The 121,630-nt window shown below is 34.5% G+C and overlaps 8 protein-coding genes across 10 annotated transcripts; 3 read left to right on the plus strand and 5 right to left on the minus strand.

Annotated features, from left to right (window-relative positions):
* Positions 1 to 811: 811 nt before the first annotated feature.
* LOC100248292 (pleiotropic drug resistance protein 2) lies at positions 812 to 8,454 on the minus strand. Its single transcript, XM_002267155.5, has 20 exons — positions 7,917 to 8,454; positions 7,620 to 7,740; positions 7,288 to 7,376; positions 7,110 to 7,194; positions 6,608 to 6,898; positions 6,428 to 6,518; positions 5,425 to 6,325; positions 5,153 to 5,313; positions 4,942 to 5,045; positions 4,608 to 4,764; positions 4,441 to 4,521; positions 4,118 to 4,266; positions 3,526 to 3,855; positions 3,144 to 3,434; positions 2,947 to 3,030; positions 2,391 to 2,524; positions 2,027 to 2,254; positions 1,751 to 1,922; positions 1,411 to 1,665; positions 812 to 1,298 (listed from the first exon to the last, which is right to left on the minus strand). Exons 1-20 carry the CDS (start codon positions 8,282 to 8,284, stop codon positions 1,029 to 1,031), a joined length of 4,362 nt encoding a protein of 1,453 aa, XP_002267191.2. The 5' UTR covers positions 8,285 to 8,454; the 3' UTR covers positions 812 to 1,028.
* A 5,672-nt stretch (positions 8,455 to 14,126) lies between these two features.
* Positions 14,127 to 21,787, minus strand: LOC100253418 (pleiotropic drug resistance protein 2). The gene is made up of 20 exons (XM_010653419.3): positions 21,273 to 21,787; positions 20,975 to 21,095; positions 20,607 to 20,695; positions 20,429 to 20,513; positions 19,925 to 20,215; positions 19,745 to 19,835; positions 18,740 to 19,640; positions 18,469 to 18,629; positions 18,258 to 18,361; positions 17,956 to 18,112; positions 17,788 to 17,868; positions 17,466 to 17,614; positions 16,876 to 17,208; positions 16,470 to 16,760; positions 16,274 to 16,357; positions 15,720 to 15,853; positions 15,366 to 15,593; positions 15,090 to 15,261; positions 14,749 to 15,003; positions 14,127 to 14,637 (listed from the first exon to the last, which is right to left on the minus strand). The coding sequence occupies exons 1-20, from the start codon at positions 21,638 to 21,640 to the stop codon at positions 14,368 to 14,370; spliced, it is 4,365 nt and encodes a 1,454-aa protein (XP_010651721.1). The 5' UTR covers positions 21,641 to 21,787; the 3' UTR covers positions 14,127 to 14,367.
* A 19,720-nt stretch (positions 21,788 to 41,507) lies between these two features.
* LOC100853182 (uncharacterized) lies at positions 41,508 to 47,881 on the minus strand. The gene is made up of 3 exons (XM_019220328.2): positions 47,616 to 47,881; positions 41,836 to 41,997; positions 41,508 to 41,732 (listed from the first exon to the last, which is right to left on the minus strand). Exons 1-3 carry the CDS (start codon positions 47,727 to 47,729, stop codon positions 41,685 to 41,687), a joined length of 324 nt encoding a protein of 107 aa, XP_019075873.1. The 5' UTR covers positions 47,730 to 47,881; the 3' UTR covers positions 41,508 to 41,684.
* A 6,011-nt stretch (positions 47,882 to 53,892) lies between these two features.
* Positions 53,893 to 68,578, plus strand: LOC100248276 (histone deacetylase 9). The gene is made up of 14 exons (XM_010653414.3): positions 53,893 to 54,065; positions 54,314 to 54,426; positions 54,519 to 54,636; positions 55,925 to 55,999; positions 56,065 to 56,284; positions 56,863 to 56,926; positions 59,721 to 59,813; positions 59,925 to 60,033; positions 60,241 to 60,290; positions 60,393 to 60,483; positions 64,166 to 64,236; positions 64,508 to 64,606; positions 68,211 to 68,277; positions 68,369 to 68,578. The coding sequence occupies exons 1-14, from the start codon at positions 54,029 to 54,031 to the stop codon at positions 68,452 to 68,454; spliced, it is 1,293 nt and encodes a 430-aa protein (XP_010651716.1). The 5' UTR covers positions 53,893 to 54,028; the 3' UTR covers positions 68,455 to 68,578.
* A 5,027-nt stretch (positions 68,579 to 73,605) lies between these two features.
* LOC100854602 (neutral/alkaline invertase 3, chloroplastic) lies at positions 73,606 to 84,091 on the plus strand. Of its 2 annotated transcripts, XM_010653412.3 has the most exons (8): positions 73,640 to 73,815; positions 74,579 to 74,629; positions 74,800 to 75,514; positions 79,152 to 79,317; positions 79,696 to 79,907; positions 81,536 to 82,029; positions 82,128 to 82,176; positions 83,521 to 84,091. In XM_010653412.3, the coding sequence occupies exons 3-8, from the start codon at positions 74,843 to 74,845 to the stop codon at positions 83,845 to 83,847; spliced, it is 1,920 nt and encodes a 639-aa protein (XP_010651714.1). In that variant the 5' UTR covers positions 73,640 to 73,815; positions 74,579 to 74,629; positions 74,800 to 74,842; the 3' UTR covers positions 83,848 to 84,091. The 2 variants fall into 2 exon arrangements, with proteins under 2 accessions (XP_003632264.1, XP_010651714.1); XM_003632216.4 differs by lacking the exon at positions 74,579 to 74,629 and having other exon boundaries at positions 73,606 to 73,815.
* Positions 84,092 to 84,665: 574 nt separating this feature from the next.
* LOC100253402 (uncharacterized) lies at positions 84,666 to 89,616 on the minus strand. The gene is made up of 5 exons (XM_002266432.5): positions 89,186 to 89,616; positions 88,778 to 88,913; positions 88,570 to 88,637; positions 88,406 to 88,492; positions 84,666 to 85,002 (listed from the first exon to the last, which is right to left on the minus strand). Exons 1-5 carry the CDS (start codon positions 89,552 to 89,554, stop codon positions 84,922 to 84,924), a joined length of 741 nt encoding a protein of 246 aa, XP_002266468.1. The 5' UTR covers positions 89,555 to 89,616; the 3' UTR covers positions 84,666 to 84,921.
* A 1,001-nt stretch (positions 89,617 to 90,617) lies between these two features.
* On the minus strand, positions 90,618 to 98,009 carry LOC100258540 (serine/threonine-protein kinase D6PKL1). 2 transcript variants are annotated; one of them, XM_002269958.4, is made up of 3 exons: positions 97,581 to 98,009; positions 92,868 to 94,863; positions 90,618 to 91,719 (listed from the first exon to the last, which is right to left on the minus strand). In XM_002269958.4, exons 2-3 carry the CDS (start codon positions 94,637 to 94,639, stop codon positions 90,849 to 90,851), a joined length of 2,643 nt encoding a protein of 880 aa, XP_002269994.2. In that variant the 5' UTR covers positions 94,640 to 94,863; positions 97,581 to 98,009; the 3' UTR covers positions 90,618 to 90,848. The 2 variants fall into 2 exon arrangements, with proteins under 2 accessions (XP_002269994.2, XP_019076108.1); XM_019220563.2 differs by lacking the exon at positions 97,581 to 98,009 and adding an exon at positions 97,355 to 97,548.
* Positions 98,010 to 107,314: 9,305 nt separating this feature from the next.
* LOC100263703 (serine/threonine-protein kinase D6PKL2) lies at positions 107,315 to 110,982 on the plus strand. Its single transcript, XM_002266244.5, has 2 exons — positions 107,315 to 107,963; positions 109,401 to 110,982. Exons 1-2 carry the CDS (start codon positions 107,407 to 107,409, stop codon positions 110,194 to 110,196), a joined length of 1,353 nt encoding a protein of 450 aa, XP_002266280.3. The 5' UTR covers positions 107,315 to 107,406; the 3' UTR covers positions 110,197 to 110,982.
* Positions 110,983 to 121,630: the final 10,648 nt, after the last annotated feature.

A 121,630-nucleotide genomic window follows, 5' to 3' on the forward strand; every position in this document is an offset into this window, starting at 1 on the left:
GCATTTTACCTAATTATTAAATTAAATACATGAGTAAGATAAAAAAAGTACTATAAAAAATGATAAAATAACGGAAAATAAAATAAAGAAAAAAAATGATAGATAAAATATAAATAATAAATAATTAAAAAAAAAAGTCATGCAACCATACAAAACAAGTCATGGAAGACATGCCTAAAGATGACCTAAACGGGTCACGTAAAACTAAACGGGCTTAAGTGTTCGTAAGTGGGCCTAGATGTGTCTAAGTGGGCCTAGGTGGGCATGGTGTGCCTAAGATGAGTCAAGGTGTTCCTAAATGGGCCTAGACGAACATAAGTGCCTAATATGGGGTCAAGGAGTTCCTAAATTAGCTATTATGAAAAGAAAGAAGGAAAATCATAAATCTAACTCGAGTTGTCAAGGGATACAATGGGGACTAGATAAATCTCTTAATCAAAGTCTCTAATAGTGACTAAAAGAATTAAACCACATGAGTAGCGATGAGTCATTAGGAACTACAATGGAATATTGAAAAAACACTTAATATGGCACAAGATAAGGACAAGAATATACCTTACTTCTTATGTGCTCGAAAGATAAAATTGAGGGTCTACAGGCAGTATAAGAGAAATAAATCATTATTGGATCAAGACCCTGTCCTATATAGAATTGACATAGTCCCATCACAAAAAGGGATCCGGGCATGAAAAAGAAATTAAACATAGGCAATATGGCTGAGAAAATTATAAATTAAGTAATCGGAAAACCTCTTCAGATGTCCTTCCATTACTTTTTTGAAGCAAGGAGGTTCTCGGCAAGAAACAGTGTCTTAATAAAACATTCTTTTGTAATTGATCATACAAAAGTACAAACAGAAGCATTTATGGTAAATCGACAAGCAAGAATAATTACATATTGATAACCAAAGTCAAGCAAACTTATTACAAAGAAAAATGACGGGGAAAAGAAGAGGAAACACTTTTATGTTCTCTCTATTAGCTATAATATTCTACACTCTGTGTCCTAACCAAAGGGTTGAAGTTTCTCTATCTCCTCTGGAAGTTAAGGAACTTGATGCCATAGGCAAACACGAAGAAGAAGAGGAAGACCCAACCCACATGAGCAAAGACTACAGGTACAAGGAAGTCGTGATCAAAACCCAAATTTTCCTTGATGAATTCATTCACTGGCATTGGACTGCTTCCAGTTATTTCAAGATCAGTTGTAATGTCACCCACTTGAGATGCAAAAATGCCGTAGATTGTCCAAGCAACTGGGGAAGCCCAGTAGTACCATCTCCACCATATTGGGATTAGCTGCAAACATGAAATGCTTTCAAGGTTAAAGATACATTTATGGTGACTAAAATAGCCCCTACTAACTATAACTACATCATCATTAATGTCATGAGTTAGAGAGGACACATACCGGCCTGGGGATGAGGAAACCAGAGAACAAGTTCCAGAAATTAAAGAAGAAGGAACTAACAATAGCAGCAATTTGATGGCCGGGAGTGAGAGCAACAACCATCATCCCGTACAGTGAGAAGTAGGTAAAGCACATGAAAATGAAGTAGTAGAAATAGAAGAACTTGTCCACTTTCCATTGGAACCCAATCATGGAGTAAAGAAGAAGAACATAAACCAAGGTTTGAATTGCAACATAAATTGTCTCTATGGCCACCTGCACAAGAAAGGATGCATATAAATCATGGATGCAGAGACCTTCATACATAAATATACTGCAACTGAACTATTTTGTCTCCCACCTGAGCAAATGCATAAGGCAACTCTGAGTACATTCCTGCTGCTCTTTCACGGTAGAATACTGTCCTCTCAACTGCCACAACAGGTTGCACTGCAGTAGCATTTGAAGCTCCGAGGAAAAGAATAGCAGCATAGGTAGCTCCCAGTAGATTGATCAGTTCTTGTTGTTTGTGTCTGTTGAGGAAATAGTTCGTAAACTTCATTAACCACATCCAAGGAAGTAAATTAGTAGAAAGCAAAAAGGAATGTAGTTCAAAATTAATTAATTCTAGGCTTACATCTGATCTCCTTTGCTCCAGAAGATGACACCGAATAAAACACCAATGACAATCGTCATGAAGAAGCGGATAGCATTATACTCAGAGTTCCTCCAGTAAGAGTAGCGCTGCTTCCAGAAACAAGCCTTGCATTGAGTTACAAAGGATTGGGAGTATTGTGTGGGGAAGTAAAGATCTTTTGACCCTGGTGCTGGAGTGCTTAGTTCATTAATAAGATCCTGATTTCTCCTGAAAAAGATGAAAAAGGAAAATTGACGGAACAATCAGTATAGAGACATCCACATGCTCACACACAAAGGGGGGTGGAAGAGAGATTGATAGCCAAAAATAAGGACGGAAGGTCTCAATTTTGTTTATTACTGACCGATAAAGAGCAGAGTTGGCAAAAACTTCTGCAAAATCAATGTCAAGTTGGGCCTCAACTGCCGAAGTGCTGACCTCTAGCATCCAGGTAGCTGGATTGTAACCCTCTTTGATCTTGGTAACCCCTGGAACAGACTGCAAAAGGTTTCAGGAATTAGTTTAAGTTAGATACCTGATATTTAGACTCTACAGATCATGTTCTTCGCTTTGAAAATTTTCGTAACTTAGGCAAAATACTTGCTGGTTTATATGTTTTCAATCAAAGCCAAAATTTCAGGATTTTTTGTAGTGAAAATAGAAGAGAATAGATGTTAGAACAGATAAGAAACTTCATGCAAACTATCAAAAAATTTCAGTTGTATGGAAATTAACCATCAGAAACTTAGACACAGAAAGAGTGCTCTTCTTCTATTCCATTATTTTTTTTTCCCATTTTCTGAAGCGAGAACCATTTGGGACTAGAAAATTGGATTTACCTACGTCAGAATTTAGAAATGAGGCATGGTTGTAGCGGGATTGGGTTGGAATAAACCACATAAAGAAAAAGGGAAACGAACCTCAAAATATTCAACAAGCATGTGAGACTGGCGACCAAGAGGTCCGGCGTAAATCACTTGTCCTCCTCTCTTCATCAACAGAAGCTGTGAAAATAAAAAATGATATGATGGTGCAATACAGGATATGGAACAATCATGATTATAGGAAGAAATGCAGCAAGGTTATAAGAAGAAACCACTATAAAATTGAAACATACCTCATCAAATGCTTCAAAAATATCAATGCTCGGTTGGTGAATTGTACATACAACAGTTCGCCCGGTATCCACTGTATTCCTTACAGTACGCATCACGATTGCAGCAGCTCTAGCATCAAGGCCTGATGTGGGCTCATCCATAAATATGATGGAGGGATTAGCAACCAACTCTACAGCTATGGTGAGCCTCTTCCTCTGTTCTGTTGAAAGACCATCTACTCCCGGAAGTCCAACTAGAGCATGCCTCAATGGATGGAGCTCGACCAAATCCATAACTTCTTCAACAAACATCTACAAGAAGAAAGAAAATCATGTTCACTACACTGCCCATCAGCAAAATCTTTAAAACATATGGTGTAATTCCAGTGAATAAGTAGCATACCTTTCGTGTTGAATCCTTTACATCCGAAGCAAGACGGAGCCAGGCAGAGTACAAGAGAGATTCATAAACTGTCACATATGGCGAGTGGATGTCATTCTGTTCACAGTAACCACTGACCCGAGCAAATGTGGCTTGGTTCTTTGGGTAACCAGAAATGCTTATGCTTCCTTCAATGTACCCACCAGTCTTCCTTCCGGCTAACACGTCCATCAAAGTGGTCTTCCCAGCACCACTCACACCAACTAGTGCTGTTAGAATCCCAGGCCTGAAAGCTCCACTAACATCACGTAGCAGTTGCAGCCTGTCCTCTTCACCTTGGCTCTTCATTTCCTGATAAGGAACCGAAATTCGTCAATAGAAGTTATCGTATAACATCAGATATCTACATTGATTTCATAAAACTTTAAAAGCATCTGTAGCAAGCTCTCAAAACTGAAACATATGGCTTAATTATTCAACCAAAATAACAACAGCATACAAGTTTAATTAGCATTTCATCTCTTGTTCTTCAAACTTTCCCATAAAATAAAGAAGAGATGAGATGTTGTCACATCGGTATTTTAGATATAAAGTGATGGAAAACACAACTTACAGCAGGCATATCCACATAGTAATTCACATGGTTGAATGCAAGCGGAAGGGGCTGGAAGGGCAGAACCATTCCTTTTCTAGATTCATTGTTTGCGGCACCAATAGCTGAGCTGGAACCCGCTTGAGCATTTCTCACAGACATATCAATACCTGTAATTGGGGATGCAACATTAGACGAGCAATATTGGTCTTAAAAGATGATGTTTATTTGATTACTTTTAAGTCAAATGTGCACTTTGGCAAATGTATCATACAGAGTGAAGCAAGAAAATAGGGAAAGCTACCAAGTTGAGGTCTACAAGGGACAGGAGTAGGACAACCAACCTTCATTATTGGATGTCAATTGCCTCCTACCGTTGTCATCAGAGTTGTCCTCCAGAAGTAGAGATTTAGTATCACCAGGAGCTGGAATTGAATTTGGGAAAAGAATCAACACATGAATCTCAATCCCATAAAATAAACCAATTAATAAATGAAAGGTATTGACTTACAATTGAAAAACGATAGCGCTGCAATGAAAAGAACGTTGAAAAGGAGAGAAAATGCGAAAAGCACTCCAACACAAATCCAATACCAATGTTCCTCTGAAAATAGGCCTTTTTCCTTGAGAAGTGTTACTCCAACTGAATCAGTGGAATTGGTGACAGGCTGTGCAAAAGAAATATGAAGGTATTGTTAAGCTTATATGATGGCTCTGGCTATGAAATTAACAGACCAATGTAGTTATATATGTAGGATGTTCATGGCAGAAAACCCACAAAAGAAATGGTCAAAATTCACTGCAGTTCATGAGTAGATTTCCTTTCTACAGATGGGAGTACTTACATTGTTCCATCTCTCATCAAGAAATTCATTGATGGCAATTGCATTTTGTCCATACATCATGGGTGAAGCATAGTAGCCCCATATCATCCATGGCTCAATATCAACTGCAAACCGAGAAGAAAATGGTTATATTTAAGTACAAGATAACTATATGCAGTGTCTTAGTTGAACAATAAGAAGTTTAACAATAAAAAGCAAATGAATTTCTCACCTCTGGCCACCACATAACCTCCAAGCACAAAAACAATGAGCAAGGTAAAGCTACCAAGTGTGTTTGCAGCAACTGGTGTCCTTCCAACGGCTGCGATGAAACGGAAGAGAGAGAGAGCCATTTGATGAACACCAAAGAAAGCTAAGAACTGTTTGAAGAACCTAAAAATGTTGGAGATATGTCAATAAGTGAAACTCCCACTTGTGAGACTATGAGATTCCAATGAGCATTAAACCAACATACTGAAAAACAAGTAACAAGTTCACACTTACCTACTGGCAGCAGGAGCAAATCCAATGGTGTAATATGTAAGACCAATCCAAACCCCAGATTCTATAAGGGAGACAGGAATTCGCAGGACCCAAATTGGCATGGCAAAAGCCCATGCAGGGTAGAACAAGAAATCCCTCTGTTTAAAGAACACAGGAAGCCTGAATACTGTCATTGCAAGCTCTTGCACCCCATTAAACATCACATTAATGAGACTGAAAAACAGTGCTCCCCAAAATTTTGTTGCATCTTCTAATTGACCATATTTCATTTCTGTTCTCAAGAACACAGTCATGGCTATTGTTCCCATGATTAATAACTGGGTAGCCTTGAATATGTATACAAAAGAACTCCGCTTCATCAGCAGCCATTCCCTTGAAAAGCATGCTCTGAAGAGTTCCCAGTTGGATATACCATACTTTTCCTTCACCAGAGCCGCAGGATGGGCTTTAGATTTGTCATAAGGAACCCTAATATCTTCCGAAATCCGTTGGCCAACATGGAAAGAGTTGAAGCTACGTGCAAACTCAGGTACTGAGATATGCCTGTAAGGTTGGTTCTTTCTAAACCAGTATTGTTCTTGATCCTTCTTGGAAGTTACTTCTTGCAGAAAGTCCGCAACCCCTTTCCTTTCTGGGCATCTAAATCCCATATGCTCAAAGAATTCAAGAACATTCTCACGTGGGCCTTGGTATACAATCTTACCTTCTGAAAGAAGAATAATGTCATCAAAAAGATCATATGTTTCAGGTGGAGGTTGCAAGAGAGAGATGACCATGGTTATGTCCATAATATGGACCATCTGCTTCATGAATTTGACAATCTGAAAGGTTGTGGAACTGTCCAGCCCTGTTGATATTTCGTCCATGAAAAATGTTTTTGCTGGTCCAACTAACATTTCACCTGCATTTGATATAATTCATTCCAGTTTGAAAATTGGAGTGGTTATCAGAATCGAGTATTAAACATTCCTCCACAAAAATTCTCTAACATAACCATACATACCAGTAGTAACACGCTTCTTTTGTCCACCAGAAATGCCCCTTCTCATCTCATCTCCCACCATAATATCAGCACAAATCTCCAGCCCAAGTATCTGGTGGACAATCAGAAGATGCTCGACTTGTCAGGCGGCTTGTTAAATGAGTGAATAAAGATGCAAGCTCAAAATAGAGGGTAACAAACCTTGAGAACATAATCTGTGATCAAACTGGTTTCTTGGCCAGCCATGGCTGTGGCCTTCATGAATGCATCAATCTCAGGATCTGGTTTTATAGCTGCTTCTTTCTCCCGTCTTGACAACTCCACTAGCATTTCATACCTGGTTCCAACTCCCAAGCAACGTCCTGAGAAATTCAATGTCTCGCGGACTGTCATCTCCCCATAGTGAAGATCATGCTGGCTTATATAAGCACATGTTCTCTGAGGGACAAATTCGCTGAATTCATGACCACAGTAGGTGATTTTCCCAGTCATCTGTCCATAAAATAATTATTAGTATGCAGAAATGAAAGCCATAATCCATTTGATTCTTCACTTGGCCTACCTCAAGTGAGTTTCTCATTTTCCAAAGACCAAAATGATTCAAGTTTTATTTCATTTTTCCCCCATTTCGTCAGCAACCGCACACAGGGTGAGGTGACATATCAAACACAAAAAGAATTAAGGGGAGAGAGAATGGACAAACCCTTAAATCATCATCTGGTTCCCCTGAAAGTGCTTTTAGAAAAGTTGTTTTTCCAGAGGCAGGAGGCCCAAGAAGCAGAGTCATCCTGAAGAACAACAAATCAATAGATGAATCACATGAAGTAAGTTCGGAGACAAAAATTGAACACCAGACTAGTATTTCTGAAACATGAACTCACCTTGATGGCCGTATAATTCCACTTACCTCTTGGAGTATCTTGACAACCCTTTTTTTCGATGGAGAAAGTCCAATCATTCCCATTACTCCCTATTCTCAATGATTTGAAGGAGAAAATAATTTTCAGATATTACTTTGACATAGGAAAAAAAAAAAGCAGTGGTAAGAAAATATTTCTCCTAATATCATGAAATTAGGGATGACAAGCACTAATTTCCACTGCTTTTACTCGTGTGAAAAGAAAATTAATACCTTATTTTCTACTAGGAAGAAAATCTCAACTCTAATCAACAGGAAAGGAAAACAAATGAAGAAACAAAAGAAAGAAAATACCTCAACGGCATTCAAAGTGGAATTGAGCAGAGTTGGAAGAGCTCTAGTCCCAACATATCCATCTCCTTCAATTGACAAATTCTGGAATCTCACTTCTATCTTAGGAATCTCAATCCCTACCCTGTTTCCATAAAATTCAGCAGTCAACGAAGCCTCCAAACGCTCAAATAAATCATTAAACAAACTTTTTGGAAAACAAAATGTTTGTCATTGGATTGAAAGCTTTTTCCTCCGTGTTTTTCCTCAATAGCCAAAGAAGCATTCGAAAACGGAGAAAAGAAGAAAGAAGAAGCAGACCTATCGATTCTGTCCCTGAGACTCGTGAGAAACCTCTCGTTATCATCCTCAACAACTTTCAAGATACTCTCCATCAACTGCCTCTTATCTTGGGCTCCAAGATGACTAACATCAACTTCATTCTGAACAATTCTTCCATCGCTCATCACCTGCTTCAGCATCCCCTTCCTCATCCTATCGTAGGTCGGTAACCTCTCGATGGCGGCCCATTTGAGCTCCTCCTCGTCGTCTGCCACCTGCCGACTGCTCCTCTGAAACACATCCGGCGCATTCCACACCTCCCTTATACTCGCTGACCGCCAGCTCCGGCTACTGCTAGCGCTGCTCCCCGACCGCGACAGGTCGTCCCCGGCCAGTGCTGCCGCCATTGCTTGTAACCGTCAGTGAAAAACTCTGCTTTTGGGTCGAGAAGTGGAGTGAAGGAATAGAACTAGAATTTACAGGTGTAGATTCAAAACGCAGCGTTTCGCTCTGAAAACCAGCGCGGAGATGAAGCTGAAGTAGCTTTCAGTAGTGAAGACTTTACACAGAGAGAGATATCATACATGAAGGTGACGAGCATGCGTCGTTTGTGTACTTTTCTCCATGGACGTCGATAAGTCAACTGTATCGCATTCTAGATGGGGTAAACGTGGGGTCTGTTTGGGGGAGTTGGATACCGACGGATGCGGGAATCAATGGTTAATCTTGTGTTCATATTGCTGACCGGTTCGACCGTGTGAAACACCACACATTTTTCCCTTTGCTTAGTCGTTATTAATAGATGGGATGAAGAAATGGGAGGGTGAGTTGATTGGTCCTTAAAACAACATCTAACGTATTTTTGGACATATTTAGGAGTCAATATTTTCAAAATAATAAAAATAATAATAATAAAACACATTATTAAATATTATTTATAAATGTTTTCCAAAAATTTTAAAACCAATATTAGAAAGTCAGTTAGACTTGGAAGCTTCTAAAGTCAATTTGGTTGAACCGAACAACTTTCAAAACCTATAGCTTAAGATCTTATAATATGAGAAGCTAAAACACAAAAGGATCATTCAAAATTTAATTGATTCGTCAAATATCTATGTCCACATCGTCATATAAATATTTGTAATTTAATGAAATAAAATTGAAATATTTAAAAAAAAAAAAAAACTTTCATAGACTAAATAGGTATTTGGTAAACCAATTTAATAACTTAATAACTTAATTTAAGTCATTAAGTATGTTTAGTAAAATGATTTAATGGTATGATTTAAAGTCACAAATAATTTTAAGTAACAGTAAAAACAATTAACTTATTCTTAAGTTTACATATTTATTTTACATTTTTTCCTTCGTTATCTCCAGAATCTCTTTTATTACTCCACAATACCCACTCTTACTTAAACTCTTTTACCCTAATTATAATTTATAAGGATAAATATATTAATTTGATAATTTAGAATTAGTTTTAAGTTAATTTTATTAAATAACCTTAATACTTAAAGTAATAATTAAATAATAAGTTTTAAATCAACAACTTAAAGTCAACTTAAATTAAATAATAAATTTTATCAAATATCTCCTAAGTTACCTTTTGCACCAATAGTTTTTAAAAATATTATATGAATTTTCCATTTAAAAAAATGAAAATATTTTAATAATTCAAGAAGATCCATAAATAAATGGTTTAATATATTAAGAAAAGTAGTAGACGTGAATTCACATTAATGTTCATAATTTAGGGAATAGTATTCAAATATAACTGATTTTATCAATAAAAAAGTATTGAAATATGAAATTGGTAGAGAAGAAGAATTTCATTGCCGACAATCAAGCTTAATAATTCAAAGTTTGAAAATAAGGTTTTTTCTTTTTTTATAATTATGGTCATATCATTGACACATGACCAAGACCCAACTCTTCCAAGTTTTAAGAGTTAAAAATAGTATTTTTATTCTCTACACAATAAAAATTCTACGGTGTCACTGAAGGTATCATGCCTCCGTGCAATTTCAGCCATTGGATGAGAGATTTTTTAATTTGAGTCGTCCAAATGGTAAGTGGTAAAATAAATAAATAAATAAATAATAACCTTATGAATTTCATGCATTGGAAATACAGGGTTCCAATTTATAATATTGAAATATCTCATTTCAAAGTATTGCTTAAATAATTAAATTAAGAACTCATACAATATCCAAATTCTTATAAAAATCAATCAATTGACCTTAATAATATCCTAAGTTGGAGCTATAGGTAAATTATAATATTGAATTAATTAATAATATTGCCTAATTAAATAAATAAAGAAGTCATAGTATATCCAAATTCATATATAAATCAATCAATTTATTAAATTTCCTATTTACAACTATGCCTAAGTAATCCAATATAAATATGAAACTATATGCAAATTTGCATTAAATAATAAATCTACCATTTCCCAAAATTCCAATTAAAAATATAGGAAAATTGAAATTATTTTAAATTTCCCATTTACAACCTATGCCTAAGTATTCCAATTTAAATCTAATACTATATGGGAAATTGTATAAAATAATCAATCTACCATTGCCCATCATTCCAATTGAAATTTTGAGAAAAATAAAATTATTTAAAATTTCCTATTTACAACCTATGCCTAAGTATTCCAATTTAAATGTAAATCTATGTGTAAATTCATATAAAAAAATTTCAATTCACCATTTCCAATAATTGCAATTATAAGTATGGGGACATTTAAATAAATTAAATTTGCCCATTTAACACATATTTTATTAATTATTTATTATAATTTGAAACTATATGCATTTCAATTAAAACAAACATTGCAATTAAATGATTAAGATCCATGGTTGATCGATTTGGGGCACCCACGTAAAACCCTCAACCCTTCTCTCTTCCCTTCCCTTCAACATCCCGACACCCCATTCCTAGAATGAAAACCCTATAGCCGAAACCCCAATCCATGACACCCAAAAGAGCTTCGACAACAACAACAACCAACATCGACAAAGGGAAGAGGTCGATTGTGAAGGAAAATGTTGAGGCCCATAAAAAGGCCACCTTTGATAAAGATATGTTCACAACCTTAGAGTTGGCACAAAGATGTAATTTTTATTTCACTAATAGAACAGTGATCCCAAGTAAGAACATTAATTTTGCAAAGCTAGGTTATTTATGATTTGATAGCCTTTTTTTGAGAATGGGATGGCTACCTATTGTGTCCATGAAAGAGCTTGTTTATCCTAGGGTTATCAAATGCTTCTACTACAATATGACTCTCGAAGATGAAGGACCCATTACCATAAACGTTAATGGTGTAGAAATAAAGTTTGATGTGGTTGAACTTTATAAGATTTTAGACATTTCGAACGAAGGATTGTGTTTATATAAATCAAATAAGTGGCCAAAAGTTGATGGTTTCAAACCTGTAGAAGTTGTATAGAGGTTGTATGGCTATGAGAAGGTTGGTAAACCAACATCTCATTCCTTAATTGTGTTGAGTTGGGTCCTACAACACATGATTTAATAGTTGTCATTAATGTTATGTGATGTATGTTGTAATTGATAATGATTAAATATTGCTTATAAATTCAATTTATAAGTATAAAAGTAAGATGGACAAAAGACCCATGTGTTATTGTAGGTATGGACGTATAGGCCTTTTCATATCAAAAACACAAAAGAACAATAGTTTTTTGTTTTATCGTGTCCATTTATCATATAAATATATTTAACTAACTCATGAAAATAAATTGATATTAATGAAATACACATAGTACATTTCATTCTTTGTAACAATTTTTTTATTTTAGTAACATCTGCATTGCTTTATATAAGTTGACGAGTATGATCCACAAAAACCTCAACAACTAGTTACCAACTTACTGACGCCTAATACCTATAATAAATCTTCAAAGTCGTCTTCTTCTTATTGGTTGTAGCATCATTATTTGTTCTTTATTATTTACTATCTCTCTTCTTCCTATTTTAATTATTGCTAAGTAAACGTATATATTATCTTTAAAATTATTATCTATAAACTCTGAAACTTTAATATATTATATTAAAATATAATGTTAGCGTCATAATACTCATAGTATTTATTTGTATTAATATTGATTATGTTAGTATACATGTAATATTTAGATGATGATCATGATTATTATGATTATTATTATTATTATTATTATTATTAAAATATAATGTTAGTGCCATAATACTTATAGTATTTATTTGTATTAATATTGATTGTGTTAGTATACATGATGTAATATTTAGATGATGATGATTATTATTATTATTATTATTATCATCATCATCAGCATCATCATTATCATCATCAGCATCATCATTATAATTATTAGTCAACTTTAGCCCAACATTTTCAAAACCAACTGATTGCTTTAAAAACCCAAAAATTTCAAAACTTTTTGTATAGCTACTTCGTATTCATTTAAATATTTAAGATATGTTAGGTTTTTTATATCATTTGTTAAATCTTTATTATTATTATTATGATTATTATTATCTTTATTATTATTATTATTATTACCCCACCCTATAACCTAACAAAGCTACCACCTCTCAAGTAAATCAACTCCTCATAGGCAAAAAAAAAAAAAAAAAAAAAAAAAAATCTCATCTACAAACAAGAGGTGAAACACCTCTACTCCTCGTCACCCCTCCCTTGCACCTTAAAACATGAATTAGGACCATCTTCCTCTATTCTTTTTTAAATACAACCGAGTGTATCCATTGCTACTACAAAATAAGTTAAGAGGCAAAGGACCCTCTTGCTAAAGCCCTTGCAGTTCTAAAAGAAGTTTGTGGGAGTACTATTCACTAGCACCAAGAACCTAACTATAGGGATGCACCATTTAGTCTACTCAACCCACTTCTAAACAAAGCCAATTTTTTCAAAATTATTTTAATTTTGAAAGGAAAGGTGCCTCCAAACTCCTTGGGACCTCTCTATATATCTAATGGCTTAGGTGTTTCATTGATGGTAAGTCTCCACTCCCTCATAGGAACTAAATTTATAGAAAAGAAAAAGTACGAGGAATTGTTAGGGTTACAAATATAAGAATGGGTGTCTTGGGTATAAGAATGGGTTTCTTCAACTTTCTCAAGATTTTTCATAAGTGCACCGTAGTTTTAAAAAATAATTCGTAAACTATGTTAAGGGAAATAATGTTTCCAAATTTACCATAGTTTTTCCCAACTAGGAAAGAGACTTTAGATTTGAAGCAAAAAATCATTTCTTAAAGAAATAATTTCTTTTAAAAAAAAAATTATAGGTAAAAATTATCTCTAGAAAATACATTTTTTTAAAATTCTTTTAAAAAAAATTATAGGCTAAAATCATCTCTCAAAGAGATGATTCTTTAAAAGGGGAAAAAAAATCTATGGGGGAGAAATCATTTCTTGAGAGACAATTTCAAAACATTAATTTTAAAGAAAACAAAATGTTTTCATGTTTTCTTAATAATATTTTAAGAGATGTTTTCTTATATTTTAATAATATACATATATATATATATATTGTAAAATTAATTGATTTTATGTTTATTATTATTGATATATTATTTATAATTATAATATTTATAAAAGTATAAATTATGTTTACATTAAAAAAAATATTTTGGTCTTTATCTTGAATTTTATCTTTCAATTAATTTAATTAATTATTATAAAAAACATATATTAATTTAATTTTATACTCTTTTTTCTTTCTACTATAAATAATAAATATTTTAGTATTTAAATTTTATTTCTTATTGTTTTTTCTTTCACTTCCACATTACTTCTTAATATTGCTTTCACTAACAATTATTTTCAATCAATTTAAAATATTGAGAATAAATAAAATTTTGTTTGAAAAATCAAACAATTATTATATATATTATAAATAAAAAATAATATAAAACTAAATTAGTTTTTATTTATAATTATAATTAGGCCTTTCATGCTACAAAACCCAAAATCCCTACCAACATGTGAGTCTATGCTGAACTATCCTTCTCAGCGTCAGCTAGATTTCAAACAGAATTAGAAGTGGCTTAGTGGATCTTGCCCTTGGACGTGAGGTGACTGATGAGGAGAACAAACCCTTATTGGATCAAGACCCGGTCCTGTACAGAATTGATATTAATCCCCTCGCAGATAGGGATCCAGGCATGAAAAAGAAATTAAGCATAGGCAATATGGCTGAGAAGATTATAAACTAAGTAATCGGAAAACCTCTTCAGATGTCCTTCCATTACTTTTTTGCAGCAAGGAGGCTCTCGGCCACAAACAGAAGCATTTATGGTAAATCGACAGGAAAGAATAATTACATACTGAAAACTAAAGTCAAGCAAACTTATTACAAAGAAAAATGAAGGGGAAAAGAAGAGGAAACACTTTTATGTTCTCTCTATTAACTATAATATTCTACACCCTATGTCCTAACCAAAGGGTTGAAGTTTCTCTATCTCCTCTGGAAGTTAAGGAACTTGATGCCATAGGCAAACACGAAGAAGAAGAGGAAGACCCAACCCACATGAGCAAAGACTACAGGTACAAGGAAGTCATGATCAAAACCCAAATTTTCCTTGATGAATTCATTCACTGGCATTGGACTGCTTCCAGTTATTTCAAGATCAGTTGTAATGTCACCCACTTGAGATGCAAAAATGCCGTAGATTGTCCAAGCAACTGGGGAACCCCAGTAGTACCACCTCCACCATATTGGGATTAGCTGCAAACATGAAATGCTTTCAGTGTTAAGATACATTTATGGTGACTAAAATAGCCCCTACTAACTATAACTACATCACCATTAATGCCATGAGTTAGAGAGGACACATACCGGCCTGGGGATGAGGAAACCAGAGAACAAGTTCCAGAAACTAAGGAAGAAGGAACTAACAATAGCAGCAATTTGATGGCCGGGAGTGAGAGCAACAACCATCATCCCGTACATTGAGAAGTAGGTAAAGCACATGAATATGAAGTAGTAGAAATAGAAGAACTTGTCCACTTTCCAGTGGAACCCAATCATGGAGTAAAGAAGAAGAGCATAAACCAAGGTTTGAATCGCAACATAAATTGTCTCTATGGCCACCTGCAGAAGGAAAGATGCATATAAATCATAGATGCAGAAGACTTTCATACTTAAATATACTGCAACTGAACTATTTTGTCCCATACCTGAGCAAATGCATAAGGCAACTCCGAGTACATTCCTGCTGCTCTTTCACGGTAGAATACTGTCCTCTCAACTGCCACAACAGATTGCACTGAAGTAGCATTGGTAGCTCCGAGGAAAAGAACAGCAGCATAGGTAGCACCCAGTAGATTGATCAAGTCTTGTTGTTTGTGTCTGTCGAGAAAATAGTTTGTAAACTTCATTAACCATATCCAAGGAAGTAAATTAGTAGAAAGCAAAACGGAATGTAGTTCAAAATTAATTAATTCTAGGCTTACATCTGATCTCCTTTGCTCCAGAAGATGACACCGAATAAAACACCAATGACAATTGTCATGAAGAAGCGGATAGCATTATACTCAGAGTTCCTCCAGTAAGAGTAGTGCTGCTTCCAGAAACAAGCCTTGCATTGGGTTATAAAGGATTGGGAGTATTGGGTGGGGAAGTAAAGATCTTTTGACCCTGGTTCTGGAGTGCTTAGTTCTTTAATAAGATTCTGATTTCTCCTGAAAAAGATGAAAAAGGAAAATTGATGGAACAATCAGTATATAAACATTCCACAAAGGGAGGTGAAAGAGGGTGGTAGCCAAAAAAAGGGAGGAAGAAAGGTCTCAATTTTGTCTATCACTGACCGATAAAGATCAGAGCTGGCATAAACTTCGGCGAAATCAATGTCAAGTTGAGCCTCAACTGCCGAACTGCTGATCTCAAGCATCCAGGTAGCTGGATTGTAACCCTCTTTGATCTTGGTAACCCCTGGAACAGACTGCAAGAGGTTTCAGGAATTAGTTTAAGTTGGATACCTGATATCTGGACTCTACAGATCAAGTTCTTGGTTTTGAAAACCTTCAGTACTTAGGCAAAATATTTGCTAGTCTATATGTTTTCAATCAAAGCCAAAATTTCAGGATTTTTTATAGTGAAAGTAGAGGAGAATAGATGTTAGAATAGATAAGAAACTTCTTGCAAACTACCAAAAAACTTCAGTTGTTTGGAAATGAACCATCAGAAACTTAGAAACAGAAAGAGTGCACTTTTTCTATTCCTCTTTTTTTTTTTTTTTCCCATTTCTGAAGTGAGAACCATTTGGGACTAGAAAATTGGATTTACCTACATCAGAATTTAGAAAGGAGGCGTGGTTTTAGCAGGCTTGGAATCAATCACATAAAGAAAAAGGGAAACGAACCTCAAAATATTCAACAAGCTTGTGAGAGTGTCGACCTAGAGGTCCGGCGTAAATGACTTGCCCTCCTCTCTTCATCAACAGCAGCTGTGAAAATAAAAAATGATATGAAGTTGAAATACAGGACATGGACCAATCATGATTACGGGCAGAAATGCAGCAAGCTACAAGAAGGTACAACTATAAAATTGAAACATACCTCATCAAATGCTTCAAAAATATCAATGCTCGGTTGGTGAATTGTACATACAACAGTTCGCCCGGTATCCACTGTATTCCTTACAGTACGCATCACAATTGCAGCAGCTCTAGCATCAAGGCCTGAAGTGGGCTCATCCATAAATACGATGGAGGGATTAGCAACCAACTCTACAGCTATGGTGAGCCTCTTCCTCTGTTCGGTTGAAAGACCACCCACACCCGGAAGTCCAACTAGAGCATGTCTCAATGGATTCAGCTCAACCAAATCCATAACTTCTTCAACAAACATCTACAAAGAAGAAAGAAAATCACGTTAACTACATTGCCCATCGGCTACAATTTATTGTAACCAATCATAATCTTTAAAACATAATGGCAGTGATTCCAATGAATAAGCTACATACCTTTCGTGTTGAATCCTTTACATCTGAAGCAAGACGGAGCCAGGCAGAGTACAAGAGAGATTCATAAACCGTCACATATGGTGAGTGGATGTCGTTCTGTTCACAGTAACCGCTGACCCGAGCAAATGTGGCTTGGTTCTTTGGGTAACCAGAAATGCTTATGCTTCCTTCAATGTACCCACCAGTCTTCCTTCCTGCTAACACGTCCATCAAAGTGGTCTTTCCAGCACCACTCACACCAACTAGTGCAGTCAGAATACCAGGCCTGAAAGCACCACTAACATCACGCAGCAGTTGCAGACGGTCCTCTTCAACCCCTTCACTCTTCATTTCCTGATAAGGAACCAAGATTCATCAATAGAAGTTGTAGTACAACATCAGATATCTACATTGATTTCAGAAAACTTTAAAAGTATCTGTAGCAAGCTCTCAAAACTGAAACATATGGCTTAAGTATTCAACCAAAACAACAGCACAAGAGTTTAGTTGGCATTTCATCACTTGTTCTTCAAATTTTACTTAAACAAAGCAGAGATAGATATTGTCACATGGATACAGTAGATATATAAGCGCTGAGAAACATGACTTACAGCAGGCATATCCACATAGTAATTCACATGGCTGAATGCAAGCGAAAGGGGCTGGAAGGGTAGAACCATTCCTTTTCTAGATCCATTGTCTGCAGCACTAATAGCTGCGCTGGAATCCCCTTGAGCATTTCTCACAGCCATATCAATGCCTGTAATTGGTGATGCAACATTAGATGAGCAATATTGGTCTTAAAGGCGATGCTTATTTGATTACTTTTAAGCCAAATGTCTACTTTGGGATATGTAACATACAGAGTTGAGAAAGAAAAGAGGGAAAGCGACCAAATTGAGACCTAAAAGAGGCAGGAGTAGGATTACCAACCTTCATTATTGGATGTCAATCGCCTCCTACTATTGTCATCAGGGTTGTCCTCCAGTAGTAGAGATTTAGTGTCCCCAGGAGCTGGAATTGAATTTGGGGAAAGAACCAACACATGAATCTCATTCCCGTAACATAAAACCAATTAATGAATGAGAAATATTGACTTACGATTGAAGAACGTTAGCGCTGCAATGAAAAGTACATTGAAAAGGAGAGAAAATGCGAAAAGCGCTCCAACACAAATCCAATACCAATGTTCATCAGAAAATAGGCCTCTTTCCTTAAGAAGTGTTACTCCAACTGAATCAGTGGAATTGGGGACAGGCTGTGCAAATGAAACATTAAGGTATTATTAAGCTTATATGATGGCTCTGGCTATGAAATTATCGGACCAATGTAGCCAAGAAAGAAATGGTTAAATTCACTGCAGTTCATAAGTAGATATCTTTTCTACAGAATAGAGTACTTACATTGTTCCATCTCTCATCAAGAAATTCATTGATGGCAATTGCATTTTGTCCATACATCATAGGTGAAGCATAGTAGCCCCATATCATCCATGGCTCAATATCAACTGCAAACCGAGAGGGAAATGGTTATATTTAAGTACAAGATAACTATATGCAGTGTCTTAGTTGAACAATAAGAAGTTTAACAATAAAAAGCAAATGAATTTCTCACCTCTGGCCACCACATAACCTCCAAGCACAAAAACAATGAGCAAGGTAAAGGTACCAAGTGTGTTTGCAACAACTGGTGTCCTTCCAGCAGCTGCGATGAAACGGAAGAGAGAGAGAGCCATTTGATGAACACCAAAGAAAGCTAAGAACTGTTTGAAGAACCTGAAAATGTGGGAGATATGTCAATAAATGAAACTCCCTCTTGTGAGACAATGAGATCTAAAGAGCATTAAACCAACAAACTGAAAAACAAGTAAAAAGTCTGCACTTACCTACTGGCAGCAGGAGCAAATCCAATGGTGTAATATGTAAGAACAATCCAAATCCCAGATTCCATCAGGGAGACAGGAATTCGGAGGACCCAAATTGGCAGGGCAAAAGCCCATGCAGGGAAAAACAAGAAATCCCGCTGTTTAAAGAACACAGGAAGCCTGAAAACTGTCATTGCAAGCTCTGCCATCCCATTAAACATTACATTAACGAGACTGAAAAACAGTGCTCCCCAAAATTTTGGTGCATCTCCTAACTGACCAGATTTCATTTCTGTTCTCAAGAAGACAGTCATGGCTATTGTTCCCATGATTAATAACTGGCTAGTCTTGAATATGTATACAAAAGAATTCCGCTTCATCAGCAGCCATTCCCTTGAAAAGCATGCTCTGAAGAGTTCCCGGTTGGAGATACCATACTTTTCCTTCACCAGAGCAGCTGGATGAGCTCTAGATTTGTCATAAGGAACACTAAGATCTTCTGAGATCTGCTGGCCAATGTGGAAAGAGTTGAAGCTCCGTGCAAACTCAGGTACTGAGATATACCTGTAAGGTTGGTTCTTCCTAAACCAGTATTGCTCTTGGTCCTTCTTGGAAGTTACTTCTTGCAGAAAGTCCGCAACCCCTTTCCTTTCTGGACATCTAAAGCCCATATGCTCAAAGAATTCAAGAACATTCTCACGCGGACCTTGGTATACAATCTTGCCCTCTGAAAGAAGAATAATGTCATCAAAAAGATCATATGTTTCAGGTGCAGGTTGCAAGAGAGAGATGACCATGGTTATATCCATAATATGGACCATCTGCTTCATGAACTTGACAATCTGAAAGGTTGTGGAACTGTCCAACCCTGTTGATATTTCATCCATGAAAAATGCTTTTGCTGGTCCAACTAACATTTCACCTGCATTCAATATAATTCATTCCAGTTAGAAATTTAGAAAGTGATTATCAGAATTGAGTATCAAACATTCCTTCACAAAAATTCTCTAACATAACTATACATACCAGTAGTAACACGCTTCTTTTGTCCACCAGAAATGCCCCTTCTCATCTCATCTCCAACCATAATATCAGCACAAATATCCAGCCCAAGTATCTGATGGAAAATCAGTAGATGATCGGCTTGTCAGGCTGCTTGGTAAATGAGTGAATAAAGATTCAATTTCAGAATAGAGTGCAACAAACCTTGAGAACATAATCTGTGATCAAACTGGTTTCTTGGCCAGCCATGGCTGTGGCCTTCATGAATGCATCAATCTCAGGATCTGGTTTTATACCTGCTTCTTTCTCCCGTCTTGACAACTCCACTAGCATTTCATACCTGGTTCCAACTCCCAAGCAACGTCCTGAGAAATCCAATGTCTCACGGACTGTCATCTCCCCATAGTGAAGATCATGCTGGCTGATATAAGCGCATGTTCTCTGGGGAACGAATTCAGAGAATTCATGACCACAGTAGGTGATTTTTCCCGTTATCTGTTCATAAAATAATTATTACTATGCGGAAAAGAAAGTCATAATCCATTTGATTATGTACTTAGGCCTAGGTCAAGTGAGTTTTTCATTTTCAAAAGAACAAAATGATTCAAGTTTTATTTCATTTTTCCTCCTCCATTTTGTCAGCAACCGCACACAAGGTGAGCTGAGATATCAAACTCAAAGAATTAAGGGGAGAGAGAATGGACAAACCCTTAGATTATCATCTGGTTCCCCTGAAAGTGCTTTTAGAAAAGTTGTTTTTCCGGAGGCAGGAGGCCCAAGAAGCAGAGTCATCCTGAAGAGCAATAAATCAATAGATGAATCACATGAAGTAAGTTCGAAGACAAAAATTGAACACCATACTAGTATTCCTGAAACATGAACTCACCTTGATGGCCTTATAATTCCGCTCACGTCTTGGAGTATCTTGACAACCCTTTTTTTGGATGGAGAAAGACCAATCATTCCCATTACACCCTATTCACATTAATTTCAAGGAAAAAATAATTCTCAGATATTACTGCTAGAAAGCTAGGAAAATGGAGAAAGGAAGAAAACATTGACATAGGAGAAAGAAAAAGCAGGGGAAAGAAAATATTTCTCCTAATATCATGAAATTAGGGATCACAAACACCAATTTCCACTGCTTTTACTCATTTGAAAAGAAAATTATACCTTTTTCTCTACTCGGAAGAAAATCTCAACTCTAATTAACAGGAAAGGAAAGCAAATGAAGAAACAAAAGAAAGAAGATACCTCAACGGCATTCAAAGTGGAATTGAGCAGAGTTGGAAGAGCTCTAGTCCCAACATATCCATCTCCTTCAATTGAAAAATTCTGGAATCTCACTTCTATCTTAGGAATCTCAATCCCTACCCTGTATCCATAAAATTCAACAATTAAACAAAGCCTCCAAACACTCAAATAAATCATTGAACAAACTTTTTGGAAAACAAAATGTTTTTCATTGGATTGAAAATTTTTTCCTCCGTGTTTTTCCTCAATAGCCAAAGAAGCATTCGAAAGCGGAGAAAAGGAGAAAGAAGAAGCAGACCTATCGGTTCTGTCCCTGAGCCTCGTGAGAAACCTCTCGTTATCATCCTCAACAACTTTCAAGATACTCTCCATCAACTGCCTCTTATCTTGGGCTCCAAGATGACTAACATCAACTTCATTTTGAACAATTCTTCCATTGCTCAACACCTGCTTCAGCATCCCCTTCCTCATCCGATCGTAGGTCGGTAACCTCTCAATCGCGGCCCATTTCAGTTCCTCCTCGTCGTCGGCCTCCTGCCGACCGCTCCTCTGAAACACATCCGGCGCATTCCACACCTCCCGTATACTCGCCGACCTCCAGCTCCTGCGACTGCTCGCCATGCTCGCCGACCGCGCCAGGTCGTCCCCGGCCAGTGCTGACGCCATTGCTTGTAAATGTCAGTCAAAACAGTGCGTTTTGGTCGAGAAGTGGAGTGAAGGAATAAACGTGATTTTACAGGTGTAGATTCAAAACCAACGTTTCTCTCTGAAAACGAGAGCGGAGGTGAAGCTGAAGGAGCTTTCAGTAGTGTTGACTTTATAGGGAGAGAGTCAGCGATCATACATGAAGGTGCCGAGCATGCGTCTTGTGTGTGCTCTTTCTCGCTCTACTTTCTCTCTCTAAAAATGGGTCAAATTTGGCGCCACGCGCGTTGAAAAGTCAACAAATGATTCGCTGTGTCGCATTCTGGACGTGTAAACATGGGGATTTTGTTTTGGAGCGTTGGATGAGGACGGATGCCGGAATCAACGGTTAATTTTGGGTGTATATTGCTGACCTGTTAAAGAAGCTTCCATTAAGCGATACTTTAAAAAATTCCGGGTTTAAAGCGCGTGTAATCTGTTTGCTTAATTGTTAATTTGTCATTAATAAATGTGATGAAGAATTGGGCGCGTAGGTTCACGTGGGCCCACATGATCTGTAATCCTTAAGGCTATGTTTGGTTCCCGGAAAATACTAAGGAAAGAAAAAAAATGCAAAGGAAAATGATTTTTTCATGTTTGGTTGTCTTATGAAAAATATAAAAGAAAATCAAATATGATTAAAACTAATTAAAAATTTATGTATTTTAAAATTATTTAATCTTTATATTAATGAGTTAAAATAAATAAAATGAGTTTGAAGTAAAAAATAAAAATAACTTATCAACTTTTAATCCATTTTTTATTTTTCTTCACTTTTTCTTTCCTTCTATTTTTCCTTTGTATTTTCTTTCCCTCGCATTTTCTCTCAAATTTTCCGGAAACCAAACATAGCCTAAGAAAATATTTAATTTTTAAATATCATAATAATGAAACAATGAAATAATCAACCAATATGTACATAAATAATGAAACGTTAACGGGCATACATAAGCTAATAATACGTTATCGAATAAACATTTAGTTGATTCATAGACCAAAGTGATCCCCTTTCTTCTTAATTCGATGTACGGATTTTATATGTAATTATTTTTACATGTCATATAAAAAAAATCCATGTATTAATGTAAAATTATAGTTATCCGCAATTTTCAAATTAGGGTTGTTGGAGAGGTTTAAAAAATTTATCTTGTATTTGATGCAATAACCTAGATTAATAAGTATGTAATAAAAGATGAAAATAAATAAATAAATAAAATGATTGAGCACAAACTTATTCTCTCCCTTTAAGACTCAATTTGGCATTTTTGTTTTTATTTTCTTTGCTCTTACTTTGTATGGTGGGAAATAGGGGTGATATTGGAGCAGGTTTATTCGGGAACATTCCATGTAGTCAATCATTAATAGAATGAGTTTGAGATAAAGATAAATAGATTAAGGGTTTGTTTAAATTTTTAAAAAAATAAAAATAAATTCGTACGGCTAATAAGATATAGAGATGGGTTTTTCAAACACTCATTTCTCCTTACCTCTAATAGGACGAGATTGTGAAAATGACAAATGTGTTTAGGATAGGTTTGAAATTTTATTTTTATTTTTTAAAAAAAAACTTAATTTAGGATCAAGGTAGATTAGGTATTATCTTACCCCACCTTGTCCCTATTGTATTTACATATATAAAATGTTTTTTAATTTAATTCCTTTTTCATATCTTTTTAAACACATCAAATTAGAAAACTATTCCTCAATTAAAATAAATTATAAATTTTTATAATTTTGATATAATTTAAATTTTTAAAAAATAAATAAATATCATCGAGACATACCAAATATAAGAAATTTTCATACTCACCCTATCTTGTTTGTTTTATTTTATTATATTTTTTAGAAACATGAATATGTTTAAACAATTATGACGAGTAGGAGATTGAATAGAGTTATCTTTAATCCATCTAACTATCATCCCAATTTATATATTTTCTCATATCATCTCATTTTGTTTTATTTATGCACATAATTAAATAAAAAATTGTTTTAAATTATTTATTTATTTATTTATTTTTCTTTATTAACACACGTAAAATAAAAGAAATAATTCTCATAAAAATAAATTATAAATTTTATCACATCGAAATGGGCTCCATCGTGAGCTTGTCTCGTTGCGAGTAACAAATTAGTGTTATACTCTCAACGGCTTCCGAGTCTTCAACATGGTTTTTCCGAGGATTCGCACATTCGTACATCGGTTGTTGTTCACGCTCCATAACACGCGTGATTTGGCATGAATAGGAAAGAAGGGAGGGGCCCCCCAGCCCCCCCACATCCACATCAACTTCTAGAAGAGCAATAAAGTAGCGAGGATTTCCACCCTCCCACGCCAAACATTCTATCATTTACTTTGACTAAAGCCAAATAAATATTGAATATGAAGGGCGGGCCCATCCCATGAGCTTCTCTCAGTCCCTCTCACCCAACAGAATGTCAAAGTTGAAATTTTGCCCTATGGGTATTGTATTAGCCTTTTTAATCCCCATGTGGGGCCACCCCCTCCATTATTATTTCATTTCTCTCAATAAAAAATATATATATTTTTTAACAGCTACTTTTCCCATATTATTTTTTTTGCTTATTTGATTAATTAACACGTGTTTAATTTAGTGTCTATTTCACGATGTTTTTACTTAAGTTATATAGGTTTTCGGAAAATACTAAAAAAAGGAAAAAAATATTAAAAAATAATATATTTTCTCACATTTAAATTTAATATAAAAAATAAGAAAGAAAATTAAATATAATTAAAATTATATAAAAAGCTATACATTTTTAAATTAATTAATCTTTACGTAGAAAAACAAATAAAAAAAAAAGTAAATGGAGTTTGAAGTAATATATAAAATCAAATATGATTTATTAATTTTAAATCTATTTTTTATTTTTCTTTACTTTTAATGAAATATTTTTAATAAAAATATTTTTTAAAAGTATTTTTACCGACAATGTTTGCTATATAAATATTTTTAGAAGAATAATCTATTAAATATTTTTCCAAAAACACAATAAGTGATTTTTCAAATTTTTTAAAATATTTTCTTTAAAAAAAATTTTAGGTTAAAAATAATTTTAAAAACCATACAAAATGAATTTTTAATATACACTTTTATACAATTTTGATTTTTTTCTTTTTAAAATTAGAAATTTCTATATAAAAATAAAACATCCTATATGAAAGCATAAATTTATCTTGTATCTTTAAAAATTACTATAAAAAAATTTAAAATTTGAGGTATTAAAATTTTTTGAGTACCTCAATATCTTAATCAATTTCTAAAATTACTATTTTTTAAATGTATGTCTATAAAAACTCTTACATCTTATATAAAAGTTACTATTATTTTTTTATTTTAAAAATAAAAACAGAAAGGGTATCCAAATAAATATTTTGGTTTTACAAACTTATTTTAGCTTCTTTTTTTTAATAAATTACTTGATAAATAATACTGTAGACCCCCCATACGGTGAGGGCTTTTGGTTTTTTTGTTTTTTTTTGTTTTTTTTATTTTATTCTTCTGACCACCCCGGAAATTAAGCTGCATGGGGCGGCCAGATGTGATGGGTGGCAGGAGGCAAGCGGTGGCTTGGAGAGGAAGCTAGAGAGAAAAAAAAAAAAAAAAAGAGAAAAGGTAGAGATATCTGCAGAGAGGAGGGGAGGCTTGTCTTCAGGCAGGGGACGAGAGCAGAAGGAGAGGAGATTTGGCGAGAGGGAGAAAAAACCAGACAGAAGAAGCTTCCGCGGGCGCGCGCATGGTGGCTCGTCGCCTAGGTACGCACCTACTTTCACTCTGGTAATTGTCCAAGCATATTTTGATTCTCACGTGTGCATGATTTATTCTGGGTACTCATTGATCTACTCGTCCACTGCCATGATTGCTTCATTTTATTAGTAGAGACCCGTTTTTAGGGACTTAGAAGGGTGTTATGGTTTTTACCGTACCTTCCTGATAAGTAACCTGGCCCCCGAACCCGATCCGGTTTTTTACAGACCGCCTTTTCCAAAACAAGGAGTCACACTTAGGGTTTTTCTTTCTTATTTTGTTTACCCTTTAAAAATAAAACAAAAATAAGTGGCGACTCCAAGTCAATTTTTCTTAATCAATAAAGATCAATTTTTCAAATTAAAATCGAGCTCGCCATCGAGTGGGAAACGCATGAGCCGAAATGTGGGGTCCACAAAATGGCGACTCCGCTGGGGAATTTTTTTAGAGGGTCAAGCTTGAACTTAGAGTGAAGCAAACGTGGCTTTTGATTGGACGATCAGTGGATGCTCATCTCTTCATTGTACATTGAGGATTTCTTGATGCATGTTTAGATGTCGTATTCATTTGAGATTTTGACATGCTGGATTATTGATGATTGATCTTATTGCATTGCTTAGCGTATTGATTCTGATTTTGGCATGATTGTTCTGATCACTTCACATGCATACACTCACCATTGTATATCATTCAGCTTGACATGTTGATTATCTGACTTGTATACTATCTTGATCGTCTTTTGAGCATGATGTTCATATCGCTATTCATCCTGATAGTTGTAGCTTTTTGTGTGGACATGAGTGGTATATCCTGTACTCTGCTTGACTGTATGATGCATGACTGCCCTCTCTCTGCATGATTGCATGTCGTTTGTCTATGTGGGTCTCACTTCTATCCCCCTACCTCCAACTCTCTTGGTATCGGTCATTCCTTTCATCTCGGTTCTCACTATTGCAAGTGTGAGACCTTCTGTGTGCTTGCTCTTTGACCGAGCCAGAGATTAGGAGTAGGGTCTAGCAACGGGCTATATCGATGTATGGGAGCATTCTGGAAAGTGGCACACTGATGTCGGGAGGAGTCCGATCATTGAAGACCTGTATAGCCCGGAGCTAGGTTTCATGGATATTTGTGTGGCCAGTGTGTTTCCTTTCCCGTTTTAGCTTCCTAGGATTTTCGGATGCACTCACACCATTCATTGTGCACTCTAGTCGACCATTGAGCGTTGAGAGTTTGAGAGGTTTTTCCATGGGAAACCCCCTGGGATGCGAGGTAGTGCATGTGTGGAGGTGATGACCACCTTGCATGGAAGCGCCCCGTCTCTTCGGAGACGTGCAGAGGGTTGCGTACCGTCGGAGGGTACGATCGCTTCTGCTAGGGATCTTTAAAGTCCACCCATATCCATTTAGAACCACCTTCACCTCGTAGGTTGAGCCGTAGATTCTTCGATTAGGGCTCCCTCCCTACACGTGGGTGCATCTGAGGGCTTTCAGAGCCTCTGTGGTTACACTTCGGATTTGGCATTCCCTCTTTTTAGTCTCCAGTTGAGAGTGCTTGGAGATCGGTACGAGTTTGAGTACGGTTGGATCACCTTTAGTCTTGTCGCCTTAGTTTGTGTTTTTCACTTGATGAGTTTAGCATGTTTTCTCTCTAGGGTTTTCATTCTCATTTCTTGGCTCGACACACCCCTTCACTTTGTTGTCACTTACTCGATACTTTGGGACACGTTCATGATCACCTTTTTACACTGCCCACCTATCACGGGCTCAGTACCTCATTCTTTGTTTGATCCTTGGTTCGATTTTCAACTTGATGCTCATATTTTCATTACTAGAAAGGTGAAAGACACATTTTCATATTCACACATTTCTCGGGAGATTCGCCTTGATCACCTTATCATTTTCTTCCCTTATGGAGCTCGAGTTGAAGGTTGAATCAAGGATATTTTGTTATAGATTGAGTATCGATCTCGTGATAGTGTTGTCCTTCACACCCCACTTATTTTCTTCACATCTCGATCATTTTCTGGATCATCGATAGAAATTTTTTAGTCATATTTGTAGTTATCTCACACTAGAGACTCATGTGACTTTAGGGATTCTATCGTCTATCCAAATTTTGATTGTCACCATATGATTATGTATCACACCTTGTTGTGTATTGGGTTGTATTGTATCATGCATTGGTCATTGTTCGTTGCATCCCGTGTCGTTGTATGAGTCGTGTTTGAGTTGTTTTGCTTGGGTTCTTTTGTAGGGGTTTATTTGTAGTCTCGGTCTTGGTTCAGTGCCCTGGGTTGAGTGGGAGGTTGATTCGTATTGCTGAGTCGCTATAGACGGACTCATAGTCAGTTTTGATTGGTTAGCTTATTGCTTCTGTGGTTTCGATTCTGGAGGCATTGACCAGTTTGAGTTAGAGGATGGATACTCAGCAGAGTAGGTATGTAGCGCTCGAGGACATGCCATCTGATATAGTGACACCACCTGCTCTACCTGTTCAGATGTCGGCTACACAGACGTTGCCTACTGTTTCACATGATCATGCTGTTGTCATTCCACCCATGGTCACACCAGTTACCATTATCGAGGATCCCCGTTCCCGTATGGACAGACTCGAGCAGAGGATTAGACAGATGAGAGATCCTGATGAGATGATTTCATGGGATGACCCTGACGATGTGCCAGTGGCCACTTTGCCAGCCGGTTTCAGGATGCCTAATATAGAGAGATATACGGGAGTTGGATGTCCTCGTATTCATCTCAGACTTTATAGCACAGTTATGAGAGCTCTTGGTCTAGATGAGGCACAGTTGCTCACTTTGTTCCCATTGTCATTGAGTGGCATGACGCAGAGATGGTACGCTTCATTAGAGACATCTCGTCGGAGAACTTGGGAGGGCTTAGCACAGGAGTTTCTGAGACAGTATTCCTTCAGTGGTGATACGAGCGCTACACGTAGAGAGCTTGAGTTGTTTAGACAGGGGTCAGATGAGCCTGTTTCTTCGTTTATCTCCCGCTGGAGGGAGAAGGCTGCGGAGATGATTGAGCGACCTACCGAGGGAGATCAGATGAGCATGTTTTTGAGGAGTTTGCACCCTAGGTTTGCTCGGCATCTGACAGGAGTCCCATTCCAGGATTTCAGATCTTTGGTTCAGGCTTTGTCCGAGGTAGACGACGGCATATCTAGAGGTTTATGGTCAGATATTATTCCTTCCCTAGATACTGAGGGGAAGGGGGTTAGTGGATCATCTGAGAGCTATGGAGACGTATGTTCTGCGGATTTTCATCATCGACGACCTGATTATCATCCCTATGCGAGGTCATTGCAGATACCCAGGAGTGATTTCTCACCCTTACCGCATCGTCATCCTCATTCAGCTCAGCAGTATCCTTCTGTGCATCCTCATACTGTCACGGTGCGACCTTCATTTCATTTTCGGCGTCCACAGACTAGTATCCCACGGCATGAGCAGTCTCGTCCCCATCGGCGACGTCAGAGGACTTATTCTGATTTGGAGATGCCTCTGGATAGAGCTTTTGAGCGACTCAGAGCTACTGGTTTTTTAGTACCGTTGGCCCCTAGGCCACCCCCGAGTACCTTACCTCCGCGTTTTCGTGCTCATGAGTTCTGCGCATATCACCAGATGGCAGGCCACCGTACTGATTATTGTGCTTCTCTACGTCATACCATACAGGATCTTATTGATAGTGGTGCAGTTAGCCTTCCCATATCGACCACAGACACTGATCTTGGTCCAGATATGACTGTTGATTCCTTTCCGGTTTATTCCACGCATGCGGTTCCTCCTCCTTCGGGCTTATACCATCACGTTGTGGACACCCAGGGCACTGATATTCACAGGACACTTTGATACCTTGTTGGTGTATTTTGGGACTACCTTGTTAGTTTGTTGTTTGAGTTTTTGTTCTCTTTTGCTTTGTATTTGGGTCTTGTTTTATAGTTAGCGATTCGTGTTCGTACCTTGTGTTTCGAGAGCAGTCCTTATTGTCTTATTTTCCGCATGATGTACTCTCATTTCACTTAGTGATATTGTTGTTTTCTTGGGTATGTGTTTCTGTCTCCCTTTTATTATTATCATTGTTTCGTATCATGCATTTTATGTGTTGTTATCTTGCGTAGCATCGTGTGTTGGTTTGTTTTGTCTCTTGCGTGTGTTTGTTTTAGAGTCTTGGACAGTTTTAGTATTATGACTGGTCCCCGGGCAGAGATTGATGGCATGATGGTTATGATATTTTCAGAGTACATTGAGATTAGACTTCTTCAATTGAGGTTCACCATGTCGGACGAGATCGCACCCATTACTCTTACTACTCTTTACGAGATGATGGTGGATTTGACACGGAGGGTTGAGAGGATTGAGCTCATTTTGTCAGGGCATCCATCGTCATCGAGAGGAGCTCCAGGAGTAGCGATGCCTTCATTGCCACACTTGACTTCATCGACACCTGCTACTTTGGGTGCCTCACATCCACGGTCTCGCCCACATTCAGTGTTCCAGCAGCATTCCTCATCCATTTCACTGGCTACGCCGACACGACCTCCGCCCCAGTTTCGGGGCCCTCCGGTCGTTACAGTTCCTCAGGATCGATTTCCCCCTCATCGACGATGTCGGAGACACTTTTCAGATTTGAGCGCACCCCTGAGCGGGGTTTTTGAGACGTTGCAGGCCATGGGATTTTTGGCTCCTCTGGCTCCTAGGGCGCTTCCAGATCCTGTGCCTCCACAGTTTCGACTTGATTTATATTGTGCGTACCACCAGTCAGTAGGACATCACACTGATCGTTGCACTGCTCTACGACATGCCATACAGGACATTGTTGATTCTGGGACGTTTGGGCATCCTCAGTCTGATATGTCTCTTATTTCTACCCCAGCTCAGGCCATGCATGCAGACGCCCCTTCACCAGCAGTCCCTGATCTTATTGATTTGGGCGATTGACTCATGATTGGCTTACCTTGGTGTGGTGGCACTCAGATTTTGTTCATTCTGTGGCCAGAGACGTGATGACAGGACCAGTCACTGTTTTTGTTTTTGTTTGTTTAGTCTTGTTTTGCTTTTGACTTTTAGAGACTATAACTCGATTCTTGAGTATTGTCTTTGTTGTCCTTCTTTTACATGATGTACTCATCGGATTATCCCAGTGTATGCATTTTCCTTTATGGACATGTGTTTGTGTTTTGTGATATGATGTGCTGTACTTCTGGCTTGAGGCATTTCTTCACTTGCACATTGTGATCTTGGGGTTTTACCTATCATAGGGGATATTGAGCCTGTTAGCCTAGGATCAGAGATTTGACCTAGGGAGTTTGAGACTGTGACACATCTTCTTATGATCAGAGCCGTACCTTGCTCACTTCCCACACCTAGCTTTGTTTTGACCTACATCCATCCATTATGAGCTTTGTACAGCATCACCCTTGAGACCATTATATGACCTTTCCATCCTCGGTTTTTTTTTCTAGCCTTTCACATCCCCTATCTGATTCGACCAGGTAGAGTGTGAGGAGTTTGAGCCCAAGGTTGATCTCACATGGCGATGGTTGACTTATGATCTTTAGGTGGCTTACGATGTGAGGATTGGTCGATTGCTTGATGAGACTGTCACTTATTTTTTCGTGAGTATAGGGATTGATATTGTATGATGAGAGTTGGCTTGTGATGGGCAGTATTGCTTGATGAGATCACCGTTTACTTCGCCTGATGAGTACGATTGATACATGATCCTAGAGGGAAGTTCAGACCCAACTGGAGCGGACCTTATTTCATCAGGGAGTTGACCCCAGAGGGCGCTGCATGGTTGATGGATTTAGATGGAAACCGATTCTCAGAGCCAACCAATGTGGATCAGCTAAAGAGGTACTATGTTTGAGACCATGGTCGCAGGATGGGTGGCCGTCATTTCGGTTAGCCATTACCTTGTTATTCCTTTATGATACATAGTCCGTTGCTAGCCCATTGAGCCTCGCATGCGCATTATAGCATTTCTTTCTTATTGCCTTGCTCACATTTTCACACCGGGATAGGGGCCCTTTAATGTATGCATGCATTGTTTGGTAGTTTCATGAGCTTTGGACCTAGGGGCATGTTTTTCTCATTATCTTTTCCTATCACTACACCTCTGCATTTTCATCTCATCTTATTGGTTATGCTATTCATCTCTTCTTCCTTATCCTATCTACTATTTGTTTGTCTCATATTCTCTCCACCCTGAGTGGTGAGCCTCCTCAGTTCATCACATGGAGGATAGTCACATCATTTCCACCATCTATCTCACGGACATTGGTTTAGAGATCCTTAGTTTGAGAAGGTCATCTCGTTAGAGAGAGTTTTGGGTTGCCTTAGCACTTGGGTCGGTGTCCATCCGTTATCGACATCGCCTTTGGGGTTCATTTGTTCATGTTCAGGGTATGTGTATTTGTATATATGTAAAAAAAAAAAAAAAAAAAAAAAAAAAAAAAAAAAAAAAATCATCATTATTATTATTATTAGCACATGTGTGTATGTGCATAGTGTTCTTGGTCATTGAGTATGTATATTGATGTCTGGGATCATTTTTATCGAGTATGTTCGTTATTGGGAGTTCGTATGTGAGCTCTCTAGGATCCCATGTTATTTGTATTGCTTCGTCATATCTATTTGTGAGAGAGATGAGTGACCTTCTCCTAAGGACTCCGAGTCATTGTCCTTTCCATCATTACGTTCATTAGTGATGTGACTTCGCTTCATGTTTGATCTAGGTCGATCACCACTTTTCTTCACGTATTCATTGTTTCGCCATCATTTTTATCGTTGCTTGTGATTCATCTCATTCCTTTCACGTCTTATTCTCTCCTCACAGCGACCCATCTCAGGTTTGATGCTCATTTCTCATCATCATTACACATATCACTATCAGTTCATCCTGTTTCATTTGTCTCCTTATCGATATCATATTCACGTTAGGCATCCTCAGGTCCATGGTTCATGAGGTTCGCTATACATGTTGCATTTCATATATGAGGGCACGAGTTTTGATCATTGGGTATTTGAGCCTAGTTTTCTTTCGTTTCTATCACCCTATAACCTTGGCCTACGTTACGTCCTGTGTCTTAAGACCACCCTGAGGCCATGGGATCAGATGTCGTCTTCAGCAGCCTCTACTTGGGCAGGTGATTGAGATCTGGTTGATATTTAGATATCGTCATGCTTCTTCTTCTGGGAGTCGCCTCTTTGATGAGTAGGTCTGATTCAGTTGTGTTCGAATTACTAGGATCGTGAGTTTGACGATGATTGATTCGGTGTCACCTGGTTTTTGACCTATCGTACCTCAGGTGCCACACTGGAGCATACCCCATTTCATTTGGAGGTTTATGGGTCTTCACAGATTGGCACGTTCATTATCACTTATTGGATGCTTACTGAGACGTGGACGTGATCGTTACCTTACGGAGCCCCCGAGATCCATCCAGATAGTTCCGCACTTCTCGACGCTTGGATATCATCATGCCTCTCCATCTGGGAGGACATCTTGGATATATGTGCACGATTCAATTATGGATTTGGATGACCAGTGTTACATGTGCAACGATAGATGATTTCATAACGTTTGTTCTTCGGACCTGTCGCGCATTTGATGTCATACTGGGGCATATTTCCTTTTCGGTTGAGATTTACGGATCTTCATGGAGTTGCACGCTCATCCCCACTTATGAGATACACATTGACACGATGTTTCCTCCGTGGAGCCTCTCGGGAGTTACCCAGTTAGGCCTGCACCTCGCGACGCTTCGATGTCATCATGCTTTCCTTCCGAGAGACGCCCCGTTGATCTAGGGGTCTGGTTCAGTTGTACACGTGGATGACTTGGATCGCGCATTCGATGACGGGTGATCTGGGCTCATCTGGTTCTTTTGACTCATCATGCATTGTGTTTGATAGCTCTTATGTGAGCGACACTTGGGATTGATTCGAGAGCGTTTTGATTGTGATGGACCAGGAGTTATGGTATGACCCTACACTGGGGCATAACCATCTCAGAGAGTTCTTTTCTATTGGATGACCATTATGTTGAGGCATACTCTTCTCAGTTGATGATGGATTTTTGAGTCATGTCCATTCCTCGGGGGGTATCAGATGTCCTTTTTCATTTCACATCGGAGTACGGGATATGATTGGTTGATATCTTTGATGTGATCACGAGAGCATAGCCTTCTCATCATTGTTGACATTTTTTTGAGATGATTGGATCAGGACACGGGCACTGATGAGTGCATGCAGTAGAGTTTAGTCATTTCAGGGTTTGCCCTATACTGGGGCATACCCCTTTCATTGGCGGTTGATCTTAGAGATACCAGTTCACATTGGGACGTGCTTTTTCTTTAGAGGAGGTCAGATACTCTCTTCACATTACCATGATGGCTTTGAGGAGCAGAGGTTCACTTTGATCAGATGATGTATGATTGGTTGTACTCCTCTCATTGATGTTTGATTTGGAGATGCTTACACTGGGGCATACCTACCTTGCTGATTTTGACATTGATATTCCACCTCCTGTTTATGATTGCTGCTTTCGATGGATCATGGAGTCATTGACACCTCGGGCTCAGTCTCCTCAGCATACCTAGTTTGATTTGGATATTCACTTTCCTTTGTTACACACCTATACATTCTACATTGGACACCATTATACCCGCACCCATCTTATCAGAGCCTTACATCTTTTGAGCCCACATATTTCATCGTCTTACATGACCTTACCCCATTCTCTTGATCAGAGGAAGATATGGGCTAGTCTTGAGCTTTCTGGTTGAGTTTTCACATGCCTTTGGACATTAGGTTCAACATCTTCCATGATGGTAGGACCTATTAGATTGTTGATGCACTTGTGATGATGTACTCATATTGATAGTTGACATGTCGTGTTTTGATTTGCTTACATTTCAGACCTAGAGTTTTGGTCAGCGTTTGTGTGATCCATTATTTTAGTTTTGCTTTGTCAGCATAGTTTCAGTGATGTTTGGACTTGTTTTAGCGTTTGTTCATTGAGGCTATGTATATCTTTTGCATTGCATCATCATTGAGCATATCCCAGAGTGTCTTGTATGGTGAGATTCCGTGTCTTATGTTAGTTACTATACTACACTGGGACATACCCCCATCCTTGAGTTCATCGGATATTTTGCAGATTCGCTCACTACTCGATCTACTTCTTGATCTTTATGGGTCGTCACACTGGGGCATACCCCCATCCTTGAGTTTATCAGATCTTTGGCGTACTTTCCCACTGCTTGATCTATTTCTTGATCTTTGCGAGTCGCCATACTGGGGCATACCCCCTTTAGCGTTTTTCTACTGGGGCATACCCCCTCTCTTTGGGTTTGCCATGTCTCGTGCTGATTTCATGATTGTCAGATGCATTTGTCGATCTTTGCGAGTTATCACCTAGGGCATCCCCTTACCATCAGTTTGTTTAGGGCATCCCCCTATTGTCATCTTATTTAGGGCATCCCCCTTCTTTCAGATTTTCACCATCATAGATTTTATCTATGAGCGTCTATTTCAGTTATCACCACCATGGATTTTCATCCTTGGGCTTTCAGTTATATCACCACCATGGATTTTCGTCCTTGGGCTTTCAGTTATCACCACCATGGATTTTCATCCTTGGGCTTTCAGTTATCACCACCATAGATTTTCATCTATGGGCTTTCAGTTATCACCACCATGGATTTTCATCCTGGGACGTTTGAGATTTTCACCACCATAGATCAGACATCTATGGGCATTTCAGATTCACCATCATGGATTTTCATCCATGAGCCTTTGTTTCAGATTTTCACCACCATAGATTTTCATCTATGGGCATTTCAGATTCACCATCATGGATTTTCATCCATGAGCCTTTGTTTCAGTTATCACCACCATGGATTTTCATCCTTGGGCTTTTTAGATTATATCACCACCATGGATTTTCATCCTTGGGCATTTCGAGATTATCACCACCATAGATTTTTATCTGTGGGCATTTCAGATTTCACCACCATAGATCAGACATCTATGGGCATTTCAGATTCACCATCATGGATTTTCATCCATGAGCCTTCGTTTCAGTTATTATCACCACCGTAGGTCTTCACCTATGGGCCTTCTAGTTTAGTGTTTAGGGTTAGTTTTTTTGGTTTGGCTTGCAGAGCTTTATTTTCTTATTTTCTAGTTTAGTGTTTAGGGTTAGTTTTTTTGGTTTGGCTTGCAGAGCTTTATTTTCTTATTTTCTAATTTAGTGTTTAGAGTTAGTTTTTTTTTTTGTTTGGCTTGTAGAGCTTTATTTTCTTATTTTCTAGTTTAGCGTTTAGAGTCAGTCTTGTCATGCAGAGTCACAGCTCCTAGCGTTCATATTCTCTGGCATTGCATGTCTCACCTTCATGGATTTGCACTTATTCTCACTCTTCTCACCTCGTTACCCTGTGCTTATCGCCTATTCATCTTGTAGTCCACATAGGGCAGTCTCTTTTAGAAGCGTTCTTGTTTTGTACTCCAGGTTGATTCGACCGTTACTCACCTTTGGCATCGATTTTCGGGTCACTTTTGGAGACGTCTTAGAGGGAGCTTGGATCCTTAGTGTGACTTCAGAGGCATTTTGACGCATCCTTCTCTTTTAGGATTAGAGCCTTTGTTTTCGTTTGTTAGCTTGAGTGAGTTTGCGTTTCACTAGTGTCCCTATGGGGGTCTCCTTGGTTCTTCGGTAGAGTTCACTTCATTCCACTCACTATTCACACTTACCTTTCACTTCAGTGTTCATATTCTTTACACTCGTGAACTCTACTGAAGAGGGGCATATTTGTAGACCCCCCATACGGTGAGGGCTTTTGGTTTTTTTGTTTTTTTTTGTTTTTTTTATTTTATTCTTCTGACCACCCCGGAAATTAAGCTGCATGGGGCGGCCAGATGTGATGGGTGGCAGGAGGCAAGCGGTGGCTTGGAGAGGAAGCTAGAGAGAAAAAAAAAAAAAAAAAGAGAAAAGGTAGAGATATCTGCAGAGAGGAGGGGAGGCTTGTCTTCAGGCAGGGGACGAGAGCAGAAGGAGAGGAGATTTGGCGAGAGGGAGAAAAAACCAGACAGAAGAAGCTTCCGCGGGCGCGCGCATGGTGGCTCGTCGCCTAGGTACGCACCTACTTTCACTCTGGTAATTGTCCAAGCATATTTTGATTCTCACGTGTGCATGATTTATTCTGGGTACTCATTGATCTACTCGTCCACTGCCATGATTGCTTCATTTTATTAGTAGAGACCCGTTTTTAGGGACTTAGAAGGGTGCTATGGTTTTTACCGTACCTTCCTGATAAGTAACCTGGCCCCCGAACCCGATCCGGTTTTTCACAGACCGCCTTTTCCAAAACAAGGAGTCACACTTAGGGTTTTTCTTTCTTATTTTGTTTACCCTTTAAAAATAAAACAAAAATAAGTGGCGACTCCAAGTCAATTTTTCTTAATCAATAAAGATCAATTTTTCAAATTAAAATCGAGCTCGCCATCGAGTGGGAAACGCATGAGCCGAAATGTGGGGTCCACAAATACATTTTCAATGTAATTTATATAAAGTTTTGAATGGAGTAAATTGGGAAAGTCGTGTTAGAAGGAGTCATAACATGCTATAAAAAATTGAATTTGTGCCCATATTAAATAGGTGGTGATAACACAAATTCAACATCCTTGTCACCCTTATCCTTTTAAGTATGGAGGAGTTGATGCTCCTCTCATTGCAATGTAGCATTCAATAATGCTTGGAAAACAATGTTGTTGGACAAGTCTAAGTGACTGATTCTTGAACTTCCTTTTTCCCTTGCTCTTCTAGTATTATTGGCTTGGTAGCACTATTTATATATATATATATATATATATATATATATATATATATATATATATATATATATATATATATATATATTGCACTTTTAGGTTACAAATTTGGAGTATATAATCAAGTTGATTGAAATTTAATTAGAAAATTGATGAAAAACTTGAATATTGAGTTTAGGTTTTTTTGGATTCGAAGAGAAAAACATCATTGCTCGATTTGTAAGTATGGACTCTAATACCATGAAAATTTTGATAATTCGATAATATAAACTTTTGATTTTATCATTTTTTTCAGAATTTTACGTAAAGAATATACATGAATTATTTAATTAAAAAATTAATGTATGATGAATTATACAAGGATCAAAGAGAAAGACCTTGTTTGTCGACTTTCAAGTATGGACTTTGATGTTATAAAAACTTTGATAGTTTAATAACAAAAACTTTAAGTTTTATTATAACTTTAATTAAAAATCTAAATGAGCGACTAAATCATTTATTAGATCTAATTCATGATTTTGGGTATCTTCATAGCTAAGGATTTATTTACCTTCATAGTATATGAGATGTGATATAGGAGTGTCAATTTACCCTCTCTTGCTTCCTCAAATAATTCAATTTTTTGAGCAAAAAATTCTTCCACTTCAACTCCTCTTTTTCAAAAGTAGATAGTTTTGTATGAAGGTGGGCATGTCAAAGTCATTGGCCATGCTAAAGTCTTCCCAATGTATATGATGACCAAACTCTAAAGTCTTTTGTTATGATAGTCAAAGTTCGTAAATTTGAGCATAACTTACAAATAAAAAAACTATTTGTATATAAAAGATGACCAAACCATTGCACTGAAAACACATATGATTGGCTCGAAACTATAATTACCAAGTGATTGATTATGTGAATAATTAAGAAATTAATGTTGTAATCAGAATCGATCCGAATGATCATACTAAGTTTAGTTTTGGTAAAATCAAAGGTTTTATTATATTTTCATGGATTGATACATATATTTTTTGTTTACATTCATACATTTTTATAACATTAATTAAACTCATCTTCCAAAAGTTATCACAAGAGATAAGATACAAAGAATCTAAATTTAGTTCATTGATAGAAAAAAAAATCATAAAACACTATATTCAAACCGCTTAATCATTTTCTCTATTTAATATTTGTTTTTCGTTAATATTGTTCATTGTCCATCACTAAGTACCGTGTAAAAGTGAAAAAGTGAGAGTAGGTGAGCAAAATTCACATCTTTAAAACCATTATTTCCATATCTTTTCTTATCGCAATTTAAGTTTCAATTCTCTTTCTTGGAATTAAACATCATGAAATTTCTCGTAATTAGTCTATAGATATAGAAGTTTTAGGGCATTAAAAAATTGGCAAAGACAAGAAACAATGAAGTTGAAGTAATTTAGAAGAGGCTTACCTCAAGTTAAAACTAGCTTTCTTGGGTTATTTAATCATACTTAATGCAAGGAGCATAAGAAAATGCCACCGAAAGGAACCATTCTTCAGGAGATGCTGTCACTCCAAATTAAACTAATACACATCATTAATTAAACATTGACCGCATTAAACGATGAAAATATCACTTGGGATTTGGGTGGGTCCTTTCCTCATCTAGAAGGCCCCTTTTTCCACTCCCCAAAGTTTGGGCAAGACATTATATTTTCCTTTGTCAACAAAAAATTTCAGGGACCATCCCTTGTAGATGGTGAACACAACAATGCATCATGGCCCAAAGCCTAAAATCATTCCCTTAAGTCATGGAAAAATGATTCCTGGCTTTGTGATTCAAAATTTACTATTGTTTTTCATTGAAAAGCATAGTGTATGGTTAACCATTGTGATGTTACTTCTAGAAATATGATTGGTTTCCAAGAAAATGGGAAGGGGGTGACCCAACAACTCCAGGCAAAATGATTTTCCCTGCTCTGAGGGTGCCCTTTTATTCAGTGAACGACATACCCTCCTGAGGCTCAAGGCTTTCATACCATGCAGAAAAGGCCAGTGTGCTCCACCAGAAAGAAATGGTCATAAGTCAATCTGATTGACTGTCACCAGGGTGCCCTTTTCTTTTCCCTTATTTGAAGGAGGCTACGCCGGTCAATCAAGTGCTAAGCCATGTCAATAATCCAACGCAACAAAATGCTTTTGTTTATATAGAGAGATGCTTTTATGAGAGAGAGAGAGAGAGAGAGAGAGAGAGAGAGAGAGAGGGATTAAGATATGTGAAGCTGTCTGGATATGGCTCATCATGGGCCAAAGGGACACAAAAAAAGTCAAAACAATTATTCTCTCCCCAAATCCCAAAATTCAAAACCTCAATCAAAGACAGCTTTTTCTTTACAAATAGTTGATGCTTTCCCATAAGAGAAATTTGTTTTTAAAATTTGGTTGGAAAATCCAAAAATAATTGAAAACAATTCTTAGAACCATCTTTAAAAACTAATTTAAAAAAAAATCAAAAATTAAAAAAAAAATAGTAAACTTTATGTAAAACATAATAACTTTTATAAAGTTACATACAAAAGACCATGATTTTAAACTTTGTTTAAAAAATTGAAATATCAAAAGGTTTTTACTGCCTCAAAATTTATATTTTTTTGAAAGTAATTTTCAAAGATATACAATAAATCTACACTTCTTATATAAGATACCTTAAAATAAAAAATAAGACAGACCGCAACTTAGGTAAGTTGGTCTAAACTAACCCAAATCCAACTCGAATTTAGAAACAATTAACTTGAATTCAACCCAATCTAAAATCTAACTTGAGGTACTTAACCCAAACCAACGTAACCTTATTTTTCTAAATTTGAATTGAATTTAGGTTATTCAAATTAGACTTGAGCCGATTGGGTTAGATTTGACTTATTTGAGTTAGACTCAAGTTGATCATTTTTAAAATAAATAAATAATATATTTATATGAAAATGTAAATAGTAAATATGACAAAATTTTAAGATAGTAACACAAGAATAAACATAAATTTATATTTAAAATATATATATAATATAACATAATTTGATACTTTTATCTTATAAATAGAAAAAAAATTATTATATATCATAATATACATTATAAATATTATTAAAACATTAAATTGGGATCACATTAGGCTTAAATTGTCCGAACTTTAACCTAATCCCAACCCAAATTAAACTTAATTGAGAAAACCTAACCCAAGTCTAGCCTTAGTATTAACAATGATTAAGTTAACTCGTTCAAGTTGCACTCCTAACTAAAAGTGTATTCAATTGAAAACTATTCCTACACTTTCACCTTCTTTATTTATTTAAGAAATACGAGAAAAAAAATATATTTTAATATTTTCCCTACTCTTTTCCTTAATAAATATATACATATATTTTACTTCATAACAATAGTATAACAATAAAGATTGAAAAATGTATATCAAACAAACGCTCACTCAAGGGGGTTTTTTAATTTAATAGAAAAAAAAATATTCACATGACTCCAGTGTTTGACAATAGAATGCAAAACGCAGTCGAAAAATGCTTGACCATCTAGATGATTATATCCTTGGAAATTTTAGAGAATGGGTTGTTCCACTGCCTCCACTCTGAAATTGAATTAAACATGCAAAGTCTTTTTCATCTAAGTACAGAGAGACAATGAGAATGTGAAAACCTCATTTGTTTAAAAAAGAATATAAGCTCACAAATTTCAAACCACTATTTGTCTCATTGCATTCTTGTCAGCAACCAAACAGAAAGAAGCAGCTTGCATGCCTGGGACCATCAAGTGGCAGAGCCACTCTTTGTCATTTGGATGAGTGGAGCTGACTGCAGGCTGTAGCTATCAAAAGTGCCTAATTTAATAATATGATAATATCCACTTGTCAAATGGGGGTTTATATTTATCCTAAGTAAATTTACTCCAACCAAGCCTATGATCTTTTCTTGCTTTGGCACTGTTTACTTGGGAGGACTCGTAAACCAACAATAATATATTGAAGCAAAGCCATCTATAAACATCACTGCCTGGACCATCAGCCCAGCTGAAGCACACTTGATGCTTCGGGCTAACTCACTACAGGCACAAGCCCTGCATGAGCTTCAGCTCACCTATAAAGGTCCTTTATTTTTCTTATTTTTCTCTTGACCTCTCGGTATGATGATGGCAGGAGGACTAAAACAAGTAGCTGAAATGCAGGATTCAATGGCTCTCAATATAAAAACTAGACAAACAAACAGTCAACAAGAAAGTTTCATCTTTCCATTGGTGATCCCAGATTGCAAACTAAGCATTTATTAGAGGTAGAAAACAATATGCTTCAACAAACAACTCTAGTCAAATTCCAACAGCATGCAATTTTTTGAAATTTTAGCTGCCAATCATATAGGCCATTATCTAACAGATTTTTGCCTCTTCATTCTTTCTTTCCAATCCCATGAGACATATTATAGATCCCTTGTGCCTGGACAAAATGCATGACAACCAAATCACAATAAGGCACAGGAACTCGATCTGATTTGTTATCAAGATTTGATGAAAAGTCTTCAAAGTCAAAAGAGACTTACAATAAGAGCAATGGAAGTAGCTGCCAGAGCAGCAGGAATGGCAACTGAGGTAATCTTGTCCATTGGTCCTTTCAGGTATGTGTGCTTATGGATGCTCTGGAAAAATCGTTGCTTCTCAAAAAGCCTCTCTCTTGGAACAAAAGGCGGCTCTGTCATCCTGCACTATGAGTTGAAACCTAAATAAATGTCATCTAATATAAGCAACTTGCTGGATCTAAATATATGACTCTTAACTCTCACTCACATAGTGTTTCATCATATTCCTTTTTTTTTACTCTTTCTTGGGATTGAAATTCTGCCATGTTTCTTATTGACTCTTCTTTTCATATGAACTTTTTTAGAACACCACACACTCACTCAAAACAACCAACACCCACCATCTGCCCCACAACAGTCCCACCTCACAAAACACCCACATGCAAGCTAAAAAAAGGGCTCAGGGTAAAGGGAGAAAGGATTCAATCACCTCCCATTAGCATACTTCCTATCACTCTCCCTGTCCCAAAAAAAACAGAAAGCATTGTCCATCTCCACACATTATAGAATGATAAACTTCTCTTGAATGCAAAAGTCATTTTGCTTCTAATAAATGCAATGCACAACATCATTATAGCACCAAATGCATAAACAAACCCATGAATTCACTGAGTTTCTACACTTAGACAATGCGGGCTTTATTAAAATATGGCACTGTCCTCAAAGTGCAAAATGAACAAACTAATTGCTTGAAGTATTCGATTAAGACTTTGCTTCAAAATGCAGCCTGCCTATAACATGATGAGAAATGTTCCAACCCAAATTAATAGCTCAAAACAGACTGTCCCAGAATGACATTGTCAAGTGACTTAAGAGTTCATTTTGGAGCGATTTTAGGAGGGTTAGAATTGCTTTCTAATGTTTGAAAGCATTTTCTCTACAAAAACTAGGCGTTGGTAAAGTTTTAAAAATGTGGAGAAGCACTTTCAGTGATTATTGAACTGGCACTTGGTGGGTGCTTTGCACAAAAATAACATTTTGTTATGTGACATATCATAAAGAAACATTATCAAAAGTACTTTTTTAGTTTATATCCAAACATCAACTAGTTCTATAAAATCATTTGTGACAGGAGTGCTATTGGCAAAAAGCATTGTAGGCTAAAACATTTTTTCATAATCACTCTCAAACGAGCCCTTAGTTTCTGAAGTACATATAAAAGGAAAACAAAAGGCAGAAACAATTCCATTCTCTCTACGACATCAACTGAATCTGTCCTTTTTCAAGTGTTAATGTTTTCATTTAATATCCTTAATTTTTCTAGCCTAATAATGGAAATGCCAAGGGCCTCACCAATCAAATGAGCCTGAGGCTCAATAAATGACAGCAAAAGAATCTCCCCCCACAATGAGATTAGAAATTCCCAAGAAAAGTCATTGTTTAACAACTCTGATGATCCAATTGAACCTTATCAAATGGTAGGGAAAAAAAATGGGATGGAAATTTCTTATTTGGTTAGCTATGAAAAATAAAAAGGAAATAAGAATATAATGAAAATTATTAGATACTTATACATCTTGAAATTCTTCATTCTTTATATAATAAAGGATAAAATTAAAAGCATGGGAGAAAATTTTATTAAGCTTAAACATATTTTCTATTTTCCTTCACTCGTTCTCTCCATACCTCCATTTTTTATTTTTTTTGTTTGATAACCGAGGAACCTTCCATGGCCAAGCCCTTAGGACTCTCCATGGGGACCCAAACCTCAGGGTGTTAACCACCCTGCAACAACCAACACCAGGTAAATTTAGGGTATCATCAGTGGCAGGATTCAAACCCAGGACTATGTGCCACTTACTAGGACCACACTTCCCAGTGTTCTCTCCATACCTCCTTATTTTCTTTTCACTTCTATAGCAAGTCCAAATCCAAAAGCTTTGGACACACTTGAACAAGGATCCCTATGGTTCCTCCTAGCTCGTCAAATGCCCTATTGACCAAGGAAAACAACATCTCAAATCCCACAACCCAAAAAATGAGTGGAAAAATAAATAAGCTCCATAACTTGATGGAATGCTAAAACTCCTTAATGCCAAAACTCACTAGAAGTGGAAAATGAACTCTAGAAACTTCTCCAAGAGCTTAGCACTGTCCACTAGGAAAAGGAGCCAAAAGCCCTCAGGTGTATACAGAGACTGAATAACTTGTTAGATAGGGTTATAAGTCAAATATTTATATATGGTATAATAGGGTAACATTTACTAGAATAACTCTAAGGTATACCACAAAATTTTTCAGAAAATAGTTTCTTGTGTCACATGTAGACAAAAAAATTCATGTTCAAAACAAAAGCAAGACACATATATGCATGTCTAGACCAGCTTAGTCCCAAATAGTCATATCACATGTGGGCAAACAAAAAATTGTCCAGTGATCCTCTTCATAATCAGATAAAATCATAAATAAATAAACAAACAAATAAATAAATAATGCCACCTCTACAACATATGTCTGTCAAAATATGCAATGGAACATGCTGAAGGGAAGCAATTAATGACATTTTATTGTAATCTAAGCATATTCCATGCTCCTTACAAATCATGCTAGACTGGAAGGAAATGGCAAGCTATACAAATGTACATTCTGACTTTTTTTGTATGTTTTTTCTTTCATTAAGCCTATTCCAATGGAAACTCCTAGTCAACCTTATCATGTTTGCTCATTGTGAGGATCCAATTAACCATTTCATGACAATAGCACTTGATGGGGGAAAGCCTTTTAAAGTTTATTCAAGGAAGAAAGTGAAGACCTATGTAAACTTTAAGTAAGATTAATATTAATTAGGATTGAATTGTATTGGTATTTGTTGGAGTCTAATTAGGATTAGCTAGTTGAGTTATAATATAATTAGAATTTGAGTCATGATAGGTTATTAGAGTCCTAGTAGACCTTGGATTTCTTAGAGAAGCCTATAAATAGGCTAATCAATGTAAATCAAAGGAATGAATTTGATGAATAATATTATACTTTCTTTCATTGCAAGGTTGCAACCCTCAATGGTGAGACTCCATTGATTTTCTTCTAGGTGAGACTCTAAGGTTTTCCATCTTTTCCTCATTGTTTCTTCTTTCTCTCTATTTCTTATCTTATAATTTTCTCTACCATAAAAATTATTCCTTATTCCTCTCCTTACACCCTAAAAATAAAACCCTAGCCCACCTACCCTTGAGTGTAGACAACCATCCTAGGGTTGTCCTACATCAGCACTTTAAACACATCATTTGTTGTTAAATAATATTAATCCAATACATCATGATCACTTTATTTTGAGTACCATGTTTCCTAATGATGGTCAATTCTCATTCACATACATCAAACATATACCCCCCCCCCCCCCCCCCCCCCTGTTCATACATATCAGTTCTATAAAGAAAGCCATCCATTCCCTTAGTGCCATTGGGAAAATAGACCATTTAGGTGTCATTGGAGTACTTTTTCATTTTAAAAATAAATGACATGAATGGAAAACTGTTTTTTCCATACTTTCTTATATTCAAAAAATATTATTTTCAAATTTTGAAATTAAAAATTGAAATTATAACAACCAAATATGTATAAAAAAATTCAAAAATTAAAATTGAAGTGCATCCAAACGACATCTTAGAAACTACCATGAATTTTAAATAGCTTGGTAATAGAATATCTGAATCAAAAGGCTTAGCAACAATGAAATTGAAAACATAACCTAATAAGCTTTGTTTTAAGCAAATAAGATATTACAAAATGAGTGCCAAAAAGCAGGTGCAAACCACGCACAAAAGCATTCAACCAAGGGTAAATAAAATTCATTACTTTCTTCACTCAATCACTTCTTAAACAAAAATGTCATATTTTCAAGACTTGTATAGCCCTGAACCATATCACAATGAATGAATTGTACATATTTTTTTGGTAGGACAAAAAAATAATATGTACAATTCATTCATTGTGCAAAGCAATATGAATGAATTATACATACATAAGTACTCACACAGACATGGCATGTATAACTGTGCGTGCGACATGTTTTTGATTGCATAAAAGAAGGTCTTACAAGAAGGTGAGCTGGATGCAGATTTCCACTGCATATTGCTTTGCACATACCCAAATTATGACAATCACTTTGTTTATATTGTGTCATACTCCCTTTCAAATATGTAAACATGATACTCTTGATGCAATTACAATGAAGTATCCCTGAGAGTTAACCAAAAGCACAAGGCATGCTCGTTAAGTTACATTTATCCGAAAGGATTGCCTGATTGGTAATTTAAATTAAGGTAACTAATTGCTAAATCCTAACCCAGGCAATAAAACAAGCTTAGTGAATCATAACCAATCCCAAGTCCCTCTAGCATTAATGGTTAAATGGGTAATTTTTCAGCAAATCCTTATGGGAAAATATCACCTCCTAACTCAAGAAATATTTTAAAGGGGGTGGACATGATACTCTAGTGCTTTAGAGGACATGGAAGCCAATGCCCATTTCAAGATATTGCTTCAAAATACCATCAAAACATTTGGCAGAAAAGGTAGCCAACTCATCAATTCAGTTTCACATTCTCAGACAGCCAATACATTGAATGAAGTTTTATATGATACTCTAGTGCTTTAGAAAAAATTATCTGAGTTCAAGATGATTTGATTCTTTCTGTTGCAAAGGGGTCAACAAATAGAGTTTATAAAATACCTATTGATGCTTTGTGAACTCTCCAGAGAAAGATTTTGTTATAGCAACATTGTTCCTAAGAACGGACATTAGACATTTCAATGTGATCATTAATTGTTTCAAATCTTCAACCTATAAGAGGCCAATCTAAATCGATCTTCTCATTCCAAATTGTGTAGATAGCAACCAAGTTTGGGAACCAGGCAGATCTTTGTAAAATCAAAGTACATCCTTAGGAACTGAAGCAGGTCCAAGAAAGTGACAAGACAAATCCTCATCCTGTCCATATAGCAGATTGGAAATTATAACGGGTTTCACTACTCAGATGGCTGGTGAAAAATAACTAACTTTTGTGTCACAATGCAAGATTCATTGTGGAACTGCGGCAACTGCCTCAAGCTAATCTCACAGCCAGTCAATAAAAAGTTTGTTAATTCATCTTAAACTCGAAACCAAGTGGCCTTTAGAGATGTAAATTAGCTGGTCTCAGAGTAATCAATCCCAAAAACAAACATTCCTAGTGACATTAAGCAGCTTGGCAGGCATCTCCAAAAAATGCAAGAAAAACAAGGAAAATACTAATATAGCTTACAGTTATTTTTTTTAAATTAAAAAAAGAAAAAAGAAAAAATCAGTTTGCAAATACTTTATGGTCATTTTCCTTGTAATTAGTTTGTAGTCTTTTTCCTTTCATGGTCTCCTTTCTGACATCTAAAAAAGTGTCAAGCTTCATTTGGATATGGTGAAATGTGCTTCAAAAGAGAAATGGTGAAATTTACTTCAAAACTAAATTCCTTTCTCATCAACATTACCTTTCCCTTTTCCTTTTTTCCTTTCCCTTTCCCTTCTTCTTTTTAGTTAAAATGGACCCATATCATCACCTTTTATTTTCCAAAATCCTCATACCTAAATCCAATCTCAACCTAATCAAACAAAATTCATGCAAATCAATCCATGAATCCAAGGCCAGTTTGGCTAAGAATAACTCATACTTTCCAGTTCATAGTTATTATAATTAACATGCCCCACCAACACCAAAAGAACATACAAACATATCATTAAAGAAAATGCTCGTGCATGAATTGACCCAAACCTCTACCGAGGCAACCCGCAAAGAGTGCGGCTGTAGATTCAGATCCTCAGCCAAACTTGTGAAACGTTCAGTAATATTTGCATAAAACCAACCATCAATAACAAGGAAAACCATTTACAGATCAGAAATGCCCTACCAAATCAATAAAAAATAACAACATAATCAATATTGACAGAAACAGATTATTCAGATCAAAGACACATCATACGAATAAAAAAAAATAATGAGAAGAAATAACCAACGCTAGATCTTTTATAAAAAAATATAAAATAAAATGCGAAGGAAGAGATGAAACTCTAATGTTGAATCAGGGAAATGTAGATGATGAAGAAAAAAAAAACTACATGAAATTGGAAGGTTAAGACCTGAGAAAATCTGAAGCTGCGTAGGTTAAGCAGAAAAATGGGAGAGACACTGAGCGGACACAAGATTTCGGCTATTTAATAACGCTTTTTTTTTTTTTTATCTAAATTTGATATTAGTTATTTATTAAGAATTACCAAAAATAATAATTTATGAAAAAAAAAAAAAAAAGCAACGCTTTTAAAGAAATTTATTAAATTATAATAAAAATAATATTATAAAAGTATAGATCTTGTATGACTACAAATATCAAATGATAATGAGACATAAATTATTTAAAAAATGAATTTGCCCATTATTGTGGCAAAAAATCCTATCACAAAGAAATGGTATATATAGACATTTTACATGCAAAGAAAATTGTAGACATCAAAAGTTTAGTTGTTTAAATTATCATTAAATTGATTATTAAAATTATAAGTTTATTAAAATTTGGACTTGATAAGTGATGGGTCATACATATATAGTGGGCATGTGTCATGTATTCAAAAGGTGACACATGGTGAAATTTAAAAGTATATAAAATTAAGTCTTGCAAATAAAATCAAATCCTCCATTCGAAGTAAAAAAGAAATAAAAATAAAAATAATAAAAGAAATCTTCAAGTTAAACAAGAATTAAAAATAAAGATTCTCTTATTAATAAATTTTCTTGATAAATGAAACAAAATACTAAAAATCAATGAATGAAAATTTTTTAATTAAGCAATCAAATATTGAGGATTTCAAATTCAATTTTGTTATTTTATCTATAAATAATTGTACATCCTGTAATAAAATGATCAACAAAACAACTTAACCCAAGAAAATAGATTTTGTGAAATCTCTCTATAACTCCAAAAAATGACAGATGCACTATACATATATTCTTTGTCATGCAACAAGTCATTCGGGTGTACACACAAATTTTATGAAAGTCCTGCAATGTAAGTAGAACAATAGGAAAAATATGTGAAACAAAATATTTTATTAAATTGATAAATTGTGGAGTGCAATATCTGTGGCAATATTATTTTGCAAAATAATATGTCCCTCTAATTATTTCATCTTGATTACAATTTGAATAACAATGATGCAAATATTTTTTTTGATTTTAGAAATCAATCAAAGGCCATAAATGGCTTATTCCCGAATGAACTTTTTACAAGATGAAGATCGTGTGTAGTACTTCTATCGTTTCTTTTCTTAGACTTACAGAGATATTTTGTAAAGGTTTTTTTTTCCTTCTTTGTGAATTTTTTTCCCATATAAAGCAGTTTTGCTAGTATGAAGTCTCTTCATTGAATGAAATCACCCATATTTATAGGTAAAATTAGGAAAAATTAAAATTTGAAATTCCTCATGATTTAATTACTTGATTTTAGCAACTTGTCTTCTTCATTAAGGAAATTTATGAATAATTTATTTACTTATTTATATTCTCTTTTGATTTGTTTCCTTTATAAATTTGTCAATACAATTTTTTATTTTATTTTAATTCTCTTTTAACAACAATTGAGAGATATTTTATTTGGAAGTCTAAATTTTGTAACTTTCCAAAATTAGCCATGCGTCACATTTTTAACATATGTCATGTATCAAATATGTATAAGACCTATCACTTGTCAATCCCGAATTTTGTGGAATTGAGGAGCCACATTTTTCTTTGAAGACCAATTTAGTGATAATTTATTTTATTAAAAAAGTTAATATCTACAAATGCCTCCACTCCAAGACCTATAACATACATACCCTACAATGTATGCGGGGTGGGTCTTGAAGTTACCCTTTGTTCTTTTTTGATTTTTTTTTTTCAAAGACATATTTTAATAAAAAGTTTCCTATTTCAAAAATATCTCTTTCCCACCAAATGAAGATCTTGTATTAACAAAAAAAGTTTCTAATTTGAACATCCACTTTTCCTTTTTCATAGACATCTTTTCTGATTTATACTCCCTATATATATAAAGAGGACAATAATTTTAAAAATCCAACTTAAACTCTCTCAGAGAAGTCTTTCATCCTTGTAGCATGGCGATGATAAGGCATGCATGGAGTAGCGCTAGTGGAGCCTCACCATGACAAGTGGTTGGCACATAATAGGGACGACTCTCCATGAGGATGATGACATGGACAACTCCTTAACATATATAATCAATTAGCCTAATCCAGAAATACCATTCACTTATCCATGTACAACCTTATGTAATTACCAAAACGCTCTTGTGCACAAAAGTGAATTAAAAACTCATCCAACTTTCATAAGTCGTGCCAACAAGGAATATGAGCTTAAAGTGAGGACCACTAAGACTCATAGGAGTATTGACTTCCTTATAATCAAATTTTGAAATTGACTCAACATTCTACTATAGAGATTCAACTGCACTCCAATACCTTATGTATATTACAACGAGACACTAAGTGCTTAGGTTCGTGATCTACTATCCACTGCATGCAAACTCCCCATGAACTGGTGTTCGTAATCTAACAAGGTAGTGTTATTACCTATCAAAATTGTCTCTCAAATCATTGAGTTACAGATCTCATTTATTATGTGATCAAATAACATACTCTAACTCTAAGGAGCATATGTCAAATTCCACTAAATGAATTACTGTGGCCACAGATTTCATAATTACATGTCCTTTGGATAACCCAAAGGGACACACTATTTCAATCCCATGAGATATCATGATGCCTTTATTGAGAGTACCCATTGCTACTAGCCTTCATCAATAGTGACCCAATCCATAGGGATATATGACCACTTTAAGGTCTCACCCATAGGTCAAAACCTTATGTTGATTTTGGTACAAGTTTAATATCCTCTCAAGGTTGAGAGTCTATGTAATATAGTAGCTTGGTGAATCATGACAATTGATAGCCTTGTGTCATGATTCACCGTAAGTCTTGTCTAAATTACATCATATATACTAGTACACTCACCATGGGGAACTCATCCTGATGGCCAAGACAAGTCGTCTCTCCAATTAAGAGATGGTGTACTACAGTCTCTACTAGATTACCAAAATCCATGAACCAACTGTGGACAACTTATCTACTTCTAAGGAACCTATAACTTGCATCTTCTATGCAACTCCTAATGCACCCAAGTCATGTACAATGTAAGAGACATGAGTCAAATGCTCAAATCAATGTCAATACACTAAAGGGATAACATGAGATAGTTAAAGTCTAACTTTGTTATATCATATCTTACTTCTAGGGGCTTAATCCCAACAAACTTCCACTAACCCCAAAAGAAAATTGGGCACTACAAAAAGATTATGCTCCACAGTCATATCTCCTCCCTATACTATCTCATAATAAGGTAACACTTGTTCTTAATGTGTTTCCTCTTCTAGTAGTACTTCAGTTTTTTAGATTATTCCACCATCCCACTGTTATCTCATAATAGGATCTTAGATAATATAGCCAAGGGAACTATCCATAAGCCAAAAGGCTGCCTTTGTTGTTATGGGAAAAACAAAAAACCACTTAGAGTGTACACATACCCAAAGGTAGACCTGCAAGTCCTCATCAGACTGAAATCCAATTTCCTAGTACAAAAGGAGTACCAACTCATTGTAAAGACTCACAAACATATAATCCCTCGTTCTCCAAAGATACTAGAATATATGTTTAACATTTGCCTAAAGCTCTAATTAGAAAATAGAATAATATCAACTCATTATTCCTATAATAAAACAAATATTTGGTTTAGCACATAACATCGCATACTTAAGGCTATCCATTTCAGAGGCATTGGATACCATCTTAATATGATCTATCTCCTTAGATGTCCAAGGACATTGTTCTTAAGAAAGACATATCCAAATCCAAAGAGTAAGAAACCTTTCTTGAATTTTTGCATCATGTGCTTAACCAAATGCTCATCTATGTAAGTGACATGACACAATTTTTCTATTCTTACATGCCTACAAGACCTTAACCCCAACAATATATTACGTCTTCCTCTAGATTTTCATATAGAACTGAGTAGACTATCATATCTTGACTAATGACAATATCCATACTTCAGATCCAACGAGTATATTATCATCTACCTACAAGATCTTAGAGCATCACCATGCTTCCTTGTGCCTTTTTGTACACACAAGGCCATTTGCTATGAAAATGTTTGGTTGTTGTATCTTACAAATGTGACACATTGCAATAGATAAGAGTAATCTGATGGATTTGAGTGAGCACAAATGTGACACATTCCATAGTTGAAACAAAGTTTCAAACTATAACATTTAGCTACAATCTTAGCCACATAGAACTCAAGTTTTCCATCTACTCCTGTGTTCCTCTTGTAGACCAACTTACACCTATGAGTTTTATTCCTTTAGGTACTCCTACAAGAACCCAAACTATGTTAGAATACAAAGATTCTAACTACCTTTTCATAACTCCTTACCTTAAGTGAGCACAAACATTACTTACCGCTTCATCATAAGTTGTGGGATATGAACCTTCCTACTATTATGAGACACTAATGTATTAGAAATCATAGGAATAGTATTTCTTGATTCCTCTAGATCCATAGCATCCTATGCAATGTGAAACTATCTTCTAATATATCCTCCAATTTGTATCACTCTTTGTCTTATTCCTTATCATATAGTCTTCACCAAAAATCTAATATTTGTATCAACAAATATCTTATGATGATCATAACTATAAAGGTAATAACTCAAAAATCCTCTTAAATATCCTATAAATTGATATACCTCTTAAGAAAAAGAGGTATTACACAGTTTATAAGACATATCCCCAAAAGAATCCAGGAAAAAAATGATCAACCTATCCACAATCTCACTATGTCTAACAAAGTTTGATATCTTCTTTCTACCTTTCCATTTTGTAATGGAGACCTTGGTGCACATAACTAGGAAATAATCTCATACTTCAATGGAGACTAAGGGTCTCCAACGGGCGGGCCGGGCCGGGCCGTAAATAGGAGGCCCGCGGCCCGGGCTCAAATGCTAGGCCCACGGCCCGGCCTATGAGCCCGCGGGCTAGCGGGCTGGCGGGCTAGGGGGCGGGCTGGGCGGGCCGGGCCGGGCCGCGGGCTTTTTTAAATAAGCCAAAATGACTTTTAAATAAAGGAAGGAAGAGGGGGGGATTCGAACCCCTCCCCTCAAGCTTAAATTTCAAGGCTCTAACCAACTGAGCTACATTTCTTTTGTGCTTATTAAATGAATTAGTTATATATATATAAAAATATAGTATATTATTTTTTAAAAAAAAATTAAAGGCGGGCCTACGGGCCGGGCCTAAATTTAGGCCCGCGGCCCGGCCCGCCCATAAACGGGCTTGGGCCGGGCCGGGCCTAAAGCGGGCCGCGGGCTTTTTGGAGACCCCTAATGGAGACCCTTGAATTTTTTCTAATAGATCTTTCATGTAAGTCCAATGTTTAATATGTGATTGAATTTATTTTGGATTATTAGAAATGGCAAAAATTCTCATAAGGCTAATCTAAACCATATAATTCAATTATGATGACAAAAAAAATATATAATGATTGATTTAATTGAATTAATTAGATACAAAGATAAAAATTATTAATTTAAGATATTTCAATATATTTTAAGTATTAAAAATATTAGAATCACTTTTAAACATAATCTTAATAACTAAAATTAAATCATTAAATTATATTAAGTTATTAAGTTGATTTATCAAATATTTTGACTACTTTTTATTTACAAAAAAATATTGAAAGGAGATAACTCCCTAGGCATATTTGACTTAATTTAGAAAATTATTATATTTTTCCCTGAACAAGAAAAATTATTTTTTTTCATTATTTTTTTTGTAGCCATTTTCCTCAAAACACTTTCAAAAATAATTTTTGTGCATTTAATGTTATATTTATAATATTTTAAAATATGTTGCTAGGGAATATTCCTCATTTCAGTTGAGAATGGCATAGGCGTAATTACATTAAAATGAGGGGCACACAGAGCTATTCCTGATATTCATCTTCCTTTCTACTAGGGAGGAAGCAGAGATGGTCAAAGCTCAGTGACCATACATCTTCTTCCTCCACCGTTCGTCGCTAAAATGCGCTCTAAGGACAGGATCTCCTACTTCTACGACGGTCCTATTCGATTTCTTTCTTTCTGTTACGAATAGTTCAAATTCGCTACTTCCCCTCTGTTTGGTTCCCCAGAGACCGGACGAAGACAAAAAAAAAAGAAAAAAAAAAGTTTTAAGTCAATTCGTTATTCAGGATTAGTTTTTTGAACGAAGAAGATTCAAGATTTCAAAATTTTGAACTCTTTTTTGGAAATGAAACAGAGCTTCTGGAATATTTCAGGGTTTAAGAGTTTTAATTGGGTGTTGCAGGTGATGTGGGAAGTGTGTACTTTGGGCCCAACCATCCAATGAAGCCGCATCGGCTTTGTATGACTCACCATCTCGTACTCTCTTACGAACTTCACAAGAAGATGGAAATCTATGTTGGTTATTGCAAATTGGATTTTTCCCTGATTTGTTTGTACATTGAATGGTCTATTTTATTTTTTGATTATTTTTGTTGCGGAAAATGCAGAGGCCTCACAAGGCGTATCCAGTTGAGCTTGCCCAGTTTCATTCTGCAGACTATGTGGAGTTTCTGCATCGGATAACCCCTGACACACAACATTTATTCTTGAATGAATTAGCAAAATGTATGACTTGTTATATTCAGTGAATCTGTGTCCTTTCTTATGCATTTGGTGTTCTTGTTGGTATGAAAGGTGAAAATATTTCTACGCATACATTGCCTTTCTTAACATATCTTAAGAGACCGTTTGGGGAGTGATTAAAAAAAGTGTTTTTGTAGTGTTTTGTGTAATGCATTATATAACAAACAAGTGATTTTTGGAAGAATAATCTATCATGATTGTTTAGCAAATGATTCTCCATATTTTAAAAGTGAATTTAAAAAAATTATAAAACACCTAGAGTGCGTTTGGCAGTTGTTCTAGGAAGTGTTTATAGCTTTTCTAACACTTGAAAATTTTTATCTTTAAGTGTTAAAAAGATTAGAAATATTTCGTTGAATCACTACCAAACCCACTCTTAATTTTTGTAAGAAAATGCTTCCAAGCATAAAGAAACATTTTTAGCCCCTTTCAACAACACTTCAAGTCTAGGAATCACTTCAAGTGATTCTCCACATTTTAAAAGTGATTTTCAAAATTTTATTGAATACCCAATTTTTGTAAGAATGCGCTTCCAAGCATAAGGAAGTGTTTTTAACCACTTTCAAAATCACTCCCAAATGGGCTCTTTATTATTTTGTCTTGAGTTTAAATTTTTTAAGAAAGATTTACAGGATGCTAGGTTTTAGTTGTTCATCTTATTAGAGTTTGAGTTTTAATAGCGAGCTCTTTTGAAATGTGTTGTTTGCGGTTTCTGCCATGACTTTGTACTGAATTGTTTATAGTTTCTGATCATGGCCTTAAATGTGTCAACTATTGTGTGAATTTTAGAATGAACTAAATTTAGTATGTTACAACCATGCAATTTTCCAGAAAGATTGATAGGATTTTGGCATTTGTTTGCAACTAGAAAGGAAGTTCTATAGTTTGTGTTGTTAGGGACTTGGGATTACCTTGTACTTGGGATCACCCGGTCTTGTGATTTTACACAAGTCTATGTGTGCAGTAAAATTGAGGATAATCAGTTGCTGGGCAGGTTGTTAAAATTGAGCAAGTATGTTAGATGCTTGAAGTCTATATAGTGTTTCAACCATGCAATTTTCATCCATGTTTCTACTTTGAGTTTCTCTACGTTAATTCTCACTATCACCTTCTCTCTATTGTCAAGTGATAGATTTTGATTTCAATTTTAGTTTCTCATGTGCATGGAAACCCTTTAGTCTAACTATGAAATTAATCAAATCCCATAGACTTCTAATTAACTTTTTTAGATTTATTAGTGTCAAGTTTCATTTTTCCTTTCTTTCCCCAGATAATCTTGGAGAAGATTGCCCTGTCTTCGAAAATTTATTTGAGTTTTGTCAAATTTATGCTGGTGGAACAATAGGTAAGTTCCCTTATTATTGCCATTATGCATGTTTTGTCATCTTAACTGTCGTGGTTTGCAAGCAGATGCTGCACGCAGATTAAACAATCAGCTTTGTGACATTGCTATAAATTGGGCTGGTGGATTGCACCATGCAAAGAAGTGTGAGGCATCTGGATTTTGTTACATCAACGACTTGGTTTTGGGGATTTTGGAGCTTCTAAAACATCATGCACGTGTCCTTTATATTGATATAGATGTGCATCATGGTGATGGTGTAGAAGAAGCCTTTTATTTCACAGACAGGTGGTGAAACCTTCCTATTTTGTTTTTAATTCTGACCATGAAAGGATGGTAAAGCCATTGAAGACATTAAATTTAATTTATAAGTTCAATATTAACATTATGTTGCTCACTGCTACATTTATCAAATGTTCAGGTTGCTTTAAAATTATAGATGCAACTACGGGTGGTTAGTTTTTAAAATGTGTTGATATAATCATATAAACATCTGTTAAGTTCATTGCATATGTTGGACAGTCAATCTTTGTGACTATTGCATCTATGTTTCAGAACACAGAATGAACTTGTGAAACAGAGAATGTGCTGTATCCATGTATGAAAAGTTTCTTGTTCATCAGACATTGTTATTTTACATGTAAAACCACTATTTGCTCTTGTTGTATTCTTATCATTTTCTGGTTGTGTGTGATCCATAGTGAAATAATGGTTCCATATTGCTAACTATGTCTGACATCAAGTATTAGGGACTAGTACTTTCTCTATGAAATTGACCCACTGAAAAAGATGCATGCAGAGTTAGATTTATAGAGATTACATATTTTTTGCAACTCATTTTAAATTGGTCTATTTCAACACAACAGGGTGATGACTGTTAGTTTTCACAAGTACGGGGATATGTTCTTTCCTGGAACAGGTGATGTTAAGGTATTTCTCTAACACGTTGCTGTTTATTTTTAGTTTTTCCATCAGTAACTTTACATGGGTTAATTTCTGCAAGGGTTCATCTCATATACCCAATCAATTAGTTTTGAGCAGCCTTTATCTTAGCCTCAGTTGTTTGCTCCTGTTCAACTTATAATCCTTTGTTCTTTTTGGGGAGCATATGTTCTGTAAACTATAAGTAATTTTGATTTTTCAATCTTATCAGTTATGAGCTCAAAGATCAGTACATTGTACCCTATCTTGATGTTTACTATCCCATTTATTGGTTATTTCAAAGTTGGGAATCTATGCTGTCTTGAATCCAATCCTTCTCCTTATATGTCTTGGTTTAAAAACTTTCAGCAGTAATTAGTGGTAACTTAACAACAAAATAAAGTTTTATAAAGTGTAAAATTTGTATGGAAGGATGGAATTTATGCCAGTATGTAACTAATAGAGATTTAACTTTTGAAACTTGTATCATTTTTTCAAATTAAAAAACTTATGTTGTTCTTCTGACAGCTCTAAACAAGAAGAACAAGGCAATGAAACTGAGAAAGCTGTTACTTTTCTGGAAACCATTTGTGTTTTCTCATGACTACCTGAGTACTCATTAGAGCTTTTACTCTTAAAACTTAAGGCAGAGCTGGGATTGACATGAGGGGATAGGGATGACTATGTTCCTGGGAGTGAACTCCAGGCAAATATGAAGTCTTGGACATCCGTTGCATAATCTGTGTCAAGGCTTGCAAGCTCAAATGTGACCTTGACCAACCAATCTGAATCTAGTTGAAGCCTTGCCAAGTGACTGGCAGAGATTTGGGCTTCAATGTATCCAGCACCGAATAGTCAATTCATGAAAAACCTTTATCCAGCTTTTAATTAGTTTAGCATATGTGTATGCTTTTTTTGAATCAGCAACAAACTATTCATTGATATGAATTTTACGTGCAAGGATGAGAAATCCCTCCAAAAATACAATGGATGATTAAAAAAAGAGGAAATACCTAACAAGAGCAACAATATCGCTATAACAATCAAGGAGGAAACAAGAACATGTACAAAATGTAACATGTTTAATTAGTTTACCATATTTCGAAGAGAAAACAAAGAGAAAGCATCTTCTTATATGCAATGCAACTCTCCTTTTCTTGCGGCTTTGGGGTAATCATATGAGAGATAAGGCATTATGTGTGTGTGCACAAACAGGTAAATTTGGAGAAAATCCCATTGTAAATTCTTATTTTTCTTAAATATTCTGTAACTATAGAAAGTTATAAAAAGTAAATGCATAATATAAAAAAAAGAAATATTATGAAGAAATCTATTTTACAAGTTATCCATATGTTGACCATTTATATTTTATTAGGAAAACTGATCTTCTTAAACTTTGAAATTCCTACTGGCAAGTTTTGGAAATATTATTAAAGATAAATACATCAAGTGGTGAGTTTTGACAAACTTCTACACTGTCATGCTGAAACTACCTGTAGCCTTTGTTGTCTTTTGAGAACAGGCTTTAACTTTTGGTTTACAAAGCATTTCAATGAGTACAACTGAGGAAGAAAACTATGGATACAAACAAGGAAGAATCACTAGATATAAGCACAAAAATATCAATGGCAAAGCCATGTATCTTGGAGGGTTATGAGATGCTGCTTGACCTGAGAAAGCTTTGATGGTGCCTACTGTATATTTTTTTCTTCTGGATTGTAGCCAAACAAACAATCTAATGAATATTGAAATGAAAACCTTGTTGTTTATTGGGAACTTGATTACCTGAAATATTCTTCACTCAACTTCTTCCTTGTGAAAATTTAAAACAAGTTACTCATGCTGAAAGCTCCTTAGAATTATGTACGTCAATGTGGTTTGCTCTCTTTCAATAGGAACTAAAACCACTGCAATGCATTTATGCAAGGAGGCATATATCTTATCATCCTTCCACTGTTTTTCATATTAAGTTTGCAAACTGACTGATGTAAGGGAACATGAGTTAATCTTAAAATGCTTGCATAACTTTTCCCCAATTCATGTTTGCAATATTGTTATGATTATTTTTTTTTTGCCTACAAAAACCTCACCGATTTGCCTAATCAACTTGTGCATGTCCACCTGGTTCAGTTTGCTACAAAGTATATTGTTTCTCGTCACTTTTCTCTGAGAGCCTTAAATCTATTGAATCAATACTAGGATGTGTTTAATGTAAAAACCTGTCATTTAAACCATCTTTGTGACACTAATTAAATTTTCATCGTATTAATTTTTTGATCCTCGTCTTTTCCATTGCAATTCCTGCTAAGCTAATATAAAGCATCAATTTTCTTGCACTTTTAGATTAGAAATATTATAGAGTTGGAAACTTATTGGAGCTCTTTTCCTTTAACCAAATACGTATTCAAAATGCTTTGTCTATTATTTTTCACAGATGTTGAATTTCTAGGATCTTGAGGGCATGAAAATAATTGCTGTATGAAAAAAATTACCCTTTTTTGGCCTTGTAATCCAGCTATATTGGTGTGCTTCCCTAATTCACATTGCATGGTTGGAAGTTCAAGTAACATAGTATGTTGGGCAGGCAGTGGGGTATTGGTTTAGGTGTGGGGTTTGGTCTGGTCCGGACTGGTTTCATTTGGTTTCGTTTTAAGGGGTAGTGTTTTATATATGTGTTTGTTCTGTGCTCTTAATGTGCATCAATTTTTTTATTCTTGTGTTTGGAAATCTACTTATAATTAGTTCCAAGTCTTGTTCCAATCCTAACTTGGAGGGATATTTGTCGATATGATATATTTTGAAGGAAATAGGAGAAAGAGAGGGAAAATTTTATGCCATAAATGTCCCACTCAAGGATGGAATAGATGACACTAGCTTTACTCGACTGTTCAAAACAGTAAGTTGTGGTAACCAACCTAAGTTCATGATTGATGTGATTTATTTATTTATTTTTATGATTAAATTGTGTCGAGTCTAAATTTTTTGCTTGCAAATATCCATTGTGTAGATTATTGCCAAGGTTGTTGAAATATATCAGCCAGGTGTGATAGTTCTTCAATGTGGGGCAGATTCTCTTGCTGGGGACCGCTTGGGTTGTTTCAACCTCTCCATTGATGGTGCAAATCTCCTTGTAATTGAAAATTTTTCCTTTTTTGTCTGTGGCTACAATTGGAATGCTCTTTATGTTTTCTTAAAACATTTTCAAATATACACCATTCTATTTCTCATTCCTTTGTTGGACATATCCAATTGGGTTGAGTTAGTAATGATTGGCCTTTGATTATAATGTTTGCTTGCTGGCGCCATTGCAATGCTTCTTACAGGGCATGCTGAATGTGTCAGAATTGTGAAGAAATTCAATTTGCCCTTACTGGTACACTTGTAATTTAAACTAATTTTACATTGTTATTCATTATCTTCATACAATGGGTATGATAAAGCTTTTTTCCCCATTTCCCACCTTTTTTTACTGCAGGTTACTGGAGGTGGGGGATATACAAAAGAGAATGTTGCTCGATGTTGGACTGTTGAAACAGGGGTGCTTTTAGATACTGAACTTCCCAATGGTATGTAAAGATGAATTTGTTTCCTTCTATTGCCTGCTAGTTTTATATAATACACAGGTTAATGTGAATGATTCTTCTGAAACTTTGTGCAATAGTTAGTGCTATGATAACAAAGTTACAAGGTTTAAAGTATCGGCCAAGTCCGGTACAACTTGGCTAAGTCATATACACTTCAGTAAGGTCCCGACAAGTCTGATACCTGATACATGTTTTTGCACTAACTTGGTGGAAAATTGGTAAAACCTGTTTAACTTGGTCGGGTTCTTGAGAAGCCTAGGTTGTAAAGTCTAGTTCACCAAAACTACTTCAAGTTAACTCAGATCCATGGCTTCAAACCCCTGAAACAATATAAGCTTCTTTGTTGTTATTGGATTGAACGACGGTGAGTGGTAGCATTAGGATTGGCTAGGCATCACCGTAAAAGATTGTAATGTTGACCCTCTTCTTCAATCTTCCTTGCTTACTTGCCAATTGCATCGGTGCCTTGGTTAAACGGCAATGTCTTTCTTTGTTGACAATCTATGACAAGTCCAATCATGTGGGTGGGTGGTTGGGACGATGGGTGATGTGGTGCTGCAACAATCCCTCTACATATGCTCTGTTTTTTGTTCAGAATTTAGGAATTAGGAATGTTGATGGATTTAGGAAATTTTAATATATTCCTTCTATGAAATTAAGTAAATGGTTTATGAAATTAAGTAAAACTTTAAATGATGATGTATTCCTAATATTTTTTATAGTGGTATTCCTAATATATGGTAATTTATCCATAAAATTAATTGTATAGGATATTCATAAGAAATTGAAAACATAACAAATTGATGTAATTGTTACAAGTATTAAGTATGGATATATAATAATTTTAAAATAGACATGGATTTAATCACCAATAATAAATTAATAAATTTAATTATATAAATATAACAAAATAAATATATTATTTAATACCATAATACTTAATTATAGTATTTTAAAATATTTTCAGTATATTTGTATATATAGTTAAATATTTAATAGTTATTAGTTATTTAATGGTTTAAAATTATATACTAATGTAACTATAAATATTAAATGAAAGAAGATTATTTGATTAATTCTTGAGTTTATCTAATTGTGTTTATGTTTTTTTTTTGTGCAATTGTAATAAATTTGAAATACTTTTTAGTTTTTAATTAGTATATTTTGTGTATCAGCTGATACTGATATGAGATGTCGAAACGAATGTGTCTCAGGATTTCCCAAATCAGTGAACAATACTGTGATTTTGAACCATGATAATTTAGGCTTTCTAAACCAAGGATTAAAGTATAGGTGATTATATTGTTTTCCTTTTAGGATGCAGATAGGGATATGTCATAATTGGTGAAGAATATTTTTTTTTTCCAATGTTATTTTCATTGTTTTTAAAAGTTTCAGTTCTGAATAAATTCAAAGTTGGTGTTGATAGCTTCTTAGAATGAAGATTTAAGCACCTCCCAATCTCACTCTCTAGCTCCCTCCCTCTTCTCTATTGGGTGAAATTCACAGGCTTCCTAGTTTTAAGAAAAGCATGGTTTTTAAAATCGGGCCGAATCGGCCGGTCCTATTGGTCCAACCGTTGACTGGTGGCCTTTTTGGTCTGGTCCTCTCTTTTGAGCCAGACATCCATTGAACTGTTTGCGAACCGCCTGAGCCAACTATTGAACCAGAAAACCAGATGAATCAGGCGGTTCTCTATCCAAAGCCCACCCCCTTTGCTACCTTATTTTTGCGAAAAGGTGGCCCAAAGTGAAAGCCCAATATCACGGCCCACCAACCCAAAGTGTAGGCCCAACCTCACAACCCACTAGCCAATTGTCAACTTGTTGTTGAATGAGGCTTTTAAAGCCCTTTTTATCTCCCTCCATTTTTGATGTGGGACAATTGAATGAATATTTTAAAGAAAAATTACATTCATAACTACATGAGGAGAGCTTGAACCCCAAACCCCAGGTTAAAGCAAAGCTGGTGGCACCACTCTACTATGCCCCCTTTGCTATTAACATTGATAAAAAAAAAACAAATAAATTGCATATGTTATTTCAAAAAAATAATATAAATAATATATATATATATATATAAATTTTCTTCCATTTTCAATATATTTTTATATTTAAATATTATACATGGTTTATTTAAAAAAATTTAAAATATTAATACATTTATATAAAAGACGAAAAAATAAATATCATTGATTTTAAATTTTTTAAAATTATTTTAAATTTTAATAAAATATAAATTATATATTTATAATCTCACCGATTTGACCGTGGTTCAACCATCGGTCCAACCCCGTTAAACTGTGAACCAGTAACTTTTCCAGTTCAATGAGTGGTCCGGTTTTTAAAACATTGAAGAAAAGTAAAAGAACATGTGGATCAATTTGGCCAGCTTGGAGATGTGTGTTCCTTTTTTCTTTCTGAATCTCACTGGCTTCTGCTTGATTTTCTTACCTTACCCAACCTTTTCCTTTCTCTGTTAAGGAAAAATATTTAAGTGCATTTTCTATACCTTAGGATTAATGTAGTATGAGTATTATTTTCCCTCTTCTTGAGATAGTTTATATTTGACTTGGTCAGATTTGATAGGTTGGGTGTTAGTTTTCTTGGTTAATCTTGTAATATCCCTAAATTCACAGGGCTCTATTATGCACTTAAGTATCCAGTTTATCTGTAAAGCACTCATGTTGACATGGCATTGATAGTGTTAAACTGCCCTGCTCAGATTTTGATGCATTTTTATCACTTTTCTGGCTGGTGGTAACCAGTAAGCTATGCTCTTGATTTTGTTGGGGGAATTCCATGTTCGTGTGAGGAAGAATCTTGGTAGAGTCAGAGAGTTGCCTTTCTATTTTTAAACTGTCAGCTGTATTTTGCCGTGGTACATGCTCCAGTTGCTTCTGGGACTCTCTCATCCTTAAAGGTTTTATTACAGTAGAAATGTTGCCTTAGAAAAGAACATGATACCATCTCACTTAGTAATAGCGTGAATGGCTACTTTATCTCAATAGAAACTCTGTTACATGCCGAAGAAGCTGGAAAACCTTGTGAGTTTCTGGGGTATCCAAGATAAAAATTAAAAAGGTTGGAATTTGTGGAGAGATGTTCACACCAATTTCTTGGGGCATTTGGAAGGAAGAAACTAATAAGTTTTGAGTCCTTGAATTGCTGTTACCTGTTGGAGTGTGTTCCAAGTCATATGAATGATAACTACTTCGTGTTCTTCTTCTTGTGATTTTTTTTTTTTTTTTAAAGAATAATTCTATTTAGGAGGTCTACCTTTCTACAAATAGAGGCCAGTTGTCCACCAAAAAAGGCCAACACGTGGGCATTGCCTTGCTTTATATTTTTGATATATGGATTTCTTGCAAGTTGCTATTTCTCATCTTGTTTCTGCATCTAGTCTCACTCAGTTTTTGATCCGCCTAGTTGTCCATGCCTAGAATTTCAGTGATCTTCATTTTTGTTTATGTTCCTTCGGCATACTTTGGTTTGATTCTTTTTCCACATGCATAATGCTGATTGCTTTGTGAAACTTTCATTTTTGTTTGGCTTTAAGAAGTGATAGATTAGGATGGATTCATATGCCTAATTTTGTCCTTTGTTTCCTTAATAATTAAAAATAAGGTATTTTCTGGTTCCCAACAATATCCACTTTCTTGCAGAGATCCCAGAAAATGAATATATCAAATATTTTGGGCCGGAGCATTCATTGAAGATTCCAAATGGGCACATAGTACGTAATTTTTCCTAATTTTACAAGAATAATGCAAGATTAGCCATTCAAGGAATTGGTTTTCTTTTTTGTCCAATTTGATCACAAACTCTGCTGTATAATTATAGTACAGTCATGGTTTGGAGTCTGAATCAAAACTGCAACCACAACTGGTTAATTCGAGCAGTTATGGTTAAAGTCAAACATTTTCTTGATATAGATATATTGTGTCATAGAGATCATGAGATTACTGCCTTGTATTATCTCCTTTTCCTTGGTTGATTTTGAGCAGGAGAACTTAAATAGCAAATCATATCTTGGAACAATTAAGCAGCAAGTCTTGGAAAATCTCCGTTGCATCCAGCATGCACCAAGTGTACAGATGCAAGAGGTAAGTAGTTTTCGAACGTTTACCAATTGATCCAATCTTCAAATAAAACCACTTTATCCACAAAGCAAAGTCCTTCAAGATATTGTTACTCATGTTTACCTGCTAAGCAAAATGTCCTTGAAGTTCTTTGTTGACTAAATTTAAATCAGCAGCAGAATATCTGTGTTATTGACATGCCAACTGTCCGAGCTTCACATTGCTCGCATGGAAACACTTTGAACTTACTAATTGGTGGGCAAATTTGTTCCATGTGTTAAGCTATCAATTTAACCTAAAAGTTTAAGTTGTATATGGACCAACATGTATACCAGGGCCCAGGCTAACACCGGACTCATAAAAAAATACATGGAGAACTCAAACCCTGATGCCTTGTTGGGCTAGCAATTCAACCTAAAAACTTGAGTTATTAGGTAATGAACCAATTATGTATACTTGACTAACAACATGGACACTTCAAAACATGTGGAGTACTTATATTGAACACGTGCATGCATAGCTTTTCTAAAACAAAACAAAATAAAGTAAAAACAAATTTATATTTGACTGGTGAGAAATCTCAAACTCATTTTAGCCAATCTGTCATAATTTTGAAACTTCATTTTGCATATAATGTACAGAATTAAAAAAAAAGAAAAAAGAAAAGAAAAGAAAAGAAAAGAAATTAGGATATTTATCTGTATCCCCATGTCTTGAGATCATGGAACTAAGCATATGCACACTGCACCCAACACTTACCTGAGTCCATATAATATGGGTGGGTCATATTTGGTTGGCAGCATTGGCCCAAAAACCTAGTTCTCTAGTTCTAACATCCAATTAGGAGAGGCTCTATAATTTTCCTTGTATCCCCCATGTAAGAATCCTTTTTAATGCCTTTTGGTATCATATGTAACTGATGGAAGTTCCTTCTAAATTCCTAGTGCATTTGAAGGCTTAAATCTGTCCTTTAGAATGGAGTCATGCATTTATTGCTGATTCATGAATGATTATCATCCCTCGAAATTGTAAAACTGGTCCAGTTTATGATGCAATACTCATTCAAATACTATGACAAGTAAAATATACTTTTCTTGGTGCAGTGTTAAACACAATGAGATGGCTACAGATTCATGGTGTTAGGAATTTGAGGCTAATCCAACCTATGGTAATCACCCTAGAGGGGGGGTGAATAGGGTGATGGTCTCTTTTCGCAAATTTAAACAAGTGAATGCAAGAGACAATTATATGCAAGTATATAATAATCAATATATAGACAATTGTATATAAATTAAAGAGTAGGGAAGAGAGAATGCAAACACAAGAGTTTATAGTGGTTCGGCGCAACCTGGCCTACATCCACTCTCCTCTAGCTTCAATCCTGAGCTTGAGGTTCCACTAATCCAAGGCTTCCAAACCAAGCCTTCAAACAATACAATTGGATTATGGTTCCAATTCACCCTCTTGGACTTTTGGCTCCAAACACCCTTTACACTTCTCAAGAGATATCCCACACTTGAGAAACTTCCTCTCAAATATTTACAAATGAATGATCTCTCAAAAATCCTAGCACAAGAACTTTAAGCTCAAATGATACAAGAAAAACTAAGATTGAATGGTGCACTAAAAAATACTCTTCCAAGGCTCAAATATAATCAAGAAAGATTTGGGAAGGTTAAGCTCTTGAAACAATGAAGATTGAAGCCTTTTTATAGAAGAAAAAAGTCAAACTAGCCGTTGGGGGTTCGACCGGTCGAGCTAGGGGTCGACCGGTTGACTAGCCGTTAGTATTTAATGCTTGGCAGATGACCGTTGGGCCTCAATCGGACCTCAACCAGACCTCGACCAGACCTCAACCGGTTGAGGTTCAACCTTGATCAGGAAGAGAAGACCATTGGGAGAGAAACTTTTTGGCCTTCCTCAACCGGTCCTTGACCGGACGAGCACAACCGGTCCTTGACTGGACGAGCACAATCGGTCGACTGGTTGAATCGGTTGAGCCATTTTTTGGCTCAACACCCAACCTTTTTCAACTTAAAACCTTTTAACACAAGTTTGAAAAACATTTAATACAAGATTTTAGTTGAAAACATGAAATCATCCAATTCTTAAGATATTTAAAACAATATTACTCTTGGATGATTTTGGTGCATAAATAAAGAATGAAATGCATGAAAGTCCTAGTGCACCAACAACCTTACAAAGAGCTCTTATGAAGTTTTGGTCTTGAAAAACTCTTCTCTTTGAGGTGGTCTTTTTCTTCATGATTTCTCCTTGGCTTGATTTGTCTTTGTGATTGCCACTTTGGAAATCGTCTTGCCTAATCACACTTGAAATATGATCATTAGTTTTAAACCTTGTTTTGTTATCATCAAAATCAAGATTAACCAAACCTTGGTTTCACACATGGCATGTCCAAAAACTCAAAACTTCCTAACTAGATGGCTTAGACAATCATCAGGCTTTTGGTACATCCTAATTGATGATGTATTATTTTTTTTCCTTTTAGCCTATTACTCTAGGATAGCCCTTTAAGTAGTTGCATTCAATCAAATGATGGTAAGGTAGGGCACTGGCTTTTGGATTTATGGAGGAGCAGGTGAAACTGGAGTTCATGGATCAATTACACATTTGGAAAGCCTATGGATTTATGTGGTTTTGATCTGGAGTAAGAAAACCTGCTGTAAAATTTTAGATTGCAAGGAAAATTGCGCTTTGGTGTTGAGGGCACCAGGCTTGTGATCAAAAGGGTAGGGTTTAGGTTGAATATTAAGATCAAAGCATTGTTTGGTTGTGTATGAAAAATAGATGCAGATAAGAAGGGAAGAAGAATGTGAGATGGATGCTGTATTGGAATCTTGCAAAGCCTTCCAGAGTCTCTGATAGAGTAGATGATCTCTCTTAGGCCCCTTAATGTCCCACATTGAGGTGAAACCATTTTGACTAGAAAATGTGCAAGAAATGTGTATTCATTAACTACAAAATGTGCATGGAATGTTTATTCATTGAATTATTAATGTCTCTACAACTTCTGCTTTTACATAGAAGGCAAAGTTACCCAATGGTCCAAATCCATAACTCACAAATAGAGACTTTCATAGTAAGAGCCTCTGCCTAACATAACATTCTAAACTCAAAGTAAGACAAGAAATAACTAAATAAAATTCTTTTAATAGGGCTTACACAGAAGGAAAAAAAAAAAATTTCTGTTAACCTTTTTATAGGCCCTGTTGCCAAATCTTACTCAAATTTAGGAGCTCTGGAAGAGCATTATATTGATCTTTTGATAACCCAATTAGACTGAACTAATTAGCTCCAATACAAATAAGAAGTGATAAAATCCATACCTTACAGCTACTAACATCAATACAAGACACCCCCAATCTGTACAAGTCATTATGTCTTGAACACAAAAATTTTAGATCTCTCTAAATATAAGGAGGCTGGAACCAAGTAGGTTTATGCATACTGCAGCCCATTCATGTGATATTTTTGGTGTGTCTCAATGGTCCAATTAGGCAGACCCCTGAGCTCCCATGGATTTCGCAAATTTTTTCTTGTGGCCTATTCTAGCTGTGAGATTGAACGCCTGATGCTATTGGATTGAGAACAATGTTTTTTGTTGCAGGTTCCACCAGACTTCTATATTCCTGATTTTGACGAAGATGAGCAGAATCCTGATGAACGAGTAGATCGTAAGTCCCAAAGAAAGATGTATTTTCACTCTTTGTGAATCCTATTTATAACTTGGGGGTAGTAATTCTCTTGTCTTACTGTTGATTTCAGAGCACACCAAGGACAAGCAAATCCAGAGAAATGATGAATATTATGAAGGTGATAACGACAATGATCACAATATGGATGATGTATAAAGTAAGCTAGGCAGTGTTTTTTTTTTTTTTTTTTTTTGACAGATTAGTTTTTAATTCAAAGGGAAAAAAATGTAATTAGACTCCAAATTTGACTGTAATGAACAGTGACAACTTTTGAAGTTCATCATCATCCCTTCCATGGAGAAATTTTAATTTAGAATATGTGTGATATCTTAGGTCTTTATGACACAAAGGTGTCTTAGTACTATTTGAGAAAAAGAAATGGAAAAAATATCCTACAGCCGTGCTAGAATATTTTGTATCCCTAAGTTCACATAAATTTGAGAGGAGAAATGTGAATTTTCTTAGAATTTGTAATATAGAATGAAAGGACTTGGATTTGGATTTGGATTTGAGATATGAGCTTCTTGGAAAATAATTTCCTGGAAGTTGGAATCATCAAACTCGCGTTCTTGCACCGGAATGAGAATGGAAAATTTTTTGTTTTTTTTTTTTTTGTTTTGGGTTATGTTTGGGTGTGGATATTAGAGTTTTTTTTTTTTTTTTTTTTTTTTTTTTTTTTTTTGAGAACAAATATGAAGGGTTTTTGAACTTTTTTGAAAATTGTTTTTTAAAACCATTTTTTATTTTCCAAAACAAAAAACTTAAAAAACTCATTTGACAACAAAAACTATTTTCTATTTTTTGTTCTTACCAATTAAAACAAGATGTTTTTAAAGAATATATTTTAGTTGTTTTCTGTTGTTTTTTGAGGACTGATTAAAAAAATAATAATATAAATATTTAGAATGATTAAAAATAAAATATTACATATAAAATTATTTTTAACACATTCAATAATATTAAAAATATTTTAAGTTTTTAAACAAATTTTTATTCTAGAAAACATCATAAAATAGCTTTTAAAAACTATTCTTAAACTATTTTTTAGAACTGTTTGGGAAATTGGTTACCAAACAGGTTGTTTGTTTGTTTATTTTTTAGAAGTAAATGAAAACACATGATTATTAATTGTTTTGAAAATAAATTTTTTGAATTGTCTTAGAAAGAGGATGTTTTTTTATAATATATTTTATTTTAATTTTTTTTTTTGAAAATAAAATGTAGTATGAAATAAAATTTGTTTTTAAAAAAGTGTTTGTAAATTTGAAACATATAAAATAAGTCAATAACATTTCAAATTTCGAAACAGGAATTTGTTAAAAAAAAACCAAAAACAAATCATAAAACTGTTTTTGAGAATTCAACAATTATTTTTTGAGAATTATTTTTGAAAACATTTCAAAAGAATAATCAAATGACAAGAATAAGTTCGAGTTCAATGAATTTTTCATTCTCATTCTCCCTTACAATGAATTTATAAAATGATTTTTTTCATTCCTTAAAGCATTCCAAATTGAATTTTTCCTTTGAAACAATATTTTCAAAGCAATTGGAAATAGTATTTGGACTTCTATAAAACTCTTTTTTTTTTTTAACCTTTACATGGAAATTGAAGTTAAAAATGAAATTACAAAAATTAACATTAATATAGTATAAATTTTTATTAAATATAAAATAACTTCTTATATAAGGTAAAATAGAGCCTTCATGAAAAGAAATATTTTCTTAACTTTCATATAAATTATAAATTTTTTTAATAAAATTAACTAAACAGATATAAAAACGTTTATTTTACCTAAAAAAGGAATTACGATTTTTGAAAGGCAAATCCAAATAAGGGCTTAGGCATATAAGAGTGGTTTTAAATAGAATTGCAACTAGAAAAGTTAAGTTGGATTTATGTTCAACTCCAATTAATAAACTTTAACATGAACTCTAACTTGATCTAACCTCTAATTTAATATGCTCAACTCCTCCCTATTTTTTTAAGCTTAGGCTAGATTCAAGTTAGCCTCAAAGTTAGAATTGAGTTGATCGGATTAGATCAACTATATTGGATTGTATAGGCCAAATTTGAGTTGGATTAGGTTGAATCATCTATAATGTGCTTTTTAAATTTTATTTTTGTACATTTATACCAAAATGTAAATAATAAATAACATAATATAATGAAATTTAACATTTTTTTTTAAAACTACTTGAGAAGACATAAATTGAATATATTATATATAGTAATATAAATTACAAATATTATAAAATATTAAATTGGTTCTGATTAAGCTTGAATTGCCCAAACCTTGGATCGAGCTTAACCTAAGTATTAAAAATAGAAAAAATTATACAAAATGGTGGTCAAGCTTTGATAAGAGGCATAAATTGTCACTTAAGGAATTCCTATCAAGGGTTAAACTTATCATACGATAATTTTGTCGTTTGAATGATGTTTTCTATATTACTCGTTAACGACCTTGTCATGATGAAAGAAACCATTAATCAACAGTGGATACCTCCTTTCCTATAAAATGATTTTCTATTTTAAATAATGAAACTCAATATCTAATAAAGTTTCTTCAATGTCCTCAATTTCTAACAATAAAGTAAAAGATAATTATCTTTATTAGAATTATTTTATTTATTTTCATGGACTTACAACAAATGTTAAAATTAACAAGAAATTTTTTTAATTAATTCGTATTTTTAACCCAATGTTGTTATAAAACAAATAAATGAGAAATGAAATAAAATTAAATGTATATAAGAGAATTGAGATAATCGGAGAAAGAACTTGAGATGACCTTTCTTACATGATATGATTTTTATATAAAGGATGAGAAACTTTTTTTATAGGCTTTACAGATGACTTCCATTTAATACTTATATCTAAGATGAGTAAATAGAAGCTCATAAATGAACTTCAATTCATTCATTTATCAATTTTAACGCAATGGTCATTCACCACCTCATTTACAATACCACCCCTTGTATGGCTATTATATTAAGAGAATATGTTTCATTAAAACTTTGGTAATAAAAAATCTTATGGGGAAAACGAAGTGAAGGAAAAAGAATACAATACTTTTATAATTTTTTAAGTTGCTCTCGTCTATTAAGACTATGTTGTTAAAAATCTCATCAATAAAACCCAACAAGACAAAATCAAAATGAAGAAAAAAAGAGTATAATATAGTAACATCCTTTCATTAATGTGTTCCCCCTCATGTTGTTATCCTTAAAGTAGTTTATCATGAAAGATCCTTGAGCTGATGTATCCAATATTTTGTATTAACTTATTGAATGCTAAGATTGACCATGACTTTGTGAATAAATTTTCTACACTATCACTTGAACATGTTTGTTAAACATTAATGTTACCACTCTTTTGGAGTTCATGTATATAGAAAAATTTTGGCGAAATGCGTTTGGTTTTATCTCCTTTACTATAGTCCTCATTTATCTATATAATGCATTCAATATCATCTTCATATAATATTGAGGTTATCTTTAATTGAGGATAGTCTATAAGATTCACGAATATATTAGACCATAAATCTTAGACATATTCATTGATGACTTGCTTCATGAATAATAAATATTTATGAATAAATTGACAATGTGACTACCATGATTTATTTGACGGATCTCCATAAAATAACTATGTCATCATAATTAAACATATACCTTATTTGTGATCTAACTTTATGTGGGTCTAAAAGTATTTGTATATCCAAGCAACTACAAGTTTGATGTTCTCGAATAAAATACTCACATTCGTAATTCTACAAAGATAACATAATATATGTTTAATACCATTCCAATATCTTTGGGTTGGAGCATAATTGTATCTTACTAAAAAATTGATAGAAAAAGCAACGTTTGGGTGTATACATTGATAAGATACATAAGTGTGTACCAATAACACTAAGATATAGTACTTCAAAACTAAGTAATTCTTCACCATTTTCACGATAGTGAAACCGTTTCTTTTTCACGTAGTGATCAGACAACCATAGAAGAATCTAAACGATGTACTTCATCCATATGAAAACACTTCAAAATTTTCTTAATTCATATTAATTGATATACAAAAACTCAATTTAGAAAATATTTAACCTACAAGCTAAGACAAAATTTTTGTTTTTCTTAAATATTTCATCTCAAAATCTTTTTCAAATAATTTATTGCTCTTATGAGCTCTTTAGGAGTCTCAACAAGATTTAAGTCATCAACATATACTTCAATAATTAAAAATCTAGTTTTTGACTTCTTAATGAAAATGCATCGATATATATAAGATTATTTACATACTCTTCTTTTAGTAGCTATTTGCTAAGGTGATTATAATATATACAAGGATTGTTGTAACTTGATTGAATACATGTTAAGAAGCTTTATATTATTAACTTTAAGTAATTTAAATCCTTTAAGGATTATATATATATATATATATATATATATATATATCATTATCTATAGATTCATATAAATATATCAAAACAACATTCATGAGATGCACATATAGTCATTTTAAGACTGTCAAACAAATTAAAAAAATGAGATGTGATTGTGTTTGATAAAAGAGTATATATGTTTCATCATAGTCAATACCAAGTCTCTATCAAAAACCTTGTGTTACTAATCACGCTCTATATTTCTTATGATCTCATTATTCTCATTGCACTTTCATACAAATATTCATTTGTAAACTGTAAATTTTTTTTTTATATTTATAGAATGGAGATAATTTGCAAAGTTTTTAATACAAATTTGAATTTGGAAAACTTTTCCCTAAATCAAACAAAGATAGTTTTTTTATAAATCTATTTTAATAAAATCAAATAAAGTAATAAATCATTTTTGGTAAATAAAAAAAAAACATTCAAGTATATCTAATAAAAAATTCATTTTTAAAAAATCATTTTTACTAATAAAATTGAATTTAATTTTTATGTTGTTGTAAATAAAATTGCAAAATCTTGTTTTCTATAAAAATCAATTTACTAAAAAAAATAATTTTTCTAAATAATTTGTAAAACTTACTTTTCTTAAGTAAAAATTAAATTAGAATATTTTGTAAATAAAATTATAAAAATTCATTCTTTTTCTAATAAAGGTAAATAAAAATCATTTTCTTGTAAATAAGATTATTTTAATAGTAACGAGTGTAAATAATTTTCTTATACATATCATAAATTCATTTATTTTATTATTTTATTATTTTATTATTTTTTATTTTACAAAATAAAATTAAAATTTATTTTCTATTCAACTTTGCTTTGAAATTAAACCTTTCCAAACATCGGGTTAGCTAGTAATTGAGTCGAGCAAGCTGTCCAAGTAAGCAAGCAGCCCTAGTTCTAGTAGAGATTGGGGCCGGTTGGGCCGGCTATCTCGGGTTAGGTTGGGATGATAGCTGGGTCCACAAAACGGATTTATAAGTGTTTGTTTGGAACACAGGAGATATTTTCCCGAGAAAAGTCTCCCGAATCGATTCTCAGATCCTCATAATTCATGAGCGAGGTGAGAAGTTTTTTCATGTTTTGATCAAGTAAAACCATCAAATTCAACTTCCTTTCGTACTTCATGACTTCATGACATGATATGGGTCATGCCAACTGAACGAACACTTTCCTAGAGCCTTTCAGGTGCAGATTTTTTCTCCTTTCCCCCTACCTGAACGGCAAGCCGAATAAAACGTTAACCCTCCGTTTGGTTTCTGACAACACTGAGAAGGGAGAAGAAAAGATAAGAAAATAAAATTTTGAATACTATTTTTTTTTATTATTCTTTCATGATGTTTTTGTTTTGAAAGGTAGAAAAAGAAAATTAATCCAAATAATTTCGGGTGTGAGGGTTTTGATTTCTCATTTCTCATGATAAAAATTTCCACTTCCAAACTGAACTTCTGTCCTTCAGTTCCTTTTAGCAACCAAACAGAGCACAAATAGGCATTTTTTTCTCCTTAGGATCTTATTGAAACTTAGTCTAGACAATTTAATAAGCATCTTGGTAGAGTGTTGTCTGGTAAAGCCTTTGCCCCATCAATTCCCATTATTGGAACTTGATTCTTTGACAGAATAAAGTTTCTTTCCTATATAAAACTGTTGATTCTTCCAAAATTCCATTGGCTTTTTCTTTTGCACTTGGGTTCCTGAAGTGAAAATGGTCTTGTTCTTGATAAAAAAAATTATATTTGTTTGCATTTTTTAATGGAATTAGAAACAGTGAGCTGAATTCCAATCCTCCTCTTTGGTCAATTGGTTGACGATGGATCTGAAATTAGGTTTAAATTCCACATGCTCGAGATCAACAAAGAAATCCATTGCAGAAGCAGGTTTTTAAAATCCCATTCAAGTTGAATTCCTATCAAATCCAATTCTATAGTAACGAGCTTTTTACCTATCTGGGTGGAACTGTATGATTTTGCACCAATGATCTCCATCTGCAAGTTTATTATATGTCCTTCTAAAACTTCACGACTTTTAATATATTGGTTTTCTGCAGGTATCTTAAGTAAATTGAGAGGTCATCCCAAGAGATTACAGCGATGGGCACCTCAGAAGCAGTTCTACCATCTTTATCCACGGCAGTTCCTCACCTTTCTCATTCTAAACCATGTTTGAACAGTTTAAACTCAATGCTTCATCTTAAATCTGGTATTAATTCTAGAAGGAAAAGAGCATTAGGATATATGCGATTACTGAACTGTTCAAGAATGTTAAGGAATTGCAGGAGGGTCTATTCAATTCAGGGTATAGATGGTTTTTCCCATGGGAAAACCAAAATTAGCCGTCTAGAGTCTGTAAGTTGCAAGGGCCAACAGGCCGAAAGTGTTAGTGGGATAACTGCAGAGGATGGACATGGCACCATTATTGCACCAAAAATTAAAGAGTTTGAAATGGTTGAACCAATGAGACACGAAAAAGGAGGTTTTGCATCAAATGGTAAGTTTGCTGCTGGAGGAACAATTAATGATACATTAGGAAAGGCCAGCATAGATTCCATTGAAGATGAAGCATGGAACCTACTAAGGGAATCAATTGTTTTCTATTGTGGTTATCCTATCGGAACCATTGCTGCCAATGACCCAAGTAATTCCAGTAGTCTAAACTATGATCAGGTCTTTATTCGTGATTTTATACCTTCTGGCATAGCTTTTCTCTTGAAGGGAGAGTATGATATCGTACGGAGCTTCATCCTTCACACCCTTCAATTGCAGGTACAGTAATAGTCCTCTCCCAATTATCAATTTAACTATAATAGACGGTTACTTGCATCATTTTGGGAATTAGGGTCTTTTTGGTCAGTTATTGTGATGATCATTACTTGTTAAATGATTCTGAAAATAGAAAAACAAATGACTTATTTCTTGAAAAGAAGGGCACATCAGATATTCTCTCTCTCTCTCTCTTGTTTGTCTGTTTGTTTGTTTTGTTTTTGAAATATGAAGAACCTATTTTAGGACCAGTTGTGTTTCCCAGAGAACACATTATTGCTAATTTACTATGTAGCGCTTTCTTTTAAAAACTTTTTCCTAAAATACCACTTTGCACTTGACCGTATCAGGTTTTTCTGTGAATGAGAACTCAGGGAAGCTTTAATCATTTCAATATCTGGTTTCTTCATTATGAAAATGTTCTATTTGCTTTCACTTTCATTTTTTTTAACTTCTTTTTTTTCTGTGCTGGGAAGAAATCTGAGGACTAACTGGGCACAGTACTAGGAAGGAACAACCTACTGATCTTCATACATAATTTCAAGTGCTGTGTGAAAAAGAAACTTCCATGATACATCCTGTAAGTAGAGGCCAATACGGGCTAGGCAGTTAGCAGCAGGATTGACCTTCCTATACTTGTGTCCATTGACTTCCCTTCGAAAATTATATGGAACTCTTGTGTGCAGGCCAAATTGAGCTTTTTTGCATGGGAGGCTTCATGGGGGAGAGTTCTAACCTTGGATCGCTTGCAAAAGAGAGGCTGGGTTATGGCAAATAGATGTTTTCTTTGCCATAAGAGTGAGGAGTCAATTGACCACCTTCTTATCCATTGTGAAAAAACAAGGGAAGTATGGATGGTGTTCCTTTCCTTTTTTGGTGTTTCGTGGGTTTTTCCCCTTTCGGTCAAGGAAACCCTTTTAGGATGGAGGGGCTCTTTTGTGGGAAAGAAGAGGAAGGTGGCGTGGCAATTGAGACCGTTATGCTTGTTTTGGGTTATATGGAAGGCTAGAAATTCAATTGCATTTGAGGATTGTGGGCTGTCCATTCAAAGGCTGAAAGTATCTTTTGTGTATTTATTGTGGTCGGATACCAAATTGTGGATAAAAGATGGTCCTTCGACCTTAATAGAATTTATAGAGTGGGTGTGTATGCGTTAAGGGAGAGGTTTTTTTTTTTTGTTTTGCCTTGTCCTTTGTTGTTTGGGCCCTTTTGTAAGGGGGTAAATTCCTTTATACTGTAATTCGGTGGGTCGCTTCTTTAGCGCCTCTTTGCAATACAATCATATACTTATTGATAAAAAAAAAAATACTTGTGTCTGTTGACCATACAGGTTAGAGAGATTGCTTATGGCTGTTTTAAAACACTGAATAATGGACTACTCTCCCCTCCCATGCTAGCTGACATGAAAAAGATTCCTTAAATTGATGCCCATAAACCAACCTCATAAAAATACGCAGAACAGATTATGTTTTTGGTTGATATTGATGATCAAATTAATTGTAACATTTTAGTAGCTAAGGTCTATATGGTCAGAAAGGTATATGAATCTAGATTCCAACCAAAAAAATCATGTACAATTTGGAGTTTTAAAGAGTAGCATGCTACCAATTTAGTAAAGGGGTGTCAGAACTGATTGTTTTAGCCACTCCTGAGAAGAATAACAATTCTCTCCAGCCCAATGCTCATCTTGGTTCTAGGATATTCTGACCACATACTGCTTATAATCCTTATTGCATATCCCCAATTGATTAGCTCTTAAGTTCTAATGTATAAATTTCTTTGAAAAGATTATCTTATCTTTTAATCATCTATGTCTATTGGTGAGAATTTCTTAGATTCCATCAGTAGCTTGGACAGGGCCTGCAGCAGCATCAGCCTTCTGCAGTATAGTTTCTATTTCTCTGTTTTTCTTATGTTGCCCTCTGGCACACAGTGGTATACATCCTTTGTACTTGGGTTTTGCCCCTTTTCTTTTGGTGCTGTTTTATATAAATTGTTATTTGCCTATGAAAAGAAGATGGGAAACAGAGAAAGATGATCCTACAATAACACAAGCTGATTTTCTCTGAAGTTATCATTGGTTTCCATAGGACATTTTTTTTTCTTTTGTATTTTCAAGAGGGAAAGAACTATGCAAATATAATTAAACTCTGTAAGAGAGAGAGAGAGAGAGAGAGAGAGAGAGAGAGAGAGAGAGAAATAGGAAAGAAACTGTTAACCATGTTGTCAATTGATGGCCCCACATGGACCATATTCCCCATTAAATAAATCCTCCATGTCATTCAGTCTAGGGTCTTTGAGCTCATGGATGTGCTTGATGGTTAATTATATTTTGTCATTCCCAATTCATTTGGTAATTGGTAGACAAGGATGTTAGTTGTTCAAAACTTACAATGCATGATACAAGACATTTTTAACGAGAATTGATATGTGTTGTAATTCCTATGTTATCTTAAGCATATCTTACGATACATAGACAATTCATCATACAATATGTGATACATTCATAATTTTAAAATAAAAAAAAGCATAGCAATTTTATTTTTTTCTTGAAAGTGTTTTTTAATGAACGGTTTAAAATGTATAGTAAGGTTAGAAAGTAATCATAAAAAGGAGAGAGAGGTTAAATACTCTACATGAAAAACTATATTCTAGTTGTGTTGGAAATTCATTAAATCTATTTTAACAGTAAATATGGGAAATTTTTATTTGAATGATATAAATGTTAGACATTAAAAATAATGGTGACTAATAAATAAAAATTTTATGTACTACAATTTTTTTTTTTTTAATTTTTTTTGTTTGGTGGGGAAAGAATGCTGACAAACATGAAAAGTTAGAACTTTGGTGATGACACTAAAGGCATACATATCGACAACACATATAATTCATATTCCTAGTTATGATTTGGATCTAAAAATCATATGTGAAAGTTTAAAAAGTTTATTTTTGTTGATTTTATAAAAAAACCTATGCATTAAGCTCATACTTTGTTAAATTGGATTTTTTAAAACTCTAGTATTCAATGTTTTCATATGGCTTGAAAGAGTTTAACTCTTTAAATCCTAAAAATTGGTTATATGCTACTCTATACTTCATGCTTTCAATATGTATGTGCATGTATGCATATTCTTTCTATTTATTTTTCATTATATAAAAAATCTTTCAATATATGATACAATGTGATACATGATATGGAAAGTTAGAAAAACAATACATGATACAATTTATAAGTTGACAACCATAAACATGACTAGGTGGTGCGAATATTTTGTTAAACCTAATACTCTTAGAAACCAATCTTTTGGTAATAGCCATTGTATGAAGGAAGTGCAACAGGAAAATATGAAATCCTTTTTCCAATTTCCTTGATGATGTTCCATTATCATAGTTAGTGTCTATTTAGATATTTATTCTTTAAACAGGACAATGATTATATTCATTATTTCTTTTGGATTTTAAAACTGAGGTCTCCTTGGGGTTTAGGCAGTGGTTTTAACCCTTACCAAAACTGTTTAAGGAAGACTGGAATATCACATGCGGAAGGCTCCTCTTTGAAGTGTGAATCTTACTTATCTTGTGAAACTTTATTCTTTTAAGTTTTTTGTTCTTCCATTCAGTGAATTCCATTTATTTACAGAGCTGGGAGAAAACCATGGATTGCCATAGTCCTGGACAAGGACTGATGCCTGCCAGTTTCAAGGTGCGCACTGTTCCACTTGATGGTGATGATTCTGCAACTGAAGATGTATTGGATCCTGACTTTGGTGAGGCAGCAATTGGCCGTGTTGCACCCGTTGATTCTGGTAAGCAGATATTCTGTTCAATAAGCTTCTCATTAAAGTATGGTTTACTTTTATGAGTATTTACATTTAAATTCTTCTCATTTTAGTTGCTGAGAAACCAGAGTGAAAGGAAAAGATAATGTAACCTTGCAATTTCTAATCTTATGTTTTTTTATGATCATGAAAATGAAAATGAAAATAATAATAATAATAATAATAATAATAACCAATAGACTTGTTTCCAATTATTGGCCTTTTAATTTTATTTTTTTTTCATTTCTTATGAGCCAAACAGCAGAAAATGTAACATTACAATTTTTTCTTTATATTTTTCTCAGTTTCCCAACAACCAAATAGAGGTTCAGTTAGTTTTCCTTCAACTTGTAAGTTCAATTTCAGGGTTGTGGTGGATTATATTGCTGCGAGCATATGGAAAATGTTCTGGAGATCTTTCAGTTCAGGAGAGATTTGATGTGCAAACTGGAATCAAGATGATTTTAAAGTTATGCCTTGCTGATGGTTTTGATATGTTTCCAACTTTATTGGTGACGGATGGTTCTTGCATGATAGATCGCCGCATGGGAATTCATGGCCATCCTTTAGAAATTCAGGTATGTACATGCATTCGTAACAGTCCATCTGTGCCTTCTTTCCAATCAGTTTCTTTTGTTCCCCTATCATCTAACAATTTGTTGCATTTCAAATGTCATTTAAAAGAGAAGGGCTTCTCACCAATTACTTTTTTACCTATACAATTATATATCAAGAAGATGTGGTGCTTCCCTTAATTTCATTTTTTCTCCTCCTTTCCTCTTCTTTTCTTTTGTTTTGAGGCGAAAAACTTAATGAACCTTTCTAATTTCATCAGCAGTCGCTACCCCATAATTACTGATCTGCCTATCTAGGGATGGTACAGTTGGATTGCTGAGTTTTCATTTGAAAGAATTTCATGTAATATACAGTCATAAAAAGATGCTAAAATTCAGAGACTGCCGAAAAACAAACCCCCTCCCCCTCCCTTAAATACCCTCCAATCTGTCCCATGGTTTAAAATATCCATTTCATGGCTCCCCTACAACTTCTCAATATCCATATTGTTGGCTCCAATACAACTTATTACAGCTTCATATTAGTTGTTACACCTGATACATAAATTGACAGGTAAAAGATACCAACAATTTTGGGGAATAAAATTGTAAGATCTTAAAAATAATTAGAAAAATGTGGCACATATTGGCAAAATGATATGGGTAAAATTGTAGCTTTGGCACATCTAAGGTGAGAATTTAGTTCATTACATACACAATTGGGTAGCTCTTTGTGCTACAACATAAGGTTTTACATTAGCTTTTAAATATTTGACTACTCATGTTGAAGAAGAGGCTTCATAGTAAATGTTGCTGAACAGTGAAACACAAGCAGTTTATGTACCCAAGAAATGCATTGATAATTGTTTGTTCCTACCTAATTGCTCAAGTGGATCAACGTCTAGATCCACATTCAAAACTTTGATTTAGTTATTATCATCTTTCCAACATGTCAAGGGCTGTAGTTCTATTTGATTGCACTATAAAGAAAGAATTTCTTGTGTACCCCGTCTATATGTGGTCATCTAATTGCATAGTTTGTTCTAGTTGCATTTTGTGAGAGTTGGCTTGTGTAATTGGGTAAACTGACAGTTACAGTTATTGAGGACTAATTCTCTACAAAAATCTTCTGGTGATTTCACCAGTTAGTTGGACTTCTACCCAAGTTAAGACTTAGTTATGCAAACATCATCTTGATACAAGAACTTCCTTGATCCTCTTTGACCAAGAACCTGTCCCAGGATATCGGTGAAAATATTGAAAGAACGGTTACCTTTAAAAGTAGTTGTCTGACAAAGTAATTGTCAAATTTGAAAAGAACAATTACCTTTAAAAGTAGTTGTCTGACCCACTAATTGTTAAATTTGAAAAGAACAGTTACTTTAGAAGTAGTTGTCTGACACTAAATATCAAATCTGAAGCATATTGATGGAAGGTTTTCATTATTCTAGAAGGTGATGAAAATTAAGGTGAAATTTAATGGATATTACAAATATCTAATGGTTTGCAAAAAGGTGAAGTGCAATTAGGTATAGAAGCCATTTTTACTTGTGTGTGAAAAAGCTAAAGCTCCATGTTTCTCACATATTTTTCTTTTGACACAGAAAGACAAATTATAAATTTTGTCCAAAATGTTGCATGCTTTTTTGTAGGCACTGTTTTATTCAGCATTACTTTGTGCACGAGAGATGCTTGCTCCTGAGGATGGATCATCTGCCCTCATCCGAGCACTTAATAATCGTGTAGTTGCATTGTCATTCCACATCAGGGAATATTATTGGATTGACATGAGAAAACTCAATGAAATTTACCGTTACAAAACAGAGGAGTACTCATATGATGCAGTTAACAAGTTCAATATCTACCCGGATCAGATTCCTCCCTGGCTGGTGGAATGGATGCCCAGTAAAGGAGGCTATTTAATCGGGAACTTGCAACCAGCACATATGGACTTCCGTTTCTTTTCTCTTGGAAACCTGTGGTCTATTGTAAGCAGTCTTGCGACAACGGATCAGTCACATGCCATGTTGGATCTTATTGAAGCGAAATGGTCAGAACTAGTGGCAGATATGCCGTTCAAGATTTGTTATCCTGCATTTGAAGGTCAGGAATGGCGAATCACCACAGGCAGTGATCCCAAGAACACGTAATGCCTCTATCTTGATGGTTATGATGCTCTCTTATTATATACTTTTCATTCTCCTGTATTATTCCTATAAACTCTTCCTTTATTATTTGGTGCAGTCCTTGGTCATACCATAATGGAGGCTCGTGGCCAACTTTGCTCTGGCAGGTTAGTTAGGTGCTTCTGAATTTCAATGAATATTGCCATTATTGTGCTGCAGCTTGATTCCATACCATGATGTTAAGTTGTTAACTATGTGCAACTTTGTTCACATTGATATGGCTTAGTGATAAGCCAGAACCTAATTGACTTTGGTCAGTTCTTTAAATTTCAACCTAGGACTAAATCTGATGCAAAACTGATAAATATAATTGTCAATTCAGAGCTGGTAAGTATTGCAAATAGTGGGGTCATTCACCATTATTTTTTAATGCAGACTTAACTTTAATTAATGGATTTTGAAGAATTCAAATAATAATAATAATAATATAAATAAATCAGTCATGAGGCTGTTTTGTCTCACTTTAAAATGAAGGGTCCTTATGGAGGAACCCTCTTGCATCTTTTCCCTACAAATAATTAGGGGTGAAGCCACCAGAATTGCATTAGTTATATCTAAGTTCAGTTCTGGGGTGAGTTGGTTTATCCGATCTTTTGACCCAAAACCACCCTGAATTTATTAGTTAATTAGTTAAACTAGACTAAGAAGTGTGCCTATATCCCAATCATGCACCAAAGCAAGCTAGTCAGGTTGGTTCAGTTCTTGGGTTTATCCTGCTTGAGTTGCCTACAAAATTTGTACAGTGCCATCTTATCACCAGTTTGTGTAAATTTTATATAGCACCTTTTTAACAGGTTTCTTTCTAATGCTTCTACTAAATGACCATGTAATCTTTGCCATAGTGACTGTCTTCCACTGCATAAATCATAAATAACCCCCCCGTTATTCACTGCATCCCCTTCTAGTTTATTTATCTTCTGTTCTATACACTCTGTGTTAAGTAGTTTGAGCTCTAAAATGATAAGATGCCAAATTGATGTTTTATTTTTCGTCTTAGAATGAATGATGAATTCATACATCTTATCAGAACTTTTTAAAGGTTGAAATTCTCAGTTGGCACGGTTACTGATTGTGTTATATGTGATGTTCCTTATTAATATTAAGTTGGAAAATATCAAGAAAATGAAGATTTTTACATGATGCATTGGAGATTATGTCTCATTGAGCTTGATGTGGGTGAGGTGTTGCCCAACCATACAAAAAAAAATATTTAGGTGTATCAGAACAAGCACAAGTTAAAGTAATATATAACTTGGCTCTTCAATTTGTGAATTTAAGAGGTCCTATTCTTGTAACATAGCCAAGAAAAATTATGAAAGAGGTTGTTCCTTGTAATAGAAGATCACTTTATTTGGAGCGATTACATCAGGAGCCTAACACCACTAAAGCATGTGTGTTGTTCATGATTTTCTCCTTTCATCAAATAATATGGTTATCGGGGCTTGTTTCAGCTCACTGTGGCTTGCATAAAGATGAACAGACCCGAAATTGCTGAAAAAGCTGTTAAAATTGCCGAGAAACGCATATCTAGAGACAAGTGGCCTGAATATTACGACACCAAACAAGGCAGATTCATTGGGAAACAGGCACGCCTGTTTCAGACCTGGTCAATTGCAGGATATCTCGTCTCAAAGCTCCTCCTTGCCAACCCGGATGCTGCAAACATTCTTGTAAACAGAGAGGATTCAGACCTTGTAAGTGCCTTTTCTAGCATGCTTAGTGCCAACCCAAGGAGGAAACGCGACTGGAAAGGATTAAAACAGAAGTTCATAGTCTGAACTTCTATTAGGGAGGCCTCAATGTGAAGTGGATTATCCAAGCATCTGGGTCTTTGTCTATATTAGACATGTTTTGCTGAGCAGGGTTTGTATGTTTATTTTCATAGCATTCATCGAATAAACCACATTAATTGCTTATGCTTTGTCTAATCTGAGTCCGTAACTCAACTTTCAGAGGAATTCAGTTGATGTAAAAATATATATAAAAAATAAAAAAATCATGTTTCTCATGATGTATTATTAAGGAATGGCTTCTAGACTAGTTTCATATGAACCCATGCTATTTGACTTGTTTTCAAAATCCTTTCCCTGTTCCTGGGGCCCCAACAAATTCTGGAGAAAGTTATATCTTCACTAAGTGCTGTCGGAATATCTCAGTAACAAACAGAACTTTATGCAGAAAAAAGCTTCTTAAAATGATGCTGAATCAGCTGCTTGTTGGTGAGGTTCCTTTTGCCCTTTGGGTTGTGGACCATATTTTTCAAAGGTTTAGTAGGTTAATCAGAACTGCTTTTGTGAAGGGCTTCATTGTTTCATCAATCTGGAAGACTGCTGGTTGACTAGTATTTCTTTTCCAGAGCACAGACCACTATACAAATTTGGACCATATTCTTATATCTTAAGCAACTCGGACAAAGCTCATTCTGGCAAAAAAAAACCTTAAATGTACCTTGTGAGATCGAAATTTTTTTAAAGGAAATTCATGAAGAGTCCGTTTGGAAGTGTTAAAACAATGCAGAGAATCTGTAAAGAATATAGACCGAAGTCATTGGATGGATCTATAGCTGATTCAAATAGTGAGCAATTTTCCATAAGAGTGTTCCTGAACTCAAACTTATTGATAAATTAAGCAATAAAACATTGCCCATCTTCAATACAGGGTACATCTTTCTGTTCAAGAGTTTTGCAACTCATAGCATATTTTTACAGCAAGAAAAGAAAGAAATACAATTATGCAGTTGGATAATGTTGCTTAAATGTTGTTCAGCATGAATTTTCTTCCTTTTCTTTTCCTTTTTCCCTCCCTTAAGGATCAACCCAGGCCACATGAAAAAATTAAATTTGCAGCCACAGCTAAGAATCCAAAAGATGACTGTTCTCTGCCAAAATGCTGTCTAATAATGATTCACAAGCATCTTCAAGTAAATCCAGAACCTGCCATTTGCATAAACTGAATATCAACTAAAAGTCCTCCATTATTCTAGAAAACCAAATCACACAATTTGGGGGAATCTGATCATAAAAATTAGTAAATCTTGAGCTGGGAGAATAAACATCATGGTATCAGCACTCAGTTTTGTTTTAGAACAATCAAGAAATTCAGAAATTGTGAGTCCAGTAGGGACAAGTATTATTTTGTGTTCCACAAAAAAGGCTGTGGAGTCTAGAATCACTTTATGTGAACTTACATAAAGACAGGAGGTTAAAGGATATAAATGGAATGCAACTGGGGTTACCTAAAGGGATAGTAAAAAGATGAAAGGATGAGGGAAATAGAATCAAATGATTATGTCTTACGGGAAATGGACTTGATGGCATCAATAAAGGAGTTATATGGTCATATAGCAGACACAACAAGGAAATGAGAAATGTCAACGAAATTGGAAGGCAGGGAAGTGAGAAAACCAGTAGAATCAAATGGTTATGTCATATGGGAAATGGACTTGATGGCATCAATAAAGAGTTATATGGTCATATAGCAGACACAACAAGGAAATGAGAAATTGATGGCATCAATAAAGGGTTATATGGTCATATAGCAGACACACTAAGGAAATGAGAAATGTCAATGAAATTGGAAGGCAGGGAAGTGAGAAAACCTGAGGAGAGATGAAAAGAGATGGAGCGAACTGATGAAACAGGAGCTTTTCTTTCTTCCCGCACCCCCACCAACCACCCCCCCCCGCCCCGCCTGTCTCAAAGGGAGTTCAACAACAATGTCAAAACAGTAGTTCTAGTCAGACTATTTTGCAAGTCATTTCTGCAGAAGAAGATACATCTCACACAATTTGTGGCTGTATTTAAAAGGAGTCTCTTTTCAAGTGTAAAAAAATATGATTTGATGCCAAGCATTGATGAATGCAGCAGCAGACGGATCACCAACTGCTAACTGTGCACACATGGCAGCCTCTTGGTGCTACCCCTTTTTCAAGGAAATTAGTATCTTATACCTACCCAAAGCTTAACCAAGAAAAGGATTCTGCAAGTTAAGACCTTGGCTCTTTGATATTTAGAGCATTTTGGCTCCTAATTGGATGGATTAGGTAATACCATAGACACAGAGATTTCAGCTCTTGGGAAGGCATAAAAATCCACAGGATGGGGTTCAAAGACTAATGTTATATTTATTTCCAGGAAAAGTACAAAGGAAAAAAATGTTAAGGAAAATGATTTTCTCATGTTTGGTTTATCATGGAAAATATGAAAGAAAATCACATACAATTAAAATTACTTAAAAACTTATACATTATTAAATTAGTTAATCTTTATATAGAAGAGGACAAATAAGTGAAATGAGGTTGAAGTAGCATGTAAAAATATTTTATTCACTTTAATCTATTTTTTATTTTCCTTTAACTTTTTCTTTCCTTCCATTTTTTTCTCTTTATTTTCTTTTTCTCAAATTTCCAAGAACCAAATATAGGGTAAATCAAACAGGTGTTTCCTAATGGTGGGTAGCTGGGTACCATGGCTGTTTGGTTTCCTGGTCTTATGGGAACACAACTGGCAAGACATGTAATCTGGTGTCTTCAATGGGGGTGTGCATTTTTTGAGGAAAAGTATGCATTTTTACAGTACACATTTTCCTTTCTGGATTTTTTAGGGCAGATGGGAAGTACATTTTCTGTATTCATCTCATCTTGAGGTACTTTTGCATTAGGTGTCATTGTCATCAGGAAAAATCCAAATCAAATAGAAAGGGTCAACTGTTTAGATTTTTGACCAATCAAATGTTAGGCAGCATGCAAAGATGAATGTACAACGGCAACACCTTGTCATCTCCCCAAACCAACCCCTTGATTGGTTTGAGTCTAATTGTGAGATGGGATTCCAAAATGTCTCCCAAAATCCCTTGTTTTAGCAACAGACATTGTTCCCAAATTAAAATAAAAATGGCTCCTATGGCAAAATTGTTGTCTGTTGGTAACCACGTTAGAGGTTGGGAGAAGATGATGGAGATCATTGAAGATGGGGTGGATGGTGGTTAAATCTGCTTGTTTTTAGATAAGCAAACAAAAATAATATTAACAATGTCAATCACAAAAGGGCACACTATTTTTTTTTTATAAGTAAACACACAGAGAAAAAATATATTAGAAAAAATGGCACCTTAAGGCTGACCCAAAAGCATACCCCCATACAAGAGGTGCCAAAAAGCAAGAACAAAAAGAAGAGGGGATGCATACAAGGGCACAATATAGTACACGGGATGCATACAAGGTGCACCAAACAATGATAAAAGGAGAAAAGAATAAAAAACTTCCCTCCTACTATCTAAAACCCAACCAATAGAGAACAAATTCAACTCACATCCATGGACCTTCCAGTCCACAACAAAAAAGTGCACAAGAACAACATTTTGAGAGCCTGATCCAACTGCTCTAAATCTGAGAAAGCAGAGTATGAATGATCATCGATGGTGTCATTAGGACAGTGTAGATTCAGGACAATGGTCTCACACCATTGTTCTCTCTCTCAACCCACCACCCCCCTGCGCTCCAAGGGGACTTCCCACTTTGGCTTCTTTTAAACACTATGTCTAGTTTTGCCAAATTGAAATGAAAACTAATAGTTAGATCCAAGGTGCTTTGCATTGTTGGATTAGTTGAAGATGGGCAGGTGGGCATCATGGTTGAGGCTTAATTAAGAAAGCCCTTTTTGGCTTAGTTAAAAAGTGAATGAAGAAAGGTTCACAAGAGTTAACTTGCTTATCTTAGGAGGTGGTCTATTAAAGCCTGTATAAGATAGGAGAGACAATAAGAGAAGGGAACTGTTCAATCAAACTCCAGCTTTGAGACTTGGTAAAGACCAACCTAGTGCTGAGTTTCTTTGTGACCTTTTACTAAATGAAAGATCTTGCAGTGTTATCTAGATCTACAAAATTGCTAAATCGAAACTTTTATGGTCTTAGGCTGAAATTTGAAAATGGTAACAATCTCATCATGGTCGAGCAGTTGAGTTTCTACAAACTATTTAGATCCTAATTTTGCAGAAATCATGGTGATGATTCCATGAATTTTATGTCTGGTTCTGATTAACAAAAACTTCCAGTTTCTTCAATGCAAACTGCATATCAGTTGACATTTCATACATGAAGAATGGCTAAGTACCATTTAATGTTGAAGCCTTAGGACCTCATGACATGGCAATAACTGTCATCATGAAACTATGCTTGTTGTTTCCATGAGATGTGTCACAGACAGAAACTTTTGTTATGATTGCTGTATACCATAATAATTATGATATGATATTTTATTTCATCCCAAACATGCGCAAAAATGTGCTGTCTCCCACCTTACTTCCTATATTGCAAATCATATGGCAGATTATACATTACCTTCTCAAAACCTTGCGGTCCCCCGTAGTAAGGATCTGGGACTTCAGTTTCATCATGTTTCTTACAATAGGAACACATTAACTTGACCTGCAAGGTGAATATTCCTATGAGCCCAAAAATCAAAAGTTACAACTTACAGCTGCACTAAAGAAAACCCTCCTAACCTTTTTATGTGCATCAGCAGGGAGGGTTTCTCTAAATCTCCACCTATCAAAAGCCTCCATTATATCATCTACAAGCAACATCAACACCAAAAGAAATAATTAATAAAAAAAAAACCAATTACAAGAATGAAAAGACACCAGAGCACCATCCAGTTTGATTCAAACCCAAGCAGTCACCAACTTGAATACCCTCTTAATCTTTTCCCACCTCTATTTTGCTTGTCCATTGCAAGGATGAGATCAAAATCTCTAAAATCAGATGGCTGGATTGGCCTTGAGATGGAAGTTATCTCAATCCCACGCCTTTTTGAAGCAGCCCTCATTCTTGGGTCCGCTAGATTACCCTTCAACAACAATAAAAACATCACAAATCAGAGTCTCATCCAACGCAGTAACAGTTTCAAGGGCACAGATATAATCCTAATGCTCTGTTTAATTACCTAGAAAGTATGAGGAAAAGAACAAATATTAGACATTGATCATGTAATATGGGACCCCAGCAAACACACGACTCCCACTCAATGGAAACCAATACAACCATCGGTCTCTCATTCCATATGAGTTTACCACAATTCAGGAACAAGAACAACATAAAACATAAAAATTACCAATATACCTCGTGATAATTAATGGTGCCAGCAGAATCAATTTTGAACTTGGAATCCAGCCCTCTCTTCTTGACAGCATCAGTGAAGACACCCTCAGCAGCTGGGCTTCTGCAGATGTTGCCAAGGCACACAAAGAGGACAGAGAAGGGCTTGGACTGTGTGTCAATGGATGGCCCAGAAGCCATTGATGCAGATGCAAACACCACAGGGGAAGATGGAATGGTGGGTCTGTGGAGACACAGAGTTGGGTTAGGGTTTTGGAGAGATGGGCGTGGAAGAAGGGGAGAGAATGATGGGTAGTTTAGAGAGAGAAAACGAGGGAGGTGGCAAAATGGTAAATTAGGATGGGCTGCCACTCTGCTGTACAAGGTCCTCATGCTATTGCTCCCTGTCCTCCTGCCTTCTGAAAATCCGGTGTTGCTTTGGATATGAAATGTGGGTTTTGTTTTTATTTTTTATTTTTTATTTTATTCTTATCCTTTTTTCTTCTTTTTTATCTGTCTCAATTGGGGTTTTTAAAACCCGGTTCACATTTTTCAAATTAATAACATTAAATTGAAAAACTAAAACCGTCAAGAAATCATCCAAAAATCATAAGGAAAAAATTTTAAAAACATAATTAAAGAAAAAAAACATTTATTTCTCTACTTTAAAAAATGATAAAATAAAAATATATTCTAACAACAATTTAAAGTGTGTTTGATAGTGATTCTGTCGAATGTTTTTACTTTTTTTAACACTTAAATAATAAAATTTTTCAAGTGTTAAAAATATTAAAAACGCTTTCTAAAATCACTATAGATTCTTAGTTATTTAAAAATTCTTTAATTAAAAGAGCTTTATAATCCAGGGTGGAGCCAGGCAACACCCATAAAGGCAAATAACCCCTCTAAAATTTTGATAAAAATGTTAAGGGGTTTGTGAGATAAAATATTAGAGGTTAATGAGATTTGATCTCAGACCTCAAATTCTAAGAAACCTAAATGCTTATCACTAGGCTATACAAATACTTTGATGCTATTCCATCCAAGAACTAAGTTACATATTACATGTATCGCTCCTCTCAACCTATTTTTTTTGGCTCTGCTACTGTTTATAATGCATTTGATTATGGCTTAAATGACTTCAAAATGTTCAAGACTTGAATACTTCAAACATAGCATTTTTTCCAACAAACAGATGTTAAAAGACTTTGTACAAGAGATTCTATAAATCACAATTCTAGATCAATTCTTCTTTTCCTTCATAGACTTCAAAGCTTCACCTCTGAAATTAGAGAATGAACTGAATTAAAAATTCCTTCCTTTCTTGCTTGTGTATGGTACCATGATTTCTATCAATTCTTATCATATTTTCATTTCTACTCTGATCTACCAAACGCAAATGTCCTGGAGCTTTGATAGAAGGCAGGGTGCAGAAGAGATGAATAGAGTCCTGAGATTATGCCGAGTAATTCCCCATATTATTTCCCTTACAGATATGAGCCCTCATCTCCAAAGTATCCAAGTATCAGTATAAGATATGATATATCATAATACTCCAGAACATGTCACCAATTTTGCCAATTACATTTACACTATAAGCTCTCTATATTATCAGTTACAACAAGGATGGAAAATCTCTTTTAGGACTTCAGAAACAGAAACTCAAACCATCTGGAGAAGGTTTCAGCTAGAAGAGCTCAAACTCCACACACTCTGTTGTATCCTTCATGTCCTTGCAATCAGACTTGGCACTCTCCTTTTTCTGCACACTCATACTCATTACAGTGCTGCCGGTTCCAGCATCACACAATTTAGGCATTTCTGGGGGTATCGCACAGCGTATCAGAGCCCAGTTTAAGCCCTCAAAGAACGAGTGCTGCTTGATCTCGGTCGCCCCTTTCACTGATCCTAACCGATTCTCTGGCTCCTTTACTAACAGCCCTCTGATCAAATCTCTTGCATGGAAACTAACCATTGGGCTTTCTGGGAACTTGAGGCTATGTGAGACCACACTGGCTAATGTATCCTCATTTCCTGAACCCTTGAAGGGTGTCTTTCCATATAATAGCTCATATAGAAATATCCCAAAGGTCCACCAATCGACTGCACTCCCATGACCCTCCCCCTTGATTATCTCAGGGGCCAAGTACTCATGAGTTCCCACGAAAGAGTTGGATCGGGCACTGGTAGGCTCGGCTACAAGCTGTGGGAGAGGAGTGACCTGAGTGGCAAGGTCGGATTTTAGCTTCCTTGATTTTGCTGTAGTAGATAGAAGCCTGGGAGTGAAGCATGGGACTTGCCAGGATGGTTGAAGGCAGAAAGGGTGTATGCAGCTGGAATCAGTGCAGGGACTTGAGGCCTTCTTTGTGGGCTCTACAACTGGGGAAGCTGATTTGAGCAGCATCGGATTAACGGCACATCTGAGAGACAAGTCAAAATCTGACAGCATGATGTGACCGTCTTCCCGAACCAGGATGTTTTCAGGTTTTAGGTCTCGGTACACAACTCCAAGCATGTGCAGGTATTCCAATGCAAGGAGGACTTCAGCAGCATAAAACCTGCAGTGATGATGGCATCAGATCAGAGAAGATTGGAGATGATCAATCATGTATCAAATCCTCTTAATACTGAATTGAAATGAATATAGAAAAGTTCATGTATTCAACAATTATAGCATTTAACATCCGAAGTCCAGCACCCATTTTGACCAAGGGACCTTAGAAGGTAACAAGCACCCAATTTCTATTTATTAGTAAGCTAAGGCTGAGAGAAACCCAAACCCTACATCTGAAACATGCAGGAAGCTCTCAGCATCCTCAACTTCTTCATAGCACCTAACCTTTTGTGTCCCAAGTTCTCATATAGAGCACATGCTAATGCATTGACTCTTACTTCAAGCCATTTGTGCTTTAATGTTACCACATTACTTTTATTCGAGTGTTTCAAAGTTAAAAACCTTGGACACTTCTTCCTAATGATTTCGCTCAAGCTTCCACAATATTCACCACATTACTTCTATTTGAGTGTTTCAAAGTTAAAAGCCTTGAACGCTTCTTCCTAATGATTTCGTTCAAGCTTCCACAATATTCTGCTGATCAATTCCAATAGAATGTTAGAAGATTAAAATTTAAACTTAGCTTCCAGAGCACTTAAAACAGTGCCCTTCATATATCTGCCAAGGTTTGGAGAAAAAAAAAAAGGCCAGAATTCTTAGGTAAAGGGACAACAGCTATGAGACTCAAAATTAAATGTGGGAGGTTCTGTTCCAACTTGAACTGTGGATTGAGTAAGGTTTTCCCACTAGTTTCCTGTATAAATGAATAAGTAGTTGTATAAAGAATGAAAATACTCCATCTGCCTGGTACCAAACAAGGGCATATGTGGTGCACAAATACAATGTCACAGGCAATCCTGTAAGATCCATGCATCCGCCAAAATTTCTAGCTTTAAACCTTATAGCAACTTTAGATTAGTTCGAGCAGATACTCGACCAACCAAAAAGATATTCAAGCAAGACATGAAGCTTGGAACAGGCAGCTTAGGGTATGTTACAAAAGGAAAAGAAAATTGTTAAGACATGTTAATGTTAAAAGTTCCAGTAGGCAGCAATATATTTCCAATATGCACACAGGTAAAGTATGTTCCGTATGAATTTAAATATAACTGTGCAAACTGTCAGAAATGGGCTTCAATTCTAAATTCTTACCGGGCAGCTTGTTCAGAGAAACTCCTGCTAGGTTGCTTCTGCCGGAGCACATGCAGATCTCCACCTGGACAATATTCCATAACCAAGCATGAGAGCTTATCTGTTGTGAAATGGGCATATAACGTGGGGAGAAATGGATGATCCAGCATTTGCAGTATTTCTCTTTCAGTTTGGGCTCTAGGCATTTTCTTCCTGGTTGCCAGAAACTCATTGTCCATCACTTTCAAAGCAAATAGGCAGTTTGTGCCGGTTAGCTCAACAAGATAAACAGTCCCAATGTCCCCACAACCAAGCCTCTTGAGCAACTTGAAGTTTCTCAAACCGAAAGTCTCATGCTGCTTCTGAACATGGTGAATGGCCTCCCATCTCAAGTCTTTGGACATGTGAGGCCTGTTCCCACTACGACTAGACCCACTTACATTGCTTTCCTCACTAATACTTGTGCTACTGCTATATTGCCCAATGCTACTTTTTGAGCTTTGGGAGAACTCCCCCTTTTCACTAGATCTTGATCTCTCATCACCTTTTGTAACACCTCTAGTTCTGTTACTGCAATTTGAACCGAAACCTGGTTTACTTGCATCAGAGTCCACAACACTTGAACTAACTTCAATGCTAACATTTCTACCACTGGATGCTGGCGAAGCTTTCTCATTTTCTTTAGTTTCATTCTTCAGAGTGTAGTTGTATGTCTGGAAAACCAATTTACTAGTACTAGGATCCAAATCATTATTGATAGTCCCATTACGTGGATTGGAACCAGCAGGGGTAGAAGCCAAAGCTGAATCTAGCTTTACTTTCTTCTTAACAAAGTTCTTGCTCCTGAAGACTGGCTTGATTAGGTGTGGGCTATAGCTACCAGACTTGCTTACCTTACTTCCAGAACTTGCACTAGGTAGAGAAGATGCAGAATGCAACTTACCTTTCTGCCCCTTGTCTAGTGTTGATGTTTTGCTTGCAACTTCATTCAAGGTAGGAACAATCTTCTCTAGCTTTGGTAGTCGCTCGCCAGCATCAACACTGAGCAAAGAATGTACTGGTTTCCGTTTTCCATTCTGCTCCAACTCTGCCTTTGACTTCTCCCTCCCAATCTCTGCTGGCAAAGGAACAATCTCATCCTGTGCAGGTGTAATCGGCAGCATTGATTTTGCTGTTGTCGCATCAGCAACAGGATTACAAGAAGGGGCACACTGTTGTGACAACTCTGCCTTGGGAACTTGCAGGGACTCTGGCACCTTCTCATAAAAACTTGATGTGCTTTTTTCTGGGACAAGCGAAATTTCTACCAAATTCCCCTTTCCTTCATTAAAGGGAAGACCGGATTCACTGGCATCAACTACCACTGCCCTATACAATCTTTTGATAGTTCCTGCTTCAGAGGAACCCGACAAACCTGCTGGCTTCGACAATCGTTTCATAGCAGCCATCTCTGACGCCTGAGAGATGCATAATCCCCTTAGTGCCTGCTTCAAACTTACAGACTCTGAAATCCCTATTCCTGATGATTGAGGAGAACTGACTCTAATTGGTCTTTTCATTGCACTCTTCCGGAAAGCATCTTTGCTAACTTGGTGTGATGTACCCGAAACCCTACCTGAACATCTGATGTCAATTGCCTCAAAAAGTTGATTAATATCATCTTCTATGGAATAATTTTGCCCTGGCTTCAGCAAACGATGCCTTCCAGCTATGTCATTCATTTTTAATTCTGAATCTAGCTCTTCTGCTGATTCAACAATTTCACTAGTACCAGCAGATAATGTACCCATCATTGCTAGACTTACTCAAATACTGCAGCAGATGGGGATATGATTCTGCAAGTTAATATTAACCCATTTCTGAAAAATCATTGCGGAGATAGAGGAACGCAGAAACTAAAACCACACATCCGTTGCAGTTCTCTAATTTCATACTTAATCCAAGTTTTGAAGGGCCTTTCAAAATCTTTCTACTGACCCCAAAATGAAGCATCCAAATCCTGCAATTATGGTGGAGCCTATCCAACAAAAAGGAAAAAAAAAACATGCAATCATTATAGAGTTTCAGACAGATACAAGCTAAAAAAATTCTCTCTGTATTTAGTACAGGTGGCTACATTTCCATAAAATACTAAAGATGAGTTTGCCATTCTTAAACTGTTTTGCAAGTAGTGAAAGGTTAGACATTCAAATTGAATTTGAGGTTGAAGGATTTCTGAATTAATGTTACCAATCTAATTGAAGACAGGATTGAATTTACAATTGAACAGCCTGAAGCAAGGTATAACTCAGCTTAATGTTTATGTAGCACTCATGAAGAGGAGCTGTGTTCCTGCCAAACATGAACTCCTACATCAGGCCTGAACATGATTTGGCTGCTCCTCGTATGCTTCTAAAATTCTATGAGTTCTTCTTCTTCTTCTTCTTCTTCTTCCTTTTTTTTCATATTTTAATATTTTTGTTTTTTGAAATTGGTATACATAGACATGGCTAACAAAGGTCAAGAATGCAGAAGATAGGGCAGTATATAGGAAAACAAAATATGGCTGTAAAGAAAAATATAATAAGTGCAGAGTGAGGAGTACACCATTACAAATTAGTTATATGTTGTTAGTCTAGAAACTTAAACAAATCAACTACCATTAGACACAAACTACAGAAGACATGGTACACATGATTGTGCATGAAAAGAATGGTAAAATGTTACTCTAAGTCTGTAACTGCGCAACATTGATTGTAATTAAAAAAGGAAAATGAAATTGAATGTAGAAATTTGAGTCGGTATTTAATGTTTAATAATGTTGAACAGCCATTGTGAGAATATGAACATATGGCATTTCGTGAAGCTTGACACAAAAGATAGAAAATTAGGCAATAGCTTGTTTGATAAATTTGTGTCCTTGATAAGTGTAATCATCTTGGTAACAGCATGGGAGAGGGTGTATTTTTAGAAAATAAAAAATAAAAACTGAGTGGGAGCCAAGGAGAGAGAAAATGAGATAGTAGTGGCATAGTAGTAGCATGGATTTTAGATGAGGTATTAGTTGGCTTAGATGGTTACATGGATTTTCCTAATTTTTTCTTCGATATACCTAACAGATTTGAGGGATAATGGGAGAGAGAAGTAATATCAATAATTGGATTCCAAAGAGGGGAACATCGAAATGAGGTATTGACTTAACATATAGCATAGATATAGATTTTAGATTTTTGTCTTGCCATGTCAATGGCCTACTTTTCTTAGGTTTTGTCTTGTCGTGTCAATATATCTGTGTCACATGTCTTGTATCCATGTCCATGTTATACAGCTTAATGTTGTTTAAAAAAATTTAAACTACAGCATCACAAATGTCAAGAAGAAGGTCAATGTGCACAACCACTTCCTATCTAGAATTTCAACTTGGGTGGAATTCAAAGTCATCCAATGTGATTTCCATTTAAGGAATGTGCAACCCCTCCCATATCAATAATCAAGGTCTAAAATACCTTTTGACACAAAAGACAACTACCATGTCCACCTGTTTCAGACACCCTAAGCTACATGGACCCTGCATAACAAGTTAAGCAGCCATGTTGAACACAAAGCATGTCCAATGCACCCATTACCATCCATTGCAATAAAAGTGGAACAAATTCCTAGTTTCTTATCTTTGAATATGTTGAGCATCCATGTCCTAAATGCCATGCTACAAAGACACTACATTTTTCCCAAGAGTAAAATCGGGCATTTCAACAATTCAGTTGTCTATGCATTTCCATGCCCTAAGAATAGGCCATCACATGAATCTAATAGCTATCACTCCCGACAAGTCCATATAACATACCATACACTGGTTTCGCCACTTTTAAAAACCCCAAATTTCCTATATTATATGAAAACTAATCTAAAGCCATTTTCTTCCATCACAATTTCATCTTCCCCACTCCTTTCATATAGACTCACAGTCTCAACAAAAGGACAAATGAATACATTCAATACAGTAAATTCACAAACACAAATAGATATACAATCATGTCCCCATCCATCAGATTTTTTGGGGGTGCCATAAGCCATGTGATATACCACGTATCCATGACCACACATCACAAATTTGATTCCATATCCTTGTCTATATATAAGGACACCAGAATCTGTTAGCTCCAAATCCAAATAGACTACCCAAATTTCCAGCAAAAGCTTCTGTCCCTAAAGTTTTTTTTTTTTCCTTTTTTTTTTCTGTAAATGTGTAACTTTGAAGCTTGGACAAAATTTTACAATTTATCTTCAACCATCCTAGTCAAAAAAATTTTCCTTAAATCTGGAAGTTGTTTAATTTTTCTTTCTGGGAAAATTTTTCCTTGAGAAGGGCCCCAAGAAACCATACCCTCAAATCATTAATTCAAATTTGCTAAATCACGATTGATCCATTAATTTGAAAATGGAACATATTATACATCCAAAACAGTTACCACATCAAATAAATAATAATAATAATAATACTAAACAAACAAACAAAAATCAGAAATAACCTGAGCTTCATAACTTCGTCTCGAATGATTCATCCATAGAAGCCAAAACCCAAAACAACACTCAACCCAATTCAACAACAAAACCAAATAAAGCTCCAACAGCAATCAAACCAAGCAAGTTTCAACATAAAACTCACTCTCTCCGCCACCCACAGCCACATAACACAGACAGGGAAAAAAAAAAAGAAACCCAGAAAGGAAAATGAATCAAAAAGAGAAAACTCACCGGACCCAAGATGAGGGTGATTGAAAAAAGGCTGAATCTGGGGGCAACAGCAATAGGGTTTTGAATTTAGGGCAGGGCACGAGAGAGAAGTGGGGGAAGAGAGAGAGGGGGGAGAAAGAGAGGGAGGTTGGGAGGAGTGAATGAGGAAAGAGAAAAGTTGAAATCCAAATCACGAGAAGTGCCACTGTTCGTTTCTCCAAAATGGCGGAAAAGAGAGAGAAAGAGAGAGAGAGAGAGTGAGAGAGAAAGGAGAAGGGTACACCCAGATTATACATGCACTGAAAATACTTGGATGTCTGAGCGTCTCTCTGGATTTTTGGTTCTTCAGATATGTGGCTCCCTCTTCTTTAGGGGCCAAAACATTTGGTCACTTCCTGCATTTTTGGACTCATTTTCTTGTCAATACTCTTTTTCATTTTCTTTTTCCTTTTCCTTTTCCTTTTCCCTACCCTTCTCTCAATTTGTGATTTCTTCTAATTCTAGTAGGCAGGCATGTATACTTCAAATTTGGATTGAGTTTCAGTTCTTGAATTAGATAGAAAAACACTACAACAATTTTAGTTGGGTATATGTATTCTAAACTTGCAAAGATCTTCCTTGCTGAATTTGTTTGAATGAAAATCCACTTCAATAGTTGCCATTGTTCATTTGGATTTTTTACTTCAAAAAAAAAAAAATTATGTCTGTCCAAACAATATTTACATGGATTCTGTTGTATTTCAAGTAGGGTGTTAACATTAACATGAGGTTGACAACCCAATTGGCACTAATCAATTGGAATTAGACACATCCCATCACCAATATTTTTGTATAAAAAATTATTTTAATTTCAATAATCATTTTTCCAAAAATAAAATAAAATGGAGAAAACCCATTTATTTATTAAGCAGATAGGGTAGGAATGAGATTTTAAAGACTCTAAAGAGTGAGGGTGTGACTTCTTTTCAACCTATAAATGTCTAGCTGCCCCCTTTGCAGCACATCTTTTTTGACCCGTCTTTCTCTTCAATTCATCTTCACTTTTCCAAAATTTTTGCCAATCATCTCCATCTCTACCCTCCCAAGGGGCCAAGCCATATCCCACCTGATCTCATCTCTATACTTCTTTCTCCAAGTTCAAAAATCATAAATTTATTTACCTTTCAATTATTTTAATTGTTAAAATGATTGTATTTTCTAATACTTTTTAACATTTTTTTTTCAAATTTTTGCAGAAAATATTTAAAAAAAAGAAAAAAAAAAAGCATGAAAAGGGAATATAGAAGGAAAGAATAATAATAATAATAATTTTTTTTTGGATGGTATATAGACAAATTTGAGGGAAAAAATATCAAAATGCTTTTCCAAAATTTACCCACTTTTAAAAAAAATAAAATTGAGAGCAAAATCTTGTAGTATTTTTCCCTTTTTTTTCTTAAAATCAAAATAATTTAGTTTATGTAAGATATTAAATAGTTGGAAATTAAAATAATTAATTTATGAGATATGTTAAATAGTTGAAATTATTTGAGAGTTTTATTTTGTAAATAGAAATTATACTTTACAAATATTTCAGAAATTATACCAAAATATGGTGCATTTTTAATAATTTGTTAGTATTTAATCATGTTGATTACTTCTCCAACCAGGTATGGTTGATACACAAAATAAAAAATAATAATAAATAAATAAATAATATTTATTTCTCATCTCCATTCTTCCAATCAAATTTTATATAATTTTCCTCTAAATTGCAAAGCTATCAATAAATTTATGCTACTTGCAAAAAGTTAAAAATGTTTGTTTATTTTCATCAAAATTCTCATAATTTAAGGGTTCATCGGGTAATTGTTTTCAATAACAACTTTTTGTTCTCTAGAACAAAAATAACATGTTGAATGGAGAACTATTTTTTATTTTCTATTATTAAGAATAAAAAATATAGTGTTTTTTAAAAACTATCTTTTATTTATTTTTTAGGATTGTTTTATAAAATAATTATACAAGTATGTAAAATAATTAAAAACAAAGCACTAAATATAAAATTATTTTTAAAACATATTTTAAAATATTCAAAATATGTTATAAATAGGTTCTCAAATAGACAATAAACAAAGCCCAAGTAATTTTCATCCTCTTCTAAAATTTAATTTCATTTTATACTTCCTCTTGTTACCTTAACCATAAGACCATGTTTGGTTTTTGAAAAATTAAAAAAAGAAAAAAAAAAGAAAAGAAAAGCTCAGCAAAAACAACTTAATTGTATTATGATAATCAAAATTCAAGATATAGAGAATTTACAAAATAAAACACAAAATTTTAAAGCTTGTTAGATGGATTCAAATCATGTAAATGGTGATGTAATTAAATTTTGTTGAATTTAAAAGAAACTACTTAACAAAAAAAAAAAAAGATATTATAATAGGAATTATTAGACATGAGAGGATCTCTAGTAGGTTATTTTAAATGGATTCCTAAAAATTACCTTAAAATGATTTTTGAGTAGTTCTAAGGTTTAGAGAATGTTTGACATCTTCTTTAAGACAATTGCAATAAATAAATAAATAAATAAATAAATATATATATATATATATATGTATGTATGTATATTGAAATCAATTATCATTAATCATTTATCATATGAGAATGTTGCTCCTTTAAAAATTAAGAATATAACAAATTATTGTAAAAAAAAAAAATCAACACATAAAATGAAAATTTAGAGAATGTCATGTTTATGACTAAGATCTGATTATATAAATGATATTAAAGACTCGACAAAATAAAATGGTTGTTCAATCAAAAAAAAAATTTAAGTAAATTAAAACTAAATAAGACAATCAAAACTTTAGTTATAATAATCAAACTATTTAATCAAATAAAGGCTCCCCCAAGCTGGAGTAGAATCATTGTGTACAAAATTCTTCAAAAATGGTATATATATTAAGAGAAAAAGATACTAATATTAGGTGTGATAATGTGGTTTGGGAATCATCATATCACCATTTAAATTAACCTTTAATAAAAAGAAAGATTTTACATCAATGTGGATGTTGGCATGGCATGAAGAATTGACACTAAGATTCAAAACCAAATTTCACATTTCCCCCCTCCTCCCTCCTCCCTCCTCCCTAGTCCCTCACTCCCCACAACTTGATCAAAGTTGAAACATGTGGAGGAAAAAGGGAAAGGGGAGAGGGGAGAAAATAGGACTTTGTGTCTCTTCTTTTTCCACAAATTACAAGCAAGAGAGCTTCATGTCATGATGCCTTAGATATTAAAAAAAGAAGATTAGGTTACGTTAATGGCTTATTTCTTGAATGTTTGTAATCATTAACACACTACAAAGCCCACAATCCCATCCCATGAGCGGGTGCTTTTTGGGTTAAAGCTAATAATTATTTCTCCTTTTCTTTTCTTTTTCTTTCTTTATTTTATTTTTTATTTTTACCTTTTACTTCAAGTCTCGGTGTTTTCCATCTTCCAAATGCATGTAATCCTTGTTGGAGCCAATTAAGTAAGATGAATTATGGGCTTCTCATGCATGCATGCCTAACATCTTGAGAATGAAGCATATAAATTATAAATTAAAAACCAGCAATGCTTGCTATATTTGATTTATGGAAAATGTTTGTTATGAAGTGTCTCAAATTCCTAATTAGTAGAGATTTTATATATATATATATATATATAAAGAATATTATATAAAACATTTCCCATGTTTTTATATCATTATAATATTATATTTCCTTATAAAATTATTAGAAATATTTTTATAAATATTATCATACATGGTAGTTAGGCTGCAACTTGGTCGGATTGATGGTCAATATGAATCAAACCCAAATTAAAAAACAATCAATTTAAATTCAACTCAATTCAACCTTTAACAAGAGGTGATCAACTCAAATCCAACCCAACCCAACCTCATTTTTCTAAATTCGGGTTAGTAAAGTTAAACTTGGGTTGCTTAAGTTAAATTCAGGTTGATCGGGTTAGATTTAGATTGGTCAAGTCGATCGTGTTACATTATTCAAAATTCATCCATCATGGTTATATATATACTAAAATTTAAATATTAAATAAGACAAAATTTTAAATAATAAAATAAAATAAACTTATGTATCTTTCTAAAAAAATGAAAAAACATTTGATATAATTATAATTTGATATTTTATCTCTAAAATCTAAAAAGAAAATGAATATTATTATCCAAAATAATAAATATTATAAAAACATTATATCAAGTTCAAGTTAGGCTCAACTTGTCTAAACCTTAGCTTGACCCCAACCCAAGTATTGAAAATATTTGTCCAAACCCGTTCAAACATTAGGTTGGGTCAAACTAACCCACCTAAGTTGTAACCCTACTTAGTGGTGAATAAAAATGTAAAAAAGAATTGAAGACACTCAATTGTCATAGACTATTTGTTTGGTGTCTATGACAGTAGTGAAGGTGTTGATCAAGAATAGTATGTTTATTGGTTTGAGCGTAATGAAATGAGAATTACTCCAGGGAAAGGGTGTGTAAGTGGTGTTGGAAGCTTCTTCAGAGTTTAGACAGGCCAACCTGGTTAAGTTTGGGGAGCTTGTCGCTAGTTAAGGACTTGATAATAAAGAAAAGCTTGGTTACTCCTACACAAACTGGTTGGGAGTTAGAGTTGTTCCCCTAATGAGTTCATGGTAGGACCAAACCAGTCAGCATAAAGCACTTGGAATGCATGGAGTGTAGGCTAGGCCCCTTGATTTTTGCCCATTAAGAGTCGCCGCATGGGCCATGCCACTACGTTGGAACTCTAGGTTAGTGACAAGTAGTATCAGAGTAAGGTAGAAGGTCAAGCATAACAGTATTCCCTTATGATGATCTTTGGCCAGTGAGTTACTTTTCCCGATGGCAATACAAGCAACCTAAGAAGCTTAACGTTGCGATTGTATAAAGGTGGACACTATGGCATGTATCGTGGTTGCACTTGTGAGTACTTGTGAGGGAATATGGGTGCCTCTAGATCTTAAGATGTCACTGACAGTTCTAAACGCGTGCAAGGGAGTTGCCTACTAAGGGTGAAAGTTGGTGTTGGGGTGCACACTTCCAGAGTGTTATTAGGTTAACATGACTAGTGGATGTCACATCATGGGTGAGTGGACATCCCATTTGGCTCATTGGGTATTAGTAACAGACCTTTGGTGATTAATGGCTCATGGGGAGTAGCAACATTCAAGAGCATCATTTGGCCAAGACATGAATCCTTGCACAAGTGCATGCAAAAGATTGGGTGGGGGAGAATGTCATGGACTATTTGTTTGGTGTTTGTGACCGTAGTGAAGATGTTGATCAAAACTAGCATATAGACTAGTTTGAGCATAATGAAATAGGAATTGCTCCAAGGAAATGGCGTGCAAGTGATGTTAGAAGCTTCTTTAGAGTTCAGGTAGATTGACTCGATTAAGTTTGGAGAGTTTGTTACTAGTCAAGGACTTGACAATGAAAAGAAACTTGGTCACTCCTACACAAATTGGTTAGGAGTTGGAGTCGTTCCCTTGATAAGCCCATAATAGGACAAAACTAGTCAGCATAGCGCATTTGAAATGAATGGTGTGCAAACTGAGCCCCTTGATTTTTTCCCACAGGGGTTGCCACACAGGCCATGCCACTGCGTTGGAACTCTATGGTTGTGACACAATGCTCTTTTTATAATATTTTTTATGGTCTTTATAATATAATGGAATGGTTCTCTCTCATTCTTAGATATAAGTATGATTGAATAAACTATGTTAAAACTTCATGTTCGTCCATTTATCAATTATTTTATATTTATGTTTTTTAACTAATATGTATATATCAAAGGCTTTATTGACACAATGATGCTATAAAAAAATGTTAAAAGAAAACTATTTTCTTATATTTGGTTTTACTAAGAAAACTATGAATATATATATATAATTAAAATTAATAAGAAACTTATATATTTTAAAATTATTTAATTTTTTCAATAAATAGTTATAAAAAATAAAATAAATTTAAAATAATATACAAAATAATTTATTGATTTTAAGATTATATTTGGTTCTCAAAATTTTGAGGTACAGAAGTGGAGAAAAAAAAGGTATAATGAAATGAAAAGGTTAAAGGAAATAAAAATAAATAAATTTAAAGTTAATAAATTATTTTTATATACCACTTCAAACTCATTTAAATTATTTTTACTTTTTAACGCAAAGTAATATAATTCAACAATACATAAGAAAAGATTGTAACTAATTTTAATTATATTTAATTTTTTTTAATATTTTTTATAATAAATAAATAAATAATTTTCTTAGTTTTTTTTCTTTAATAATTTTTAGAAATATAAATTTATGTTTTATTATTATTTAATTTTATGTTTTATTATTATTTTATTTTCTTTTCTTTTACTTTTCCACTCAATTTTTTCCCACAAACCAAACATGGGTGAAAGAACATTTACCTTTCTGACAACTACTTCACTAATGTTATGAAAAGTAAATGAGCTAAAAAGATGAGGTTTGACTAGTTCTTTTTTCTGATTCAATTAAGCCCATAGTTGGCTCAACCATCCCTCTTTCTCCATATTCAATGCCATCAATTATATTTCATCATAAGAGCCTCCACTCTAAAAGTTAATTTAAGCTCACTTTATTCCAACCCTAAAAGCAATTGCCTCCAACATCATGCATGCCTCCTTTTACTCTTAATCCTCCAACCCCTATTGTAAAATACAATACTTAACTACCATGTATATGCATTTTTAATCTCAATTTTCAATATTTTAAATTTAAATAAAAATTAATGAAATATTATAGTTTAAATATGACATTTCAAATAAAAGTTAAGGGGTTTTTAATTTTGTGTTCAAAAATAACATGTAAAAATAAAACTTAATTTAAAAAATAAATGATATTAAAACATGTCAAAACCTTTTAAAATTTAAAATAAAATAATAATAAGTATGTTAGTAATGACATATTCTTAATTGTGTAGATAACATTTACTTTAAATTTAATAGATCTCACAAAACATGTCTAGATGGTTAAGAAAATTTTATACACATTACAATAATTTTTTCTCTTATTCAATGTAGGATATCATAATTACTTCTTACGTAGGCATGACGTCTTCGTTGTATCTTACAAGATTGTGGTGCTATATAAATAGATGCCTCTTATAAAATCCAACAAACTCTCACACCAAGTTCGAAATTGACTTTAATACCATTTATAATGGTCTACTTCTTCCAATGTCAATATTTTAAATGTAGAACAGATAATATTTATATAAATAAAAGTGAATTGTTTCAATTTTATAGAGCTTTTAAGTTCATTTCTAATGACATGAAATCTAATTATGTCGGACAAACTCTCATAAAAACATTAATACATTATATAAATATAACCACGTCTAAATATAAATATATGAAATTTAGACTCTTTTGCCCTCAATAATGCCGCAACTTTCTTCTGAATCCATTCATTTGCTTGAAAAATTCATGTATTTTTTTTTCTATCCTCTATAAATCAATAAGTGATATTGTATCAAGTAGTTGATTAAATTTAGATGATTTAATTGTGAAAGCAACATTTAAGCCACCCAACGCTCTTATATATAGACCAAAAGTGAATGCAGTAATCACCACGTTATAAATGAGAAAAGATATGGAGCCGGATTAGTGTCTTCACATGTGTGTTTAATGGTGGAGACCCAAAAAAAAAAAATCTAAGTAGGAGAGATTAAGGTAGAACAATGAAATCAAAATCATTATTTGAAATGGACTGAGGTTGCTTTTTGCTTTTGTTTTTTTGGTTTTAAATCCACAAAAATGGGAGGGAGGGAGAGAGAGAGAGGGAGAGAGGGAGAGAGGGAGGGAGGACATTAATTCTAATTGAGAGGGCAGAGGGAGGAGCCAGTGGTGGCCCTCTTAATTGGTTTCACCTTACAAGACTAAACCATTTCAACCAACTTTCCCTCTTTTTAGTGCCATCATGCATTCAAGAGGATTCATAATATTTGTTTCATCTGTGCCCCATCATTTTAGGAATCAATTTCATTTTGCATCAGCCCTACCATATTACCATTTTCAGAAATTTTGCTAAATTAAGGGAGTCAAAAAATTAACCTAAAGGGCAACGTCCGAAACAAATGGGGATAAAAACTTAAAAAAGTTTCTAAGTTTTGGATGCTTAGAAACCTAGATATTTTGTCAAAAATAAGAATAAAGCCCGGGGATTTGGATGCTTCTCTTTCCTATTTTGTCCAAAGCATTACCTTAGAAAAGTTTTAAGATCAGTTTGGTAATTATTTTTTAAAATAGTTATAAAAAATAGTTTTAGAAAACTATTCGCTAATATTTTATAGAATAAAATTTTACTTGAAAACTTGAAATGTTTTTAACTGTTATTGATGATTTGAAATATGTTTTAAAAATTATTTTTATATGTAATATTTTATTTTTAATCATTCTATATGTTTGTATAATTACTTTTTAAAACAATCATTACAAAACGACTTAAAACAACTAAAAGATGTTATTTGAAAAGATACTGTTTACTTTTTTAAGAACGAAAAAAAGAAAAAAAAATCCTAATTACTAAACATGTTTTCCTAAATTTTTTTATTTTAGAAAACATAAAATTGTTCTTGAAAACATTGCCAAACAGGGCCTTGGAACTTGTTTGACAACTATTTTCAAAAACAATTTTTTGTTCTCTAAAGTAAAAAAACAAGAAAATATGTTTAGCAACTAGAACTTGTTTTCTATTTTTTTTTTCTTAAGAACGGAGAATATGGTATTTTTTAAAAATATACTTTAATTGTTTTATACTGTTTTCACATGTTTTTCTTATGCTTGTTTTATAAAATAGTTATATAAACATATAAAATGATTAAAAATAAAATAATCAATAGAAAATTTATTTTTAAAACACATTTAATTTAAAAATATTAAAATTAAAATTAAGTTAAAAACATTTCAGATTCCAAACAGAATTTCGTTCTATAAAACAACAAATAATAAAATGCAAAAACTATTTTTAAAAACTATCTTTTAAAATTATTTTCAAAAACATTTATCAAAGAGGACCAACTCAATTTTTTAATTAAATCATTGAAAGAACATTCAGACAAATCAAACCTCAATAATTTTAAGAATATATAGAATCAAATAGGAGATCCTCAATGAGAGTTGTCTTGTTTTAATATGGCTACAACTTCCAACTAACCCACATTTTTTAGGGTCATATCATGGTCAATACTTTGGCTTATAATAGAGTTTTTATGATTGGAGTTGAAGCTGGTTAATACCTAAATGTGGCCACTCCTTGAGAGGTTTTTAATTTATGGGACTGGTGGCTACTTGATATCTAAACCTGCCAACTTTTAAAAAGGGAGTTGTGAGCTTAATTCGTGTGTTTAATGGTATGTACTATTTCACCAGTGCCTCATTCACATTCAAACATAAGTCTAATCACTTTATGACATCCTTTTCTCTGACCAACCCGCCACCTTCCTCTTCCTTGGATTTATCCTTATTTACTAACAAATCTTCAACTAGATTCATAGGGTAGATGAGAATGAGAATAAATTTTTATTTTATTTTTTTATGATTAATTTTTATTATCACGTGTTAATATAAAATCGTTTGGAAAGTGTAAGAGAAATGGTGGAAAAGGCAATTTTGGATTCCCTGCTTTAAATGGATTCGGGCCATCCGTTTGCCCAAACGCCACGCAACCCAAGGGTTCTGCAGGCCCACCTCTTTCCCCGGCCCAACACGCCCTCCCCCACCCTTCAAAAGCACTCTCGGTCGCGCTTTGTCTCTCCCAAGTCTCGACCATGGAGCCATGGCTGGAAGACTCGACGGACGACTCGAAAAGTATGAGCTTCAACTCCACTACCACTGCCACCGACATCAACCGCAGCACCAGCTCCGGCTCGGAGACCACTTGGACGACGGCTGCCTCTGGCGGTTTCCCACCCGCCACCTCCAAGCCTCACGCTTCCTCCGGTGACCCCTGCTGGGACGGCATCCGCCGAGCCAGATCCGAATCTCCCGCCGGCGCGCTCTCCTTCTCCGACCTCCGATTCGTCCAGCGCCTCGGCAGCGGTGACATCGGCTCTGTCTACCTCGTCGAGCTTAAGGCTGCCGAAGGCTGCTCCTTCGCCGCCAAAATCATGGACAAGAAAGAACTCGCCGGCCGGAACAAAGAGGGACGAGCCAGGACTGAGCGTGAAATTCTCGAAATGCTAGACCACCCCTTCCTCCCCGCGCTCTACGCCACCATCGACTCTCCGAAGTGCTCCTGCCTCCTCACCGAGTTCTGCCCTGGCGGCGACCTCCACGTTCTCCGGCAGCGCCAGCCGGCGAAGCGCTTCCACGAATCCGCCGTCAGGTGCGCACGTTAGCAATCTCCCTCTCTCTCCTTTTCTTTTTTATTTTTTTATTTTTCACAAAATCAAAACAATCAAGAGAAAGGATTCAGTGTTGCGCGAATACACGAGAGCGCAGGTTGTGGAGTGTCAGTGAGAGGTAGGACCCAGGTTAGAGGGTTTTGATTTTCGAACCAGAAGTGGACAGAGTTTTAGCCGTGTGCCGCCAGTACACTGGAACATCATGTCTCTGGTAAAATTTGAGTCACATAGAGAGTGATTCAAGATGTGGAGAGAGTTGACTATCTGATTCACGTGAACTTCATACGGTAGATGCTCATTGGCTCCGAACTTGTAGTCAAAACTGCTTCTTGTTTTCTTCCACTTTCCGTTTTCCCAAACATATATTTTACACGGTATCATTCTTCTTCCATTTTATCCCCACTGTAGCAACTGGCATCAAAACTCAAAAGTCTTTTTTTAAAAAAATTGGTGGGTTGGAAATGGTAGAAAAATTTACATAGAAATCTAGCGATAGAGCCAACTCAGACCGGATTCAGCAGTTTCCTTGCGGCAGTACCAATTTGTCTTTTTCTTCGTCTGTCTTTTTCATCATTAAAAAGTTGTTATCTCTTTCATTCTTACGCTGCTTTCATATTAAAAAAGGTGATTGTAACATGTGCCATTGGAGATGATTTTAATCATTCATTTTGGATCAAATCCTTAATTCTCCTTCTCTTGGTCAAATTACTTGAATTAAAAAAACTCGTCTTTCCTTTCAAGTATTAAATGGGGACATTAATGCATATGTATTCAATGTTTGATTAAACAATAAAAAGGCACAGAGAACCAGGATCCTTGTTTTGGGTTCTTCTGCTTTTCCCAGAATTCCTGGGATTCTTTTCCATTTGCCTTATTTTGGACGGAAATCTCTTCCATTTTCTTTTCTGGGGTGATGAGAATTAATCAGTAAGTGGTGTTATAATCATTTTCTCATTGCTCCGGACATCCCCAAGAAGAAAAATCTACAGAGTTTATCATTGGGGAGCACATATCTTTATCTCATTTTCCTTTTCAAATTTTTTATTTTATTTTTTTGAAAAAGGAACACTTTAATGCAACACAAAGGTGAGAGTATGATATTAGAATGGATAAGTAGTGAGTGTTTGGGTGAGCTAAGCAGCAGGGTCCCCATATGCTGCAGTAGATGGGGTTGGGTTACCTAATCAAGGCTCCTGTGGGATCTCAATCATTTTCCTGCTTAATGCTCATTATCGCAATTTTTTCGAAACCATGCTATCATTCTGTTTCTCAGTCCAAAACCCTGGTGGACCCTGGGACCCTGAACCAAGATACTGTGTCTTCTTCTTTTCTTTTCTTTTTCCCCCCTTTTTTCCCCCAAATTGTTGTTCCTATTTATTTGATTAATTTTTATAATTGTGTTACTATGGTGTCTCCAGGTTCTATGCATCAGAGGTGGTGGTGGCCCTGGAGTATGTTCACATGATGGGGATCGTCTACCGTGATCTCAAGCCTGAAAATGTGCTAGTTCGATCTGATGGCCACATCATGCTCACTGATTTTGACCTATCGTTAAAATGTGACCATTCCACATCAGTTGCTCAGATCATTTCTGATCAAAATCCACCCCTTGCACTCCCACCAAGTGATTACCCGGCTGATCCACCACCTTTCACCTCATCCTCATGCATTCTTCCCAATTGTATTGTCCCTGCTGTCTCATGCTTCCATCCCAAGCGCAAGCGAAAGAAGAAGCCAGGCCATCATGGGGGGCCTGAGTTTGTGGCTGAGCCAGTTGATGTTCGATCAATGTCATTTGTTGGGACACATGAGTATTTGGCCCCTGAGATTGTTTCTGGGGAGGGCCATGGCAGTGCTGTAGATTGGTGGACGCTAGGAATATTCATATTTGAATTATTGTATGGAGTGACACCATTTAGAGGTGTGGACAATGAGCTAACCCTAGCTAATATTGTGGCTCGAGCCCTTGAGTTCCCTAAAGAGCCATTGGTGCCTGCAACGACTAAGGACCTCATCTCTCAACTGTTGGTTAAGGACCCTGCAAGGCGAATGGGATCCACAATGGGTGCCTCAGCAATCAAACACCACCCGTTCTTCCAAGGGGTCAATTGGGCACTTTTAAGATGCACGCCCCCACCATTCATCCCCCCACCTTTCAATCGAGATGTTGTATCAGATGAAAGTTGCCCGGAAACACCAATGGACTATTATTAGTGAAAAACCTGGAATCCTCACAACACACATACAACTAATGGCTTGATTGTTGGAAATGCAGCCTGCCAACACCTAGAAGTGAGCCATTTTGATTTAAGAACAGCTGCATTTTCTCACTATGCTCATTGAGAATCTATCTGTGAGAAAAGGAAGAAAGCATGTGAAGTTATTGTGAAAAAATAAATGTTGCTATCATGGAATTTGAAAATTGGCAAGTCATTGTTGGCTAGCAGGAATAAGTCTCTCATGTCTTTTTCTTGATATGTGACTGTGGGAATAAGCCCAAATATTTAATGAATCAGCATCGTTGGCTAGGCAATAATGCCTAAAAAAAAAAGAACAACTGGGGGTGTGATTTCCCACTTTCACATTGCTGTTGCCTTTTGTTCTCTTGGCTCTCAATTTTTTAGTGATATGCAGGGTTGTTTCTCAAATTCTCATAGTCAATGCTGGTGTTGGCGGCATCAGATCCTGACAAAGTACATTAGACAAAGATATTGGGTGAGGATGGAAGAGGCGGTGGCATGGCATGATCGTTGTCCATTGGGCTGGAGGGGGCCAGAGCGGGATGGGCAGGCGATGATGGAACTGTGGTGGTGTGTCTAATTGCGGAGAGCATGGCCCCGCCCCATGTGAATTGTTTAGGGTATAGGGAGATGTGGGGTTGGGAAGATGTCTATGAGAGGTACCCCTCGACTCTTGTTTTTCTTTTTCAAGACCTCATCACATGATGCTAGCATTCTTCCTTAATCATTGTATAAAAAGAAAAGAGAAGCTTGTACTCTTTATACTTCTTTAATTGCTTTTGTTGGTAGATGCAGTGGGGTTAGTAAATCTCTTTTTGACCCATTGCTTTGAATTATCATTGCCCTTTACCCTGCTGGGTGGACTAACATTTGCTGTGTCTGTATTACCATGAGCTTGGCTGTACTTTGAACATTAAAAACACCAACCTAAGCATTTGATAGTTTGAAATTTTCATTCATTTTGATAATAGGGTTTATCGATTGTTTACCATTTTATGGGTGTCATCTTTGTCTCATCCTGCCGAGGAGACCTAGAAAAATAAAACATTGTGTTAGCACCATGAATAGAAGTTAGCAGTTTACAGTAGTAGATCCACAAGATCATATGAATGGGATATGGTAGCAGCCAAGTAGGATTTGATACCAAATACAATTGAAATGGAGTGGTATATTAACCATAAGAAGTCATACAAACATGATGGAAATAAAGAGTAAAATAATAATTTTAACATATTCTATATCATTTTCTGCAATGAGTGAATCAAAGATACCTTGGGTTGAAAATTAATTAAAATCGATTTAATTTTGGTTGGAATCATCTTTTATTTCATTATCATCCTTGTTTTGTGATTGTGGATTTAAAGTCATATGTGGTGGATGGGGAGAAACATGATATGAGTAAGCTTTGTCGGATTTGAACATGTAGATAGCAGCATGCATATCTCAAAAATGTGTCTAAATCAGTTTGTCCCTCCGATATCATACACACTGGGACTAGTGAAAGATTGTCCATGCGTCAATGGTGATGTAAGAGATTGTAGAAGCTTAATTCCCTCTACAATAGTGACCAATGTGGAATTTAGCCTACATGCAATATACGGTGGCAGTGAGCAAGAGCCCTACCATTTAACCCAAGAATGGATTCATTCAGGGAGGATTGTGGATGAGCCTCAAAATTCCACCAATGGAGTGCGGCCATTCTTGTTGGTGTCGTGGTCCGTGGCTTTGGGTCTAATTCTACTACACCCTTGTTGGTTGGTGTAGTACGCCTTCAACTTTAAAAATGTTTTATTTACCTTTTTTTAAGGCCTCGTTTGGGATGATTCCCTTTTTGGCTTTAATTAAAGGTGAAGTCGAAGTAATTTTTTTTTTTAAAAGGTAATATTGGTGTTGTAAAAGTTTTATTAAATATTAAAGAATTTTTTTATAAATCAAAATAAGATTTTACAAACAATAATATTTGTTTGGTTTTCATATTATACTCTTTTTTTTAATCCTTAAGTTCTTTGAACAAAATTTGTCAAATATATATAAAAATTATTGTAGAAATTTAAAAATATTATTTTTAATTTTTTAGATAATAGTTTTCATGGGTTTCACATCTTTTGAATAGTAATTATGTCTAAAATGTCCAATTAATATGTTACCCTTGCAAGAGTTATTAACATTTTTTATGAGGTTTAGAGTCATTTCGAAGTGTGATTTTGATGCATTGAGTGCCAAATGAGATTAATCGAATTGAAGAGGATGAATAATGTGGATGATAATGGAAAAAGCAATGAATTGGTTTGGATTGAAATGTGGGTTGATTAGAGGTAGCTAACTTGGAGTCAAGAGAAGAAAATGTAAAAAATGACAAAAGAGGAGCTCAAAAACCATATGTTGCAAGTTCACATAATCATGCGAAAATTTTGCATGATTGTGCAAATTGGACCGAATGAGGAAATTTGTGTTACGGGTTAAGAAGAATGTTCAAATAGATTTAGCATGAACATGCAAAATTTCACACAACCATGTGAAATGATCTAGAAAGCCTCCTGTTGTTGCTACTGCTCTACTAAATTTCGCACAACCATGCAAAAATGATAGTTCTCATGCGAAATGATTCAAGCTCGAGCGAAATGGTGATTTTGATGCTAAACTCCAGATTTGTGAATCCAGAAGGTTCTAAAAGACCAATGAGAGGTTGCCAAGTGTCTACTTGATCTTGACTTATAAATAGAAACTTGAATTTATCATGTAAAAGCTTTTTTACACTTTTAATTGTAGAATTTTCTAGAAAGTCTTTCTCTTAATAAAATTATCTATTTTCTTTCATTTTCTCACTAGCCAAACATGTCTTATGAGACCAAAACTCCAAACATAAGTGGTTAATTCTTGTTTTTCTCGGAGGAATGAGGATTTAGAAGCAAGATTTATAGTAAATTAGAGAAATGAGTTTTAATTGTTAAGATAATTTGATAAAATTGATTGATTAATTGAATTTTTTAGATTTTTTTCTTCAAATTGTCTTGAATGACTTTATAATGCAAACTAAGTAGATTCATTAAATTCTTAAAGTTAGATTTGATGAAATTGAATAATTGCATTGTGTGAATCATTGGAAGATGAATTGATTATATGGTTTAAATTGATCTTTTGGATTAAATAACCTAATTTAAAGAGAAAATAGATCTAGATTTAAAGTTAAATAAAAAATCGGTTTAGATAACTAGCTTCAATGAAGTATTTTGCACTAAATGTACTTTGAAACTCAAGACTTATAAATACTAGTAATTGTTGTTAGATAAGTCAAATAATAAATGTACTTTGAAACTTAAGACTTATAACTACTAGTGATTTGCAAATGTTAGGTAAGTCAAATAATATCAGTTCCATAAGAAAATATGCAGTCCTATTAAACTATGTTGCTAGTGGTTAGGCATTAAATTTGATTACAAATGGTTGTCACTAATCACCAAAATATCATTCAACTACCTAAATGGCCAAATGTTAGTTGCTTCAAGTAATAACTTCAATAAGAAAGGAATGAAAGAAAATTGACTAATACAAGTGGACCAATTAATAGTCTAATCAACCACTTCCCTATAATCCACCAAGGCTACTCTTTCAATATGCTTTAATGGACCCACTCTCAATCATAGTTTTAGCATGAGTTGAAAAGCCCTTTTTTGGATATTTCACTACATGGTTTTAGGTGCTTTTAAGGGATTAAAGCATGAATAGGATTTTTTTAATAGAAAACTTTTTGAAAATCTTTGCTTAAATGAGATTTACTTAAATCCAAAATTAAGGTATGGCTATGGTAAAATTTTCAAGCATGAATTGTCCTCATTAATTGCATTTTGATCTAACCTACAAGAGAACTAATGCCATGCATAAAGCTTGGAAGGTCTTCTCTTACAATTAGGATCCTTTTCTAGCATATATCATTCCTTTCTAATATCATTCAAACCTATTGCCAATTATACATAGTCATAGTTTCAAGTTAAGGATTAAATAGATTAATAATTTGTTTTGTTATAAAAATAAAATAAAATAAAATCTTTTAAGAAACATTAGGCTAATAATCAACGACGGCCAAGGTAATCATAGTGTCCAGATTTGTGGTTAAGATCGAAATCATAAAATCAGAATATGCAAGAGTATGTGAATGGTTAATTGAGAAATCTCTTAATTACCAAAGTAGGTCCATTTTAACACGACAAAAATTTGGCCTCCTAATTTATTCGTGTAAATATTTTAATGGCAATGAGATACTATTGAAGGTAAGCAAAAAGCTAATTTTGATCATGTTTGGGATGATCTGATGTATTTGATGGTAAGACTTGATGAGAAAAGAGATTATGTAAAGATATAACATGCTAACATTGGGTCAAAAGTAGGAAAAAAAAAACTGTAAGAAAAATAAGGCAGAGAGTGCACTTAGCAAACATGGTGAGTTGGAGATAAAAATATATATATATATATATATACCATTTACAATGGTATTGGCATTCTATGTGCTGATGTTATAGCTATATATATATACCATTTACAATGGTATTGGCATTCTATGTGCTGATGTTATAGCTAGTGTTTATAAAAGGGGGAAAAAGGTAAGAAAAGTACATTGACAAAACATATTAGGAGTATTAGAAGGAGCTTCACATTGAGTATATATGCTCATCACCCAGTAGGGAATTTTGGATTATTTTGTTCCCTATCCCAAGATCATATTAGGTGCGTATAAGTTTTCCTAGGCTTTTTTAGATCCTATGCACAACAAAATACAAGCATTCAAAAACTTTTCTAGGATTTAGAAAACAAATTTAGTGTGCTTACCAATGATGTGGATGTTCCTAAATCATTTCATTTTGGTGAAGAACAAAACAAAGTTGTCAAAAGTCTTATAGACCCATGATCTTTCACTCGATAGCTTAACCTCGAAGCTTGTCACTTAAATAGTGGAAGTTTGGTGGGTGGAGGCTAAAGATCTCTATTTGGAATGTGGAGAATGGCAATAAAAGTTTAAAACCCTAACCATTAAGGGGCTATTTATGGGGTTTCTGCTAAGTTTAAGTGACTTGAGCCTACCATGGGCTTGAGTCATTTAATCTAGCTCAAAAATGATCTTAATTGATTAATTAACTCAACTAAGCTATCTAATTAATTAATTAGCCCAATCCAAATATATTGTTTACTAACTCCCGTATAACCTTACAAATTTACCAAAGCACCCTTATACACATAAGTGAACCAATGGTCGATTTAATTATCATAAATTGTGTCATTAAGGTATATGGGCTCGAGTAGGGACCATTGGAATCCATATGATAGTTTTGACTCCCTCATAATCCAATTTTAAAGTTGATTCAACATATCGCTATAAAGAATCAATCGTACTTCAATACCTTATGTAAATAACAACAAAACACTAACTGCTTGAGTTCTTAACCTACTATCTATTATATTTAGTTTCCCCATGAACTGGTATTTGTAATCTAACAAGGTCAAAGCTATTAACCTCTCAAGATTACTTCTACCATCCTTGAGTTTTAAATCCTCTTATAGTGTGATTAACTGACCTACCCTAGCTCACAAAGAGCTTATGTTAAGTTCCATTTAAAGAACCACTACGACCATAGCTTACTTAAATACATTTCCTTGAAATTACCCAAATGGACACACTATCTCGATCCTATGAGATATATATTATGATGTTTCTATTGAGAATATCTATGGTTATCAACTTCTATCAACATTGAGTTAATCCATTAGAAATATATGATCACTTTAGGATCTCACTCATAAGTCAAAACCACTATTAACTTTGACGTAAATTTAATATTCTCTCAAGGTTGAGAAACAATACAACATAGTAGTGTAGTCATGACTACCCAATAACCTTATGTCATGATTCATCATAAGTCTTGTCTAATGTGTAATTATATACACTATTGCACTCACCATGAGAATCTCATCTCGATGGTCAAGACCAACCATCCCTCCAATTAGGATGTAATGCATTACAACTTCAAATGGGTTGCTAAAGCCCATGAACCAGCTATGAACAAATCATGTACTTGCAAGGAACTTATGGCTTAGATCTTTCATACAACTCTTAATGCACCCAAGTCATGTACAATATAAGAGAAGGATGTTTGAATACTCATAAGGTACAATGCATGGAAAATAGATTATAGTACAATTGGAACTTTATTAAATAAATAATAAACTTCAAGTTTGTTACTTCATGCCATGCTTTTAAGGGCTCTATCCTAACACACCTGTCAATTGAGTAGTGAGAATATGTTGTTTAAACTTCAAACTAGACTTCTACTAATGACAACTTTTGTGTATAATAAGCAACCAAAAAGACCTAAAAATGTAAAAATAAAAGAATAAAAAAAGATAAATCAAACAAAAATGCAAGATATTAAGGAGGTTTCATATGTTGTGCCAGTGTAAGACAAACAACCATCAAACCACTTATCGAAAAAGTCATCTTGCCACTCATACTAGCATGTACCAAGGTGCCTATTGCCTAGCATAATAGTCAAGGAAGAAACTTATTCTCTATCAACATTGTATAAAATTTTTACTTATCTTATTCTGTGGAACATAATAATATGTTTTGTTCTTATAATGATTTTAAGGTGTTCATTGTAGGTTATGAAGAATGTTCTAATCACTCAACCAACATAATTGTCCAAAACTTTATCTCCATTATTGTTAGTATTCTCGATTATTCCAGTGTTACTAATATAATGATTTTAAGATTTCTCCTTAATAAGACACTTTATATCATGCTCTTTAATACCAACATAAGCTCGTAGGCAAACAACCACTTTTAGCCTCTTTTGGGCTTACACAATAAATTGGTGAGGATCAAACACATAACCTCCTATCAAATAAGGTTTTATAAACAAGGTTTTAGTATTATGTTTGAACTACTAGTAGTAAGGTAAAGTAATGAACCAATTATTCCATTGTAAAGTAAATTGTTAATGTATTTACCTTCCTTATCCTTGGCAAGTTTGATGGATAGGTTCATTGAACTAGTAACAACTTTTGGATCTTCTATTTTAAATCTCATTAGAAGGATTTTATTGTACCATGGACTACTAATTTGAATTTATTTCTAACAATGATGTCATTATCATCCTTTTTTTTTCACAACCTATTTGTTCATAAGACCAATTAATTTAAAGGCATAAGGACTAATTTTCAAACTAACTTGATTTATTTTAAATTGATTTAATTCTTTTTACAGGACAATGATTTAATTCTCGTCATTTTTTGCAATTATTTAATTCTCATGATTTTTGGCTTCATGAATATTTTTTATTCAATTTGAGCTTAGAAAGTGAGATTATTCAATATGTTTCTAAGGGAAGATCTAATTCTCACCCCACTATATAGATTACTTGTGATTTGATCTTATGGACGATAGTGACAAATTTTCATAATAGATATTGGTTTGAGCTTTCTTATTATGGTGTTGGTAGCATAAGAGGCGAACGTTTTTCGATTACTTTTATCTTCTCTATTTATTATCATGATTAATTTTCAATTTGTTCATACTTTTTTCTAGATCTACTTCATTATTGACTTTCATACAATGTAAAAGAGATGGGTTAAACTTATCAAATACTATAATGATAAAGCCCTAGAAAGCATGACATGATGTAATCAATTTTAGTTTCATTAGTAAATTCATTTATTATGATTATTGTTCCTTTTATTTGTTCTTATTTGCATTAATTATCTTTTAAGCACCATGATATCTCATGGGATTGAGATAACATGTCCTTTTAAGTGATCCTAAGGACATATAATCAGGAAACTATAGTCTTATTAATTCTTTAATTGGAATTTGACCTATACTCCTAATGAGATATGGTATGTCAATTAATCACATAACATGAGGCTTTATAACTCATGAGAATTGAAAAGGTAACTACGAAACAAGGCTAATTAAATTTAGAGAATCACCCAATAGGAGGTTATTAAAAACTTTTTTAAAAAAGAACAATTAAAGCAACAAAACAAACAAAACAATAGAACAAGTAAATAAATAATAGAAATGAGAAATGCAAATTCTTTTAAAAGTGGTTTAACAATTCGCCTACGTCTACTCTCCTTAATTCCTTAACTGAGTGAAGGTTTCACTAATCACCAAGCCTTTAGACACTCTATTGAAAGCAGTAGTAGGAAACCTCGCACATATCATGTTAATCTTTGATAAGGTCTTGCACACGCAACAAAAAAAATTTCTTTGAATTCTCATTTTTGCATATGTCTACTATTATTTCAATAAAGATAAATCTATAAAAATATTAGCAAATTAATATTTAATTTATTAATAAATTAATAATCTTAAATTATATAAATAAGTAAGACAAAATTTAAAAAAAAAACATTCACAAGTGTGAAATTAAAAAGCTCAAAAATGTGAAATTCAATATGACAAAAAATTAAAAAATGAAACCACATTTGCACTTCTAACTTCATATTTTTACATTATTGTCAAAGTATATATTTTTAATTTCAAATAAACAAGAGTATTAATTAGTAAATAATAAATTTTCATATATAACATTTATATACCTATTTTATAATTTTCAATTTTAATGATTTTACTTGTGTAAACTTATTTTATAGTTATATTTATTTTATATTTTATATTTTATGGCACAAAAAGTTCAAAAGTGAAAGTGAAAGTGAAATTGCCAATGAAAAATAGTTTTAGTTCAAACGTGAAATCGTATTTGCCAAATGCAATTTGATATTTATTTTTAAAAATAAAATAAAATGAAATAAGGTGTCTATTTTGTGGTAAGGAAAATGTCATTCTAAAATCAGTTTGGAAAGGAGGTTTTAATGGAATTTTTTTTTCCACTAAAGGACTATTTTGGTCCAAAATTCCAAAAAGTTGGAAGTATATTAGGACTTGTTTGGTAATTGTTTTCCAAAATAATTTTGAAAATTTGTTTTCTTAAACAATTTTTAAAAATTGTTATCTGATTCTTGTGGAACAAAAATTTGTTTGAAAATTTAAAATATTTTTAACCTATTTTTAATATTGTTAAAAATAATTTTTATTTGTAATGTTTTGTTTTCAATTATTCTACATGTTTGTATAATTATTTCTTAAAACAATCATTAGAAAATAAGATAAAACAACATAAAACAATTAAAAGATGTTATTTGAAAACACTATGGGTCTGTTTGGTTGTTGTTTTCAAGAACCGTTTTTTGTTCTTGAAAACAAAAAACACTGAAAACTTGTATAGGAAATGGGGTGATTTTTGTTTTTGGTGTTTTCCGTGTTCTCGAGAGGCTTCTTTTCAGAAAACAAAAAAAAACTGTTTTGGTTGTTTTTTTCACTGTTCAAGGAAGAGTTGTTCTCTGTGTTTTCTTCTCCTGTTTTTTTTTTTTTTTTTTTTTTTTTTTTTTTTGTGTTTTCCTACATGTGGTTTCTCATTCAACAACAAGAAATGAAGGATGAAAATGGCAACCATGTTGGCTAACTATAGTGGTCTTGGCGTGAGTAAATGGTTGTGGGTGTGAAAGGCGTCGGCGATTGTGCGGTGCTTTGAAGGGCAAGGCCATAGGTGGAGATGGCATAAGTGACGGTGCGTTGTACGATGAGTCCAATTTTGAGATTCTCAAATCCCAATTTCAAACCATCAATCTTGTCCGCCATGAAAATTAAAGAAAAAGAAGAACTATTCTCATTTAACCCAACCGTTACCTCATTTGAAGTCTATTAAGATGAGAGATCAGGGGATGAGAGTTCCCTTACTTCACTACAATTTACAAACCGTAGGAGCTTCAATGTCAGTGGATGGTGACTCATCCTCGCTGACGCCAGGACTGAACAAGATTTCTTTAGCTCTGATGACCCTCGACTATGATTGGGATTTGAGAGAGAGCTTTGGGTTTGGGGATTTACTGGTGGTTGTTAGGATAGGGAGAACCATATTTGGTAAACTTGTAATTTTGTAATTTATAATGCAACATCAAATTTAATATTTGGTAAAGTTATATTTGGTAATTTATATGTAGCATCGGATTTAATATTTGGTAAAGTAATATTTAGTAATTGATAATTTATACATTATAAAAAAAAACTTGTAAATTTTATAATTTATATGCAACATCAAATTTAATATTTGGTAATTTATATACAATATCATATTTAATAAATATTAACATGGTTTGTATAAGATACATTTATATGATGATCAACTTCTGACATGTATTTATATGGTAAATAGATTATATTTACATTTGAATCATTTTTAATTTATTATATCATGTATTTTTTTTTAGGGAGAATTATGTTTTGGGGGTAGATGGACCCCAAATTAACAAAAGGTCCATATAACTCTTCAAATTGAGCTCAAGACCCAATGAAAGTATGAAAATTGAGTTGAAGGATATCATCCTTCAGTATTTCCAAAAATGCCCTTTGTTGATTTTGAGAAAAAAAATTAATATTTTTGAAAAATATTTTTATTTAATTTAATATTTTTTATTTAATTTAATATTTTTTAAAATACTTTTATTTAATTTAATATTTTTTAAAAATAAATTTATTTAATTTAATATTTAAAAAAATTTTAATTTAATATTTTTTAAAATACTTTAATTTAATTTAATATTTTTGAAAAAAAAAATTAATTTAATATTTTTGAAAACTACTTTTATTTAATTTAGTATTTTTGAAAAAAAAATTATTGAAAAAAAATTATTTAACTTAATTTTATAAAATATTTTATATATGTTCTTAAATGGTATATTTGTCCGTTACTATTTCATATCCTTCAACTCAATTTGAAGACTTATATGGACCTTTTGTTAATTTGGGGGCCCATCTACCCCCAAAAGATAATTCTCCCTTTTTTTTTTATCTTATAATATTTTAAATTGCATTAGGAAATCAATAATTATTTTTAAATGGTATAAAAATTATTTTTATATTTGAATTATTTTTTATTTAATTAATTTTTTACCTTATTTATCTATATCATATTCCATGTTCATATTTATCTACTAAAAGTTAACAAAAATTATAATTGGTGTAAATAATTTTAGAATAAATTTTTTAATTTTAATAAAATGTGAATTTAAAAATTATTTATATGCTTACAATATCAAGTTAATTGAAGAAAAAAAAACCTTTAAATATGTTTTTTATTTTACTTGTTCTAAAAAACTTTTTTTTGTTAACTCAACCAAACATTTTTTTTTTTTTTGAGAACAAAAACTATTTTTCAGAATCTAGTTCTCAAACACAATTTTATTTCTGAAAACACCAAAAACTGTTCTTAAAAACTATTATCAAAAACTGTTTTTCAGAACAATTTAAAAAAAACAACCAAAGAGACCCTATATTTTTTGTTTTAAGAAGAAAAAAT

Source organism: Vitis vinifera, chromosome 6 (assembly GCF_030704535.1).
Source record: "Vitis vinifera cultivar Pinot Noir 40024 chromosome 6, ASM3070453v1".
Taxonomy (NCBI): domain Eukaryota; kingdom Viridiplantae; phylum Streptophyta; class Magnoliopsida; order Vitales; family Vitaceae; genus Vitis; species Vitis vinifera.

What these genes read in the sequence shown, in the direction of transcription:
- LOC100248292 (XM_002267155.5), bottom strand. Translation starts at nt 8,284, where the DNA reads ATGGCGGCAGCACTGGCCGGGGACGACCTGTCGCGGTCGGGGAGCAGC. An exon ending in GCCAACTCTGCTCTTTATCG is followed by an intron (nt 2,255 to 2,390) that starts GTCAGTAATAAA and finishes CATCTTTTTCAG; the next exon opens with GAGAAATCAGGATCTTATTA. An exon ending in TGCCTTATGCATTTGCTCAG is followed by an intron (nt 1,666 to 1,750) that starts GTGGGAGACAAA and finishes TTTCTTGTGCAG; the next exon opens with GTGGCCATAGAGACAATTTA.
- LOC100253418 (XM_010653419.3), bottom strand. Translation starts at nt 21,640, where the DNA reads ATGGCGTCAGCACTGGCCGGGGACGACCTGGCGCGGTCGGCGAGCATG. An exon ending in TCACAGATTATGTTCTCAAG is followed by an intron (nt 19,836 to 19,924) that starts GTTTGTTGCACT and finishes ATTTTCCATCAG; the next exon opens with ATACTTGGGCTGGATATTTG. An exon ending in GCCAGCTCTGATCTTTATCG is followed by an intron (nt 15,594 to 15,719) that starts GTCAGTGATAGA and finishes CATCTTTTTCAG; the next exon opens with GAGAAATCAGAATCTTATTA.
- LOC100853182 (XM_019220328.2), bottom strand. Translation starts at nt 47,729, where the DNA reads ATGGTTTTCCTTGTTATTGATGGTTGGTTTTATGCAAATATTACTGAA. An exon ending in TGCGGGTTGCCTCGGTAGAG is followed by an intron (nt 41,998 to 47,615) that starts GTTTGGGTCAAT and finishes TTCAACTCATAG; the next exon opens with TGCAGGATGACAGAGCCGCC. An exon ending in CTACTTCCATTGCTCTTATT is followed by an intron (nt 41,733 to 41,835) that starts GTAAGTCTCTTT and finishes CATTTTGTCCAG; the next exon opens with GCACAAGGGATCTATAATAT.
- LOC100248276 (XM_010653414.3), top strand. Translation starts at nt 54,029, where the DNA reads ATGCGCTCTAAGGACAGGATCTCCTACTTCTACGACG. An exon ending in CTTGAATGAATTAGCAAAAT is followed by an intron (nt 54,637 to 55,924) that starts GTATGACTTGTT and finishes TTCTTTCCCCAG; the next exon opens with ATAATCTTGGAGAAGATTGC. An exon ending in TCCTGATGAACGAGTAGATC is followed by an intron (nt 68,278 to 68,368) that starts GTAAGTCCCAAA and finishes TGTTGATTTCAG; the next exon opens with AGCACACCAAGGACAAGCAA.
- LOC100854602 (XM_003632216.4), top strand. Translation starts at nt 74,843, where the DNA reads ATGGGCACCTCAGAAGCAGTTCTACCATCTTTATCCACGGCAGTTCCT. An exon ending in TTCACACCCTTCAATTGCAG is followed by an intron (nt 75,515 to 79,151) that starts GTACAGTAATAG and finishes ATTTATTTACAG; the next exon opens with AGCTGGGAGAAAACCATGGA. An exon ending in TGTTGCACCCGTTGATTCTG is followed by an intron (nt 79,318 to 79,695) that starts GTAAGCAGATAT and finishes GTTCAATTTCAG; the next exon opens with GGTTGTGGTGGATTATATTG.
- LOC100253402 (XM_002266432.5), bottom strand. Translation starts at nt 89,554, where the DNA reads ATGAGGACCTTGTACAGCAGAGTGGCAGCCCATCCTAATTTACCATTT. An exon ending in AATGGACAAGCAAAATAGAG is followed by an intron (nt 88,638 to 88,777) that starts GTGGGAAAAGAT and finishes TGTTGCTTGTAG; the next exon opens with ATGATATAATGGAGGCTTTT. An exon ending in CTGCTGATGCACATAAAAAG is followed by an intron (nt 88,493 to 88,569) that starts GTTAGGAGGGTT and finishes TTCACCTTGCAG; the next exon opens with GTCAAGTTAATGTGTTCCTA.
- LOC100258540 (XM_002269958.4), bottom strand. Translation starts at nt 94,639, where the DNA reads ATGATGGGTACATTATCTGCTGGTACTAGTGAAATTGTTGAATCAGCA. An exon ending in TTCTCTGAACAAGCTGCCCG is followed by an intron (nt 91,720 to 92,867) that starts GTAAGAATTTAG and finishes TCATCACTGCAG; the next exon opens with GTTTTATGCTGCTGAAGTCC.
- LOC100263703 (XM_002266244.5), top strand. Translation starts at nt 107,407, where the DNA reads ATGGAGCCATGGCTGGAAGACTCGACGGACGACTCGAAAAGTATGAGC. An exon ending in TTCCACGAATCCGCCGTCAG is followed by an intron (nt 107,964 to 109,400) that starts GTGCGCACGTTA and finishes TGGTGTCTCCAG; the next exon opens with GTTCTATGCATCAGAGGTGG.